General features: G+C 44.5%; 3 protein-coding genes, 2 long non-coding RNA genes and 1 pseudogene across 10 annotated transcripts; 1 reads left to right on the top strand and 5 right to left on the bottom strand.

Annotated features, from left to right (window-relative positions):
• Window positions 1-26,290: 26,290 nt before the first annotated feature.
• LOC125448547 (uncharacterized) lies at window positions 26,291-30,283 on the bottom strand. Of its 2 annotated transcripts, none has more exons than XR_007246727.2 (2): window positions 30,098-30,283; window positions 26,291-26,602 (listed from the first exon to the last, which is right to left on the bottom strand). It is a non-coding gene; the product is annotated as an uncharacterized LOC125448547 (long non-coding RNA). The 2 variants fall into 2 exon arrangements; XR_007246728.2 differs by having other exon boundaries at window positions 26,291-26,581.
• Window positions 30,284-54,997: 24,714 nt separating this feature from the next.
• Window positions 54,998-91,935, bottom strand: LOC125448580 (late histone H2B.L4-like). Of its 5 annotated transcripts, none has more exons than XR_007246736.1 (2): window positions 62,453-62,632; window positions 54,998-55,303 (listed from the first exon to the last, which is right to left on the bottom strand). XR_007246736.1 is itself a non-coding variant. In XM_059641308.1 (2 exons), the coding sequence occupies exon 1, from the start codon at window positions 91,904-91,906 to the stop codon at window positions 91,484-91,486; it is 423 nt and encodes a 140-aa protein (XP_059497291.1). In that variant the 5' UTR covers window positions 91,907-91,935; the 3' UTR covers window positions 54,998-55,303; window positions 90,927-91,483. The 5 variants fall into 5 exon arrangements, 4 of the variants coding, with proteins under 4 accessions (XP_059497291.1, XP_059497294.1, XP_059497293.1 ...); XM_059641308.1 differs by lacking the exon at window positions 62,453-62,632 and adding an exon at window positions 90,927-91,935; XM_059641311.1 differs by lacking the exons at window positions 54,998-55,303; window positions 62,453-62,632 and adding exons at window positions 72,657-72,675; window positions 90,927-91,935.
• Window positions 79,610-84,322, top strand: LOC125448498 (uncharacterized). The gene is made up of 3 exons (XR_007246718.1): window positions 79,610-79,687; window positions 80,797-80,926; window positions 84,250-84,322. It is a non-coding gene; the product is annotated as an uncharacterized LOC125448498 (long non-coding RNA).
• On the bottom strand, window positions 87,656-133,869 carry LOC132206719 (histone H2AX-like; annotated as a pseudogene).
• LOC132206667 (late histone H2B.L4-like) lies at window positions 107,884-110,029 on the bottom strand. The gene has a single exon (XM_059641262.1). The coding sequence runs from the start codon at window positions 109,964-109,966 to the stop codon at window positions 109,589-109,591; it is 378 nt and encodes a 125-aa protein (XP_059497245.1). The 5' UTR covers window positions 109,967-110,029; the 3' UTR covers window positions 107,884-109,588.
• A 2,311-nt stretch (window positions 133,870-136,180) lies between the features above and the next one.
• On the bottom strand, window positions 136,181-136,805 carry LOC132206693 (late histone H2B.L4-like). Its single transcript, XM_059641312.1, has one exon. The coding sequence runs from the start codon at window positions 136,739-136,741 to the stop codon at window positions 136,364-136,366; it is 378 nt and encodes a 125-aa protein (XP_059497295.1). The 5' UTR covers window positions 136,742-136,805; the 3' UTR covers window positions 136,181-136,363.
• Window positions 136,806-144,179: the final 7,374 nt, after the last annotated feature.

Raw genomic sequence — 144,179 nt, 5'->3', positions numbered from 1 at the left:
TTTGCTTGCCGGTGCCATTTTGCTTCCCTGAAACTTTATTTGGGACCACCCTACTCTCAACCTTTTCAATAGTCGAACTACTGAATTAGTTTAAACCCACCCGAACAGCCTTAGCAAATTTCCCCCCCAGGATATTGGTACCCCTCTGGTTCAGGTGAAGACCATCTTGCTTGTAGAGGTCCCACCTACCCCAGAAAGAGCCCCAATTATCCAAGAATCCAAAACCCTCCCTCCTGCACCATCCCTGTAGCCATGTGTTCAACTCCTCTCTCTCCCTATTCCTAGCCTCACTAGCACATGGCACGAGCAACAAACCAGAGACAACAACTCTGTTCGTCCTAGCTCGAAGCTTCCATCCTAGCTCCCTGAATTTCTGCCTTAAATCCCCATCTCGCTTCCTACCTATGTTGTTGGTGCCAATGTGGACCACAACTTGGGGTTGCTCTCCCTCCCCCGTAAGGATCCCAAAAACACGATCAGAGACATCGTGCACCCTGGCACCTGGGAGGCAACACACCAACCATGCGTCTCTCTCATCCCCACAGAACCTCCTATTTGTCTCCCTAACTATGGAGTCCCCAATGACTAATGCTCTGCTCCTCTTTCCCCTTCCCTTCTGAGCAGCAGGGACAGACTCTGTGCCAGAGACCCGTGCCTCACTGCTTTCCCTGGTAAGTCGTACCCCCCCCCCAACAGTATCCAAAACGGTATACTTATTGTTGAGGGGAATGGCCACAGGGGATCCCTGCCCTGCCTGCCGCTTCCCTTTCCATCCCCTGACTGTAACCCATCTGCCTTTTTTTTGTACATGAGTAGAGAGTACCTCCCTGTAACGCCTCTCAATAACCCCCTCTGCCTCCCGAATGATCCAAAGTTCATCCAGCTCCGGTTCCCGAACGCAGTTTCCGATGAGCTGGAGTTGGGTGCACTTCCAACACATGTAGTCAGCAGGGACACTAGTGGTCACCCTTACCTCCCACATTCTGCTGCAGGAACTTTCTACTGCCCTGACCTCCATTCCCATTATTCTATTTATTAATTAATTCCATTGGATGATATATTTCCCTCTTCCATTTTTTGCTGTTTGAACCACTTACACTCATCAAAGTAATCACAAAATCTTAAGGATAATTTCAATGTTATGTATTGTTCCAATACGATATAGTCCAGGGCAGCTGCTGCAGTGAAACACAACCATTTTCAACATCTGATCTTCATTCTGATTGGCCAGCTTCTAACCTTTGAGACGTAAAAATAAAACTACAGCTTCAGTTACACACAGGCATGCAGAGATAAACTTGTTTTGCAATGTTCATGCAATTTATTGTGACATAAAGATTCAAGTCTAGGTTTTCTACAATTTAACCTATTTGTTGTGAAAAGTAGCATTGATATCACTTACATTTGTCGGAATAACTACTGAAAGGGGATCAAATGTACATTGATAGGAGTATCTTTCAAAGGCCATTAATGGAAATGCAACATGGATAGGGAAATATGTGCTCTAATATTTTTCTTGCTGTTATCTCTCTATGAATAGGACACCTGTTCAGCAGTTCTTAATTTCACTGCAAAGTGAGGTATATTGTTCTGTTTTTCTTTAAGAGCTGGCAGAAGATGATGATTCAAAATCCAATCTTACCCTTTTATTTGCAATGTTATACTTAGGGTAGAAGGACTAATACAGCTTCTTTAACAACTTATCAGCTGTCCTGTTGTCACTCAACAAAACTTTAGATTTACTGACAGTAGAGCTACGCGACTCTGGACAAAGTCAGGATGCAATTATAGCCTTGACTCTGAAGTCCCCAGGCTCCTCCAGCATCAACCTTGGCTCTGAAGGCTCTGGGATCCTCTAGCATTACAAACAGTTGCCCAGCTATCTTCCAGCATAAGGTTGTCATCTCTCTGTCATACATCCCACAGCAGCACAATCATACGCGAATAAACAGTGAAACTTTCTCAGCAAGGTTTTGCATTTTATTCTGAAAAATACCTTCCATAACGGAGATAGTAGGAACTGCAAATGCTGGAGAATCTGAGATAACAAGGTGTAGAGCTGGATGAACACAGCAGGCCACTAGCATCAGAGGAGCAGGAAGGCTGACGTTTCGAGCCTAGATCCTTCTTCAGAAATTCCATCACAGTCACAACTTTTATATTTCAGATATTTGTGCTGTTGTTGGAACTGAATTCATGGTAAGTTTTATGTTGTTTTACTAAAGCAGAGCATTCAGATACTGACAGCAAGTTACAGAGAAGTGAGGGTGACTTCCCTTGACATGAAGGCTGCATTTGACTGGGTGTGATATCAAGGACCCTGAGCTGAACAGGAGTCAGTGAGAATCAAAGGGTGGGATGGGAAAGTCTGCTGGTTGGATACATGCCTGGCACATAGGCAAATGGTTATTGTTATCCGATATCCAGGACATCTCTGCAGGAGTTCCTCAGGGTAGTTTCCAATGGCCAGTCATCTTCAGCTCCTTCATCAATGACCTTCTCTCCACCATAAGATCAGAATTGCAGATATTCTTTGATGACTGCACAATATTCAGCACCATTCGTGACTCCTCAGATACTGAAGCAGTCATATCCAATTATGGGCTGAAAACTGACAAGTAACATTTGCACCAAACAAATATCAGATAATGACCATCTCCTTCAGGAGACAATCTAACCATTGGACCTTGATGTTCAATGATGATACCATGATCAACATCCTGCCTGGAAACTGAACTGAACGCACCATCTGAATACAATTGCTACATGAGCAGGTCAAATGCTCAGAGTAATGCTGCAAGCAATTCACCTGACTCTCCAAAGCCTGAACACAAGGCTAAGTGAGGAGCATTCCTGAGGAGCTATTCAAGGCCTTTGCTTCACATCATGCAGATATCTCATTTCAGACAGTGACCCTGCTTTCTTTTGAATTCCGTAACTGAACACCCCTCCACTATACCCTCAGGCAGGTCACTGCAAATGACAACAAGTTATTCTGTAGAAGGATCTAGGCCCAAAATGTCAACCTTCCTGCTCCTCTGATGCTGTATTCATTCAGCTGTACACCTTGTTATCTTAGATATTCTGTAAATAAGCTTTTCTTCCTGTCATCGTTGTGTTTTTTTTGTCATCTTCAAGCTTTGGTTATCTCTAGGTCCTTCAACCAATAGGAAGAGGTTTTCCAGAAAGAAACAAAATAGAGGTTATATATTTGCAATCAGTTGTAGGAAAAGCCCTGGTGATGTGCTCTGGTGCTTCAGTGGACAATATAGACTATGATCACAGTGTACCAGTGCTAACTTTCGCAAACTCTCTTTCAATTCTAGCAGATACCTTTATCCTAGACAACTTTGCCTATCATCAGACAACAAGGTGTAGAGCTGGATGAACACAGCAAGCCAAACAGCATCAGAGCAGCAGGAAAGCTGATGTTTCAGGTTAGGCCCTTCTTCAGAAATGACAGAGAGGAGGGGGATTATGAAATAAGTAAGGAGAAAGGGGCAGGTGGATGGAAGATGGATAAAGGAGAAGATAGGTGGAGATGAGACAGGCAGGTCAAGGATGCAAGGTTGAAGTCTGTAAAGTGGGGAGTGTAGGTGGGAAGTTAGGAAGGGAATATGTCAGGATAGGGAGGACAGACAGGTCAAGGAGGCAGGATGAAGCTAGTAGGGACGAGATGGAGGTGGGGCTTGAGGTGGGAGGAGTGGATCAGTGGGAGGACAGGTTAGGGAGGAGGGTACGAGCTGAGCTGGTTTTGGGATGCTGTCGGGGGAGGGGAGATTTTGAAGCTTGTGAAATCAACATTGATACCATTGGGCTGCAGGGTTCCCAAGCGAAATATGAGATGCTGTTCCTGCAACCTTTAGGTGGCATTGTTGTGGCACTGCAGGAGGCCCAGGATGGACATGTCATCCAAGTAGTAGGAGGGGGAGTTGAAACAGTTTGCAACTGGGACGTGCAGTTGTTTGGTGCGAACCAAGCGTAGGTATTCCACAAAGCGTTTCACTTCGTCTTCCCACTGTAGAGGAGGCAACAACAGGAACAACAGATACAGTATACCACATTAGCAGATGTGCAGGTGAACATCTGTTTGATATGGAAGGTCTTCTTAGGCCTGGGATAGGGGTGAGTGGGGAAGTGTAGGGTTAGGTGTGGTAGCAGAGAAAAGTGCAGGGAAAAGGGCTGGTGGGGAGTGTGGACCAGACAAGGGATTCATGGAGAGAGTGGTCCCTCCAGAAAGCAGATAAGGGTGAGGAGGGAAAAATGTCCTTGGTAGTGACTTCGGATTGCAGATGGCGGAAGTGTGGGAGGATGATGCGTTGGAATCCAGAGGTTGGTGGGGCGGTATGTGAGCCTATCATCATCTGTATATATCCGGAATATTGCATCAAACATTTAACGTGCAAATTGTAAATGATGAAAAGTCTTTGCTTTGGTGAGGGGTTTCACCTTAACAATTCACTGATCAGGGCCTGATTAATGGTTGTCCATGAAAGTTCCTGTTCAAAGAAGACCCATTTCTATTGAGGGAGCAAGTCAAGAGATTCAAAAATGCCACTGAAAGCAGTGACTAAAATGGTAATTGTCTGATTCTAGTGTGATATAAATGGTCTTTGCCACTCTTCAATACATTTAATGCCTATATCCAGCTGCAAGCAGTACCTGGCCAGCTACATTGTTTGAGAAACTGAACACCATCCAGATAGGCTGGGAACAAGCAGCCAAAGTGGAAATTGAACCTGGGGAGTGCCAGCTGATGAAGCAATAGGCCTCATTTTGACATGACTGCTGAGAAGAGGAGCACCATTTTGACTCCTAAATAAGAGGAAATCTGATTCCTCAGCAAATTTTTGCTACTTGCTACCAACATCTCACCGTATTTTGAGGAATTCATTTCCAGTCAGATGACCAAAATTCAGACGAGTTAGCATTGCATCTTGCAAAAAAACAACTGACCTGTGCTAGGAGGAGAACATCAGTCTTTTGGATGTAACATAAACTGGAGAGGTGCATTCAGGAAGGTGAGATGACCACTTCCCATGATCACTGTTTGTCCATTAATGGCAGTAGGTGAGGTGTACTTCCTCTTACTTCCCATTCTAGATATTTCCCAACTTTACCTTTGCAGGATGCTATTACATATCCCCAGAGAAGGTAAGAATTAAACCTGGGAGCCCTGGTTCAGTGGTAAAAATTCCAAGACATCACTATCTATTTGGGCACTTGGATAAACAAGAGTAGTGATTGTTAGCTAAAGTCAGATTGATGTACAGGATTTTTACAGAAATATACATTGTGGAGAATTTCTGGTTACAACTTCCTTAATGATATTTATTTCTCTAGTTGAGCCCTAGAGCTTCACAGCGCAGACGGAACACTGAATTAATATATCTATTTGAGAAACAGCGTACCTTTTAGTGAAACCATCAATTGCTGTAAAGAACAGGCACTGGAATTTCAACTGGAAAAGTATAGTGGCATGGATCGGTTCATTTGTTTCTCTGAGCGATGAATACAAATCTCATGCTCAGATCTTACTGCCAAATGGATCCACTCCTGCCAAAGTCAGTCAGGTTTTCAGACAGCAGGGAGTACACTGTCAAACTGGTCCCTGAAGTGGGAGGCCTAACAGCAGTGACCCTCATCCAGCATGTCCCCCAGTGCTCTGTGCATGTGGTTGTGCGCATTAAAGGGGGGCTGGGTTCATAATATTCAGGAATTGTCTACTCTGTGTACTCCCTAGTTGGCAGAGGCCACGCTTCACTCTTCCTCTGAGTTCCACACACCCAGAGTCGTGCACCTAGCACCGCTGCCGCACATGGAACCTGAACACCTAAACAGGTTTCTCTTCTTTTTTCCAATGTTTCCCACCAGGGTCTGTTTCCAAGGTGGTCAACTTCACATGGGATGTGCAAAAAGATCTCAGAGGGAGTAGAGAGTTTAACCTGGTCTTGGGATAAGTTGGGCATTGGTGTTTGGCTGGGGGAGATAGGGTGGAGGGCAAGGCCAGAGGGCTGATGGAAGATAGATGAGTCTTGGTGAATTAGTGGGGCAGGACATCAGTGGGTGTACCCGAAGTGGCTTCCTTAATTTTTCTGTCTTACAACGTGGGCCTGTGTTTTGTCCATCCTTAATTGCATCTCCAGCGTAAGGACCATTTATTGGGCAAGAGGTGACCTAGTGGTATCATTGCTAGGCTATCAAAGCAGAAACTTGGGTACTTCTCTCAGGGGGAGCTCAAATCAGTATGGTAGAACTTGAATTCAATAAGAATCTGGGACGAAGAGCCTAAATGTGATCCTGAAACCATTGTTGATGATCAGGTGTGAGGAACAAACTTTTGCTTCAGTGCTGTCCCACTGGGGAAGGAAATCTGTCACTTTTGCCTGGTCTGACCCACAAATAACTCCAGACCAGTGATTTGGTGATTCTTATCTGTCTTTTGAGTGGTTAGGTGTGGGCAATAAATACTAGCCAAGCCAGCAATGCCCACTTCTTGTGAATGGTTAGAAAAGACATGCAATTTATGGATAATCACATTACTGGAACTTGAAGAATGTAGGACAGCTGATCAAACTCCTGTCAAAGGAGGCTCGAAACTACATTTGAACAAGGAAAATAAGAGAGATGGAAATATTTAGTAACTTCCAGGCTTCATCCAATCATTTCACATTCCCCACTGTGTCCAGTAAACTTTCATTCCCCTTCCTCATCAGGACTCTATCTAACTCCAGCTTTGAAAATATTCCAAGTTTCTGTTTCCATCATCTTTCAAGAAGACAGACCAACAACCCTCCATGAGAAAAGTAAACTGATTTGCTCACGCCTGTTGCAAATGGGTAACTCCCCTTTCTAAATTGTGATGCCTAGCAACAGATCTTCTGAGAAAAGGGAATATATTTTCTACCTCAGTTGGAATTTTATGTACTTCCATCTAGTGGCGTTTATTGACCGAAAATGCAACAGATACACATCCAGACTCTTACAAAAGTTGGCTTTTCCAATTACTTGCAGTACCCTATAATAAGCTGCCTTTTTTTTAAATGAGAGACCAGCCTTTGTAGCTGGTGCATAACTTTCTGAAACTAATCATCATCTCCATGCGACTGAAGCCACTCATACCTTATTCTATTTTATAAGAAGGTCACTATTTTGTTAGAGACTGGCATAGTACTTGATTTCTGGGGAAGCAAAATCTTTTCTGCTGTTGGTGAGGAATAAAAATAAGATGGGTGATCCTTATAACATTTCAAAAAATCCATTACACGATGGCACCCCCATTTCACAAATTCACTTTTCCTAATCAGTCTTTGATGTGCAACTTTTCAAGTGCTTTCCAGTTATCTCTGGGAAACATCCTATCCATTTTATTAATCAACTTCTGCTAATCATCAAAACTTTCAATTAGATTAGTCAAATACCATTTGCACTTTACAAATCCTTTCTAGTTCCATTTGATTATTTTAAACTCTCCAAGTACCAGTTACTTTCTTTCCTCGATAATGGGTTCCAATATTTTTGTATTTAGACACATATTACTATAGTTTCTAAGACTTGGTTTGCTGCTTGAAATTTCTATTGATTCCTACCCACACATAAGCAAGACTGCAAAAAACAAGGTACTTTCTATTGCTATCTGAACCACCATTTCCGAGAGAATACTGTTGACTTACCAACCCTACACATGTTCAGACATACTAATATATCCTCCTCTTATGACTTTGATGTATACATTTTCCCCACTGTCTCCAGATGCACTGAGTCTGAAGAATTTGAGTAGGAAAATGAATGTGGCCCACAACTCAGGTTTCAGTGACCTAACAAGGTGAGAGAAAAGCAGAATTTCCAAAGTACTAAATGAGATTACATTTAATCCAGTGTGCTTGTGAGCACAAAGATAGGACAGTTAAGCGATTGATATGTGGACAGAAAGCTGGCACAGCAGAGAAGGCGATTAGATTTTTGTAGTTTTGGAATCTTCTCTGTAGCAGGAGAAAACTGTATAAGTTGGGCGGGTTTTGTCTTGGCAAGATCAAGACTCGCATCCTTTCAAGGAGATACACTAAGAAAGCTATACACTCTGTACAAAAGCCTGGTTCAGCCACATCTGGAGTATTGTGTCCAATTCTGATCACCTCATTATAGGAAAGATGTGGGAGCATTGGATAAGGTACAGAGGACATCTAGTAGGATGTTACCTGGAATGGAGGGAAGATCCTCTGAGGAAATGTTGAGACAGCTAGGCCTTTTCTCTTTAGAGCAACAAGAGATGAGAGGTAACAATGTGTGGAGCTGGATGTACACAGCAGGTGTTTCCCCAATGTAGAGGAAGCCACAATGGGTACAGCGGATGCAGCATACCACATTGGCGGATGTGTAGGTGAACATCTGCTTGATATGGAAAGTTATCTTGGGGCCTGGGATGGGAGTGAGGGAGGAGGTATGGGGGCAAGTGTAGCACTCCCTGCAGTTGCAGGGGAAAGTGCCGGGAGTGGTGGGGTTGGAGGGGGTGGTGGAGCGGACAAGGGAGTCATGGGGAGAGTGGTCTCTCCAGAAGGCAGACAAGGGTGGGGATGGAAAAATGTCTTTAGTGGTGGGGTTGGATTGTAGATGGCGGAAGTGTCGGAGGATGATGCGTTGTATCTGGAGGTTGGTGAGATGGTATGTGAGGACGAGGGGGATTCTCTTTTGGCGGTGATTGCGGGGACGGGGTGTGAGGATGAGTTGTGGGAAATGCGGGAGACATGGTCGAGAGTGTTCTCGATCACTGTGGGGGTGAAGTTGCAGTCCTTGAAGAACGAGGACATCTGAGATGTACGGGAGTAGAATGCCTCATCCTGGGAGCAGATGTGGCGGAGGTGAAGGAATTGGGAATAGGGGATGGAATTTATGCAGGAAGGTAGGTGGGAGGAGGTGTATTCCAGGTAGTTGTGGGAGTCGGTGGGCTTGAAATGGACATCGGTTTCTAGGTGGTTGCCTGAGATGGTGACAGAGAAGTCCAGGAAGGTGAGGGATGTATTGGAGATGGCCCAGGTGAACTTAAGGTTGGGGTGGAAGGTGTTGGTGAAGTGGATGAACTGTTCAAGTTGGGAGCACGAGGCAGCGCCGATACAGTCATCAATGTAACGGAGGAAGAGGTGGGGTTTAGGGCCAGTGTAGGTGCGGAAGAGGGACTGTTCCACATAACCTACAAAGAGGCAGGCATAGCTTGGGCCCATGTGGGTGCCCATGGCCATCCCCTTTGTCTGTAGGAAGTGGGAGGAATCGAAAGAGAAGGTGTTGAGGGTGAGGACAAGTTCGGCTAAGCAGATGAGGGTGTCAGTGGATGGGGACTGGTTGGGTCTGTGGGACAGGAAGAAGCGGAGGGCCTTTAGGCCATCTGCATGGGGAACGCAGGCGTATAGGGACTGGACGTCCATGGTGAAAGTGAGGCATTGGGGACCAGGGAATTGGAAGTTCTGGAGGAGGTGGAGGGTGTGGGTGGAGTCACAGACGTAGGTAGGGAGTTTCTGGACCACGGGGGAGAAAATAGAGTCCAGATAGGTGGAGATGAGTTCGCTGGGGAGACAATGCGTCAACCAGGGCAGGTGGGTTTGTGGAATTTGGGAAGGAGATAGAAGTGGGTGGTGCGTGTTTGGGGAACAATGAGGTTGGAGTCTGTGAGTGGGAGGTCACCTGAGATGATAAGGTTGTGAATGGTTTCGGAGATGATGGTTTGGTGCTTGGGGGTGGGGTCATGATCCAAGGGGTGGTAGGAGGAGGTGTTAGAAAGTGGGCTTCTGGCCTCAGCAATGTAAAGGTCAGTGCGCCGTACTGAAACTGCGCCTCCCTTGTCTGCGGGTTTGATGGTGAGGTTGGGATTGGAGCGGAGGGCTGCATGGATAAGAGATGACTTGATAGAGGTGTACAAAATGCTCAGAGGTATAGATAAAGTGGACAGTCAGAGACTTTTTCCCAGGGTAGACGTAGCTATTACAACGGGCATAGCTTTAAAGTGAACGGAGGTAGATATCGGGGAGACGTCAGAGATAGGTTCTTTACCCAGAGAGTGGTAGAGGCATGGAATGCATTGCCAGAGTGGACAGTGGAGTTGGACTCATTAGGGGCATTTAAGCAGCTGTTAGATAGGCATCTGGATGATAGTATAAGGTAGCGGTGGAGATTAGATAGACCTTAGGATTAGGATAAAAGTTCAGTACAACATCATGGGCCAAAGGGACAGAAGTGTGCTGTACTGTTCCATGTCCTATGTTCAAAAGAAAGCCAGTTATAAATGACTTGAAGAATAGTAAGTAAGTTTAGAAGAAAAATGACATAATGGCATGCACCAAATGGATTTAAAATGGACTTTAATGGGAAAGCAAAATACTGAATTTAAGACATTGAACACACATTGCATTCACAGAAAGGTTGATGGGTTGAATGCGAAAATTGTGGTAAATGGATATGATTCAATTAACAGTTCCTGAGCCTTCGGTACAGTGTGATGCTAGGATCTGGGAAATTGCCTGTCCATAGTCCCAACAGTTTACTCAAAACCTCGACTTTTCTGATTGTAATTTTCCTGAGAATTGCCTTCCTTCCATTTTCATATTTATAGAATTTTTTTTGCAGTGTTACCTATATGTTCAATAGTATTCAGATTTATCACGTTCTGACAGAATCGCAGAATAACCTTGAAGGATTGAGCAGCCTATCCCTGCTCTGAATTCATATGTTTGTTTCCATCTATGTTGCTGTATGTGCCAGTATAATCTGAATAGTTTAATGCATACTTTTGGCTCAAGTGTTAAGTTGTATCTAACTACCATGTTATAACCATGATTTAATGTGGATTGGCAGCCATTAATCTTCTGTATTGTAATAAAAGTTCACATGACCAATAGATTAGCCATTTGTAGAGCTAGATTAATGCTGAACTCTATGTATCCTTTAGAGTCATCAAGTCATAGAGTATTACAACATGAAAACAGGCCCTTCGGCCCAAACTAGTCCATGCTGACCGTGGTGCCCACTCAGTGAGTTCTAATTTCCGTATTTGATCCATAACCCTCTAAACTATTCTCATCTATGTACCTATCCAAACGTTTTTTAAATGTTACTATCTCTGGCACACTCTCTGGCAGCCCATTCCATATATGCACCACTCTCTGTGTAAAGAAGTTGCCCCTCCAGTTCTTAAATCTACCCCCTCTCACCTTAAATCTATGCCCTTTAGTTTTCACTTGCTTACTTATTATGTTATCTTGCAATTCTTTCAAATCCTTCATGTAAAACTCTAAATTTACAAAATGGAACTGACAACTGTCGCGATATTGAGTCTTTCATTTAATTTACTTCTAGATTGCTTGAATTCTATTGATTGCCATATTCTTTAGCTTATTCCTGAAAAAAGTCATACTAGACTCAAAATATTAACACTGTCCCTATGTAAACACACACTGCCATTTTCTCCAGCATTTTCTGTGTTTTATTCATTAAATTTGTTCTTAACATTGAATGATTAAGACATTTTGATATTTATGTTCAATGTGCATTGGAAGTTACTTTGAATGGCTCATTAATTCTCAAGAATACAAGGGAGAAAGCAAATATCATCACCATTACTAGAGCAGTCCAAATCAAATAACTAATGTCATTAAAGGCAGGTAAGTGCCCTGGTCCAGATAACTTGGATCCTAGGATCCTAAAAGAAGTAATTACAGAAATATTGGATGCATTGGTTATAATTTTCCCAAAAATTCCTTAGAATCTGAAGAAGCGTCAGACAATTGGAAAATTGTCAAAGTGACATCAAAAAGCAAGGAGGCGAAAAGCAGCAACCAATCAACCAAACATCTATTGTTGGACAAGTCTTGGAAGTTATTGTTATGGAAGAAATGGTAAAACATTCAGAAAACCATAATCTAATCAAGCAGAATCAGTATGGTTTCATGAAAAGGAAGTGATGTCTGACTAATTTATCTGATGTTTTTGAGGAAGTGTCAACCAGAGTGGATAGACCAGAACCGGTAAATGTGTTGTAAACGTTTAACAAGATACCTCACAAAAGGTTAAGTCATAAGATAAGTACCCACAGTGTTTGAGGTGGTATATTGGAATGGATAGTGAATTTTCTGTTCGGGAGGATTTAGTGAGTAGTGATAAGGAGATCTTTCTCAGGTTGGCGGCAGCTGACCACTAAGCTTCCACAGAGATCAGCGCTGCAACAACAACTGTTTACAATATATTATAACAAGTTGAAGGATGGAAGAGAATGTACTGTAGGCAAATTTGCAAGTGACATAAAAATAGGTGGAAGGTAGGTTGAGCGAGTGATACAGATAGTTTGCAGAGATATGGATGGTCAAGTAAATGGGTAATAATGTTGGCAAATGCAGTATAATGAGGAAAATGTGAAGTTGTTCAATTTGGAAGTGAAGAACAAAAGAACCATGTATTATTTAAATGGAGCAAAACTTCAGAAAGTTGAAACACATTCAGACTTATAGGCACTTACACATGAAGCACAGAAAGCAGGTAGTCAAAAGTATTGACGTGACATTGATCCTTAATTCAAGGGGCATGAAGTGTAAAAGTTACTGCAATTATACAAAGTGCTGGTGAGACCACATCTGGAGCATTGAGAGCAGTTTTGGTCCCCTTATTTAAGGAAAAAAAATTATTGCATTGGAGGCAGTTCTGAAGAGATTCACTAAGAATTGGAAGGATGGCCTTATGCTCAAAAGTTAAACAGTTTGGGACTCTACTCACTGGCGTTTTGAAGAATGAGAGGTTACTCCATTGAATCATATCAAATTCTTAAAGGACTTGACAGGGTAAGTGCTGAGAGGATGTTTCTACTTTTGGGAGAGTTTAGGGCCAAAGGACATAGTTTCAGAATTGAGGAGTGTGCCAATTTAGAATTGAGATGAGGAGGAATTTCGTCTCTCTGAAGGTTGTGAGTCTCTGCAACTCCTTGCCACAGAGAACGACCAGGCAAAACCCTTATGGATATTTAAGGCTGAGAAAGACAGATTCTTGATTAGTAGGGGAAATCAAGGATTCATAGAATCCCTATAGCATGGAAGGAGGCAATTTAGCTCTATGAGTCTGCATTGACCCTCAAAAGGACATCCCACCTAGACTCTGAACCCCACTGTATGCTATAACCCCACATCTACCCTACACATTCCTGAGCACTGCAAACAATTTTCAGTATGGCCAATCCAACTAACCTGGACATCTTTGGACTGTGGGAGGAAACCAGAGCACCTGGAGAAAACCCAAACTGACATGGGGAGAGCATGCAACTTCCACAATGACAGTTACCTGAGGCTAGAATTGAACCCAGGTCCCTGAAGCTGCAAGGCAACAGTGCTAATCACTGAGCTACTGTGCCAGCCTTAGACACAGTTACAGGGAATGGGAAAGAGTAGCAAAGTGAACTTGAAGAGTGTCGGGTCAGCCATGATCCTATTGAATGGTAGAGCAAGACAGAAGGGCCAAAATGTGTTCCTGTTCCTATTTCTTTTGGTATTATAACTCTATACAAGTAATCAAAGTACGAATTCTTCCTTTTGCAGGTTCGCTGGTGAAATCTATTATAAAATATCTGTTTCCCTGCACTACATGCAGTCCATTAACAATGCATGATTTAGCTTTGATTTCCTTTGTTTTTTTTCCATATTTAAAGGAAAGCCTGTAATTGTGGACAGAAGTTTGCACCACATCTCTGGGAGAGTCAAGGCTCCTTAGACAGTTGGGTTTTTTGCAGGAATTTCAGAAGTCCGGAGACAACATATTCCAAACTCTTACCCACTCTCAGTTAGAAGCAGATAGGGAGCAGATGCATCAAAACATCCCACCTTCAAGATCGTCTGCAGCCGTACCCCATCCCGAGAATTTTTCGGTGCGCCTGCACCAAACAGACTACAGTGGATCAAGACAGCAGCTCGCTAAAACCTTCTCAAGGTCAAATAGGAATGGGAAATAAATTCTGGCCAAAGCAAAAAAAGTTCACGCCACCCAAATAATTAATAATAGAACAATTAGAATGCTAATTACATCTAACAAGTCTCAATTAAATGTCTGGTTTTCCCAAGAACACAGAAGCTCTACCACGAGCTCACTGTTTCTTTTCTTATTTTTGTGGAACGTGGGCATCACAACAAAGGCCACTATTGCCGTGGCACTGTGTTGCTTTCTCAACCATTGCAGAAGGCATTTCAGAGTCAACCATGTTACTGTGGCTTTGGAGTCACATGCAGGACAGACTGTGAAGGACATATGAACCAGAGTATTTTTACAATTTACAATAGTTGTATGTTCACCATCACAGAAGCCGTATATATTCAAGATTAACTAACGAATTTAGTTGTCACCAAGTTCCACTTCATTAGCTGGCTGATAATTACAGGCCTAATGATATTAGGGTGGCATGGTGGCTCAGTGGTTAGCATTGCAGCCTCACAGTACCGGAGATCCGGGTTCAATTCCAGCCTCAGGCGGCAGTCTGTGTGAGTTTGCACATTCTCCCCATGTCTGCGTGGGTTTCCTACGGGTGCTCCGGTTTCCTCCCACAGTCCAAAGATGTGCAGATTAGGTGGATCGGCCATGCTAAATTGCCCGTAGTGTTCAGGGGAGTGTGGGTTATAGGGGAATTGGTCTGGGTGGGATGCTTCAAGGGGCAGTGTGGACTTGTTGGGCCAAACGGCCTGTTTCCACAATGTAGGTAATCTAACCTACTATGTTTCTTTCTTGCCAGCTTTGTAGGTAGATAATGCAACCATTAACACTAGATGATTCCTTCTCAGATCAAACAAAACCCCAGGGATAAGATAAACACCAAAGACATAGCTGGCATAAGGGTCGCTTCTCTTCTTTGTCTAAATTTTATCAGTGGGATTAGCGCATTGGTCCTTCAAAATGAAATCAGAAGGGTAAGTACATTGTTCAACTTATTTCCTTGAAGTTTACTACTATTCTTTGTGGCCAGGTGATTTTAAATAATGTTGCTCTGTACAAAGTTGATTCATAATATTTCTATGTCAACCAAACATAATTACAAAACATATTTACACAGACAATGTTGGTGTTTTATATTTTGCATTGATAAAAATCTTTCTCTGTGTTAGTTTCTCACTTTTGTTCAATGAAAAACTTGTTTTCTTTTTCTGAAGTAGAGGAGTGGTTTTAAACCTCCAATACTGAAACTTCAATGAAGAAAACCTCATAGAATCCACCAACTTAACTCTGCTCCTAAATAGCTTCAAATGTTGATTTTTTTGACAAGGTAGCAAAGCAAGTGATAGGTTAAAACTGTTAAAGTTATGTCTTTAAGTTCTGATAATTGTATTTGCTCATACCCTCATTACCTGAAGTACTTGATCTAAATCCCGAATATGAAAGGTGGCCAGCCAGTAATAAATTTGCTTTTAATACTTAAAAAAACAACTTCCATTATCAATAAAACATTAACAAGTAGAATTTCTGTTCCAGGCCATTATTATTACAACAGAATATTTTCGTGAAAAGCGTACAATTTTCTATTTTGCACAACATTTGTTTCGCAGGAAGTCTCCAACACAAGTGCCACATGTTCGCACAGTAGAAAGTGGAAGGTGAATCATTTCATCATTTCTATTTCTTTTCTCTGAAGAAACGTCCTGACCCGACACATCAACTTTCCTGTAATAAATGGGAACTGCAGATGCTTGAGAATCCAAGATAACAAAGTGTGGAGCTGGATGAACACAGCAGGCCAAGCAGCATCTCAGGAGCACAAAAGCTGACGTTTCGGGCCTAGACCCTTCATCAGAGGGTCCAGGCCTGAAATATCAGCTTTTGTGCTCCTGAGACGCTGCTTGGCCTGCTGTGCTCATCCAGCTCCACACTTTGACATCAACTTTCCTGCTCCTTTGATGCTGCCTGGCCTGCTGTGTTCCTCCAGCTCCATACTGTGTTGTCTCTGACTCCAGCATCAGCAGTTCTTAATATCTCTGAGTCACTTACGATTTGTTCTGTGTCTCATCTCAGTTCTGTTTTGCCGCATTATTTCCCTCAATAAAAACAATTATCTCTTTGTAAATTTTAACGGGGATTAAAAGTTCAAGACCAGTCAGTATTCAGTGAACTGAAGAGGAATGTAAATAAATTACAATTCATCTACCATGTGAAATAAAAACACCTGAAATATGGACAGATTAGTTTGTCATCAGGATTGGATATTATGTGGCAGTGCAATAGTCATGTGTGATGTTCAGTGCCTTCTTAAAATTTTGTGTCAAAATTATTGTTGAAGACTGGGCACTCGTAAACTTGAAGTCAAATGAAATTTATTGTCGTGCATTGAGCATTAGTGATCTTGACTGAGTTATCTAGATATTTGTTCTCTATGCTGACATACATCTACTGTGCTTGTAAGAAGGGGATGACTGATATACGACTAAGTGATATACTTACATGAAAGTGTGAATGGCCCAAGAAAAAAATCATAATTACTTTGAATTTCTTGCAGCTAAGCAGATTAATTTTTGGAGCTCTCTTCACTTTTTTGTTTTCTTGCGTACTCATTGTCACCTTACAGGGGCATTTTTGTGGTTTATTCAAGGGTTTTGGGTTGCACTGTCTGACCACCATTCACTGTCTATCCCTAACTACTCTCTTTAACCAATTGCAATCTATTTGGTGTGGATAAACCAACTGTTTATGGAGGAGTTCCAGGATTCTGTCCCAATGATAGTGACGGAGTGTAGATATAATTCCACCGCCAGGGTGGTGAGTGTTTTGGAATTGGCAGGTATTGGTATTCAGTTGTATCCTATGCCCATCTATTTGTAGATGATAGTGGCCATGGGATTGCAACCTGTTGCCCATAGAGCCATGGAAATTTTCTACATTGCATGGATGCTTGATACTGGAAGAAGTAAATGTTTGTAGATGTTCTGCCAAACAATCGGGCAGTTTTGTCTGGGATGGTGTAATTGTGTTGTTGGAACCACACTGATCCAGACACCTGGGGAGTAATGCTTCATAGTCCTGACTTGTGCCTTATAGATGGTGGACAAGCTTTGATGACTGACGAGGTGAGTTAATTACTGTAGGACTCCCATCCTCCTTCCTGTTCTTGAATTCCCATAGTGAAGGCAGTTTTTGATCAAAGCTAACGGCCAAGGGGACTGATCATCACTGATTCCTCAATGGTAATTGAAATTCAAGGGACAGTGAGGAGATACCTTTGATGGTGATGGTCATTACCAGGCATTTTGGTGAGATGTAACCTGCAAACTTTCAGCTTATCCTGGATATTATCCAGGTATTTTTGTACCTGGACTTGAGCTGCTTCAGTACCTGACATGTCACGAATGGTATTCCATTATGTTCAGTCATCCACGAACATGCCTGCTTGTCACGTCATGATGGAGGGAAAGGAACTGGTAAAGCAGCCGAATATTGGGACAATGCCGCAAGGAGCTCCTGTAGAAATGTCTTGGAACTGAGCTCCATCTCAAGAATATTTATCCCTATCACTATTGATGCTAGTTTTACTAGGATTCCTTGATCCCACATTTGGTGAGATGCAATTTCATATGAGAAATATATTGTTTCTATTTCAAAAATTCAATATGTTGTGCTATATATGTTCTTAGCATCATTACTGCATATGGCACTTGGAGCTGAAGGAATCATGGGATATGGGGGAAAGACAGGAACATCTGTGTAGCTGAATGATCAGACATGATCATAATGAATGATGAAGCATGCTTGAAGGGCCAAATGGCCTACTCTTGCTGCCATTTTCTATTTTTCTCTGTTTCCATTAGAATGTTTGATTGTGGGCACTACATCCATTGTTGACTCGCAAGAAATTGTTGGTTTGTGATTCACTGCAGCAAAAGGATAACTAAATCATGAAAATGTTACAAGTCACCTTTCATGTGTTGTTTTCAAATGCTATCGCTGACATTCACCAAGGTTCAGTAATTCTGAGACACTGTCTATCTGTTGTTGTCACCTAAACTCTGTGTGGCTCTTTGTAATCATTACTTCAATCTGCATCTTATTCATTTACATAAATACCACTGCTTTCTGTTCCTTTCTGAGATCAATGACCACACCCTTCCATCTTAATGCCTTTACTCATTTCTCCACCTTGCCCTCAAGCACGGCATTTGAATTCATTTTCTTAAATGCAGTCCTCATTCCATTCGGTCATTTTCCTGGAAATTTGTCTCCACATGAGCCACAAGGTCACTTTCAAACTGCCAATTGCTTTGTTTTGGATTTTGAGTAAGGAATGCAGATTTGTAGCTGTCAATGCTTTCAACCAATATGTCAGCTCCACGTAAAATGTTTCTGACCTCATTTCAAGTTTGGTTTCCCCTAACAAATTTTTTTTCATCAACAAGTCTAACATACATTTTTCTGCTCTCAGCTGATAGTTGTATCATTGCACAGATCATGGTGCTTCATTTAAGGCAATACACCCCTGTGCCACAGATGATCATTTCTCTGGGCTCATTTTAGAGATTATGAAAGGCTATGTTTGTGTTACTCTCCCATACAATCCATTTATCCTCCAGCATTACATTTAAATGCACTTTGTCACATGCTCACAGCAGTATTACTCCCACAATTATTTGCAAAGGTTATCCATTACTATTTTAATCACCCAGCATTTCTTTTCCAAACTTTCCTAAATGTGCACCATGTGAAAATCCAACCTTTCTTAAGATCTTCTTCCTTTGTCCACTGTCTTTGTATACTTCCACTCTTTTTATTTAATATCTAGAAGTGCTCTCACAACTGAATATTTTTTCACATCACCAAATCACCTACAGCTATTAACCACAAACAGTAAATCACCGGTGTTTTCCATTAGATTAAATTACATGCAAAACCCCTTAAGGCCAATACAGACCATCAAGTGAGAGGGATGGAGAAAGGGGGCTCAATCAAAATAGTATTGAAAAGGGTGATAAAGCACTCTTCCCCCATACCTTTGCTCTGAAATGTAATCCAGAAACAATATCATCTCCAACAATTCCATTCTTTAATAACACATAGAATTCCAGACCAAAGCAATAATCACCCATTTGTGGTTACTGCTATGACTTATCCCCATCGTGCCTGTTATCATACCATCCATTTACGTATTGATGTATTCATAATTTTTGCCATCTGGAAATATGAGTGGATCATGCAGACTGGATCCTCCACATCCCACACTGCATTGGCCTGGACGTATATTGTGATGTCTTCTTGGATATAAAGTAGAACAACTGACATTCCCTGCCAACAGAACTTTGGTACATTATCACATCGGTGTCGACTTGTTGGGCCAAAAGACCTTTTTCCAAACTGTAGGGATTCTATGATTCTATATGATTTTTGTACTCAACAGGAGAACTGATAGTACCTTCTTCAGCAGGAAAATGAATGAGTAATACACACTGGTCTTTTTAGTGATGCTTGTTTCTTAAAACTAATTTTCAAAATGAAATAGATGACTCCTTTGTCTAGATTCTACAGCAGTTTTGTTGTTTGTACATATGATTCATGGTTTTATATGCTTAATTTATTTATTCTCCTCTATTTGCTTAGTTTAGTTGTTATGAGAATTGCAACCATAGGCATCAAAAATACAAAATGAGATCAGAGATAATGGGAACTGCAGATGCTGGACAATCCAAGATAACAAAGTGTGAAGCTGGATGAACATAGCAGGCCAAGCAGCGTCTCAGGAGCACAAAAGCTTTTGTACTCCTGAGATGCTGCTTGGCCTGCTGTGTTCATCCAGCTTCACACTTTGTTATCAAAAATACAAAATGACTTTGTTTTGCAGGTTATGGCTGTAGTGAGTAAAAACTTTGCACATGCATGTTCAGAATAACGTAATTTTCCTGTATTAAGTCACTGATCTTCCAGGTGGCTCACTATTAGAATCCTCACATGAAGAAACAAATATAAATTAATAGAGATGTGAATATCCTGTTTTATATTTGCTATAAATAAGCTGTTATGCTTTGCTGAACAAAAATGTGCACAGGAGGATTAATGTGGACAAAACTATTAATAACAGCATCTTTAATATTAAAACAATGCATTTGTGCACTGTTTCTGAGTTATGGCAATATACAAGTCTGCCCCATGGGTTAACACTCCTGTTTGAAATCCTGTTCTAGGAGCTTCCACGCAGAAATCGAACTTGTCTCCATACTGCCGTACTGCAGAACTGATACACTGTTAAAGGCTCTGTACTGAGGGAGTGCCGCACTGCCAGATGGTCAGTTATGAGGGAGTGCCATATTGTCGGAGGGTCAGTGCTGAGGGAGTGCTGCACAACTGGGGGACCGCTGTGAGGGAGTGTCTCACTGCCTGATAGTCAGTGTTGAAGTGATATTGCACTGTCGGAGCGTCAGTGCTGAGGGAGTACCGCAGTTTTGGAGGCTTAGCACCGAGTTAGGACCACACTGTTGGAATGGCAGGACTAAGGGTGCACTGCACTATGTAAAGCTTACTTCGCTTGAAGAGTTGCTCAGGCAGAGCACTGTGCATCTCTCCCTGAGTCTGTATCGCTGTCTCCCCCCTTGTCCCTCTCTTTGTCTCTCACTCTCTGCCCCTCTCTGTTTCCATTCATTTGTTTTTCCCTTTCAGTAGGTGTCCCTCCAATACCACCACCTCTGACTCTCTCTCTCTCTCTCTCTCTCTCTCTGCTTCTTTCCCTCTCTCAGTGTGTCCAATTCTCTCTTTTTTTTGCATGTCTAATCTCACTGTCCTATCTCTGCCTCTCTCTTCAGTTTCCGTGAATCTGTGAAGAATACTTGCTGTTTTGGATTGGACTGGGGGAATCTGCTTTCTCTCAGTTGATGAGCAGGATTGTGTGCAATTTTATGCTGTACCATTCAGCAATTTAGGAAGATAACATGGCCTAGAGCTAGATGAACTCAGCAGGCCAAGCAGCATTAGAGTAACAGGAAGGCTGAAGTTTCGGGCCCAGACCCTTCTTCAGAAATGAGGGAGGGAAAAGGGGTTCTGAAATAAATAGGGAGACAGGGGGAGGTGGATAAAAGATGAATAGAGTAGAAGATAAGTGGAGGGGAGACAGACAGGACGAAGAGGTGGGGATGGAGCTGGTAAAGATGAGTGTAGGTGGGAGGATATGGAGGAGATAGGTCAGTCCAGGGAAGATGGACAGGTCAAGGGGGCAGGATGATGTTAGTAGGTAGGAGATGGGGGTGGGGCTCCAGGTGGGAGGAGGCGATAGTTGGGAGGAAGAACAGGTTAGGGAGGCTGAGCTGGTTTTGGGATGCGGTAGGGGGAAGGGAGATTTTGAAGCTTGTGAAGTCCACATTGATACCATTGGGCTGCAGGGTTCCAAAGCGGAATATGAGTTGTTGTTCCTGCAAACTTCAGGTGGCTTCGTTGTAGCACTGCAGGAGGCCCAGGATGAAATATCATCTGCAGAATGGGAGGGGGAGTTGAAAAGGTTCACGACTGGGGGGGTTTAGTGAGAACCGAGCGTAGGTGTTCTGCAAAGCAGTCGCCAAGCCTCCGCTTTGTTTCCCAGATGCAGAGGAGGCCACAATTGGAACAGCGGATGCAGTATAGCACATTAGCAGACGTTCAGGTGAGCATCTGTTTGATGTGGAAAGTCTTCTTGGGGCCTGGGATGGGGGTGAGGGAGGAGGTATGGAGGCAGGTGTAGCACTTCCTGCGGTTGCAGGGAAAAGTGCTGGGTGTGGTGAGGCTGGAGGGGAGTGTGGAGAGGACAATGGAGTCATGGAGAGAGTGGTCTCTCTGGAAAGCAGATAAGGGTGGGGAGGGAAAAGTGTATTTGGTGGTGGAGTCGGATTGCAGATGGTGGAAGTGTCGGAGGATGATGTGTTCAGATCCGAAGGTTGGTGGGGTGGTATGTGAGGACAAGGAGGATTCTGTTTTGTTTGTTATTGTGGTGAGGGGGTATGAGGGATAAGTTGCAGGAAATGTGGGAGACAATTTAAGGAGTTTGCACAAGCAGGAATGAGCAATTCTTGTGCAATGGATTTGTTTCCGATAGAATTTTCCAACAAAATCCTTGTTGAAACAGTTCAGGAGTGGATTGAGCGTTAAATGCCAAAACTTCTGATCAACATATTTTGACATGAAAATATTTAAGTCCAATGTATAGCTCAACGCACATATTCAGATACATACATATCAATCACATAGACTTTAAACACACATACAACCAGCAACTCAGACACACACAAACAGGCATACACACATAGTCACACACAGGAAGATGGCTTTCTGACAGTCTCAAGAGAGAGTAAGAGCTGAGTCTCTGCCTTAAATGTGCAGCACCAACCTGTCTTCTCACATTGCCAACAAAAGCTCTAAAGATCAGCAAAGTTATTTATTTCAAAACCACAAAAATTTTGGCTCAGTGTATAACTCCACCTATCAAACAATTGCTTTCATAGCAACATTGGGGTTGCTTTGCTTGTACATGTCTCTCAGCTGGGACCATACGGAAGAGTTGTTTATAAACCCACGCAGACAGAAGAAAATTAATCCAAGGCTTTAAATCTTTACGGTTAACAACCCCCCACAGAAGAGAACATTATACAGCATCATTTTCTCTATTTTTTATACAGAGCTCTAAGACAATTTTGTCTGCACAATGAGTTAAACATTTCAACTATAAACTCACATTGATAAGAAATAGCCTAGGCAAAACAAGTAAACTATCACATGGAGGAACAAAATGTTGAAGTTTTTCCTCTAATGGAACAAGGATCGATGGAAGACCACAACACCATGAGATGTAATAGCAGAAGTAAGCAATTCAGCCATCAGGCCTTCTCCACTATGTAATGAGATCATGGCTGATAGATCAATCCCAACCCTACTTTCCTGTCTTTTCCCCCATAACATGCTGCAACACTTGATGTTTTATTGCAATTTTCAGATCATTTATTGAGTTTGTTAAGAAGCAGCCATTTAGACATGGTACATTAATTAATTAGATAAAGAAAGTATGCAATGGTGACAACTGGGGATGACTAAAAGCCTGTCTTTAATGTTGGAAGATCACAAATCCAGTTCTCAAAGGATAATTGTGACCAATCATGTGGTCAGTGATTTGTAATAGTCACAACAAAATATCTTGGAGACTTTTCAATAAAGTAAGATCTTTGATTGCTTAATCACTAAGTTAAAAAAAACTGGCCCCTTGCTCCCAGTATCTGTCATGAATGCCTTTGTTGTTTGTTTATGTCAGACGACATTGCTATGGTCAATTGCTTCTGACTTTGATCCACATATTTGAAATTTGCTACCTTTGAGGAGTGTGCAATCGGTAACCTGGCAAAAACAAATCATAAAGAACAGAAAATACCAAACCAAATGTCCAGCGGAAGATCTAGGGAATGGATTTTCTCAGCCTTTTTCTTTTGACTCACAGAGCCAAATGGAATTCTACTGTAGAAGAAGAAGTGAAATTAAGATTCAGCTTCGGGATGTTCTGCAAGAAGAGGTTTATTTTGTTTGCATTCTTTGCAAATAACTGAGGATTTGTTTCCATAGAGATTTCACAATATTCTTTAGCTCTTCTCTGAATTTGTTCTGGGTTGCTACATAAGTACAAAGCATCATAAAACCCGTGTAGTTTTGTGACAACAACTTGAGGTTATCTTCTTTTTCAGTTGTGATATATTCAGTCTTTGTGAGGTCACCTCAGTAATAATTAGATGTGACAGTCTGGTGATGACCAAACTCTCAGAATGTGTCAACCAACTGGCAGCACTGTGGCTCAGTGGTTAACACTGCTCCCTCACAACACCAGGGACTCGGGTTTGTTTGCACCCTCAGGCGACCGGCTGTGTGGAATTTGCACATGTGTAGGTTCGGTGAATTGGCCATGCTAAATTGCCTGTAGTGTTCAGTGATGTGTAGATTGGGTTGCTTACTTGGGGTTGGGTCTGAGTGGGATGCTGTGAAGATTACTGTGGACTTGTTGGGCCAAATGGCCTTCTTCCACACTGTAGGGATTCTATGATATGATTATCTATGAAAGCAGAATAAAACTGGCTAACACAGAGAATAATAAAATAATGGATTTCCAACAGTTCTCCATCTCTGAACCGCAGTGAATCTTGTTTCTGTGACCCTGGATCCAAAGCGAGTTGTACTAAATTTCCACTAAAATTCCTGGAGAAGGGCCCAGACCCGAAACGTCAGCTTTCCTGCTCCTCTGATGCAGCTTGGCCTGCTGTGTTCATCCAGCTCCACACCTTGTTATCCCATAGTTGCATTTGCCTTCCTAACCACTGACTCAACCTGCAAGTTTACCTTGAGAGATTCCTGGATTAGAATTCCCAAGTTTCTTTGCACTTCAGATTTCTGAATTTTCTCCCCATTTAAAAATAGCCTATTCCTCTATTGTTTTTAGCTCGCACTTTCCCACATTATGCTCCATCTGCCACTTCTTTGCCCACTTGTGTAACCTGTCCAAATCCTTCTGCAGCCTCCTCACCTCCTCAATATTACCTGTCCCTCCATCTACCTTTGTATCATCTGCAAACGCCAGAATGCCCACAGTTCCTTTATCTAGGTCATTAATGTATAATGTGAAAGTAAACCTGACCCTTGCAGAACACCACTTGTCACCGGCTGCCATCCTGGGAAAGAATTTTTCATCCCCACTCTCTGCTTTCTGCCAGATAGGCATTCTTCTATCCATGCTAGCACCTTGCCTCTAACACCATGGGCCCTTATCTTACTCAGCATCCTCTTGTTCGGCACCTTGTCAAAGGCCTTCTTGAAGTCCAGCAAGATAACATCCATTGGCTCTCCTTGGTCTGCCCTGCTTGTTACTTCCTCAAAGAATTCTAACAGATGAAGCCCGATTAACGTTTCCCTGTTTTACCATGCATTTCCAAGTATTCAAAAATCTCAACCTTTGTGATGCACTCTAAAATCTTACCCATGACTGTGGTTAGGCTAATTAGCCTGTAATTTTCAGTCTTTTGTTTTACTCCTTTTTTAAATCGGGTAGTAATGTTGGCAATTTTCCAAACCTCTGAGACCCTTTCTGATTTGAGCAATTCCTAAAAGATCACCACTAACACCTCCACTATCTCTTCAACTATCTCCTTAAGAATTCTGGGTTTTAGCCTGGTGATTTACTCACCTTCAGGCCATTCAATTTTGCTCGCACCTTCTCTTTGGTGATGGCCACCATACTCAATTTCACCCCCTGACTCTCTTGAAGTTTTGGGATATTACTCATGTCTTCCACTGTGAAGACTGACGCAAAGTAATTATTCGGTTCCTCAGGCATTTCTTTGTTCATTTGCTTTTCTTCAAGCATTGGCATCTGGTCCAACTTCTCCTAATCATCTAGAAACAGGCTGCAGCGGTGTATATGTTAGGCAAAGGGAAGGCTTCCTTTTGGCCTCTCTCTCTGTTAAAATCCCTTTCAGGCAGTGCCCAGACAATACTATAGGTTAGAATTTCACTCAATTTACGCTCCAGAGGAGATCCACTGCACAGTGAGGGTTCTTCAGAGTGATCATGAATGCAGCTATAGAAATGTGGGGAAAATATTTTACAGAATAGTGGAGCAGGCTCAAAGGGCTGAATGGCCTCCCTGTGTTCTTTGTATGTGTGTTCAGCTCAAAATTCAATTGTAATGACTCTCAGCTGCATCAGGAAACTTCAAACCAATGGAATGGCAGAGGGTTCAAAGTGACCAGGACACTGTTGGAACTTTGCTGATAAATAACATCCAATGCCCACTAAAAGATGGGAAGTCAGATGAATGAAGGCTACAATTTACTTTTGAGAATGGATAGGAGGGATATGGAGAATTAATACTTACAAAAGATTGTTGACAGCTTGACAACATATAAATGGACAGTGACATTCCCTGTCTGTTTGACACATTATAATAATCCTTCAAAACATGGACTTATTTTTAGTCTGAACCTCTGCACAGTGCGTTAAAGTAGAGGTTTCAAGAGGCTGGAGGAGTAGGCCTTCACAATAGTACAGAGTTAACAACTGGATGAACAATTGACACAGCTTCCTCCTTTCTGGCTCCAAATTCTCAAACAAAATAGTCTTGGAAGAATTTATGTTTGCCACATCCATGTAACCTTGATTCACCTTAATTTCTTAAAATGTGGAGTAGCATTTTTCCGATTCCAACTTTCAGAGATGCCCAACAGTGACCTCCTCCTGTATTCCTTACATTTCACTGGTGCCCTCCTATCCTCATTCCCCAATCAAAATACTTGAAATCAGAGACATGAACCTTAAAGAGTGATAAAGCACAGATGGAAAGTTTATTTAATTTTTGTTTCTGAATACAGCCTTCATTCAGCGACGTAGAGTCAGTGCTTCGAAGCTAAAACATAAGACGTCACCTGCTTCTAGTGAGGGTCTTCAATCAGTGAGAAGGAAGAGTGTGAGCCAATGGGACCTCATCATTGGAATTCAGGTTTTGTGTCCAGTCTGCAGCATTCCAGCCCGTTGTGGCAGTGCAGTGGGAAAAACTCCTCTTGTGGATTGCAGGAGTACTTTCGACACACTGTTCCAGGCCAGTCACAGAGCTCTAAGAATTTTGAATTAGAATCTGAAAAATGCAGCAATTAAAGGAGGAAGAACAAGAAAACAGTGCCAAACTGATGAGGTCAGCAGCACTTCTGTTACTTACTCTGCATCACATTTTATCTTTCTGTTTCATAAAACTACAAACTACAGCTCAACCCAATAATTCTGCCCCACCAAACTTCAAAATGTGATATCCTTCTCAAAAGCACAATTAGAGTACATTTCTAACAACCCCAGGCAGGTCAGTTTGACACTGATGCTGTGTACACTTGGAATAACCAGGAGCAGAGTAACACAAATCCAACTGAAGAGTACGGAGCTGTTTAAGGAGAATCAGTGTGGATTTAAAATCAAACAAACACGTCTGTTTCTGATTAAGTAAAATCAAAGATTAATGAAGGTAAAGCCTATAACTTCAGAGTGGACTTTAGCACCAATCAACAATGTGTTTATCCAACTCAGAACTGGAACAATCTGGCACCAAGCTGTTGGTGGCTGATCTTTCAATTGTTTGAATTCAGTTACTCAGTGTTCTCATATTCCTGCCCCATTGTAGGCAACAAAATTACTATAACGTAATAACACGATTTGAAAAATGTCTTGACATCATTCCTTAAACAATGAATGCGAGAAAAAGCATAGCTGAGGCATTTTACAATTATGATGAACATGGATAGGATGGATAGGAAGCAGCTGTTCCTACTGCAGGTCAATAACAAGGGGGCGGGGGCATCGGTGAAAGTCAGGAGGTTTTTGGGTTTTAAGGAAATCTTTTTTTCACCCACATGGTGATGAGGTTAGAATGCAATGACACAGACAGTAAATGAAATCTGCCCACAGAGACCAGTATCCTGTCAAGAAGTCACCCTTTATTTACATGAGTCTGCCCAGTTTCCTCAGAGCCAACTCTCAGAACGAACTTTCAGGATGTCTGATACTCCTGCTTATATCTGTCAGCCAGGTCTCTCTGACTGGACCAGGTTAACAGCCCCAGTCAGGGAATTCAAATTCTGTGGATCCACCTGGCTAACCTTACTGCAATTGTTATAGTAACTAAAACTGGAATCCTTATAACCTTTAAAAGTACATGAATAGACACTTAAGTGCCCCAGCTTTCAAGGCTACAGGCCAAATGCCGGGAAGTGGGATTGGTGTAGATAGATCAGACCAGATTCAAAGGGCTGAAGGGTCTTTTCTGTGTTGTATAAATCTATGACCCTCTATGCATTGACTTTATGATTTTAAGGAATGTGCTACTTAAATGACAGACAACAGTGAAATAAATCATTGAAAATATTGAACAAAAGTACTTGCAGTTAAGTATAAACATGACAGATCCTACCAATCCATGGTTTACTAGCAAAAAAGATCGACTGATAGTTTGTATGAAGAATGGATTGCTAACTTTGAAAGAATATTAGCACATCCCAGAGTTGACACGGTTTGGAAATTTGAGAACTGTCTGAAGAGGGACTGGGTCAGTTATGACAATATTCACAAGAGTTTAGAGGAATGGGTGAGAGACTTCATTTAGCTGCGGGATGGTGGCTCAGTGGTTAGCACTGCAGCCTCACAGCGCCAGGGACCCGGGTTCGATTCCAGCCTCGGGCAACTGTCGGTGTGGAGTTTGCACATTCTCCCCGTGTCTGCATGGGTTTCCTCTGGGTGCTTCGGTTTCCTCCCACAGTCCAAAGATGTGCAGAGTAGGTGGATTGGCCATGCTAAATTGCCTGTAATGTTCAGGGTGTGTGGATTATAGGGGGATGGGTCTGGGTGGGATGCTCCAAAGGACAGTGTGGACTTGTTCGGCTGAAGGGCCTGTTTCCACACTGTAGGGAATCTAATCTAAACCTATAACATTCTAAGAGGGCCAGAGAGGGTAAATGCAGGAATATGTTCCCAATGACCAAGGGAGTTCAGAATCAAGGGTCAGAGTCTAACAATATGGGATGAGCCATTATTATGAGACTGAGACGAGGAGGAAATTTCTTCACCCAGAGTGTGGTGAGTCTATGTAATTTTCTGCCACAGAAAGCAGCTGAGTGCTAAACATTGATTTTTTTTTACAAAGGAGTTAGATATAGTTCACAGGGCTAAAGGGATCAAATATTTGAAAGCTGAAATAGAATACTGAGATGGATAATTCTAAAAGAATGGTTGAACACGCTTGTTTCTGTGTTCCTCTCCTGATTGGGATGGGGTAGGGCATGATTTGGCAGAGAAATGGACAGCCTGAGGGAAAATCTGATATTGGGAGAAATTTCCTCACAAAACATCATGTGAATTTTTGGAACTCTCTTTTCCAGAGCTTCAGGATACTCCAATGTCTAGTTTTAGTAAAATCGCTGTTGACCTGGACGTTCAGTCTTTCACTCCAAAGAGGCAACTTGTGGTAAGTTGAACCCAAGGGCGACCATAGAGTTGAGAAGGCAGGGCTTTCAGGGTGACCTCAGCTGGTGTGGGTAACTTACACCGTGCTATTGCACGACAAAAGAGCCATCCAGCTAACTGAGGATCACAGAAATGCTGCAGTGCAGATAGAGGCATTTTAGGCACATTGTGTCTGCACTGTTCCTCCAAAAAGCATTCATCCCAGACACTATCCATGTAACCTTGCATTTCTCATGGCTAACCCACCTAGCCTACACATCACACGGAGGAAGCCCATGCAGATACGGGGAGAATCTGCCAACTCCACACAAACAGTTGTCTGAGGGTGAGATCAGATCTGTGTCCCTGGCATTGTGAGGTGGCAGTGCTAACCACTGAGCCACCATGCCGTCAAGCTAAGCTTACTGACTCACAAATATTTAACACATTTCTCACTGAGATCAATAGGTTTCTTCATCAAAGTGTCAGGTTGGAGTGAATTCAGTGGCTGAGAAAACTCGACACAATACGTTATCTACATATGTTCATATTTCTTCTTTCCCATTCCCTGTTACAAGGTCATTTTCGGTAGTGCTCCCAAGAATCTATAAGACTACACATTGAGGCTGGGGGAAAGGGCCTCAACATGTCACATTCTTGTCCTTCCATGCATGGTAAATCGTCACCCTGTGTATCAGGTAGTATTAGTTGGAAAATTTGGATATTTTTCCATTTCACTGCCTGGGCTCCAATGTCAATTGCAAATTCTGCAAACCCACTTCATGCTCGGGCTGATGTCTATACCTTAAATGGCAGCTATTAATTTACGCTGCTGTGTCTGACTGGCTCAGTGAAACATAACATTTGCTAAAGAGGAGTCTAGTAGTGCCTCACCTGTTCCAGAGGTGTGATGTAACATCTTTGAGCAGAAAATCTACCAGTACTATGCCTACACACTCAGATAGTCACACATTAGACATGGCCTTTACAAGCAGAACTGTTTTACATTAATTGCCCAAATGTTTCTTACTGTCACAGTTAAGCAATCACAGGTATTCACTGTTACTGGAAACAAGTCATTTAATAAAACAATAAACCATTTCAGACACAGGCAACCAAGAGATTGAACACATTTTCAGGAGATTACCTGCCAAGTAAAGACTGGCCTCTTCTGTAGCGACAATAAAAGCCACAAAAAAAAGTAGCAGCGATTTCGCCATCATAGTGACTGCACTGACTGAAGTTCAGGCAGTTGGACAGACAAAAGACTGAGTACAGACTCAAAGAGTTTTCTACCTTTATAACTGTGCTTGATGGGCAGTGGCTGTGCTCTCTGGCAATAAACTACTGTGAGCTGATTCTCAGCTGAGTGACTGCAGATGGTTCAGTGCCTGGCCCAATCAACATTGTTTCAGTGTTGACATTGTGGGCTTGTGTGGTTTGGCTCGTCTCCAAATCTTCATACTTGAGTTCAGCCAGGAACATCAGCAGTCCATTTAATGCATGGCTGGAGGACATGATGTGATCTTGCAAAGATCTGGGTTAAAAATTAAAGATGTAAGTCTATTTTCCACCAAAGAAGTTATGAAATTTCAATTCAGTGGATTAAATTATTTTGAGAGTGATGAAGACCACATGATTAATGTTCCCTCAGAGAGCCGCAATAAGTTGAATGACAGCTACGTGCCCTTTGACTTGGGTTACAGGTACACATTTTATTGTATTTCTTGGACATGGACTTTACTGACCTGCCAGCATTTATTGCCTGTCCCTAGTTGCCCCTTCACTCCACATGCTGTAGGTTGACCCACAATGCACTTAGGTAGAGAATCCAGTATTTTGACTCAAGCAATACTGCAAGAATGGACATATACTTCCAACGGAGATATTTGTGGCACCTCCTTCCCCAGTGAGTTAGTGCATTGTCTACCACCATTCAGGACTGTGTGCCCCAATGCTGCAGAGATTACATCAAATCTTTGACTCCAGGATTGCTTCCATCCATCTATCTCTTGCTGTTTGTGCTGTTAGATTTACAAGTAGTCCTGTTTGGTAGCTTCATCAGGTTGTTCTATGTAGCGGAATACTGATTCAATGGCCAAGGGAGAACTGCACCAAATAGTCAGCAGGAGTTTTCTTGCCCATGTTTAACCTGAAGCCATGAGATTTCATGGAGTCTAGAGTCAATTCTGAGGACTCCCAAAAAAACCAAAAAAACCAAAAAACTGCGGATGCTGTAAATCAGGAACAAAAACAACGTTGTTGGAAAAGCTCAGCTGGTCTGGCAGCATCTGTGAAGGCAAAAACAGAGTTAACATTTCGGGTCTGGTGACCCTTCCACAGAACTGATGGTGGCTGGGAAAACATCAGTTTATATACAGTAAAAAGGGGAGGGGGATGGCGTAGGGAGTAAACGATAGGATAGAGCCCAAAGAGAGAGAAAGACAGTTGGGCAGACAAAGGAGTTGCTAACAACCAGGCTGGGAGGGTGAGTAGTTGTTAATGGAGACTGTTAGTGACTAACAACAGGAAGTGTACTGGCTGGCTATGTGGTAACAAGGCCTGGTGTGTGGGGTAGGGGGCCGGGATAAGGGAGAGTTTAGGCCGTAAAATTATTGAACTTAATATGGAGTCCGGAGGGCTGTAGGGTCCCCAGGGGAAATGAGGTGCTGTTCTTCCAGTTTGCGTTAGGTTTTGCTGAAATACTGCAGCAAGCCAGTGACGGGATGTTGACCAGGGAGCACGTTGAGGCATTGAAGTGGCAGACAACAGGTAGTTCAGGGTCTTTTTTGCGAGCAAAACATAGATGTTCTGCAAAGGGGTCGCCAAGTCTACACTTCGTTTCCCCAATGCAGAGGAGGACTCCCATGCCACTCCATCCTGACTGTATTCCTCTGTTCTGCCACCTCTGCTGGGTCTGTCATTCCAGCATGGGACATGTCCGGGAATGATGACGGTGGTGTTGGAACATTGTGAGGTGTGTGATTGTGTGAGTATGACTATCAGGCTGTTGTTTGACGCGTCTGTGAGACGGCTCTCCCAACCTTGGCACCAGCCCCAGGAGGGCTTTGCAGAGTCAACAGGGCTGCTTCTGCCAAGGTCAATACCAGGTTTGTCCATGTGGTTTCATTTTTTTGAGAGTCTTAGCAATTGATACAACTGAGTTCATTTAAGAATCAACCACATTGCCGTTAAGTCTGGAGTCAGATGTAAACCAGGTGGGGATGGTAGATTTCCTTAGTGAGCCAGATGAATTATTCCAACAATCAACAATGGTTTTGTGGTCATGAATAGATTCTTAATTCAATTGTTTATTAATGAATTCATTTTCCTCAATTGCAGTGGCAGGATTCGAACCTGGATCCCCTGAGCATTAATTGAGTTTCTGGATTAATCTATAAATTCTTCCAACTCCCTGAGTCTTCCAACTCTATAACTGTGATGGAAATAACCTCTGAGAGGAACTGTATACGTCTCTATCTCCGCAAACTCTTCTAGACCCTGTACTCCTACATGTCTCCATAACTTCCTCCAGCTCCTACACCTTGCTCCATCTCTGTAAACTCCTCCAACCCTGACATCCCTCCTATATCTGTAGCAGCCTCCAGTCCCCACATAACTCCCCATCTCTGTAACTTCCCCCAGCACCTACACACCTCCTTACCTCTGTAACCTCCTTATGCCCCTACACTCACCCGTCCCCCACAAACTATTAGAATCTCCTCCAGCACCTACACCTCTCCCTATCCATGGTGTGGAGGTGCCTGTGTTGGACTGGGTTTAATTAATTAATATGTGTATGTAAATCCTTGAATTTCTTTCATGTCACTGCCCTGAGAGAACTGAAAGTTTTATCAATGTAAAGATGAGGTGACATTTTAGGTCAGACAATGCATATTAGGTGTAAGGCCTTGTTTAGAATCTGTCTGTGACTTGGTTTGGAGTCAGATTGTTTTATTTCGAAAGTAGGAATTTGTAAAACACCACATGAACTACTGTTTATAAATTGTGTTATTTTTGAACAAAATAGAATTACCTGCAAATACAAATTGACTCCATAGATTCACGTGTGTGCACATATGCACACGAGAGAGAGTGAGTGTGTGTATGTATATGCATGCATGTGAGTACATGTGTGAGAGTGTATAGTGTGGAAGGGTCACCTATAGTGTGACATGAACCCAGATCCCGGTTGAGGCCATCCTGATGGGGACCAACCTTGGCCATCACCCTCTGCTCAGCGAATCCGTGTTATTGTGTATCCTGAAGCACACCTTGGAGGATGTTTACTTGAAGATGGGAGGCTGAATGTCCTTGGCTGCTGAAGTGTTCCCCCACTGAGAAGGAACATCCCAGTCTGGCAATTGTTGCACAGTGTCCATTCACTTGTAGTTGCAGCTTCTACATGGTTTCACCAATATACCATGCCTCAGGGCATCTTTTCCTACAGCGTACGAGATAGACAACATTGGCAGAGTCACATGTGTATTTGCCATGCATGTGATGGGTGGTGTTCACACATGCAATCAGTAACTCACCTCCCAGTGCTTTCTGAGGTTAGCAGTTTCAAAGATTAGCAGGAACAGAAGCTGCCAACTCTACCTAGTGTGGACCACATTTGACTCTAGACCCACACCAATGCAGTTGTTTCTGCACTACCTTCTGGCAATTAGGGATGGGTCATAAATGTTTGCCCGGCCAGTGACGCTCACATCTCGTGAATGAATAAAAAACGTCAGCACTCTTTCTCGCCCCAAATCATACCCTGATAGTTAATTTGTACTATGTAATTGAATACTCCCATTTTCCCACATTACAATCTGTTTTTTTTTGGTTATTTTCTTAACCTATCTCTCACCTGTTGCACCATCTTTGTGACCTCCCCACAATTTGTTGTCTCCATCTAAGTTTATAAAGAAAAGCTTTTTGTCGCAAAGTCCATTTAACCAGCTAATGACATTAATTATAAACTGATCCTTGTGGCAGACCACTTGTTACAGCTTCTCAATTTGATAATGGCCTTGTTAGCCAATCTTCATTCATAATGAAGTAAATAATTGAGATGTAATGGAATGCTGGCTTTTATATCTAGAGGACCTGAGACGATCTGAACCAGACAATCGGCCTAAGATTCATGATACCAAAGTGTGAAGCTGGATGAAGACAGCAGGCCAAGCAGCATCTCAGGAGCACAAAAGCTGACGTTTCAGGCCTAGACCCTTCATCAGAGAGGCCTAAGATTCATGATCATCATTAAAGTCTTAATACCAGATTATTATTGAATTCAAATTCCACCATCTGCTATGGCAAGATTTGAATCCAGGCCCCCAGAACATTACCTGAGTCGCTGGATTAAAAGTCAGACGATAATACACATCACACAAAGTGTGGGAGACGTTTGTAACTGTGTTCTTCAAATCATATTGGATGCTGGATGAGTTATTCTGAGAGAGAGAATTTCTGCTAATGAGAGAATACAGGCCAAAGGCTGGTCTATGGAGTTCAGCCACAGATCAGCCACAATCTCATTGTTGATGGAACAGATTCAAAGGGCAAAATGGCCTACTCCTGTTCCTCTGATATTCTAACCACTTTTAATTGGTGGTGTAGTGGACAGAAAGGGAGTGTCCCCTGGAACACAACAGGGCCTTGATCAGACAGGCCGATGGACCAACGAGCAGATGGAGTTTAAATTTGTTAAATGTGAGGTGCTGCATTTTGGAAAGACAAACCAGGGCAGGACTTACATACTTAATGGGGAGTGCTGCTGAACAAAGAGACCTTGGAGTGCAGGTTCATAGGTACTTGAAAGTGGAGTCACAAGTACACAAGATAGTGAAGAAGGTAATAAAATGTGAGGCTGGATGAACACAGCAGGCCAAGCAGCATCTCAGGAGCACAAAAGCTGACGTTTCGGGCCTAGACCCTTCATCAGAGAGGGGGATGGGGAGAGGGAACTGGATTAAATAGGGAGAGAGGGGGAGGTGGACCGAAGATGGAGAGTAAAGAAGATAGGTGGAGAGAGTGTAGGTGGGGAGGTAGGGAGGGGATAGGTCAGTCCAGGGAAGACAGACAGGTCAAGGAGGTGGGATGAGGTTAGTAGGTAGCTGGGGGTGCAGCTTGGGGTGGGAGGAAGGGATGGGTGAGAGGAAGAACCGGTTAGGGAGGCAGAGACAGGTTGGACTGGTTTTGGGATGCAGTGGGTGGGGGGGAAGAGCTGGGCTGGCTGTGTGGTGCAGTGGGGGGAGGGGACGAACTGGGCTGGTTAGGGTTAGGGTTAGGGTTAGGGTTAGGGCCAGCCCAGTTCGTCCCCTCCCCTCACTGCACCACACAACCAGCCCAGCTCTTCCCCCCCACCCACTGCATCCCAAAACCAGTCCAACCTGTCTCTGCCTCCCTAACCGGTTCTTCCTCTCACCCATCCCTTCCTCCCACCCCAAGCCGCACCCCCAGCTACCTACTAACCTCATCCCACCTCCTTGACCTGTCCGTCTTCCCTGGACTGACCTATCCCCTCCCTACCTCCCCACCTACACTCTCTCCACCTATCTTCTTTACTCTCCATCTTCGGTCCGCCTCCCCCTCTCTCCCTATTTATTCCAGTTCCCTCACCCCATCCCCCTCTCTGATGAAGGGTCTAGGCCCGAAACGTCAGCTTTTGTGCTCCTGAGATGCTGCTTGGCCTGCTGTGTTCATCCAGCCTCACATTTTATTATCTTGGAATTCTCCAGCATCTGCAGTTCCCATTATCTCTGATAGTGAAGAAGGTGTTTGGCACATTTGCCTTTATTTGTAAATGCATTGAGTGTAGGAGTTGTGAGGTCATGGTGCAACTGCCTTTTAAGCATTGTAAATGCGTCTGCATCCACCACTTTCTCTGGAAGATCATTCCACGCATGAACCGTTCTGTGTAAAAAAAAAGTTCCCCCTCATTTCCTTTTTAAATCTTCCTCCTCTCAGCTTAAAAATATGCCCTCTAGTCTTGATTCTACAGAAAAGACACCTGCCATTTACCTTATCTGTAACCCTCATAATTTTATAAACTCAACCTCCTACGCTCCAATGAAAAAGTCCCAGCCTATCCAGCCTCTCCTTGTAACTCAAACCTTCTGAACCCTCTCCAGCTTAATAATATCTTTCCTATAACTGGGCAACCAGAAGTGAAGGCAGTATTCAAGAAGAGGTCTCAACTATGTCCTGTATAATTTCAACATCATGTTCCACATCCCATTCTCAAAGGCCTGAACGATGAAGGCAAGCATGCTAAACATCTTTTTAACCACCCTACCTGTGTGATGCAAACTTCAAAGAAACATAGACCTGAACCCAGAGATAATGGGAACTGCAGATGCTGGAGAATCCAAGACAACAAAATGTGAAGCTGGATGAACACAGCAGGCCAAGCAGCATCTCAGGAGCACAAAAGCTGATGTTTCGGGCCTAGACCCTTCATCCATGAACACTTTGTTATCATGGACCCAGCCCCTCTGTCTCTCTATGACAACACTTCACAATGCCCTACTTTTAATTTAAGTTGTATTCTGTTTTACGAAATGCAGTATCTTGCGTTGATCCAAATTAAATTCAATTTTCAACTTTTCAGCCCATTGACTAAATTGGAAGTGAGAGCAAGTGTGTGTATGTGTGTGCGCGAGAGAGAGTGTGTGTATTTGCATGAGTGTGTGCGTAAATATGTGTGTGTGTGAGAGCGTATATGGTGTGGTGGGGTTACCTGTAGTGCGACACACACACACACACACACACACACACACACACACACACACACACAAAATCTCTCTCTCACACACATATGCCTGAGCACATATATACATGTGAATCTATTGGGTAAATTTGTATTTGCAGATGCATTCTATTCTGTTCAAAAAGCGCACAATTTGTACACAGTCAGCCATTGTGGCGTTTTATAAGTTCCTACTTTAGAAATAAAACCAGTCTGACTCTAAACCAAAACACAAATAGTTTCTAAACAAGGCCTCATACCTAACATGCATTGTCAGACCTAAAATGTCACCTCTTACTTACACTGATAAAACCCATATTTCTCTCAGGACAATGACTTCAAAGCAATTTGAGGATTTACATATACATATTAACCAATTAAAGCCTTCTAACTGATTAAAGATTAAAAGGATACAACATTTGGATGGACACTGGAAGGATTTAAAGCTGTGGACTGAGTTGGGTGATAGTGAGATTGGTGCAGATAGATTGAGGCAGATTTAATGGGGTGAAGGGGTCCTTCTGTAATATATGATCTACATATTAGATGTTGTATCCATAAACCTTTTGGCCTTCAATGAATTTCAAGATCTCCTCTTGTACAAACCAACAATGTTGGTGTGATACAGTGTGCAATACATAACCGACGTTCTGCCATTCTCACATTTTATTTCAGCATTTGAGGTTTAAAGAACAATAAATTCTCAACCACAAACAACTCACTTGCACCAACACTGCGGCCCTGGTGCATTTCACATCTCGTGTGTAAATCTTGGAATTTAATCACTCCATGGAGCAATTATCCAAATTTGAAATTGATTTCAGTTTCAGAATTTGCTTGTCTGAATCATTTGTGCAGTCCAAAATGAAAGGGAGTGAAACAAATTCAGCCAGCCTCTGCAACCGTGCGAAAGATTGCTCCAAAAGTGATAAATGACTGGAAGTGGGAGGTCTGGTGATCCAATGGAGAATGCGACTAATGTATTGGTTAATTTCACTTTCCATCACCATGCTCTCACTGACTTTAAGCCCCAATTTTATTCTCTGATAGCTGTCTCACATCAGATCAAAGTGGTTCCACCGGTCTATCTTGATTTTAAAAACAAATCTACTAATTTGTTGCATAGTTGAATTTTCCTCATCGCTGAATCAAGCATTATTGTGTACAAAAGCAGAGACCACCAAGAAATTACATTTACAATAACTCAGTGATAGCTTAAACCTTTCCCATTAGACACCACCCATGAATTTAACTTTCCATCACATAATAAATACTACGCCCATCATGTCTTCATTTTCTTTTTGATCTCAACAGATTTCAGAGGGTGGGTAAACTATGAAGGAAGGTGCACAGATGTGTGATTTGGATATGTTGAGTCTGTAGATAAAAGCATGACAGATTCAGATTAATGCATTTTGTTGTGAGGTTATCAACTTTGTGAGGAAAACCATGGCAAGAGATTGGGAAAACAGCATTGAGGACAGGAGTCCATGTGTCATGTTAAGGCCGTATAAGACATTGGTAAGGCTACTTTTGGAGTACTGCATACAGTTCTGGTCACCTGGCTATAACAATGATATTATTAAAGTGGAAAGGGTGCAAAGATTTACAACAATGTAACCAGAACTGGAAGGTTTGAGTTATAGACAGAGGCTGGATGGCCTGAGACTTTTGTTGACTGGAACATCAAAGGCTGAGAGGTGACCTCATAAAGATTTTACAAAATGTCCAGAGACATAGATAAGGTGAATTAGTCAATTTGCCCTTCTTGTTCCTGTGCAATATGCTCAACAGTCTGAAACAGTTTCTGCAACAGGCCCAAATGTCTGAACAGTCTCCTGCTATTCCTGTCAAACAGGCTGGAGTTGGCTAAATGGGACCTCCCCCTGTTCCTATGCATCAGTTTCAAGGAACTGAATGCTTCCTCCTCCGATTTGACTGCCAGTCAAAGGATGTGTTAAATTCCCGAGGAGTACTCCTCAAACTTAATTCTATCCTGCAATGTGAGCAGTTACAGGTTAAGAAGAGAGGAATTATTTATTCCTTCAGCTCTATTCCAGGGATCTGGGTGAAACTTTTAACCCACCAGGATCTCAGAATTCAACCTCGATTCTACAACATGCAGTTCCACGCATCGAGTTAGCTATTAGTGTGGAGTTGATTCTACTTTCAAAGTCTGTAAATACTAAACTTGTTTATTGGAGCTTTAGCTCATTTTCTAGTTGCTTTATTCATCAACAAAATGTTGAAAATCTCACATCTGCAATTAACATTTCATAGCAGGTTTCCAGTTTCCAGGTACATTGGAAATAATCATGCTAATGTCACAGTGTAATGATGTCCTCCTACCAGTAGTGACACCATATTGTTTATATTTCCCATCTCAGTCTCACACTGCAGCAAATCTCCCAGTTCTACAAACAGTCTTCTTTCTCTGCTTCCCTCTGTTACTGACATGATGCACATTTGAAACATAATGAATATAGGAGAGACGGGTGTGTCTGGTTAGCAGGTTCTTAGGTTTGTTTAGTACATCCTCATTAATTGTATGACCCTTTGATCTTTCACTTCTAAATTCTGTGTTCTGTGTGCTCCTTTCTCACTTCATCTGACAAGAGAGCAAAGGTCCAAATGCTTGTGTTTTCAAATAAGCCTGTTGGACTTTAACTTGGTATTGTGTGATTTCTGACCTTGTCCATCCTAGTCCAAAAGCAGTATCAGCAGTCAGATAACCTGATTTGTTCTTCCCCTTTGCGATGCTGGTTAAGTTTAATTATTTCCTGTGAGCCTGGAATCTGACTTTATAGCTAATTCAAAATCTCAAATGCCTCTCCCTCACTATCCTGTTTCTCCTGCTATTTTAATTTTTCAAATCTTTCTCTCACTGTCAAATTTAATCATCCTGCTGTCTCCATAGCCCAAATTAAATCTCAGGGTCATAGAGGGACATAACTCATGTGGGCCCTCATGGGGTGCAGCCTGCCAAACAGGCTTCAGGCCAAAGCTCCCCACTTTGGATGCTGTTCTTGTTCAAGGCTTTCCTGGCCACTACCATTTTGGATCTTCACATTGCAGCTTTCCCAACAAAAATTCCTTGGGATAAAAGAGAAAAGGTTACTTGAAAGGGGGAGTGAGAGCATTTTGGAGCAAAATGACATAGCATGAGCCCAGGCTTACCTGCACACCCACACCACCAATGTGCTTCATAACATCACAGCAACATCAAAATACAAACAAATCATATAATATAGTGATTAAACACACACACACACACACACACACACACACACACAGATATACCCTCTCTCTCTCACAACCAGACTGGGAGTGTTCACTCATTTGATAGAGAGAGAGTGAGAACAGAATTTGAGAATGAATCTGACTCAGACTTATCAGTGAGGGGTTTGCTGACTCCACTTCTGGAATCTCTGATGAATTGCAATGTCAGAAGAAGGGTTTCGATCTGAAACAACAGCATCTGCAGTTCCCATTATCTCTCTTGATCTGAAAAGTCAAGTTTCCTTCTCCTCTGATGGTGCCTGGCCTGCTGTGTTCCTCCAGCTCCACACTGTGTTATCTCTGACTTGAGCATCAGCAGTTCTTACTATTTCTGAATGTCTCTCAGTCTCCTCCCTGTGTTATTGACATGTAATTCCTGGACAGGAGCCTTGTTGGATTTCCCTGGCCATTGAGATGTTAATTCTAGGGCAGCAAAGTTTTACCATTGCTTGTTTTTAGAAATCTTTTTAAGCCTTATTAGTTACATCAGTGTTGTTGGAAATATTAAACATTGGTCCCACACTAGCATCTAAGATCCTGACTATAGACACCCCAGGACACAGAAATGGGGAAAGAATGGGGATATTTGCTGAGGATCTCTCAAGGCTTTCCTGTTGTCAGTGTGGATCCCAGAATAGAACTATCTCACTCTCCCTCTCTCTCTCTATTCTGTCCCTCCTTCTCCCAACTCTGCACTATGTGCAGCCATTTCCAGCTTGGCTTTCAAACTTTTATTTCCTTTCCCCTTCTTGAATGTATTTTTGTTTCAAAGGCTTGTTTTTGGACTCAGAAGATGAAGTCTTTCTGAACTTGGTGAAGATGGGACAGTTCTGAGGTGAGTATTTAAGTATTTTCATTTACAATAGTGTATATAGGCCTCATAACTGGCCTCTGTGGTGGGTTTTTTCAAGACTAGAGGATATACTTTTAAGCTGAGAGGAGAAAGGTTTAAAAAAGACATGAAGGCAAATTTCTTAAGCTGAGAGTGGTTCGTGTGTGCAATGAACTTCCAGAGAAAGTGGTGTATATGGGCACAGTTAAATTGTTTAAAAAACTTTTAGATAAGAAATGTTTGGAGGGATATGGGCCAAGTGCAGACTGGTGGATCCAGTTTAGTTTGAGATTATGGTCAGCATAGACTGGTTAGACTGAAGGGTCTGTTTTTGTGCTGTATGACTCTACGACTTAGTAGAGTTTGTGAATTTAAGACATTGATCACATGCCTGCCCCTCAAACACCTACATTTACTCCTCTCCCCACCCAACTCATCCCCCACAGAGGACTGAGGAGAACATGGGCCTTTTATATCGGGTATGTCAGCATAGATAGTCTGTGAGGTTCTGAGCTCAAGTATTGTAACTGAAATGTCTTTATTTGCATATGTGTGTGTTTGTGTGAGAGGGAGAGACAGAAAGAATCTGTGTAAGTGAGAGAGGATCTGTTTGTGTGTGTGTGTGTGTGTGTGTGTGTGTGTGTGTGTGTGTGTGTGAGTGTGTGTGTGGAAATTAACCTAATAGCAATTAGTTGAACTGTCTTTCGTATTTTTATATATATATATATATATATATATATATAATTAGGACAGTGGGAAATATTAGGAGAAGGCTGAATTTGATAAAAGAAAACACATGTTGTACAATGAATAATACAATGCACATGTAATACAATGAAAAGACTAAGAAGTCTGAGACAGATCTGAAGGAGCGTAGTAAACTTTAACAATGCAAATGAATAGGATGCATAGAAAGATCCCAATGACCATCATGGGAACTTGGGGTTGTCTGCAGGGATACCCATCATTGGTTGGGTGTCGCACAGTATTGGGTGTATAGATTGAGGGAGAAGGACAGCAGCTATGCTGTATTTTATTATTGTAGCAAAAAGTGTATAAAAATGCTGTATTTCTTTGTAAAAACGGAGTGTGTCATTGATCTTCTTTTCAATTCGGGGAAGGCCCTCTCCCTACATCAACTGGTTTCTGCTTGAATAAACATCTTCCACTTGCCTGAATCCTGCCTGCCTCCTGAGTATTTGTCCCTGGTTGGGAAGTGCTACAGACTGGTGCGGTGAACAGGCTATTCCGCCCGAAGCTGGCATATCTTAGGCCACGACTTGGGTGAGTGAGTTTATTTACCGCCCTTTCTCATTGGTGTGGCATTTGGTGGGGGCATTCTGTAAGCCAAAGCACAAAACGAACTTTTAAATTGGAACAAGTAGGAGAGGCCAGAATCACAGGCAGATCGGAAGGGGTGTTCCAGCACTTGATCGCACAAAATAATGTGATAACACGCAAAAATAAAAGGAGAGTGGTTACATATCCCGGCGCTAGCACGCTCAAAATAAAGAAGAGGGAAACACAAAGACCAGAAATTTCTGTAACAAGAGAAGTACGCGATACGAAAGAACAAGGGTCTGGCATATAAAACCGTAAAATAAAAGCAGCAGCCACAGTTGGGAGAAAGTCTGGAGAAATCCCAGGAAATGATTTTGGAAAAGTGGTCTGGGGTCTAGACCAGCCCATTTTGCCCCTGTGTTCAACAAAGTGCGCAGAAACATGCTGGAATAAGCTACATTGCTCATGAGTAAGAAAGAGAAAGAGGGAGGTGCCCCTCTGTGCTATTTCACTACACCTCCTCTCATCCATCTTCCTGCAAGAATGAGATTCCCTACTCCCAATTCCTCTGCCTCTGCCATGCCTGCTCCCAAGATGGGGTGTTCCACTCCCAAATATCCCAGTTGTCTTCAATTCATGAACCGCAATATCCCCGCCACAGTGGTCAAAAACGCCCTTGATGGCATCTCTTGCGTTTCCCACACTTCAGCCCTCACACACCGTCCACACAATAAAAACAAACAGAATTTCCCTTGTCCTCACCTACCACCCCATTAACCTTTGCATTCAAAACATCGTTTTCCGGCACTTCTCAAACCTGCAATCTGACCTCACCACCAAGGCTATATTTCCCTCCCCACCCTTATCTGCTTTCCAGAGGAACCGCGCTCTCCATAACTCCCTCGTCCACTCCACACTCTCCACTATCCCCACCACCCCCTGGCTCTTTTCCCTGCAACTGCAGGAGGTGCTACACCTGCTCCTACAGATCCCCCCTCACCTCCATCCCCAAGAAAATCTTCCACATTAAACAGATGCTCACCTGCACATCCGTTAATAGTCTATAGTATATAGTATAGCCTATAGTATATAGTCTATAGTATCTGCTGTCCCCATTGTGGCCTCCAATACATTGAGGGAACAAAGCAGAGGCTACGAGGCCGCTTTGTGGAGAACCTACGCTCGGTTCGCGACAAACGACAACGCCTCCCAGTCACGAACTACTTCAACTCCCCCTCCCACTCCTTGGACAACATGTCCATTTTGAGCCTCCTCCAGTGTCACAACAGTGTCAAAAACTGGGGGAACAGCACCTCATATTCCACCTTGGAGCCCTACAATCCAGTGATCTCAATGTGGACTTTACAAGCTTCAAAATCTCCCCACCCTAACCTCATCCCAAGGCCAGCACCCCCTTCTCGTCCCCGCCTCCTTGACCTGCCCATCTTCCCTCCCAGCTATCCCTCCCTCCTCACTGATCATCCCCCACTCTAACTCCCTACCTATACTCACCTTTACTGGCTTCATCCCCACCTCCTTGACTAGTCTGTCTTTTCTCCACTTATCAGCTCCACTATCCACCTTCTAACGCCGCACTCCTCCTCTCTATTTATTTTAGAGGCCCCTTCCCTTCTCCCATTTCTGAAGATGGGTCTCAACGCAAAATGTCAGCTTTCCTGCTCCTCTGATGCTGCCTGACCTTCTGTTTTCATCCAGGTCCACGTTGTGTTATCTTGTGGAGGTGATCACTCTTTGTGGTCTGGTTTGAATGCACCTTTGTTTGTTGGTAGTTAATTGTCACCCTGTGCAATTAGTGTGTGTGCTTTGTTCCCACGAGTTCAAGATCTGGGGATGCTTCGAATTTAGTTTGTATTTTGGGAATGTACTATGATTTAAAACTGTAGTGTCCCTGTGTAAGTATGGAACATATCTGGTTGATGTGATGTCTGTTTAAGAAACACTCAGCAGTTGTGCAAATCAGAAGTCTATAACGAAATGTTGATTTAAAAAGTTGGCTCGGTAAAGATTGGCAAAGATTTAGCTTTTAGAATCAACTCTGTATGTGCTTGGACTTGGGTAAATTTTAATTTCAGAAATTACCATGTTTGGAATTTCATTTCCTGGCCAGAAATGAACTTCCAAATATTGTTTTAACATGAGTGCATCTTTAACTCTGGATGATAAGATTTGTAAAGGTACTGTGATGTGAAAGTATGCAAAAAATAGGAAATTTGGAATCATGGGAATGAAATTCTCTTTGAACAAAATTCTGATGCTATGTTCTAAAATCTAAGAAACTGATAGACAAATTAGAAAAGGCAAACTTAAGAGAGGAGTTGGTTCAATATTTATTAACCCAGTCTACATGACAGGAGATAGATTAATACTTTCTTTAGAAATTTTAGATCCATGTATGATAACATTTTGCTGCTACTGGGTGAAGTAATCTGTGGACAGAGAGCTGGAGAATTTAAACCAAGTCACAAATTATGCAAGTCCTCAAAAAGCAAAAGTAACCAAGGTACTAATAAGAAACTAGCAGCAATTGTTACAGGGAAGACACATGGACAGGGAGCTGGTCTGAGACCACTGAAGGAGACAGTGTGTCTTGTGTGCAATGAGGATAGATATGTCACCAAATATTGTTGCACTAAGATCATTAAATATGGGAACTTTGGAAAAAAAGACTGCTGGCCCCCCCAGGGAAGGAGGGTACAGACAGGGACCAAGACAGGATCAGGGAAATCCCCAGCAGGTTGCCAGTGGCAAAGGAAAACTGCAATATTGCAGATGAAAGAAACGGGTTACTGTTAAAGGGGTAAGACAAATGTTAGGACTGTTTAACTGCTGCATTCGCTTTGTAGAAAATTACAGGGAACTAACAAAGACCTTACCAAAGTGGGCTGTGTGTGGCCATGTTAGTTCAGAAGATTAATTGGGAGTCTGAGCAGGAGATGGCCTTGCCAAGATCAGACACTGACCTCTGCACAACACTCCCGGATCTGAAAATGCCCTTTCACGTTTTTTGCAATAAGGGCAATGGCAGTCAATCTGCAGTAGTGTTACAGCGACACTGGGGCAAACTTCAGCCTGTGAGACACGACTCAGGAAAAATGGAACCAGTTATGATGGGACAGCACTTGTGTGTTTGATCCATCCAATGTGTCCATCTGGACACTAACAACATCCTCGCCCATGACACATCAAAAGATGGTGATATTACACTCTCCACATAGCATCGTCCAGCTACTGGAAAATGACAAACTGTGGGTTTACAGACAATCGTTGAGACAAATGGGAAACTGCACTGCTGCCAGAGGACAAGCACGTGGAAGTGATTAAAGATAACAGAGAGAACCCAGCTAGCTATGTGAATCAGGTAGGAGAGACTCATGATGGCATTCCGCTCATGGAACAGGGAGAAGAAAGATGTGGTTGAGTTAAGGAAGAGCCATTAGACGGGGTCGGATGTGAAATGCACTTTTGTAGATGGGAGCGGAAGTACTATGATGGTGAGGTCCAGACAGGGTGGACTGTGATTAATTTAAAAGGGGAGCTTTTAGCAGGAGAGAGGACAGAAGGATGTCACTCTGAACAAGTAACTGAACTAAAAGTACGTACTGCAGCTCTGAAGTTAGGGTGAGCACAAAGGTTTAACATCTACACACACAGTAGGTATGGATTCAGTCCAATTCATGACTGCTTGATAGCATGGACAAAGCAAAGTTATGTTAGTTCGAGTGGTAATGTAATCCAGCATGATAATCCAGTCAAGGACCTGGTGGGAGCAGCTATTGGACCAAAGGAGGGAGCAGTAATGACAGTAAACACACACACAAAGATTCAGACACCAGAACAGAGAGGGAATGATTCTGTCAACAGTGCAGTTGAAGCAATGATAAAACAGGAAGTGATAATGATAGTAGTTGCGAGAAAGTAAGAAGCCACAGGTGATGAATTGAACATCTTAACTTAAGCAGCAGCTAGTTCAGAGGAAAAAGTGGAATGGATTAAAGAGAGGGCAGCACTAGGAGTAGATGATATTTGTAGAAAGGAAGGTAAAGTGGTAGCTCCACTTTCTGCCAGCAGACCCTATGCAATGTTTACCATGGAGTAACACACATAGGGAGGGATAAAATTATACAGCTCATATCAAATTGCTGGTGGTGGAAAGGAAAGAGGAGAGACATAGCTAAATTTTGCCAGAGATACACTGCATGTGCACAGACAGAACCAGGGCAAGGAATTAAAATTAAAATAAGCCATCAGCCCCATCCACAGGGGCCATGGGAACCCATTCAAGTGGATTTTATAGGACTACTCCCACAAAGTCAGAATAAGAAATTTTATCTGGTTATGGTCGACCAGTTTACAAGATGGATAGAAGTTTTCCCTTCAAGGGACTGTCCTGCAACCTCGCAAACAAAAATATTGGCAGCTGAAGTAATACCTAGGTTGGGGGTGTGGGTAGGGAGGTGGGTTCCCCCTACAACTAAACTCAGACCAAGGAACTGAAGGAAGCGTGTAAGCTACTGGGAATAACACAAAGATATCACATCCTCGGAGCTCGGGATGGTAAAGAGGATGAATAGGACACTGAGAGTTGCTCTGACCAAGGCAAGGATGGGAGAAGGGGTGAAATGGACCCTACCAGCCATTCTGATGGACCAGAGGCAATGCCCTCTACACCCACTGTACTTACACCCTTTGAACTTATGCCAAGATGAGCAATGACACTCCCTCAGCACCTAATCAGGGAGGCAGCAGAACTGATTAACAGCAAAGGACGAGTCTGGAATGACATCAAGTTCCTCTGTAAGCATTGACACCTGCTTCATGGACAGGCACGAGACCAGCAGCTTGTCAAGGACTGGGTTCTGAGGGACAACCAGGACAGCCCCAGGGTTAAAGATCCTGGTAAAAATTATTCCAAACAAGGGGGCCTTTCCACCGCCCCTCCACCCCTCACCACCCACCGCACCCCCCCCCCAATGGAAAGACCTTATGAGGTAATATTAACACATAAAAGAAGCACACTTATTAATGAAAATGGAATTGCTAAATGGGGACATCCAACACAGCTAAGTGTATGTAGGAGTTAATAGTGTAACAGTCCAGCCTGTTAGTCTGCTACGCTCTCTCTCTCTCTCTTTCTGTCTGTCTCTATCTCTCTGCAGGTTTTAAAGGGCCCTCATCTGTGTACACCAACAAACAGCAGGTACAGTGTCCTCAACACCAGGACAGCAATGGAACAGATTAAGGTCACACGTAAATATACGGGAAGTGGTTTTGCACAGTGGAAGCTTTAATTAAGAGTTTTGCTGAAATTAATATGAGTATGAAAATGTTAACCCTCTGTGGGCTTCTGATCCCATCAGAGGCTGATAGGTCAGTAGAGAAGAGAGAATTGAATGTGAATGCCTTTTTAACCTATCTTACATATTTACAATAAAGCATAACTCGCCCAGTTACTGGGTCCATACACACATTTCCATACATTTGAATAGAGGGATACCCTGCAACTCAACTCCTTTAATGCCTCAGCACTAGCTGAATGGACATTCAGACAGAATAACTCAAAACAGGGAAGATAGAGATGGACACTCTACTAATGGTGGGAAATAATTAGTGAATACTGACCTAGATAGGCACAATGGGGAAGCGCAACCTGATCTGTCTGACAAGGTTTGAAAATAAGGAAAAAGCAGCACTCATGGGATTTAGTAACTGTACCCAGAGTAATAATGTCTCCACATATCCTCTCCCTGGACCCATCTGTGCGTTCTTCCAAACCCAGGAATTCCTAAACCCATCTTTCCTCACACTGAGTGGTCCTAACCTGCTGACCTTCAAGAACTGCATAAGTAATGGAACATTCTAACAACGCTGGAATATCGCCCAATTCACCCCATACAATGGCATCTACTTTGTATGTGGACACACAGCCTCTGCCTGGCTACCCCGAACCTGGACAGGGTCATGCTACTGGAGCTATGTGGCACTATTCATTGCTCACACATTGTCCCTCCAGAAGGAGATGCCAAAATGATACAAACATGTTATCTCAGGGACAGGTCGACATTTCACTATGTTCTTAGAACAAGTGGTCATTGACACATCATGAGCTCTGGGCAAGATAAATGCAGAAATGGTCACCATGCGAACCATGACATTGCCGTCAACATGACGTTCACCAAGAAAGGAGGAACATGCGCACTCATTGGAAAGGAGTGCTGTACGTACATCCCTGATAACTCAGAAGCAATTACTGATCTGGCTGACCATATCCTAAAAGAATTGAATGAACTCATCCACCTTCATCCCATGGAGCCAGGCAACAGGATGGATGGGATGTCCATTGTACAGGGAACAGTAATGTTTGTTGTAGCACTATTCCCGTGTTAAATTGTTTATTGTCTTGTAAAATGCATTACAACAATAATAGTGAAGAAGATGACTGCAGAAGAGCCATGGACCAAGGGAGTGGCTCTACTTTGCACCACTAAACCAACAGTCTATGACAAATAGAAATAACCAGCTCATTGAACAATGCAAATGATGCAATGTCACTGGGCGAAGACCACTCTTGGACTTTGATCTGGACTCTTGAACTTTAGATATTTGGACTCTGATTTGAACTAAGTGCAGTGAAAAGCTTTATTTATGAGCAGTACAGGAAGATCATAGTAAGCAAGGACGTACAGATCGTAGAGAGAAATAAAAAGCTTACACGGAGGCTTACAGGGTATATCGCAGAGGGCATGTGCTGGCAAGATCAGCATTATTTGAAGTTAGAGACGCCCATTTATCAGTTTAATGACAGCTGGGAAGAAGCTGCTCCTGAACCTGTGAGTGCATGTGTTCAAGCTTCTGTAACTTCTGCCTGATGGAAGAGGGTGGAGGAGAGCATTACTGCAGTGTAATAGATCTTTGATATTGGCCGCCTTTCTGCAGCAGCGAGCCATCTAACTGAAGTCCATGGATGGAATGTTGGCTTCTGTGATGATCTGGGCTGTGCAAACCACCCTCTATAGTTTCTTATGGTACTGGACATAGCACTTGCCATACCAGGCCGTTATACCCCTGGAGAGTATGCCATCAGTGGTGCAGCTGTAAAAGCTGGTGAGGGTCCTTCTGGCCCTGCCAAATTTCTTCAGCTGCCTGAGAAAGAAGAGGTATGGTTGTGCCTTCTTAGCCATTGCATCTACCTGTGAAGTCCAGGACTCATGTCCAGCAGACACCCCCAACCCCCACAAGTGTATTAGTCCCTTTCCAATTCAGGTACAATCCTTCCTTTTTATACAGGTCACTTCTACCCCACAAGAGATTCCAATGATCCAAAAATGTGAATACTTCTCCCTTTGCATCAGCTTCTCAACCATGCATTCATCTGCTCTATCCACCTATTCCTCCTCTCACCAGCTCATGGTGTATGGAATAATCCTCAGCATCTCGTCTTATGGCGTTGGAACCAATGTGAACAATGACCTCCTGCTGGTCTCTCTCCCCTTTGAGAATATTTTGCACCTTTTCTGAGATATCCTTAACTCTGGCACCAGGGAGGCAGCTCAGCGTTCTGATATCTCGTTGTTAGCCACAGAAGCTTCTGTCTGTGCCTCTGACGAGAGAGTACCCTATCACAATTGATAGCTTAGAAGCTAAAATAACGCTCATTGCAGTAAAGCCAGTCCCGGCACCAGAAACCTAGCTGTCAGTGCTACGTCCCCCTGAGAGTCCCTCATACCCCACACTTTCCAAAATGGCACACGTTTTTGAGACTGGAATAGCCACAGCAGACCCTGCACTATCTGCCTCCCTCTCCTACCTTTCCTGGAGGTAATCCATCTCCCTAACTGTGTCTTTGGTTTGTTTTTGTATGTGTGTGTGTGTCTGTGTGTGTGTGAGTATCTGTGTGTAGCTATCTCTAAGTGTCTTTGACTTTCTGTGAGTGCCGCATTGACAGGGATGAGGTGGGGACTGTAGCACAGACTCCAATAAAGGCAGCCCCCTCCCCTCAGCCAATTTCCCCACCATCCTCTGCATTGATGGTCAGCACCATCAGGAAGAAGCACTGAAGCTGACCACATGAAATCCTGGTGCCCTTGCCCCTCCCTGGACGCTGTTGATGATGGAGTATGTGGGATTGGGGTGTTCCAGTCTCTGGGAGACGGGGTTTGGATTATGGGATAGGGTGAGGTTGGATAAAGGGGCTGTGGAGGTCACAGATGAAATCTGCCCCCCCCAAGTAATAGTGGAAAATCCAGGAAGGAAACATCCCCCCCCCACCTGCAGCTGATTTCCATCTCCCACCCTCCCTCAGAACACACAGTGGTCAGTAAAAGTGACTGCCCTTTGGCAAGAGGATCTCAATCACTGGGTGATTGACTGACTGAGCAAGTGCGTGTCACTCCCCTCCCGGCCCAAAAGGACAGGCAGGGAAGGGGAAAACAAGAGTGATCACCTCCTCTATAATCCTCGCTCCCTCAGAGGCATCAGGGGCTCTGAGTTGTAAAAGGTATTCATGAAGATAATGTCTGTGTCTTCACTGGAAGACATTCCTAACAATGTTGTGTAATGAATCTGTTGTCCTAGACGGTGTGCTCAACTCTGGGCCTCCGTGCTTTCTACAATCTTTGGACAAATGCTCACAAAGACTGGGGCACAAAAATAAAAAAGGACATTGTTTCCTCAAGTTGAGTGTGGCCTAACCAAGTTTCATAGAGGCCAGAAGAGAGGACAGAGCTCCCAGTGTGACCCACCTCTGATATATAGGGAGCAGATGTGTTGATAACGAGAGTGACACAAAGTTATATAGTTGATGGCAATAAAACATTCCAAGGTGCTTCACCGGACCAAAGTACTGAGCATAGGTGTGGAGACATCTTGTTTTGAGTACAGGAGTTGGGCATGTCTTGTTTTGAGAATAGAACATCGAACAGGACAGCACAGTACAGGCCCTTCAGCCCACGATGTTGGGCCGACCTATTATTCAACTAATAATAATCTACCCTGCATATCCTACATTTTTCTATCCTCCATGTGCCTATCTAACAGTTGCTTAAAAGCTTCTAAAATAATTAACTCCTGCTGGCAGCGCATTCCATATGCCCACCACTCTCTAAAAAAAACCTACTTCTGATATTGCCCCATACCTTCCCCCATTCACCTTAAAATTATGCCCCCACGTAATAGTCATTTCCACCCTTGGAAAAAGTCTCTGACTATCCATTCTATCTATGCCTCTCATCATCTTGTACACCTCTATCAAGTCACCTCTCATCTTTCTTTGCTCCAATGAGAAAAGCCCTAGCTACCTCAACATTTCCTCATAAGACCTGGCCTCCAGTCCATGCAGTATCCTAGTAAATATCCTCTGCACAATCTCTAAAGCTTTCACATCTTTCCTATAATGAAGTGACCAGATTGCAATATTCCAAGTATGGTCTAACCAGAGTTTTATAGAGCTACAGCATGACCTCACAGCTCTTAACATCAGTTGCCCTGCCAATAAAAGCCAACACACCATACACCTTCTTTACAACCCTATCAACCTGAGTAGAAACACTGAAGTATCTATGGTTGTGGACCACAAGGTCCCTCTGTTCCTCCACACTGCTGAGAATCCTGCCATTAGCCCTGGATTCTGCATTCAAATTTGACCTTCCAAAATGAATCACTTCACATTTTTCTGGGTTGAATTCCATCTGCCACTTCTTTACCTAGCTCTGCATCCTGTCAATGCCCCTTTGCAACCTACATCAGCGCTCCACAATGTCCACAACTCCACCAACCTTCATGTCATCAGCAAACTCACTAACCCACCGTTCTACTTCCTCATGCAGGTCATTTATAAAGGTCACAATGAGCAGAGGCCCCGGAACAGATTGCTGCAGAATACCACTGGTCACCGAGCTCCAGGATGAAAACTTTCCACAATCACCATTTGTCTTCTCTTGGACAGCCAATAGTACAGGTGTTGGGGACACCTTGTTTTGAGTACGGGAGTCAGAACATCTGGCATTGAGTATAGGACTTGGGGCAAAAGTATTGAGTACGGGAGGCCGGATATCTAGTATGGTGTGTATGATTGGGACAGGTTATATTGAGAACAGGAGTTGGGGAATGTCTAGGATTGACTACAGGAGTTGAGGACATTTGGTATTGGTTGCTCTACTATGCAAAGTATATTAAACTAGTAAGGGTGCAAATAAGATTTGCCAGGATGTTACTTGGTCTTAGAGTTTCTTAGAATCCCTACAGTTTGGAACAGGCCCTTCAGCCCAACAAGTCCACTCCAGCCCTCAGAGCATCCCACCCAGACACAACCCCCTATAACTCACCTAACCTACACATCCCTCAATACTGTGGGCAATTTAACATGGCCAACCCAGGCAGACACGGGGAGAAGTGCAAACTCGACACAGACAGTCACCCGAAAGTGGAATTGAACCCGGGGTGCCTGGAGCTGTGAGGCAACAATGCTAACCACTGAACCACCATGCCACCTATGGCCTGGAAGGTTTGAGTTACAAGGAGACCCTAGTTAGACTGGGACATTTTTCCCTGGAGCGTAGGAGACTGAGGTCTCCTTATACAGGTCTATAAAATCATACATAAGTAGATAGTCAGCAGCTCCTCCCAGGGAAGGGGAGTCTAAAGGGCATAGGTTCAAGGTGAAAGGGGAGAATTACAAAAGGGTCCAGAGGTGCAATTTTTTTTTCACACAGAGGGTGGTAAGTGTCTGTAACAGGCTGCCAGAAGTAGTGATGGAAGGGAGTACACTTTCATCATTGAAAATAATTTGGATAAGTTGACGGATGGGATTGGTGTGGATGGAGATGGATAAAGTGCAAGCAAATGGGATTAGAATTGTGAAAACTGAGTGGAATGGGCAAGTTGGGCCAAAGGGCCTGTTTCCAAGCTGTAAACCTCTATCACTCTTACTAAGTTGATACTGTGTCACAAAAGTAGACATTATAGACAGGTGATCAACCAAGAAAGGTGTTATTATGGACACCAGTGAAGGAGGGGAATAGATGGTGAAGATGACTCAGTGAATATCACTGCTTAGTCCCCAAGCAGCTGCGGACAGGACAACTGATAGTGACTCGATTCCAATCTCAGAGCAGGTATGAATCTCAAACTGAGGTTTACAGAAATGGAGGAGAGAGGCCCTGGAGGGATTTGAAAAGATGGATTAGGAGTAGGAGAAATATTCAACCGGTCAGTTTAACTCCTTGGGGGATATGAAGTGAGGCTGTTAAGCAAACACATTAGAACTTCCAACACAGTGACTGATGACTTGTAAAAGGATCACATTTTAAGGATTACTGCATGTTGATTGTTGGGTCAGATTCAGGCTCATATTGAGCCTCAGTTTACATGAGTGTCACCACAGGATGCATTGGATAGTTTCTACCTCTTCCTCAGAAGGTCCCTGTAAATACAGAGGGATCTCCTCACATCCGAGTAAGTGTCTTGCACTCATCCCTTCTCGAGCAGCGATCGCCTGCATCAGCACCAGGATCCCAAGGAGAAAAGGCAGCCTCTTCTTCATTGTTTTTCCTTCTCCTCACAGACACAGTGATCTCCTGGAGCACAGGCGCTCATTATAAACACACACAGCACACGGTCATTCATCATTCCCCAGGCTCATTGAAATTGGCCCACACCTTAGAATGGTTAAAGGGACAGTCCAGTCACTAAGAGCAGCAGGAACTGGGAGTGTGAGACCAAGTGTGAAGTTCAAGTCTGTTCTTTAATAATCTCACGTTCGCACTTTAGGATTAGCCAGACCTCATACTGAAATGTGCTTTAATCAGAGAGAGGCAGGGTCACATGATATCTCATTGGTCCTACACCAGAGACCCTCACGAGATCATATCTTACCACCAACATCCTGATTTTTGAAAAATTCTTCATGGGGTGAGGGCATCAATGTCCAGGCAGCATTTATTGTCCATCGCTAATTGTCCAGAAGGCAGTCAAGAATCAACCACATTGCTGTGGTTCTGGGCATCACTTGTAGGCCAGACCAGCTAAGGATGGCAGTTTCCTTCCCTAAACGACATTAGTGAACCAGATGGGTTTTTCCTGACAATCAATAATGGATTCATGGTCATCATTGGATTCTTAATTCCAGATTTTATTGAATTCAAATTCCACCATCTGCCGCGGCGGAATTCAAACCCGGGACCCCAGGACACTATCTGGGTCTCTGGATTAATACTCCAGTGATAATACCACTAGCCATCGCCTCCCCATCAAGTCCATTGCTGTCTACTAGAGATTTCTCGTCCCACCAGTAGGAAAGGCCAACACAGTTGAGAAAGTAAAGATGAGAGGGATTGGAGAAAAGATGGGAATGAAATGGAGCAACAATGAATGAAGGACTTAATTTTCGGGAAAGTTTGTATTTGGGAGCACGGAGGGGGTAGTTTGTCCTAGCTGACCATGATCATGTTGTATTCTTTGATAATGTTCCTCACTGTCCCACTTTACCACCAGCTTTGGTGTCATCCGTAAACTTCCTAACCAAGGTTCCCATAATCTCATCTAGTTGTTTCTATAAATGACTATAACAGTGGACCCAGCACTGATCCTTGTGGCACACCACTGCTCATAGTTTTTCCAAATAATCTGCCCCTACATCCTTTAAAATAGACTCTTTACATTTTCACAATACCAGATTGAAACTAACATCCCTATCAGTGACCCATCCACCCCTTTATCAGCGAGGGCTGTAAAATTGGCTGTTTTCCCGAACCCTTGGGACTTTCCCTGAAATCTGAAGATCCCTTTTGATGAAACTTCTGCAGATTGTCCCTGCCCGGTAGCCTCAGCATCCCCTCCTGCACCCACTGAGCAAGGAAGATCCCATTTCATAGAAGCAAGATACAGAGACAGAACGGAGACAGAGGGCTGACATTTTTTATTGCAAGTGGGTTGGGGAGCATTAGGTAGAGATTGGAATTGGGGCATTGGGCTCTGGAAGAGAGAGAATTGCACATCTACTCCTCCTCGCCCTCCATCTCCCAATTACACCGAGTCAGTCCACATTTTCCCAGGTGGGATCCTGGTCAGGTCCTACTCGCTTCTCCATCAGGGATAACAGCAGTTGGAATTGTCATCACAAAACGCTATCTCTGTTTTATAGCTGGGGGCACAAGTTGTCATGCTGCATGTCCCGCCGACGTATTCACACTCCCAAGTGCTTGCCTCTGAAATTCAGAATCAGACAGAGTTACAAATGACACTGGGACTCGGCAGGGGTAAATGCAGGAAACAGGTCAGCGAAATTTCCCATTGTTTGAGAGAGGGAAAGTTGAGTCTAAATCTGGTGTGTTAAACTAAATCCAGGCAGGGTATGAATGAATCAAGCTAGCACGAGTGAGGCCATTCCTGGAGTATTGTCCATACCATTTTGATCTCCTTATCTGGGGAATGACATTCTGGCTATGGAGGGAATGCAGCAAAGGTTTCCCAGATTGATTCCTGGGAAGGCAGGTCTCACTCATGAAGAGAGACTGGAGCTGTTAGGACACCATTCATGTGAATTTAGAAGAATGAGGAGGGGGATCTCATGGAAACTCATAAAATTCTAACAGGGGAAACACAGGAAGGATGTTACTCATGACCCAGGAGTCCAGAACCATTGTCCAGAGTCTAAGGATAGTGGTTAAATTGTTTAGGACTGAGATAAGGAAAAATATCTTCCCTCAGAGAGTGGGGAGCCTATAGAATTCTCTGCCATAGAAAGCAATTGTGGGCAAAACACAGAATATTTTTGAGAATGAATTAAATATGGGGCTAAAGGAAGAGAGGTGGGAACAGGTGGCTGAGTTGGATGGTAAGCGATTATCAGATTGAATGGGAGAGCAGGATCAAGGGGCCAATTGGCCTATTCCGGATGTGATTGTCTCTGTTTCTGCAGGGCAGAGATATAGCAATGGACCAGCAGGAGTCTGCTGACCACCTCTCACTTAAACTCAGGAGCAGCAAGGCTTGGTAGGTCTTTGAAAATATTGAGTGACTCTAAACTCACCCTTTATCACCCGAGGTGTAGAGTTTAAGGCCAGTGGAGGGTAAGGCCAGAATGGTTTAAACCATCGGTTAGGTCGCACAGAGGATTATTGCATGCTGTCCCAGAACCCACATTATTCGGAGGAATGTGATAGCAGTGGCAGAGAGAGTGCAGAGGGAGAGTTTGGACAGATTGGGCTTACCTTTCTCAAAGCATTGGAAATTGAGACAGGCACACAATGGAGAGGTATAAGGCAGCACGGTGGCTCAGTGGTTAGCACTGCAGCCTCACAGCACCAGGGACCCGGGTTCGATTCCAGCCTGGGCGACTGTCTGTGCGGAGTTTGCACATTCTTCCCGTGTCTGTGTGGGTTCCCTCCGGGTACTCCGGTTTCCTCCCACAGTCCAAAGATGTGCAGGCTGGGTGGATTGGCCATACTATATTGCCCGTAGTGTTCAGGGGTGTGTGGGTGATAGGGGGGTGGGTGGGATGCTTCAGGGGCGGTGTGGATTTGTTGGGCCGAAGGGCCTGTTTCCACACTGTAGAGAATCTAATCTAATAAATATAAAATTGTGAGAGGCCTAAATAGAGCAGACAGAAATAAACCTTCCCTCCACCTCCCCAATGGATAGAACACTAACCAGGGGGCTGTAGATTTGAGGTGAGGGGCAGGAGGTTTAGATGGGAATGTGAGAAAAAATGTTCCTACCCAGAGTGTGGTGGCAAATCTGGAACTCGCTGCCTGTGAGGGTAGGAAAGACAGAGACCCTCATCACATTGAAGAAGGGTTTAGATACACATTTGCAATGTCATGGCTGTGAGCCAAGTGCTGGAAAGTGGGATTAGAGAATAGTGAGGTGGCTGATATTGACTGGTACAGACTTGATGGGCCGAATAACCTCTTTTTTGCTGTGGGTCTTTTTCTGACACACAACAAAACACACACTCACACACACATTCTCTCTCACACACACATTCTCTCTCACACACACATTCTCTCTCACAACCAAATTCTCTCACACACACATTCTCAGACTCAAAACACTCAAACACACTTATACTGTCTCATACATGCACTCGATTTCTCTCACTTAAACACTGACACAAACTCACTCACAGTCACAGACTCACTCTTTCACATTCTCAAACATATAAACACATGCTGTCTCTCTCTCTATCTCACACACACACACTCATTCACTCACATGGGCATGCACACGCACAGACACACACTGACATGCACAAAAAATGCAGACATATATGGACACACACAGAATCACATGCTACCATCCCAAAATATACACACACAGAAACATATACACACACAAACAGTGACACACACCCACTGACAAACATAAATATGATTTGGAGGTGCCGGTGTTAGACTGGGGTGGACAAGGTCAGAAATCATACAACACCAGGTTTATTTGAAAACACAAGCTTTCAGAGCCTTACTCCTCCTTTAGGTGTTAGTGAAAGAGGTATCAGACAGAATTAAAAAGTAAATATCGCAGGGTCCCACCACTAATGTGGGTGTATTACACAAACTTACGATGCTGTTAAATCTTTAATCAGCGAAAAGGTTTTAATTGATTAATATGCATATGTAAATTCCTTAATGCCTTCTAAATCACTGCACTGAGAGAACTAAAGGTTTTATCATGTGTAAAGAGGAGGTGTCATTTTGGGACAGACAATGCATGCTAGATGTGAGTCTTTGTTTAGAATCTGTGTTTTGGTTTGGCGTCAGACTGGTTTTATTTTGGAAGTAGGAATTTATAAAACGCCATATTGGTTGACTGTCTACAAACTGTGTACATTTTGAACAAAATAGAATGTATTTGCAAATATTCACCCCATAAATTCACACGTGTGTGTGTGTGTGTGTGTGTGTGTGTGTATGAGAAAGTGTGTGCATGTGCTTGCACACATGTTTGCACACGCGCAAGAGAGTGTGTGTGTGTGTGTGTGTGTGTGTGTGTGTGTGTGTGTGTGCTTGGAGACAGTGTGAGTGTGAGTGAGAGAGTGTAGAGTGTGGTGGGGCCACCTGTAGTGCAACAGGAACCCAATATCCCAGTTGAGGCTGTTCTCGTGGGGGCCAAACTTCATTCTGTGTTGTTGTGGATCCCAAAGTCCATCTTGGAGGATGTGTATCAGAAGATCAAGGCCAAATGTCTTTGACCGCTTAAGAGTTCCAGACTGGGAGGGAATATCCCTGTCTGGTGATTGTTGCGTAGTGTCCATTCATCTGTTGCTGTAGTGTCTGCATGGTTTTGCCAATATGCCATGCCTCAGGGCATTCATGCCTGTATGAGATAGATAACGTTGGCTGAGTGACATGAGTACCTGCTGTGAACGTGGTGGTGTTGCCAAGTGTGACGAATGTGTCCATGTGTCCATGTCGAAGATCTGACATGTCTTTCAGGGCTTACCATGACAGGGTTGGATAGTGTTTTGGTTCATGTAGTCCTGAAGGCTGGGTAGTTTGCTACGAACAATTGTCTGATTAAAGTTTGACAGTTGTTTCAAGGTGAGTAGTGGAGGCATTGTGAAGTCTTTGGCGAGGTGCTCATGGTCAGCAATAATGTGCTGAAGGCTACAAAAACATGGCATGGTTTCTCTGCTCCCAGGAAGTACTGCACAATGAAGGGTTTCCCTATCAGTCATATCCTGTATCTGTCTTCTGAGGAGGTCATTACAGTTTCTTGCTATGGCACATCCGAATCGATTATTGATGAGTTGAACATTGTATCTCGTTCTCATGAGGACGTCCTTCAACACCTTCAGGTGTTCATTGCATTCCTCTTCATCCAAACAGATTGGGTGTATTGATAGGGCTTGTCCGTAGGAAATGGCTGTTTTAATATGTTTAGGGTCAAAGCTAGAGAAGTGCAGCATCATAAGGTTATCCATATGCCTGCGGTAGAGTGAGGTATAGAGGTGTCTGTCCCTGATGAGGATGCATGTGTCCAAGAGTGAGGTTGATTGTAAAGAGTAGTCCATGGTAAGTCTCGTGGTTGGGTGGAACTTGTTGGTAATGCGATGTAGTTATGTCAGCCATTCCTCAGCATGAGTTCAAAGGAAGAAAATATCATTAATGACTCTGTCTCTGGTGTATAGCATTGGTTGGAGATTCTGTGCAGCAAAGAAGTCTTGTTCGAACCTGTGCATGAAAATGTTGGCATGTTGGGGAGCACATGTGTTTCCTCCTAGATGATCCGTGTGTCTGGATGAAGAAGTGGCTGCCGAAGGTGAAGATGCCATGGTCAAGAATGAAGCGGATGTGTTGTCAGATGGCATCTGGAAATTGGCTGTTGGTGTTATTGAGTACTGCGGCTATTGCAGCGATGCTGTCATCATGGGGGATGCTGTCGAAGAGTGCGAAAGCCTCCATTATGATGAGGAATTTTCTTGGTTTGATTGGTCTGTGGGTGCCAAGTTTCTGTAAGAAATCTGCAGTGTCGTGACAGAAGCTGGGATTCCCTGTATAATGTAGATGCCCTTGACATAGCCAGAGAGGTTCTCACACAGGGTCCCATTGCCTGATATGATGGGACGTTCTGATGTGTTGGCTTTGTTTTATTTTGAAAGTAGGAATTTATATGTGGGAATTGTGTGGAATGAGAGTTCTTATGGTACTCTGAAAACTGGATCAAAAGTCTTGGCCAGTCTGCACAGTTGCTGGGTGGGTCCTTTGGTCAGATCGGTAGGTAGTTGTCTGTATTGTTCCTGGCTGTTCAGCTGTTGGCACACTCCCCTGGCAGTCGCTTGTTCTGTTCTGTATGAAGTTGGCTCTTCCTTTGTCATCAAACCAGCAGAAAATGTTGTGATTGGTCTTGAGAACATGAATAACATTGTGTTGTGCCTGGGTGATGTTTTGTGCTACCTTGTCACATGGTGAATCTGGCATTCATGCTTTCTCTGATTGATTGAACATTCCCGTCAAGCCCTGGGCAATGGCCCTCTAGAGGGGTTCGATGTGAATCCTTCTTTTCCCGCTCCCCAGTAGATGTCTCTATGACTGATCCTTTCTGTCAGTTGTCTCAGTGGGCTAGCTGCTGACATCTTAGAAGAAATCCTGGAGTCTCATTCGTCTGATGAATTCCTCTGTTTCTTCCATGGGGCCGATGGCGTCCATGTTGGTGTTGGGGCAGAAATTGGGTCTTTGGCTGAGGATTTCGATCTCATCCGGTTGAAGGGTGTTAGCCCACTGGATGACCTCTGCTGCTGTACTTTTCTAACTTCCACTCTAAACAGATTAAAACAGCCCTACAGAAACTCTTCGGATAAGGAGGAATGAGACAGACACCTGAGGGTGTTGAAGGACATCCCCATAGGAACAGGATACAATGCTCAACTCATTGATCACCAGTTCTGATATGCCAGAGTGAAAAACTGTAATGGCCATCTCAAAAGACAGACATGGGATACATCCAATAGGGTATCCTCCGTTGTCCAGTACTTTCGGGGAGTGGAGAAACTGCACTATGTTCTTTGCAGTCTTCAGCACATTGTTGATGACAATGAGCACTTCGCCAAGATCTTCCCCACGCCCCCACTTCTCACCTTCAAACAAGGACCAAATCTTAAGTAGACCATTGATCGCAGCAAACTACCCAGCCTTCCAGATAATGTCAACCACACTATCGAACCCTGTCATGGTAAACTCTGCAAGACATGTCAGATCTTTGACATGGGCAATACTATCACACGTGGGAACACCACCCACCACATACACGGCAGGTGCTCATGTGACTTGGCCAACATTGACTATCCATTACACTGTAGGTAAGGATACCCTGAAGCATGGTATTTCTGGAGAGATTATGCAGTCACTATGACAATGGATGGATATTACGCAACAATTGCCACACAGGGATGTTCGCTCCCAGTGGGGGAAAAGCATTTTAGTGGTCAAGGACATTCAGCCTTTGATTTTCAGGTAAATGTCCTCCAAAGTGGACATCAATATACACAACAATGCAGAGTCACTGAGCAGGGGCTGATAGCCAAGATCAGTACCCATGAGGACAGCTTCAACAGGATCTTGGGTTTGTGTCACACTACAGGTGATCCACCACACTGTACACTCACACACACGCATATACATACCCACAAATCCTCTCTCATACACACACTGTCTCTCAAACACATGCATACTCTCTCTCTCTTTCTTCACCCCTCTCACACACCATGCATGCTCCACACACATGCAAATACACTCACAGACATGTGAATCTGTTGGATGAATTTGTATTTGCAGATACAGTCGATTTTGTTCAAAAAGCACAATTTATTGACAGTCAGACAATGTTGCATTTTGTAAATTTCTATTTTATAAACAAAAATCCATCTGACTCCAAACCAAAAACACAAAATAATTCTAAGCAAGGCCTCACATGCATTTTGTGACTTTTGATATCTTACTTTTCAATTCTTTGGCTGAGACTACTTCTTCTTCAGGTGTTAGTGAGAGAGGCAAAGTTCTCAAAGCTTGTGTTTTCAAATAAACCTGTTGAACTATAACCTGGTGTTATGTCATTTCTAACATTTATACACACAGATAAGATCAACAATTGCAGAAACTAGTGCAGACAGGCAGAAGTGCTTAAAGGCACTCAAAACTGGCAGTAATGATGGAGAACAAGCAATACCAACCCACTCCCTGTAAAATTACTCCACACACACACACACACACACAGACACAAACTCACACACATACCCGCACCTACTCAACCATACGCATGGACACACATATATGCATGGATATGCATATGTACAGTGACATGTACAGGGACACACACACACACACACACACTGTCAACAGTGATCGGAAGCTGGAACTGTCCAAACTGGCCCCTCCCTGACCGTGGGGAAGCAGAGTTATGGTAATATCACTGGGTTTATAATCCACAGACACCACTCCTTACCCACTCTCGCCCCTATGGGAGGTGGGTCTGAATCCCACCCCATGGGACTCAGAGTGAAAAATGAACTCTGTAAAAAACTTTTACTGAGGGGATTAGAGGTGAATTTAAACACAACTGCCACCGATTGTGAGTCAAATATTCGCTCGTGGGGTGAGGGGGGAAACGGAAACGGAAACCTTGAATCACTTCCCCGTGACACCAGACCCTCTCAGTGACTCAGAACTGACCCTCTGAGGCAACTGGGGATGGGACAATCGAGACCTGGAGCCGACCAGCTAGTAGGGTGGGGAGGGGGGGAAGGTTCTGGGTACATCTTGCCCTCCCTTTCCCCAGAAAAAGGTGGCAAGCCAGTTTTAATATTGTGGGAGGAAGAGGGATAATAAATACAGGATAACCTCGGAACCGTGACTACTCACCCACAGTTTGGGGGACAGCGAGGAACATGAGCAGGAGAGCAAGAGACAGGAATGCCAACTTCATCTTTGTCTCGAGATTTCAGAACAGGAGGCTTGGGGGAGGGGGCACGGAGACTGGGTGGGAATGTCAGGGAGGGTAGGGGCGGGACATCTGTTCCCCTGGGCTGATACTTTGGAATGTAAAGCCTGTCCAATCTTGTGTGTGTATCTCTCTCACTCACACACACACACACGAATTTCGAGAAATGCATTTGGCCAGCATTTATCCCCCAGTGTGATTAAAAAATGATTAAGGGCAGGCTTATCCGGCACTTTGATCCAGCGTCTGAGCTAAGAATCTTTATCACTGGAAGATCTTGAGATTGTTAGCAGAATTTGGAAGATCATCAGTGGAGCTAAGCTGCTATTGGTGGATATTTATGCTGGCTTCGGCCTAGTGCCAATTTAGTGACCAGCCAACCAGAGCTATGGCACAATACAGGCAGAGCGATAGTGAAGAAAGTGGGGGAGGAATCGCCAGTCAATCGGACCTTTCTCGTGAAGAGAGACCTCCTGCAGCAGATATGTTCTGCGGGAGGATTTCACCACCAGAGGGTACTTTGACCTAACCATTTGGAGAGTGAAACAATGCAAGCATCTCCTGAAGGTATTTGAGGAGGAAAGAGGTAAGAGTTGCTCTCTGTCCTGGCTATGGCCCCATTGTTCATTGTCCCTGCACAGAGGAGCCAAGTTGTTACATTCCAGACAGCCATACCCCATGTACTGGCAGATGTCCTGATGTTCCTGGGAAGATACGTACAGTTAGAAGAAGGCAACACCAATGTAGTGGACCCCCTCAGAATATAGACCAGCAGGTGGCAGGTCAAGGTGACCCTGGAGGTGGGTGTCAGAGAGCGCATCCTCCACCAGCATCCAGCTTTGCGATCTGAGGGAAGCTGAGGTTACCTGATGTAGACGGGGCAGTTGAGAGTGTGCCGAACCTGTGAACTGCAAACAGGAAAGGCCACCCGACTAAGGACTGCAAGGAGTCCCAGAGCTGCAAACTGCGTGGGGAAACAGGCGACCTGTACGAGGCGTCCCTAAGAAAAGCAGGATGTGTGTTGGGGGTGCACATACACTCAGATAGCAAGAAGTGGCAATGCCAGTCCCAAAGGACAGGAAAGAAAAGTCCAGCAAGAAAACTGTAAAAAGGGGCACCTAGAAGGAAGGGACAGGCCAGAGAGGAGGAAAAGCTAGACAGCACAGAGGCACAGCAACCAACCAAACCTCCAGCTGAACAGCCAGAGTCAGTGGAGGAGCAGGAGATGAGGGAGTGGACACCGGTGAGAAACAACTGGAAAAGGAAAACACCACAGGGCCACAGCAAAATGGAAAGAGGCAGCTGCACAATGGACACACCAGACGCTTCTCTGATGATGATATGCAGAGGGATGGCCACCAACAGAAAAACAGGCACAGCACCATGGGAGAGAAGGAGGGGGGCACTGCCCAACCCAGAAACGCTGGACTTTCCGAGCCCAACCTCACAACCTTTGGGAATCAGGGGGTGTCCACTGCACCACAGCTCTGGGCAGCTGGGAGCAGCAACACTCCGAATCAGGAGTAGAGCATGACAGCCCCTCTGTCAAACTCAGAACCCAATCCCTCCCCACCCCCCACCCCGGTTTTGTTCTCACCTCCATATCACTTGAGCAGGACAAACCCCACCCCACCAAAGGGTTGGCTAGGACAGACAACTCAGTGCTGAGTATATCCACCAGCTCAGCCACACCGCAGAGATGCAGGGAGCCACCCAGTGATGAGACTGTGTGTGAACAGACATTGCGTCCTCAGATAATTCTATAAAATCTCGTAATCAGTGTTCAAATTGCCGAGCGTGGCATTAAATCTACCGTGCGATGTGCTTTCCATTGGCTTAGCAGGTCAATGTCAAAACAGAGCTCCTGTTTCTGCAAGAGTGTGAGATACTGCAGATCAGGACTACAGAGCATATGCACATGGGCCTTCGGTTTTGGTCAGGGAAAATGATAGCCATTCCTGCAGCCTGCATATTCTGCTGTGAGGAGGCAGTTTCACCACCTCCAAAAGAGGTGGGTGGGCAGGCATGTCCTTGTAGCAGACATTACGTGCAGAAACTTTCCCCAAGGCTAATTAATGTGTGTTCCCCAGTGATGAGGAGTGAGCGGCTGGCCATTCTACAGCTGCCACCCCTGCGGGCAACATCCAGGCTGGAGACTTCAACTGATCATTGGTGCAGATGGGAAATCCGGAGAAGCTGACTACAAACCGGTCACCACATTCCTGATGGAAACAATTGAAGTCACTAAGCTGCACGACGTCTCAGCACCCCTTCAGCATAGACACACCTGGTCACAGTCAGACAGGTAGATTTCCTTCAAGGGTAGATTTCCTGCTCATTCTCAGTCAAATCCAGCTGGCATTCTTCTTTGACTACTGCCTCCCGCTGGCCGACTGTCGCCAACTGGACGAACAGCTGGCTGGCAAGGGAACATGGAAGCTGAATGGGAAACATTTGACCCCAGAAAACAATGAGGAGCTCAAAAGGGATAACACAGATTGGAGAACCATGAAGCCCCACTTTGAGTCTCGCTGTGGCTCATGGTAAACAGTCAAGGGAACATCAATAGGTTTTTCATCCTTAAAGGAATTCCGAATGTGCGTGTGCGAGAGAGAAAGAGAGAGAGATGGAGAAAACTATCCAAACTCCAAAAAAGCCATTCAGAACCCACTCCTGCTGCAGATGATGGTGGGGGGGTGAGGGTGGGGGTGGGGGTGTGTGCATCCAAGATAACCTTCCGGTTCAGGGTCCGCACCGTGTAGCCAGGTGAGACATGCTTGCATTCCTTCTTCCAGAAGGTTCATAGGGACAGCTCTGTGCTCAGCAGCCTGAAGGAAGAAGATGGCTCAGTAACATCATTTCAGTCTGACATCCTGAGGGTCAGTAAATCATGTTACACCAGACTGTACAACATAAAGCCCACAGACAGTGCAGGCTCCCAGTTGTTCCTGTCCTCTATCACGGAGTTCTTAGTCGACAGCACACTAGAGAGGCTGGACCAGCTGTTCTCCCTGGATGAGCTGACCAAGGAGCTCGACTCCTTAGAAAAGAATAAAACTCCTGGAAGTGGCGGCTTAACAGCCGAGTTGTAATCAGCTCAGTGGGATTTGACTGGTTGGGACCTGCTGAAGCTGTACGACAGTACGTTTCTGACAGGTGCCATGTATGAATCCACACGGAAAGGTATCATCACCCTCATCTACAAACCAAAGGGAGAGGGAGAAAATTAGAATTTGGCAGCCAATATCATTGCTGAATGCAGACTAAAAAATTCTGTGCAAGGGTCAGGTCTGCTCTGAGATCAGTGATCCACCCTGGCCAAACCTGTGCTGTACTAGGCAGGATGATCTTTGAGCATCCCGTGCTCCTCAGGGATACAGTCACCTATGTTCAGCACAGAGGTGTGGATGCCTGCATCATTAGCCTTTGGAGAAAGGCCTTTGACAGGACATTGCACACATACAAGTGGAATGTGCTGTCCAAAATGGGCTTTGGGGAGGCAGTCTGCAATTGGATTCTCACATCGTGGTTAGCACAGTCTCAATTAATGGGTGAGAATCAGAAAGGCTCCCGATCAGATCTGGAGTCAGGTAGGGCAGCCCACTCTCTCCTGCCTTGTTTGTGTGATGTATTGAACCCTTTGCTGAGGCCATCAGGAAGTATGTGAGCCTGAGAGGGGTGACTATTCCAGGCAGTGGAGGCCTGCGGAACAAAGCCTCTCTGTACATAAATGGCATCACTGTTTTCTGCTCTGATCCACTGGTCGTGCACAGACTCATGAGCATCTGCGACCGGATTGGACTTGGGGGTCAAGGTAAAACAAGGCAAGAACATGTTCTTTTGGAAATGGGCCAATCGACCTTTTATCGCCTTCACTGCAAGGACAGATTCCCTGATGGTGCTGGGAATATGGTTCAGAGGGGTCGTGGCATGCTCAAAATCTTAGGAGCAGCACATCGCCAAAGTAAAGCAGAAGTAAAGCAGTCTTTTGGAAATGCCACTCCCTTTCTGTCAGGTGTGAGGCACTCTCTCTGTTGGTGTATCACACAGGTCTGGCCCGTTCCCCGAAACTCCACTGTTTCAGTCACCTGATCCATCTACTTCCTCAGGAAGCCTAAGATAGACCAGCTCTGCAGGGACTCCATGTACAAAACTCCTGATAAAGGTGGGATGAGGGCGAGAACGTACCCACCATTCCCCTCATCTTGACGGCTACCTTTGTGTGCAGCTGCATAAGCTGTGCATAGGCCCTCAGTACGGAAACACAAAGTGTCACTACACACTGAGGTTCTACCTGTTGCTGGTGTTGCAGAGGATGGGACTGGCCTAACTGCCGCAGAATGCTCCAAGTATTTGGACTGTTCTGTATCACCTCAGCAGCAAATCAGAGGGTGGCTGAGAGTTATCACAGCAGCATTCTGGAAGACATTGCCACAGTCATCATGACTATACTGCAGGTCAGTCAAAACCTGGTGATCAAGTTACGGCTAAATGTGTAACACTGCATTAGTATTTCTCACTGATTTGCCTCCCCTGACAAAAAAAATAATAATGGGGTGGGGGGGGTGGTTAAAATTGTATCAGTGCTAATGGGAACTGCAGATGCTGGAGAATCCAAGATAACAAAGTGTGGAGCTGGATGAACACAGCAGGCCAAGCCGCATCACAGGATCACAAAAAACTGACGTTTCAGGCCTAGACCCTTCATCAGATGATCGAATAATAATGGGGTGGGGGGGTGTTTCTGTGAGCAAGGTGTACAAGGGAGCAGCCATTAAGAGAGTAGGCCAGTGATAGATTGGTAATACTAAGGCCTTTGCTCAAGTGGTATTGGTGTGAGGAGACTGAGGACAAGTACAGATAAGGGTTCTTAAGCTCTACTTTCATTCTGTCTCAACTGAAGGCAGTTAGGGCAGTAGTATGCTCCTCTTGCAGGATGTGGGAGATAAAGAAGATTTCCAGTTTCCATGGTGGCTACACCTGCAAGAAGTGCACCTGGCTATACCTCCTGACAGACTGCATTAGGTTAAGGGAGCTGGAACTGGATGCACTCAAGATCATCCAGGATGCAAAGAACCTCATTGATAACAGCAATAGTGAAATGGTCAGTCCTAAAGTGTAGGCTGCAGGGAGCTGGGTGATCACCAGAAGAGATAAGGGGGGAAGGCAGATTGTGCGTGGTTCTCCTGTGGCCATTTCCCTCAATAACAGATAGACTGCTTTGGATGCTGTTAGGGGCTAGCAGCAGTCAGGTCAGTGGCACTATGACCGACTCTGAGGCTCAGAGGGAAAGGGTGAAGTTAGACAGATCTATAATGATAGGAGACTTATTTGTGAGGGTGACAGGCTGATTTGTGAGGCTGCAGAAGAGACACCAGGATGTTGTGGTGTCTCCTGGGTGCCAGGGTCAAGTATTTCTCTGAGCAGTTGCAGAACATTCTGAAGGGGGAGGGTGAAGAGTAGAGGTCATTGTGCACATCAGTACAAATGACACAGGTTGACAAAGGGATGGGGTCCTCTGAAATGAGTATAGGGAGTTCAGTAAGAAGTTAAAAAGCAGGACTTCAGGGGTAGTGATCTCCAGATTACTCCCAGTGGCACCTGCCAGTGAGGATAGAAATAGAAAGGTAAGCCAGATGAATGCATGGCTGAGGAGCTGGTGTAGGGAGCAGGATTTTCAGATCTTGGATCATTGGAATCTGTTTTGAGGTAGAAGTGACCTGTACAAGAGGGAAGATTGCACTTGAACAGGAGGGGGTCCAATATTCTCAAGGGGAGATTTGCTAGTGTTACCTGGGAGGGTTTTCACCCAGTCATTGGGAAGAGACTCTGAATAAGAGAAGGGCCATTGAGAATTCAGGGGAAAATACATTAGCCATTGTGACCAAGTTCACTATTCAGGATAGATAGGGCCAAAGTAAAGGGAGGGGAAAAGACTTCTGGTTTAAAGTGCATTTATTTCAACTCACAAAGCCTGACTGAAAGGCGGACGAGCTCAGAGGATGGATTGTCATTGGGGACTGGGATATTCTAGCCATAACAGAAACATGGGTGAGACATGGGTGAGAAACCGGGCAGGACTACAGGTCAATGTTCTAGGATACAGAAGCTACAGATATGACAGAAGTACAAGTAAACAAGGAGGGGAATTGTCCTTTTGTTTTCAAAAGGGAGGATGTAACAACAGTCCTTAGATAGGATATTCTTAAGGGATCATCAAATGAGGCCACATGGTTAGAACCTCTGAAAGAAGAACAGAATAGTCGCTCTGTTGAGACTATATGTAGACCTCCAAATAGCCAGTGGGTACTGGAGGAGCAGATGTATGGAGAGTTTGCAGATACCTGAAGGAATACCAGAATTGTGTCAGTTGGAGATTTTAATTTCCGCCATATTGACAGGGCCATGCAGAGTGTAAAAGAGTAGAATTTGTCAAATGTGTCCAGGTAGTTTTCAAAATCAGTATGTATAGGGCCCTACTTGAGAGGCAGCAAGACTGGACCTTCTCTTAGGAAATGAGGTCAGGCAAGTGACTGAAGTGTCAGTCGGACAACACTTTGGGTCCAGTGACCATAACTCTCTTAGTTTTAACATAGTTAATGGAAAAAGATAGGGTTGGTCCATCGGTTAAGGTGCTAAACTGGAGTAGGGCCAATATTGGGACCATTAAGCAGCATCACCATTAGTGGATGCTGATTGGGTGAGTCTGTTTGAAGGAAAAGGAACGTCTGACATGGGAGGCTTTTAAAACTGCGATATCAAAAGTCCAGGGACAGTATATCCCTGTTAGGGTGAAGGGAAAAGCTGGCAGTCTTAGGGATCATGGCTGATGAGCGATATTGAGGATCTGGTGAGGAAAAAGAAGAAGGCACATATTAGGTTAAAACTGACAGGCTCAAGTGAATCCCTAGATGACTATAAAAAGTGTTGGTGCACATTCCAAATGCAGACAAGGTTAAAGGTAATCCCAAGAGGTCTTGAGTATTTGTTATATTAACAGTAAAAGCTTGACTAGGGAGAATAAGTTCCCTTAAAGATCAGCATGGCTATCTGTGTGTGGAGTCATAGGAGCTGGGGGTGATTTTTACTGAGGAGAGAACTATGGGTGGTACAGAAATAATGGAAACCAATGGGGATGTTTTGGACTGCATACACATTACCAGAGAGGAGGCGTCTGCAGCCTTAAAGCACATTGACGTCGATCAATCCCTTGGGTCTGATCAAGTCCATCCTAGAACACTGTGGGAGGCGAGGGAAGAAATTGCAGAGGCCATTGTAGAGAAGTTCCAGAAGAGTGGAAGTTGGCTAATGTTGTTTCATTAGAAAGGTAGCAAAGGCAATCCAGAGAGCTACAGGCCAGTGAGCCTGATATCAGTGGTAGGCAAGCTATTGGAGAGGATACTGAGGGACAGGATCAATCAACATTTGGATAGTCAAGGTCTGATAAAGTCAGAATGGATTTGTGTGCAGGAAGTCATGTCTGACAAATCTTTTAAACTTTTGGAAGAGGTAACCAAGAGGATAGATGAGGGTAGGGCAGTGGATGTTGTCTGCATGGACTTCAGTAACGCCTTCAGTAACAACAGGCAAATCATGAAGGTTAGGTCACATACGATCTAGGGAGAGCGAGCTAACTGGATTCAAAAATGGCTCAACGGTAGGAAGCAAAGGGTAATGGTTGAAGGTTGTTTCTTGGACTGGAGGCTTATGACTAGTAGAGTGCCACAGGTGTTGGTGCTGGGACCATTATTATTTGTTATTTACATAAATGACCTGATTGTGAATGTACAAGGCATGATTAGTAAGTTTGTGGATGATGCAAAATTAAAAGGTATCATTGAGAGTGAAGAAGTTTATCAAAAATTACAGATGTATATTGATCAGGTGAGGAAGTGCATAGAGGACGGGCGAATGCAATTCAATACAGATAAGAGTGAGGTGTTGCATTTTGAAAAATTAAATCAAGGTAGGACTTATATAGTAAATGGTAAGGTGCTGAGGAGTTTTGTGGAACCGAGGAACCTAGGAGTACAAGTACATAGTTCGTTGAAAGCAGCATCACATGTGGACAGACTGGTGAAAAAGGCATTTAGCATTCTGGCCTTCAGCGGTCGAGGCATGGAGTGTAGGAGTTGGGATGTTATGTTACAGTTGGTGTATAAGTCATTGGTGAGGCTGCTGAAGTATTGTGTACAGTTTTAGTCACCCTGTTACAGGAAAGACATAATTAAACTGGAAGATTTACGAGGATCAGAGATAATAGGAACTGCAGATGCTGGAGAATCCGAGACAACAAAGTGTGGAGCTGGATGAACACTGCAGGCCAAGCAGCATCTTAGGATCACAAAAGCTGATGTTTTGGGCCAAGACCCTTCATCAGATGTTGCCATGACTAGAAGAACTGAGTTAAAGGGAGAGGTTGACCAGGATAGGACTTTATTCCTTGGAACATAGGAGAATGAGGGGTGACCATATTGAGGTGTATAAAATCAAGATGGACATAGATAGGATGAATGCATATTTTGTTCTTCCCAGGGGTGGGGAATTGAAAACGAGAGGGTGTAGGTTTCAGGTGAGAGGGGAAAGATTTAAGAATGACCTAAGGGGCAACTTCCTGATGCAGAGAGTCGTGCATATATGAAATGGGCTGCCAGAGAAAGTGGTTGAGACAGGTACAATAGCAACATTTAAAAATTATTTGGATAAGTACATGGCTGTGAAGGGTTTAGAGGGATCAGGACCAAATGTAGGCAATTGGTACTAGCTGAGTGGGCACCAGTCAGTATGGACCAGTTTGGGCCAAAGGACCTGTTTTCATGCTGTGACTCTATGACCCATCATTCATTGGTAAATTTGCAAACAAAATACTTTTGACTACAAGTCCACCAGGAAGTGGTCAGTGCATGGAATCCTCAAGACCCTGAGGGAAAATGAGAGGGTGAATCCTGTGCGTGGTTTCCTGAGCAGACTGTCAATGTCATTTCGCAGAATGCCTCATCACCAGAACTTTTCAACAAGCACCAAGATATCACTTGGCTGGTGGTGCAAAGGGCACTACCAGTGAGATCCTGTACATATGCCCAGTCAGCCTGTGCCACTGCATGCTACCATTGAAGTGGCTGTGGGGTTGTTGAGGCTATAACACATCTTCTGGTATGTGCCTTTCTAAATGAAATCTGGAAGGAGGTGAAGTGGTTTGTGTCAAGGTTTGTCCTGAGCAGTTCTGTGATGCGGTAGTCTGTGTTATACAGTCTGTTCCCTGGGATGCATACTGAGACAAACATCAATGACACCTGGAGGATTATCAGCTCGGTGAAAGATGCTCTTTGGTGTGCTCAGAACTTATCTTCCAGAACATGGACTTAAGCCAACTGAGTGCTGCAGACTGGCACATTCCAAGGTCCAGGACTATGAGCTATAAAGACTGGGGCAGCTGCTGCCAAGTCACAGTGGGGAAAGACCACTGTCTGAGGTCTTCCTGCTCAAGGTAAATGGGGTCCATTCAGTTATCGGACCCTCTTAGTGTGTCAAATACATACAAATATTAGTATTGTACGGGTAAGAGAAGTCTTTGTTTTTTTTTGGATAAAGTTAAAGTCCAACGTTTTGTTTATTAACTTGATATGCAACTGTACAGAACCAAACTGATTTTGTGAAAAAGTATATATACAAAGATTGTTTTTATGAACAAAGTGTGTTTTCAAAATTTTTAAAAAATGTAAGGAAGTGGTCCGAGTTCCTGAACAGAAGCAGAGAATGCATCTCTCCTGATCTCGTTTACTGTCCCCATGGTGATTGATTTCAAAACCAGGTCAGAAGTCATACAACACCAGGTTATAGTTCAACAGAGTCATAGAGTCCTACAGCATGGAAATAGGCCGTTTGGCCCAAACTGGTTTGTGCCGACCATCCATACTAATCACATTTTTCTGCACTTGGCCCATACCCTTCTATACCTTTCCTATCCATGTATTTGTCCAAATGTGTTTTAAATGTTGTTAATGTACCCGCCTCAACCACTTCTGCTGTCAGCTCATTCCATATGCGTACCACCCTCTGTGTAAGAACAAAGTCCCTCAAGTTCCCATGTATTCTTTTCCCTCTTACCTTAAACTGATGCCGTCTAGTCCTTGATTCCCTCGTCCTGGGGGGGAAAAAAACAGTGCATTCACCCTACCTGTGCCTCTCATTATCTTATACACTTCCACAACAACCCCCCCCCTCAGCCTTGTACGCTCGAAAGAGTAAAGTCCAAGCTTGTCCAATCTCTCCCTATAACTCAGTCCCTTGAGTCCTTGCAACAGGTTTATTTGAAACCCCAAGCTTTGGAACACTGCTCCTTCGTCAGATGGAGTGATGAGAAGAACACAGGCACATAACTAATAAGCGGAGAGTTCTAAAGATCTTACGAAGGGAGTGAGTGGAGTGTTGACAGGTTGATTAATAAGTCTCTGCAGGTGATCAAAAATGTCAGACAGTGTGAGCAAAGTATCAACAGGTGAATAGCAAGTGAAGGGAAAACTTATAATCTGATTAATTGAGGCAGAGAGATAATTATTTAAAAAATTAAAAATAAGGTGGTGCTGGAAACAAACCAAATGGCTGTCCATCTTCACCATGGCTGTCCACTCCCTATATACTTGCATTCCTCACGCAGATGGCCTAAAGGCCCTCTGCTTCTTCCTTCCCCACAAACCCGACCAGTTCCCCCTCCAATGACACCCTTGTCCGCTTAGCTGAACTCCTCTCCACCCTTAAGAGCTTCTCTTTCAATTCCTCCCACTTCCTACAGACAAAAGGGGTGGCCATGGGTACCCATATGTGCCCAAGCTTCTTTGTAGGATATGCAGAACATTCCCTCTTCTGAAGCCACACTGGCCCTATCTCCCACCTCTTCCTCCTTTATAGTGATGACTGTATCGGCACCGCCTCATGCTCCCACGAGGAGCTCAAACAGTTCATTAACTTCACGAACACCTTCCACCCCAACCCTAAGTCCACCTGGACCATCTCTGATACCTCTCTCTCCTTCCTGGACCTCTCTGTTTCCATCTCTGGCTACCACTTCGAAACTGATATCCATTTCAAGCCTACCGACTCTCACAGCTGCCTAGAATACACCTCTTTTCACCCACCTTCCTGCAAAAATGCCATTCTCTATTTCCAATTCTTTCGCCTTCACTGCATCTGCTCCCAAGATGAGGCATTCCGCTTCCGGACATCTAAGATGTCCTTGTTTTTCTAGGACCGCAACTTCCCCTCCAAGTGGTCAAAAATGCCTTCGACTGCATCTCTCGCGTTTATCACAATTCATCCCTCACACCCCCTTCCCGCAATAACAACCAAAACAGTATCCCCCTCATTCTCATGCACCACCCCACCAACCTCCGGATCCAACGCATCATGCTCCACCACTTCTGCCACCTGAAAACTGACCCCACTACCAAGGACATTTTTCCTTCTCCATCTTTATCTGCCTTCCAGAGGGATCACTCGCTCTGTTACTCTCTTGGTATACTGTATCCGCAGTTCCCGTTGTGGCCTCCTCTACATCAGGAAAACCAAGTGGAGATTTGGAGGCCGCTTTGTGGAACACCTACACTCAGTTCGCAACAAACGACTGCAACTCCCAATTACAAAACCACTTTAACTCCCCCTCCCACTCCTTGGACAACATGTCCATTCTGGGCCTCCTTCAGTGCCACAATGATGCCACCCAAAGGTTGCCGGACAGCACCGCATATTTCGCTTGGGAATCGTGCAGCCCAATGGTATTAATGTGGACTTCACAAGCATCAAAGTCTCCCCACCCCGACCGCATCCCAAAACCAGCCCAGCTCATCCCCGCCTCCCTAACCTGTTTGTCCTTTCTCCCACCTACCCACTCTACTCCACCTCAACCCCCACCCTACTTACCTAGCAGCTTCATCCCCACCTCCTTGACCTGTCTGTCTTCCCTTGACTGTCAAACCCCGCCCTAACTCCCCCACCTCATTCTTTCCCCTTGACCTGTCCGTCCTCCCTGGACTGACCTATCTCCTCCCTAACTCCCCACCTACACTCACCTTTACTGTCTCCATCCCTGCCTCCTTGACCTGTCTGTGTCCTCTCCACCTATGTACTCCTTTATCCATCTACCATCCACCTCACCCTCTCTCTATTTATTTCAGAATCACCTTCCCCTCCCCAATTTCTAAAGAAGAGCCCAGACCCAAAACTTCAGCTCTCCTGCTCCTTTAATGCTGCTTGGCCTGCTGTGTTCATCAGGATCTACTCCTTGTTATCTCAAATGGCTGGAATAGCATGATAACTATCAGAGTCACACGCTGAGGGTCGAACCAAAGCAACAAATAATACAACATTGTACAAACTAATTAAGGTAGAGAGATCATAACAAGTCATCAGTGGACAGAGGACCATGAGCAGGCAGATGAGATTAATTTGGAATGGCATCATGGTCAACACAGTCATGGTGGGCCAAAGGGCCTGTTTCTGTGCTGTACTATTCTATGTCAAAACAGGACACTAAGAAAAATTTTACACATATATAACAGTATGGTGGGGTCACTTGTAGCACAACATGAATCCAAGATCACAGTTGAGGCTACCTACATGGGTACGGAACTTGGCTATCAGTTTCTGCTCAGTGATTCTGCATTGTTGTGTATCCTGAAGGCTGCCTTGGAGGATTCTTACCCAAAGATCAGTGATGAATGTCCTTGACTGCTGAAGTTTTCCCTGACTGGGCGGGAACATTCCTGTCCAGCGATTGTTACATTCCTCCTTTGCCATAGTGTCTCGGTTGTCTTGCTTTTATACCGTGCCTTGGGGCACCCTTTGCCTGCAGTATATGAGGTAGACAACATTGGCCAAGTCACATGAATATCTGAGATCATAAGGTAGAGAGCTTTTCTGAAGAAGGGTCCAGACCCAAAACGTCAGCTTTCCTGGTCCTCTGAAGCTGCTTGGCTTGCTGTGTTCATCCAGTTCTACACCTTGTTATCTCAGATTCTCCAGCATCAGCAATTTCTTCTATCACTGAATCACATGCGTATCTGTTGTGTATATGGTAGGTGGTACTCCCAAGTGCAATGGTGGTGTGCTGTTATGGTTGATGTTGTCCTGAAGGTAAGGTAATTTGCTGAGAATGATGGTCCGTTTAAGGCTGGCGGTTGTTTGATGGTGAGAAGTGAAGGAGTAGCAATGATCTTGGTGAGGTGCTCATTGGCATTGATGACATGTGGAAGGTTGCAAAGAACATGACGTAGTTTCTCTGCTCCGGGGAAGTAGTGAACAACAAGGGGTACTCTATCGGTTGTGTGCTGTGTTTGTCTTCTGATGAGGTCATTGCGGTTTTTCACTGTGACATGTTGGAACTGAAACAGAAGAGGCGGCTCAGGCTGGTACATTTAAAACATTTAGAAGGCATCTGGATGTGTACACCAATTGCAAGGGTTTAAAGTGATTTGCACCAAAAGCTGGCAAATGGGACTAAATCAGTTTCGGATGTCTGGTCAGCATGAACAATTTGGACCGAAGGGTCTCCTTCTGTGCTATGTAACTCTATGAGTCTATGATCTGACTGGAATTGACCAGAGAAAGCCTGACACCTATAACAGCCACCGTGTCTACACCCATATTCCCTACTCTGCCTTCAAATCCCCACCGCTCCATAGATTTTCTGCCCCATCACTCACCTTGAGGAAACTCGGAATGGAATGCTTTGTACAGAATACAAAATCCTTAACTATTTTAAACATTTAGGTTGTGTGTACAATTTATACATCTGTTGACTTTATGGTAAGCAAAGAAAGTGAGTTGATTAACCGCTTATTCAGTGGGATTAACTGCCATTAAATTGTCATAAAAGAACTGGGGACTCAATAGCGACCATGTGATTTTCCACATATCCCCCATCATGCAGTCCTCCAGGGGCATCAATCAATCCCCAACACATCGATCACACAGTCTTCCAAGGGATGGATCAATCCCCATCACATTGATTGCCCATTCCTCCAGGGAGATGGGATCAATCTTCCTTTAAATTGATGAGGAGATGCAAAAATGGAGAAAGTCAGTGATGGATAGAAGGAGATGAACTGTTTTTTTAAGGAATTGTTGTGATGCTGGGGTTCTTTGTACAGTTTTATTGTACAATAAAGTGACATGTTCATATTCTGGGCCTGATACCTGAACTTTTAAGAATTTGTCAGAGACGAGTTGTTGACAGAATCCAACAGGAAAATATCTTCCTTCCTCTCTCCCTCTCTCCATCCCTTCCTTCTGTATTTATTTCTGTTAGAAAATTCTGCCATCTTACTGAGGTGTGACTTGAACATCTCAGAATGTTTTTCTGATTTTTTAGTTTAATAGCAGTCTAATTATAATAATCTAATAATTAATAACTAACGGAAGGGGGTTAAGGAGATCTTGGTTATTTGTTAGTATAATAGTTACTAATGGCTGGGGATTTTAACTTCGCAAACATAGTCTGGGACTGCCATAGTGTTAAGGAGTAAGATAAAGAGAAATTTGTGAAGTGTGCACAAGAAAATGTTCTTATTCAGCCTGTGGATGGACTTACTGGAGAAGGATCAGAAGTAGATTCACTCTTGGGAAATAAGGCAGGGCAAGTGACTGAGGTGTCAGTTGGGAAGCCCTTTGGGGTAAGTGATCATAATTCTATTTGTTTTAAAATAGTGATGAGAAAGGAGAGACCTGAGCTAAAAGTTGAAGATCCAAATTGGATGAAGGCCATTTTTTTCAGTATAGAACTTCCAAAAGTTGATTTTGGTGGTGGTGGTGGGGTTTGGGGGGTGGGGGAGGTGGAGATGTTTGAAGGTAGAGGGGAAGCAGGAAAGTTGGAGCCCTTCAAAAATAAGCTGACAAAAGTCCAGAGACAGTATGTTCCTGTTAGAGTGAATGCAAGGCTGGTAGGTGGAGGGAATGCTGGAAGGCTGGAGAAATTCAGGATCTGGTCAAGAAAAAGAAGGAAGCATATGTCAGGTAGAAGTAACAGGATTCGAGTGAATCCCTAGAAGAGTATAAGGTCACACATACAAACATAGGGAGACGATGGCCTTGTGGTATTATCACCGGAATGTTAATCCAGAGACCCAGATAATGTCGAGGAGACTGGGGTTCAAATCCCACCATGACAGATGTTGGAATCTGAATTCAATAAATATCTGGATTAAGAATCGAATGATGACTGTGAATTCATTGTCGATTGTGAGGAAACACCCATCTGGTTCACTAATGTCCTTTTGGGAAGGAAACTGCCATCCTTACCTGGTCTGGCCTACATGTGACTCCAGACTCACAGGCAACATGGTTGATTCTTAACTGTCCTCTGGGTAAGTAGGGATGGGCAATAAATGCTGTTGAACCCGCAACACTCATAACCAGTCAATGAATAAAGAATCACAAATATACTTGGTCTGTCTCTCACTACCACCCAATACACCAGCACACATTTTTCTCTCTTCCCCCCTCAGCCGCACACACACTCTCTCTCCTCACACACAGTCACTTTCTCTCTCACACCTCCCTTGGTCTCTCACTCTCTGTCTGCATACAATCTTTCTCTCCACTTCACAGGTATACACTCTCCCCCTCTCTCGCTGGCCCCTACTCCCACAAACATGTTTTCTCTCTCCCCCTTCTCAGGCACACACTCTCTCCCCCTTTACAAACACACTCTCTCTCTCTTTCACTCTCTCTTTCCCCTCCACACACATACACACACACTCTCCCCCTCACATATTCTCACTCTCTCACGCCTCCCTCACTCAATCTCTTTCCCTCAATATATGTACAATGTATCTCTCCCTGTCACACACAAACACTTTCTCCCCTCTCTCTTATGCAAATACTCATTGTCTCAGTAACCTCCAATCACTTTCTCAAGCACACAAACACACACTCTCTCCTTCCCCCCTCACACACTCTCACTACCCCTCTCACATATACCCTCCCTCTCCACCTCTCTCTCATACGCTCACACTCACTCTCTCTCACTCCTCTCTCTCACAGACATGCACCCTCTCTCTGCCCTCCAACACACTCTCTCTCTGCCCTCTGTCTCACTCACTCACACTCTCTCTCTCACACACACACACACACACACACACACACACACACACACACACACACACACAGTCACACTCACTGCACCCCTCACTCACACACACTCTCCCACATACACATATTTGTTAATGACGTTCTTGGTGAAGAACCAGGCCTCTGGACATTCCCGTGCTTGTTTCTGTCTGGTCTGTCCTAGGATCCTGGTTTTTCCCCAGTCAAACTGGAGGGTCTCCATATCCATATGAATGGAGATGAGTGAGCATTGGTCATGTCTTTTTCCTGACCCTCTGACAGTGTGACACTCCCTGAACACTGATACTCCAACAATACGGCTCTCCCTCAGCACTGACCCACCAAATCTATGTTTCCATTGCACTGGTGCAGCATTCCCCTAGTTTACACCAGGGCTCCTTAGACAGCATGTGGAATGACAACAACGGTAAATACATGGGAACACCATTCCCTGCCTGCTCCCCTCTGAAGCTACTCAGGGAAGTGGCAGTAAAGTGGATCTGAGGAATGTGTGATCAGCCGTGTCTTTTTGAATGGCTGTGACAAATGGCCTCATCCTGTTCCTATTTCTTATGGACACAGAGTCACTTACCACATTTACTTGGTGGTATTTTGCCATTCGTTCAGTGTCACTGTCAAAATCCTGGGGCTCCCGCTGTAACAGCATTCTGGGTTTACCTACAGCACATGGACAGCATCTCCACCAGGGCATTTAGGGACAAGCAGTGGTGTCTGTAAGCTGTGGATAAATATTAAAATAGCCTTTGTAGATTGTCATCCTGGATCATGGCATTCAAGTTTCTGGCCTTGGGACCAGGGTAGATAATACATGTGAACAGCTGCCGAACTCCGAGTTCAATTCACATAGGTCAACAGTTTGGTTATATTGCAAGCTGTTATAGAATTTATCACAGACTTCCTACTTCCTCATTTTGACTCGGTGTGTCAGCTCTTTCTAATTAAAAACACAGTGGAACAGCAGAGGAAAATTACATTCAGCCCAAGCAGAGCATCTCGGCACTTACTCCCCAGGTGAAGTGTCAGGCAGGTCCTGGGTAAGAAACATAATGTTTGGAATTTGCTTCTATGACCAACATTGACCTTTGTTGGTATTGTCAATTTTTAAAGGTATCATTTCATTGGAAGCAGATCAAAGCCGATTGACTAGGAGGATCCCAGCTTGGAGGGATTGTCTTATGATTAAAGACAAAACAGTTTGGGCATCTATTCCGTGGAGTTTAGAAGAATTAGAGGCGATCTGATTTCACCATATAGGATTCTTAAGGGGCCTGACAGGGTAAATCTGAGTGGATGTTTCACATCATGTGAGAGTTTGTGACCAGAGGGTCCCCGTTATCAGAATAATGGGACACAAATTTAAACTCAGATAAGGAAGAATTTCTTCTCTCAGAGGGTTGTGAGTCTTTGGAACTCCTGCCACAGACAGCTGTGGGGACAATGTACATCAAAGGATGGAATAGATTCTTGATCCATCAGGGAATCAAGGGTTACGGACAAAACACAGGAAAGTGGAAACGGGAATTGTTGGATTAGCCATGATCCAATTGAATGATGGAGTAGGGTCAAGAGGGAAAATAGCCTTCTTCTGTTCCTATTTCTTTTCTTAATTTTGAAAACAGATTCCAATGATTGATGCCTTCAAAACATTTCTACTTCCAAGTAAAATCTGGGCATACAGCTCAAGTCTGTGAGTTCTGATTTCTTGAGAGCTGTCAGATGAAATCTGAGTTTCAGTAACTCCTTTCTCTTTTAGAGCTTGTGAGGGAGAAGCTGTTCAAATATTTGGAGTGGATAATGATCAGGAAATCTTGCTTCCTGCTGTTATTTCTTCAAGTTAACATCACCATCAGCTCAGACAGATTTGCAGTTAATTGTTTTGTAAAAGATCATTGTTATTGAGCTCAGAGTGGGAAACAATTCAGCAGTGAGCCAGTGTACAAATTCATACCAAGTCCAGGTCACCCATTACCACATGTGCTCACTGATATACACCATCTCCCGGTCTGACAACAACATTGGGGGAGCAAAGAGATCTCAGTGGGTTCAAGGATTGGTGAAGGTTACAGAGATAGGGAGTGGGGGAGTGGAGGGTTCAGAAAACGATGCAGAGAATCATCAAACTGAGATGTTGACGCTAATGTAGGTCGGTGAGTGTGGGATGACAGGGACATTTAAGAAGCATGGATAAAAACTGGAGGATGAAGTGGATCTCGAAAATAAGACTCAGACAGCACTGGCCTGAATGTCCCACAGCAGCATCTAAGATCGACAAGGTAAGATTAATCATGTTTCCCTCTCATCTGCTGCACAATATAAACTTAATCGATGCTGAGAATATTGCAGCTTCACAGGAGATCAATTAGTCACTGCCTGAGATGGAGGTGGAATCGGATTGAAGAGCAAGTTTGAAAAACGGGCATTAGCGGAATATTAAAACTGGGAACATTTTCAGTGTTGTGGGGTAAAGAGGGGATCATGGGGACTAACTTGAGGGATCTTCCAAAGAGCTGACCCAGGCCTCATTGGATGAAACAGTCTCTATTAGTGCTGCATAATTCTGAAATCAAGTGATTTAAGTTCCTTCACAGCAACGGATCAGTTTCCTGCTGAACATGTAATTATTCCAGATGGACAGGAAAGAATTAGCTTCTGATTTCAGACTTCTGTGTTGAACCAAGTTTCATGTGAACCACAAAAACTGTGGGACCGTCAATTTAAAGCTGTGTCGACATGGGCTCAGGCTAGAGGAATTTTGCTGGCGTGTTTTCTGGTGTCTGCTGGAGTAGGGTCAGTGTTGAGCCTGCAGACAGTGCTACATTGGAATCAACAATACAGCAATTTGAGGCTTGGAACAGATACAACCTCCAAAGAGATCTCATAGATACTGATGATTTAAAGGGACACTTAGTCAGTGAGGACCAAAAGAAATCCCTCAGACAAAGGTGATCCAAAGGGATCTGTTAAACAATAATAATGCAAAAGGAGCCCCCAGATAATGAGAATTCAAACAGATTCCTTAGACAATGAAGATCCAAATACACCCCTCAGACAATGAAGACCCAGAGAGATCCTTTCGACAAAGAGGATCCAAGGAGATTGTTCAGACAATGATGATCTAAAATGATTCTTCAGACAATGAAGATCCAAAGTGATTCCCAACTTCCAATATTACCTAATTGAAGGCAATGACTTCCAAGGGGGCCTCTGTAGATTAATTATATCACAGAGTGAGAGATAGAGAGAGAGAGAGAGAGAGAGAAAGGGAGAAAAAGAGAGTGAGTGTGAAATAGCTTAGGGCAGAGTGGCTTGGAGGGCACAACAAGTGGAGAGAGCGGTTAATAAAACATTCAGTGTTCTTGGATTTACTCACAGGGGAATGGAGTACCAGAGCAAAGAGGGTGATGTCGAACTTGTATAAAGCCCTTTTTAGACCTCAGTTGGAGTCTTGTGTGCAGCTGTAAATGTCACGTCACAGGAAAGGTGTGAATATATTGGAGACGGTGCAGAAGTGGTTTACAAGAATGGTCCCTGGAATGAGAAATTTCAGTTCTGGATCTAAAGTAGGTAAAGAAGGCAAATAGTATGTTGTCCTTTTGCGATAGATTTCGAGTTTAGGAGCAGGGATGTGTTGTTGCAGTTATACAGGGCCTTGGTGAGTTGACACGTAGAATATTGAGTGCAGTTTTTGATTCTTTTTCTGACAAAGGAGGTCTTGTTCTCGAGGCAGTGCAGCGAAGGTTTATCACGCTGATTCTAGGTTGGCAGGATTGACGTAGGGCAAGGTTGAGATTATTTTTGCTAGAGTTCAGATGAATGAGCAGGGATCTCATACAGGCTTATAAAATTCTAACAGGACTGGACAGGCTAAATGCAGGGAGGATGTTCCTGATGATCGGTGTGTCCAAAACCAGGGGTCACAGTATGAGGATTCAGGAGAGACGATTTAAAATGGAGATGAAGAGACAATTCTTCAGCCTAAGCGTGGTGAGCCTGTGGAATTCATTACCAAAGGAACTAATTGATGCCAAAATATTGAATGTATTCAAGAGACGACTAGATATAGCACTTTGAATGAAAGCATTAAAGTTATGGGGAGAAAGCAGTATTAGGCTATTGAGTTGGTCAATCAGCCATGATTGTAAATAATGGCAGAGCAAGCTTAAAGAGCCGAATGGCCTCCTCCTGCTCCCATCTTCTCTGTTTTTACGTTAACTATAGACCAGTGGGCCTGGCATCAGTGAAAGGCAAGTTGTTGGAGGGGATTCTGAGGAACAGGATTTATGTGTAAAGGGAAAGGCAAGAACTGATAAGGAATAGTCAACATGGCCTTGTGTGTGAGAAATCATATATCACTAACTTTACTGAAGTTTTTCGAAGAAGTGATGAAGAGGACTGAAGAAGGCAGAGCCATGGACATTATCTGTATGGACCTCAACAAGGTCCCACCTTGTAGACTGGTTAGCAAGTTAGATCACACTGAATGCAGGGAGAATTAGCCGTTTGGATTAAAAAACAAAAGTGGCTGGAATATTGCAGACAGAGGGTGGTGGTGGAGGGATATTTTACCCTGTTAAGGGCAGTGTGTCAGAAGTCTGTACTCTGCTGCTGTCGTTGGAAATTGGAGGCTGCAGTAGCAACACATTATTGCAACAGAGAGCAAGTAGAGCCTAGAGCCCCTGGTGCTACAGCCTGCCTGGAAGTGTTCAAACCTGGGATTCTCTGTTGCTGCTGTTACGTTTGGAAGCCTGGTGGCCTGCATTTCTCCTCCTTGAGTTGAAGACTGTTGTAATAACACGTGCTGTGCCAGGGAGAATCTGCTGAGGATTGAGGCCTGGGTGCTGCTCCTGTTGCTCTGAGAAACATGGTGGCCTGCACTTTTATTCAGCCAGTGCCTGGGACGCTCATTTCTGGAGTCTGGACTACAGCTTCAGTCAGGGGATTCAGGCCTGGACACTAATTGCTTGGGGCCTGAACACTTACAGTGAGAGACTATATTTTGGGCCAGGAATTGTTCAAAGCCTGGGCCTATTCTTTATTATTACTCTGTGATTCTTGCCTACTTGACACCATTCATTCCAAACTTGAGTGACTGTCTAAGTGGAGTTTGCACATTCTCCCCGTGTCTGCGTAGGTTTCTTCCTACAGTCCAAAGATGTGCAGTTTTGGTGGATTGGACATGCTAAATTGCCCGTAGTGTTCAGGGCACTGTAGATTCTGTGGGTTATAGAGGGGTGGGTCTGGGTGGGATGCTCTGATGTTTGGTGTGGGCTGGTCAGGCCAAAGGGCCTGTTACCACACTGTAGGGATTCTATTTTATTTTATTCTATTCTACGACTGTTGCCTCTGGGAATTGACAAATTACTATTTTGAATATGTGGGTTGGGTGACAGGTTGGGACGTGGCTGCCTGAGGCGACTAGACTGGCAGGTGAGGCCTAATGGGACACTCCCAGTTTCCTTTATCGGCTATGTGTGTGAGGGGGAGGCATTGGTCCTGGTTTGCGTGGGTGGCGGGAAGGAGAGAGACGATGGTATTTGCACGGCGTGGTTGTTCATATGTGGGTCAGTTACATTCTCTGCATTGCCCCCACCTCCAGCTTCTGGACGCCTGTCTGTCATTGGCTCTGCACCACGGACCCGAGGACGTGCTGCAATGCAATCCAAGCCGACTCTGGGATATCCTTCCGGTGCCATTTTCCAAGGCAATGAAGGCATTATTTGTGCTGGTTCGTGCCTTCATCTGCTGCCTGTAAGTACCTTGGTGTGCTGCCTTGCCCACCAGGGGTGGAGATTGCCAGTGGAGGGCCCTCTATGAAGGAATCTTTCCTCTTACACTGGGGATCTGGGGTAGATAGTGCTGCGTGCAATGGTGCTGTCCAACCGGCAACTGGGCAAGTTCACTGGCTGCCAGGCAAAGTGCATGTTCGGAGATAATGGGAACTGCAGATGCTGGAGAATCCAAGATAACAAAGTGTGGGGCTGGATGAACACAGCAGGCCAAGCAGCATCTCAGGAGCACGAAAGCAGATGTTTCGGGCCTAGACCCTTCATCAGAGAGGGGGATGGGGAGAGGGTTTTAAAATAAATAGGGAGAGAGGGGGAGGCAGACCGAAGATGGATAGAGGAGAAGATAGGTGGAGAGGAGAGTATAGGTCAGGAGTTGGGGAGGGGATAGATCAGTCCGGATGGAGGGATTGGTCAAGGAGGCCGGATGAGGTTGGTAGGTGGGGAATGGTGGTGTGGCTTGAGGTGGGAGGAGCGGATAGGTGAGAGGAAGAACAGGTTAAGGAGGCGGGAACGAGCTGGGCTGGTTTGGTGATGCAGTGGGGGGAGGGAACGAGCTGGGCTGGTTTTGGGATGCAGTGGGGGAAGGGGAGATTTTGCAGCTTGTGAAGTCCACACTGATACCATTGGGCTGCAGGGTTCCCAAGCGGAATATGAGTTGCTGTTCCTGCAACCTTCGGGTGGCATCATTGTGGCACTGCAGGAGGCCCAGGATGGACATGTCGTCTAAAGAATGGGAGGGGGAGTTAAAATGGTTCGTGACTGGGAGGTGCAGTCGTTTATTGCGAACCGAGCGGAGGTATTCTGCAAACCAATCCCCAAGCCTCCGCTTGGTTTCCCCAATGAGAGAAAGCCACACCGGGTACAGTGGATACAGTATACCACATTGGCAGATGTGCAGGTGAACATCTGCTTAATATGGAAAATCATCTTGAGGCCTGGGATGGGGGTGAGGGAGGAGGTGTGGGGGCAAGTGTAGCACTTCCTGCAGTTGCAGGGGAAGGTGCTGGGTGTTGTGGGATTGGAGGGGAGTGTGGAGTGGACAAGGGAGTCACTCTGGAAGGCAGACAAGGGTGGGGATGGAAAAATATCTCAGGTATGGGGTCGCATTGTAGATGGCGGAAGTGTCGAAGGATGATGCGTTGTATCCGGAGGTTGTTGGGGTGGTGTGTGAGGACGAGGGCGATTATTGCGGGCTCGGGATGTGTTGTTCTGGCCTGGAGAGGGTCTTCCACCTGTACGTCGAGTGTGTTCGTCTACAGCCCCCTTTTAGATTTTCGAACGGGCTGTTGTCAAAGATTTGGTTGTAATTCAGCCCCACAGTTCTGATGTAAAGACACCCGATGCGGTGTAGGGTGGGCGAGACTATGAGCTTTGTTGTGGCTTTGTTCCTAGGCCTGACCAAGTTGGCCATTTCCAGGTTCAAGCAGGGGATCGTCAGACCTTTCTTTCTACCCACCTACCTGCCCTTCTTTCATGGTTCCGTTCGTCCCTGGAGAGGGAGCACGCGGTGCTCATTGGTCCGCTCGAAGCCTTTCGAGACCACTGTGCGCCACGGGCCTGGATAATGATATCGCGCGTTGGCTCATTGTTTCTTTCGAGTCAGTTTAGATTTTGCCTTTTGGGTTTGCTTTTCTGTTCGGTTTGGTGCCCCGGGAAGAAGGTTGTCTTATTTTCTCCCTTTGTTCCAGTTTTTTGGTCCCGTTGGAAGAGCAAAGGGGGCTTTTATTTAATCCCCAAACTGTCGCTGTCCCAGATGTACTTGGTGATGATCGGTGTGAGGGGAATTTTATCTTTAGTTCAAATGAGCAATGGAACTATTTCTGGATTTGAAACCCTTGCTGTCCCTATCCAAGGGTGTTTGGGGACGGAGCAGAGAGGATTTGCTTATTACTCTTTTGTTTATTTATTTGTTTTGTCTTTGATTTTTACTTGTTTGTTTTTTGTTTTGGTCCGTTGTGGTCTCTGCCGAAAAAAGGCTGGTGGGAACAAAGTCGAGAGGAGCATTTTGAGACAACAAGGTGCAGAGCTGAATGAACACAGCAGGCAAAGCGCCCTCAGAAGAGCAGGAAGGCTGACGTTTCGGGCCGAGACCCTTCTGCAGAAAATGGTTCAGAAGAAGGGTCTCGGCCTGAAACGTCAACCTTCCTGCTCCTCTGATGCTGCTTGGCCTGCTGCGTTCATCCAGCTCTGAACCTTGTTATCTCAGATTCTCGAGCATCTGCAGTTCCTGCTACGTCCGATAGAGGCTAATTTTTTTTGTTTTTCCCCAGAGGATTAGCACCTATACCTTTGTACAACAAAGTCAAGGCAGCTTTATTTTCTGTTTGGAAACAGCAGAGTGGGCTTTGCTCTGTGTTTCACTCAGTGCTGTCCCTGTCCCAGTCGCAGGCGTGTCTGATGAGGTTCTCACCTTGTTCTGTTAAAACGCGGGTCAAAGGGAGTGTTGTTGAACAAAGAGTCCTTGGGGTACAGGTTCAAATTTCCTTGATAGTGGTGTCACAGGTAAGTAGGGGAGCGAAGAAGGCGTTAGGTTTACCTTCCTTTTTTGGTCAATGCATTGACGACAGAAGCTGGAATGTCACGTTGCAGCTGTACAGGACATTGATTAGATCTCTTTTGGAATACTGCATTCAATTCGTTTCTCCCTGCTTCAGGAAAGATGTTGTTGAATGTGAAAACATCCAGAAAAGATTTACAAGGATGTCGGGTTGGAGGGTTTAAGTTACAGGGAGAAGCTGAATACGTTGTGGCCATTTTCCCTGGAGCATCGGAGGCTGAGAGGTGAACTATAACAAGTTTATAAAATCATGACCAGCATGGAGAGGATGAAGCCAAGGCCTCTTCTCCGCCGCGCCCCTCACCCCACCAAGTCCCGGACAGGGGAGTCCAAAACCAGATTGCACGGATTTAAAGGGAGGGACGATAGATTTAAATAATACCTAAGGGACAACATTTTAACGTAGAAGGTTATGGAATGAACTGCTGGAGGAACTGATGGAAGCTGGTTGCAGCTGCAGCATTTCAAAAAAGGCATCTGGATGGGTAAGTGAATAGACGGCGTGTAGAGGAATATGGGCCAAATTGAACGAGATTAATTTAGGAGATCTGGTCTATGACTCTCAATCAACCCGACAGCAGTGAGGGCCTAGTTCCTCTCTCAGATGTGAGTAGCTCTTAAAAGAGCCTTTGGGTTGTCAGGTTCAAGAATGGGACTCGTCACTTTTTAGGGGTGCTCCCAGCGACGGTTTTTTTGGGCAGTAGTACAGCCTGGATATTAGGCAGCACCCCTCCCTGAGCGATGGTCACCACTCCCAGCAGCTTGCTGACCTCCTCGTCGTTACGCACGGCCAGCTGGAGGTGCCTGGGGATGATGCGGGTCTTCTTGTTGTCCCGGGCCGCCTTGCCGGCCAGCTCGAGGATTTCAGCCGTCAGGTACTCGAGCACCGCAGCCAGATAGACCGGCGCTCCGGCCCACCGGGAACAGCAGGCCAGCCCGGGACGGCCGAGACTTAGGCGTGGAGCGAGCTTTCGTGCTCTTTCCTCTTCCACTCATATCCACAATCTCACCAACACTTTCACAGAGAATACTGCAATCCGCCCACATTCCGTCCTCTCTCCCTTCGGGAGGATTGGTTGCGTGCTCTGTGCTGATTGGGCACATTGTTCAATATCTCCTCATGTTGTTTCATTTCCCAATCAGATTTCTGCTACATTCCGCAATCCGGAGAGGGCACGGGGAGGAAGTAGAACGTAGAACGTAGAACATTACAGCACAGTACAGGCCCTTCGGCCCTCGATGTTGTGCTGACTTGTCATACCAATCTCAAGCCCATCTATCCTACACTATTCCATGTACGTCCATATGCTTGTCCAATGATGACTTAAATGTACTTAAAGTTGGCGAATCTACTACCATTGCAGGCAAAGTGTTCCATTCCCTTACTACTCTCTGAGTAAAGAAACTACCTCTGTCATCTGTCCTATATCTTTCACCCCTCAATTTAAAGCTATGCCCCCTCCTGCTTGCCATCACCATCCTAGGAAAAAGGCAGTCCCTATCCACCCTATCTAACCCTCTGATTATTTTATATGTTTCAATTAAGTCACCTCTCAACCTTCTTCGAACAAAAACAGTCTCAAGTCCCTCAGCCTTTCCTCGTAAGACCTTCCCTCCATACCAGGCAACATCCTAATAAATCTCCTCTTCACCCTTTCCAAAGCTTCCACATCCTTTTTATAATGCGGTGACCAGAACTGTACACAATACTCCAAGTGCAGCCACACCAGAGTTTTGTACAGCTGCAGCATAACCTCTTGGTTCCGGAACTCAATCCCTCTATTAATAAAAGCTAAAACACTGTATGCCTTCTTAACAGCCCTGTCAACCTGGGTGGCAACTTTCAAGGAATGGGAGTAAGTCATTCAAAGTACTATGTACAATTCTAGTCTCCAGAATACAAGTAGGGTAGCATAGTGTTTTCAGTTTTTTTTGATATAAATACCCAGATCTGTGATTACAGAAATCAAGTCCAGAAAGAGTTGCGAAGCAAACACTGGTATGCAGGCCTGCATAATCTCTCCAAAGCCAAGTATTCCAGCAATTAAGAGCCATAAACTCGATTTCTTATCCCATTAAAAGCTCTGCATGTCTTTTTTCCTAAAGTCATTTGACTTTCTGAAATGAGCTGGTGGATCAGAGCATACAATGCCATTCTTTGTAACATGTACCACTACGTGAAGTTGGAAAATAACGGCGCGAAATCATCAACCGCTTTCTTTCCAACTTGAAAAGCCCGCCCAGATGTACAATCAGAGGAGGTTTTACAAAGTAGAATGCATCAATAGTTATGAGTTTGTTTATTTTTCGATTACAATTGTATACTTTCTCTGCCTCATTCTGTCCTCGAATTAAATGTCTATTCCTGATCTTGAATGACGGTTTCTGAACCTTCAGAAGCAGGGAAAAACTAAATGTCAAAAACTGCACTCTACACCTGATCATTCAATTTCACATTTCAAAGGCACACCGATATGAAACATCACATAACTTTCTTTGGGATGAGCGCATTCACCGCATTTTGACACTATTGCGAAGTAGATCTCCGTTATTGCACTGAATTAGATATTAGAAAATGCTGAATAAAAACCGAAAGAACTGCGGATGCTGTAAATCAGGAACAAAAACAAAGTTGCTGGAAAAGCTCAGGAGGTCTAGCCGCATATGTGAAGCAGAAAACAGAGTTAACGTTTCGGGGCCAGTAACCCACACCCTAACCCGAACACTTCTGTACTAAACCTCACCCTGGCCTGTAACCATAACACGAGACTTGACAGTAAACCTCGACCCAACCGTCAATGTAGTCCGAAACATAGCCCAAACACTAACCCGAAAACTAGGCCTAAACATAGCCTGAACCCAACCCTAGCCCTATTCCGAAATTTTGCCTGAACTGTATTCCTAGCCCTATCCTGAATCCTAGCCATAACCCGAACATTGTCCCTCGCCCTGGCTCTTATCTTAGCCCTAACGCTAGCCATTGCACTCACCCTAACTGTAATCCCAGTCCTAATACTAACCGTAACCCCCTGTTTAATCCAAAGGCTCACACTATTGCACTAAATCATGCCCTCGCTTTACTTCTTCTCCTAACCATAGTCCGAGCAGGAACACTAACACGAACTGTAGACCCAGGTCTAGCCCAAACCATAATGCTACCCCTGGACCGAACCCAATCCAACCTTAACCATAACCCCAATCTTTGCTCTAAACCTAAACCAATCCTAAACCCGAACCATAACCCTAACTCGAGCGCTAACCCTCGGTCGAACCGGAACCAACGCCCTAACCCTAAACCTAGCCCTGAACATAACCCTGACCTTAACAGTGACACAAGCCTTAAATCTTGCCCCAACCTCGTTGCTTCACTCACCAACCTGAAAATTACGGCGCCAAAATGATCTCCCGCTTTCTGTCTAATTTGAAAAGCCCGCCAATATGTACAAAACATTTTAGAAAGCGGAATGCATCAACACTTTTTACGAGGTAATTTACTTTTAGTTTACAAACGTATACTTAACACTTTTTAAAGAAATATCTCATTCCTTTTTTCCCTTCAATCTGTCCATTTCCGATCTTTAATGCGTTTTCTTAACCGTGAGGACAGTCGGAAACGAAAACCGAGCGTCAAAAGCTGCACCCTGCGCATATTCATTTTCTTTCCTATTTCAAGAGCGCCCCGACATATTGATACAACATCACACAATGTTCTTACGGGTGAGCGCATTAATGTTGCAAACATTATTTTAAAGTGGCCCTTCCTTACTGCACTGGATCTGAATAACTCCACACCAGTCAGGCAGCTGTTCTGCTTTCTATCTCGGTTCGTTTTGAAAGTCTGTCACCAATAACAGAAAGGCTCATTTACAGTAATCTGTAAAATCTTACAAAATCCCGGTGGACAGTTGGAAATAAAACAAAATTGCTCACCGCGCGCTAATTCTTCCTACCGGGGGGTAATCAAGTTTGGGCACACTCTTATTTCTGTTTGACAGAAGGTGATACCTTGGGTTCATGCGGCATCGGAGTCGAGTAAAGAGTGATTTGAACAATGTAACTGAGAAATGACTCGGAAGTTGAGGAATGATCTTATTGGTGTTTACAAAATCATGAGGGGGCAAAGATAAGGTGAATGGCAAATGCGTTTTCCTTCGGAGGGGGATTTCAAGACGGGGGATATATTTTTAAATTTAAAGAATTAAGATTTTTTTAAAGAAAAGACTGTAATGACTCATATGCAGTCTATTATCAGGCAAAATAGGCTGTATTGGAAATCAACCGAGAATAAAGCACACAGAATCTCCTTGACCACTCTAATTTACAGATCATTTTATAAAAGGCAAACATTGAACTGAAATTTAAAATTTCTCCGCACCAACTGCAAAGAAAAGTTCATCAGTATTAAAAACATCCAGGTTCAGCTGTTTAAGGGAATTTGTGGGTGGCTCTTAAAAGAGCCTTTGGGTTTTTCAGTGCCAAGTGGCGTTTCACTTGGAGCTGGTGTACTTGGTCACCGCCTTCGTGCCCTCCGACACGGCGTGCTTGGCCAGCTCCCCGGGCAGCAGCAGGCGTACGGAAGTCTGGATCTCCCGGGAGCTCATGGTGCTGCGCTTGTTGTAACGGGTCAAGCGGGAAGCCTCCCCCGCGATACGCTCGAAAATATCCTTGACGAACGAGTTCATGATACTCATGGCCTTGGAGGAGATCCCGGTGTCGGGGTGAACCTGCTTCAACACTTTGTAGATGTAGATGGAGTAACTTTCTTTCCTGGACTTTCGCCTCTTCTTGCTGCCTTTCGCTGGCGCCCTCTTCACCGCTTTCTTAGCGCCCTTCTTAGCAACTGGCCCTTTCTTTTCTTCAACCATGGTGACAGAATCAGGGAGAGCGGGCCCGGAGCTGGCTTTTTGCATACTGTTGGCGTCAGCAATGCAAATGAAGGATGGGGAAAGCCTCGTTCCTCATTGGTTACTTTATACGCTGTCAAAACCCTCATGCTAAATCTCTCTGTGATTGGGTAGTGTGGGTCTAAAAGTGAATCTGTCAGGAACTGCATCTAAATGTTGTGTGGAACTTGATTTTATTCCTGTCCATCTGACTGAGGGAGATTTGATACGTGTCTGCGACACTGAAAGAGACTGTGCTATAGGCTCTGTACCTTTTGCTCTGTTATAATAATGTGAAAGTCTGTGTTTCCAGCTGCACGTCATGATACTCTACACCGACTGCAATTAACACAGAATTATCGCTTTCTGATCAATCCACACAATTAAATACGGATGAGATTTTTCGGGGGATTTTCTCTGAAATTTATTTCTGACCAGTCACTTGTACTCTCTCTGCACTGACGATTGTTATTTCAGAACTATTTTGCCTGTAAGAATGTTGATTGTAACAATATGTTCTATTCTGTTCACAAGCATCTCTTGTGTCTAAGAGAGTTATTTTGGTTTTTCGCAGCCTGTGATTTCTGGATGAGTGTCAACTAAATTGTATTGGTCAGAGTTTCAAGTTTATTGAGGGTCAGTTTGCCCAATCCATCCCACTCACTTCTATGTGAAAATCGGAGTGAAATTATCAACCTGAACCTGTCAGATGCTACTTTTTGAATGTGAAATATTGATCGTATGTTTGTACCTGTTAAGTTATGCTGCACGAATGTGTGGTTGCAGTTATCAATAGTCCCTGTTGTCCCAGCTCCTTGTACGTGAATGTCGTCATCGTACTGTATCTGTTCCTTTCTACAACGTCATTTTGAGTGTTGTTATCAATCTAAACCCGCCAACTTCTGCTAAGTGAAGAAATGAAGGTTATTACTGACTCCTACCTGTTGGTTTCTGCTATGGGATATCAGTTTAGTTATTAAATTTTTGCCTGGCAGTTTCTGATGTGGAAATATGGGAGGAGTGTGAAAATCAGTTTGCTCTTAAGGTTTTCTGCTATCCGAGGGCAGTTATCCATCTGTGCCTGTCAGTTTCTCCAACTGAATGTACGAGGGCACATGCCAAGTTATGCCTCCAGGTTTCTGCTATGTCAACGTTTCAATTTATTTATCAATTTATAACCATCTGTTCAAGCGTGGTGAATGCGAGACTGTCATTTTATTCTGTCAAAGTGGAAGTGTTATCAATCTGTTTATGACAGTTTCTGCTTTGTGAACATAGGAGTGTAGTTATCAATGTTCCTTTGACAATTTTGTGCATGTGTATGCATTTACGATCTCTGCCTGTCATTTTCAGTGCTGTGCATCTGAGAGGGCAATCATCAATTTGTACCCATCAGTTTCTTATTTGTGAACACGTTAATGTATTTATCATTCTGTACTTGTCGGTATCTGCTATTTCAAATTGAGATTTTAGTTACTGATCTGTCCATGTCAGTCACTGTTTTGTGAATATACAAATGTATTCTTTCACCTATATCTGTCAGATTATGCTTAGTGAATATCTTGGCATACTTCATTCTTTCTTTTGAAAAACGTGAGTGCAGTTATCATTTTGACTCTGTCATGCAAGAGTGATGCAAAAATAAATCTGTCCCTGTCAGGATTTTTTAAATGAGTCTGAGAGTCCAGTTATTAATTTGTACATGTCAGTATTTGTCTTTGAATGTGTAAATGCATTTACAATGGGTATACATGAATTTTTACTGTATGGATGTGTGCACAAGTATCATTCTCACAGAACATAGAACAGTACGGCACAGTACAGGTACTTCGGCCCTCGATGTTGTACCGACCTGTCATACCAATCTGAAGCCCATCTAAACTACACTCTTCCATGGACATCCATATGCTTCTCCAATGACAACGTAAATGTACTTGAAGTTTCTGAAACTACTACCGTTGCAGGCAAAGCGTTCCATTCGCTCACTACTCGCTGAGGAAAGAAACTACCTCTCAAATCTGTCCTATATCTTCCACACCTCAATTTAAAGCTATGCCACCTTGTGCTCACTATCACCATCCCAGGAAAAAGGCTCTCCCTGTCCACCCTAACTAACCCTCTGATTATCTTATGTCAAAATTAAGTCACCTCTCAACCTTCTTCTCTCTGACAAAAACAGCCTCAAGTTCCTCAGCGTATCCTCATAAGGCCTTCCCACCGTACCAGGCAACATCCGAGTAAATCTCCTCTGCACCCTGTCCAAAGCTTCCACATCCTTCTTATAATGCGGTGACGAGAACTGTACGCAATATTGCAAGTGCAGCCACACCAGAGTTTTGTACAGCTGCAGCAGAACCTCATGGTTCTGGAACTCAATCCCTCTATTAATAAAAGCTAAAACACTGTATGCCTTCCTAACAACCCTGTCAACCTGGGTGGCAACTTTCAAGGATCTGTGTACATGTGCACTGAGATCTCTCTGCTCATCTACACTACCAAGAATCTTACCATTAGCCCAGTACTTTGCATTCCAGTTACTCCTACCAAAATGCACACCTCACACTAGTCTGCATTAAACTCCATTTGCCACCTCTCAGTCCAGCTCTGCAGCTTATCTATGTCTCTCTGTAACCTACAAAATCCTTCGTCACTACCCACAACTCCACCGACCTTAGTGTTGTCTGCAAATTTACTAACCCATCCTTCTACACCCTCATCCAGTTTGTTTATAAAAATGACAAACAGCAGTGGACCCAACACCGACCCTTGTGGTAAACCACTAGTAACTGCACTGCAGGATGAACATTTCCCATCAACCACCACCCTCTGTCTTCTTTCAACAAGCCAATTTCTGATCCAAACTGCTATATCTCCCACAATCCCATTCCTCCGCATTTTCTACAATAGCCTACTGTGGGGAACCTTATCGAACGCCTTGCTGAAATCCATATACACCACATCAACCGGTTTACTCTCATCTACCTGTTTGGTCACCTTCTCAAAGAGCTCAGCAAGGTTTCTGAGGCACGACCTACCCTTCATAAAACCGTGCTGACTATCCCTAATCAAATTATTCTTTTCTAGATGATTATAACTCATCTCTTATAACTGTTTCCAACACTTTACCAACAACTGAAGTACGGCTCACTGGTCTATAATTACCAGGGTTGTCTCGATTCCCCTTCTTGAACAGGGGAACCACATTTGCCATCCTCCAGTCTTCTGGCATTATTCCTGCAGACAATGACAAGTTAAAGATCAATGCCAAAGGCTCGGCAATCTCCTCCCTGGCTTCCAAGAGGATCCTAAGATAAATCCCATCCAGCCCAGGGGACTTCTCGATTTTCACACTCTGTAGGATTTCTAATACCTCTTCCTTGTGAAACTGAATCCCACCTAGTCTAGTAGCCTATATCCCAGTATTCACCTCGACAACATTGTCGTTTTCTAGAGTGAATACTGTCAAGAAATATTCATTTACTGCTTCCCCTATCTCATCTGACTCCACACACAACTTACCACTACTATGCTTGATTGGCCCTAATCTTACTCTCATCATTCTTTTATTCCTTAAATACCTATAGAAAGCCTTAGGGTCTGCACTGATCCTATCCACCAACAACGTCTCATGTCTCCTCCTGGTTCTTCCGAGCTCTCTCTTTCGGTCTTTCCTGGCTACCTTGTAACCCTCAAGCGCCCTAACTGAGCCTTCACATCTCATCCTAACAGAAGCCTTTCTCTTCCTCTTGACCAGAGATTTCACTTCCTTCGTAAACCACGGCTCCTGCGCTCTACTGCTTCCTCCCTGTCTGACAGGTACATACTTATCTAGGACACACAGGAGCTTTTCCTTCAATTAGCTCCACATTTCTAATGTGCCCATCCCCTGCAGTTTCCTTACCCATCCTATGCTCCCTAAATCTTGCCTAATCTCATCGTAATTGCCTTTCTCAAGCCTTATAACTCTTGCCTAGTGGTATACACCTATCCCTTTCCATCACGAAAGTAAACATAACAGAATTGTGATCGCTATCACCAAAGTGCTCACCTACTTCCAAATCTAACACCTGGCTGGGCTCATTACCCAGTACCAAATTAATGTGGCTTCGCCCCTTGTTGGTCTGTCTACATACTGTGTCAGGAAGCCCTCCTGCACACACTGGACAAAAACAGACCCATCTATAGTACTCGAACTATAGTGGTCCCATCAATATTTGAAAGTTGAAGTCCCCCATGACAACTACCCTGTCTCTCTCACTCCTATCGAGAATCATCTTTGCTGTCCTTTCCTCAACATATCTGGAACTATTTGGAGGCCTATAAAAAACTCCCAACAGAGTGACCTCTCCTTTCCGTTTTCTGAACTCAGCCCATGCTACCTCAGTTGACGAGTCCCCAAACATCCTTTCTGCAACTGTAATACTGTCCTTCACCAACAATGCCACACCTCCCCCTCTTTTAGCCATCTTCTCTGTTCTTACTGAAACATCTTAATCCCGGAACCTGCAACAACCATTCCTGTCCCTGCTCTATCCATGTCTCCGAAATGGCCACATCATCAAAGTCCCAGGTACCAACACATGCTGCAAGTTCCCCCACCTTATTCCGGATGCTCCTGGCATTGAAGTAGACGCACTTCAAACCAATTTCTTGCTCGCTGGTGCCATCTTACATCCCTGAAACTTTATTTTGGACCTCCCTACTCTCAACCTTTTCGATACTCGAACTACAATTTTGGTTCCCATCCCCCTGCTGAGTTAGTTTAAACCCACCCGAATAGACTCAGCAAACTTCCCCCCCAGAATATCGGTACCCCTTTGGGTCAGGTGAAGACCATCCTGCTTGTAGAGGTCCCACCTACCCCAGAAAGAGCCCCAATTATCCAAGAATCCAAAACCCTCCCCCCTGCACCCTGTAGCCACGTGTTCAACTCCTCTCTCTCCCTATTCCTCGCCTCACCAGCATGTGGCACGGGCAACAAACCAGAAACAACTCTGTTTGTCCTAGCTCGAAGCTTCCATCCTAGCTCCCTGCATTTCCGCCTTAAACCCCCATCTCTCTTCCGACCTATGTCGTTGGTGCCTATCTGGACTACGACTTGGGGCTGCTCCCCCTCCCCCTTAAGGATCCCAAAAACACGATCAGAGACATCATACACCCTGGCACCTGGGAGGCAACACACCAACCGTGAGTCTCTCTCATCCCCACAGAACCTCCTATCTGTCCCCCTAACTCTGGAGTCCCCAGTGACTACTGCTCTGCTCCTCTTCCCCCGTCCTTTCTGTGCCAAAGACCTGTGCCCCATTGCTTTCCCCTGGTAAGTCACCCACCCCGCCAGCCAACAGTATCCAAAATGGTATACTTATGGTTGAGGGGAATGGCCACAGGGGATCCCTGCACTGCCTGCCAGTTCCCTTTCCATCCCCTGACTGTAACCCATCTGCCTTTTTTTTGTACATGAGTAGAGACTACCTCCCTGTAACGCCTCTCAATAACCCCCTCTGTCTCCCGAATGATCCAAAGTTCATCCAGCTCCGGTTCCCTAACGCAGTTTCCGATGAGCTGGAGTTGGGTGCACTTCCAACACATGTAGTCAGCAGGGACACTAGTGGTCACCCTTACCTCCCACATTCTGCTGCAGGAACTTTCTACTGCCCTGACCTCCATTCCCATTATTCTAAATTCCCAAAGAGACTGTTGAAAAACAAAGAATAGAAAATAAACTAGTTACCTTACCAATCTGGTGCACAGAACCTTTTTTTTGGTGAGAGGAGGAGGATGGGTGGGAGACACTACCCGAGTACTGTTTCGGGTAACGCAACCACAAAAATATTACCTCGCTAACTCAGCAGAACCGTGTCCGCTCCTGCTCAGCGTATGCTCCGCCTATTCGCGAGGTAAGTTTTTCAAACAGTGACTCACCTTCCCGGCAGCTACCTGGTCGACGCTCCCGCTCCTCCTGCTGCTGAAACAAAAATGGAGGGCCGCATGGAAGGCTCATGAATATGTGACTGTAGTTATCAATCTGTAACCAGTTTGTGTGGTGTGAAACCTGCAGTGTTATTACTGACCTGTTCTTGTCAGTTCCTGCTTGGCAAATGTGTGTAAATAGTTCTCAGCCTGTACCTGCCAGTTTCTGGTCTGGGAGTATTAGTATGCAGGTACAAACCTATTTCTGTCAGTTTCTGCTATGCTCATATTTAAGTTTAATCATCAATCTGTACCAGTCAGGTTCTACTCTGTTCATATGCGTGTTTAGTTATCCATCTACGTCTGTTAGGTTCTGCTTGTTGAATCGAGTACAGTTATAAAGCTGCACCTATCTGTTTCTGATGTATGAATATGGGATAACGTTTTAACCACCCCCTGTAAGTTATTGCTAAATGAACCTGTGCCTGTCATTGTCAACATACACCTGTGAGATCCTGTTCTGTGCATTATTTATCAAACTGTTCTTATCCATTTATGCCACATGAATATGTGAGTTCAGTAATCATTCTGTTCCTGTGAGTTTCAGCTCTGTGGATGTAAGAGGACGGTTTATTCAACCGCCCCTGACAGAGACTGGAATACAGATTTGTGCCTGGAGTTATCAATGTGTACCTGTTAATTTCTGCATTTTGAATATACAGGTCAGATTCTACCTGTCAGTTTCTGCTAAGTCACGCTGTCAGGGTGGTCATTGGTCAGTACCTATCCAATTCTGTCATGTGAACATGAGTTTTGTCAGTGTGTCCCTGTTAGTTACTGCAATGCAAATGTGTGACTGTATTTGCCAAGCTGTACTTCTCAGTTTTTGCTTTGATACATACATTCGCATATTCACAATCTATGCGTATCCATTTCTGATATGTTTCTTATCCTGTCACTAACGGATACTGGAATGCAAATATGTACCTGTATTTATAGACCTGTGCCTATTCTATTCTGCAATGTGAATGTATGGGTACAGTTATCAATTTCTACCTGTTAATTTCTGCAACGTGACTATGTGAGTGTTGTTATTGGTCTGTATGTAGCCAGTTTTGTCAATGTGAACGTGAATGCTGACATCAGTGTGTCCCTGTCAGTTACTGTAATGCAAATTTGTGACTGCATCTGCTAAGCTGGACTTCTCCGTTTTTGCTATGTGAAAATGAGATTGCAGATATCAATCTACACCTATCGGTTTATGAAGTGGCCTCGAGTTCAGTTATCGATCCATACATTTCAGTTTCAGCTTGGTTAAGGTGTAAGGCCAGTTATCAGAATGTACATGTCAGATTTGCTCTGTGCATGTGTGCCTGGAATTGTCCGGTCTCGGCCAGTAAGTTTCTGCACTGTGTATCTGCCAGTGTTCTTATTTATTTGTAGCTGTCAATTTCTTATTTGTGAACATGTTAATGCATTTATTACATACCTGTCAGTTTTTGCTATGTGAATATGTCCTTGGAGTTATCAACCTGCATCTGTCAGCTTCAGCTGAGAGAATGAGTGTTGCTGTCAGTCTCTACATGTTGGTTTCAGCTTGGTGACTACGTTTGAGACTTATCCATCTATTCTTGACAGTTTCTGATGAGACTGTGAGAATATAATTCTCAATCTGTCCATGTCTGTCTCTGCAATGTGAATGTGTGAGTGTGTATACTCATCTGTCCCTATCAGTTTCAACTGAGTGTATCTGAGGGTCTAGTTATTAATCTGCACCTGTCAATCTCTGGTTTTTGAATGTGTGAAGGCTTTTATCAATCTGCACCTATCAGATTTTGCTGTACGAATGTGTGTGATTATGAACATCTCTGCGTCAGTTTCTGCAAAGTGACTGCGTGTCTAGATTTCAATCTGTATCTGTCAGTTTTTGGTGTATGAATATGACTGAAATTATCACTTCCTACCTTCAGTTTCTGCTTTGTTACTGTGTGAACATACTTCTTAATCTACGTAGGTCTGTTTCTGTCAGGCCAACGGAAGTGTTGTCATCAATATGTCCCTGTCTGTTATGGCAAAGCAAGTTTGTGACTTGTTATCAATCTGCAAATATGAACGTACAAGTATCAATCTTTGCCTGTCAGTTTCAACTTGGTGAATGAGAGAGCGCAGTTATCTATCTACCTATCTGCCCCGTCACCTTCCGCTTTATGTACACATTAATTCAGTCCAAGATCTATGTTTGATGGCGTCAGCTTTGTGAATATGTGAAGTTAATTATGAGTCTGTTCCTGTCAGAGATGTGCAAAAACTGAAGCGTAGTTACCTATCCGTTTGTCTTTTTCTGCTGTGATTATAAATCTACGAAAAGATCAGTAAGTTGACTGATACAACGTGAAGGTGACCAAACCAGGTTATAGTCCAACAGGTTCATTTGAAAACACAAGGTTTTGCAGCACAGTCCCGTCATCAGGTGAAGTGAGAAAGAAGCACACCGAACACGGAATTTAGAAGTAAATAAATTAAAGGGTCGCACAACTGAGAAGGATGCGTCAAACAAACCTAAGATAGAGTTAAATCTTTAATCAGTTAAATATTTTAATTGATTAATATGCAGATGAAAATCCTCAAATTGCATTGATGTCACTGCCCTGTGAAAACCAAATGTTTCAACAGTGTAATGAAGAGGTGACATTTTACGACAGGTAATGCATGCTATGTGTGAGAGCTTGTTTCAAATCTGTTTTGCAATTGGGTTTTGAGTCAGACTAGTATTATTTCTAAAGCATTAATTTATGAAACTCGATTGACTGACTGTCTATAAATAGTGTGCTTTTAGAATAAAAAAATAGAATGTACCTGCAAATACAAATTCACTCCACTGATTTATATGTGCATGTCACTGACATAAACTGTGAGTGAGCATGTGAAAGACAGCAAAAGAGAGCAAGTGTACAATGCAGTGGGGTCACCTATAGTGCGACATGAACTCAAGATCCTAGTTGAAGCCATCCTCATGGGTATGGAACTTGGTTCTCAGCCTCTGCTCCGCAACTCTATGCTGTCGTGTATCCTGAAATCTGCCTCAAAGTACGTTTACCCAAAGGTCCAAATTCGACACCTCCAAAGGGGCCAAAGCATTGGGCTTGACAGGTTTGCTCAATTCATCAGCGAATGCATGAACGCCAGATTCATCAACCAAACTCACAAGTTAGTGCAAAATGTCACCCAAGCACAATGCATTAACATCCACATTCTCAAGTCCAACAAGAAAATTGCTGCTTTGATGACAATGTCAGAGGCATCGTCATACATATTGCATCATCAATTGACTACTGCAAGAAAGTGTTCCAACACCTGAACAACCAGCAACACGACAGACCTACCAATCCAAGCAAGGAACACACCTGCCAACTGAACAGACTGGTCAAGAGCTTTGATCCAATTCTTCAGAGTACCATACGCACTCTCATTCCACAAACTTCCTGATTGGGGGCCTTCTCCTGCCTTTGAAAGATGTACAAAGCCAACACATCAGAACGTCCCATCCTATCAGGCAATGGGACCCTGTGTGAGAACCTCTCTGGCTATGTCAAGGGCATCTTGAAACTCATCATACAGGGAATCCCCAGCTTCTGTCACGACACGGCAGATTTCTTACAGAAACTTGGCACCCACAGACCAACCAAACCAGGAAAATTCTTTGTCACAGTGGAGGTTTTGGCTCACTGCAACAGCAACCGCCATGATGACAGCATCACAGCATCAGTCACAGTATTCAATACCACCAGCAGCTGATTTCCAGACGCCATCCGACAACTCATCCACTTCATCCTTGACCGTAACACTTTCACCTTTGACAGCCAGTTTTCCAACCAAACACATGCATCAGCCATAGGGGCCAGATGTGCTCCCCAACATGCCAACATTTTCATGCAGAGGTTCGAACAAGGCTTCTTTGTTGCACAGAACGTCCATCCAAAGTTCTCCACCAGATACATTGATGATATTTTCTTCCTTTGGACGTAGTCTGAGGAATCACTGAAGCAACTACGGAGTGATATCAACAAGTTCCATCCCACCAAGAGACTTACCATTGACTACTCTTTACAATCAATCTCACTCTTGGACACAGACATCTCCATCAGACACAGATACCTAAATACTTCACTCTAACACAGGCCTACAGATAACCTCATGATGCGGGATACGACCGATAGGGTACCCTTCATCGTCCAGTACTTGTTGAGAGTGGAGAAACTGCGCCATGTTCTTCATAGCCTTAACACATTACTCATGACCATGAGGCCCTCACTAAGATCTTCCTGACACCTCCAGTACCTGCCTTCAAACAACCGCAAAACCTTAAACAGAACATTGCTCACAGCAAACTACCTAGCCTTCAGGACTACATGAACCACAACACTATACAACCCTGTCATGGTAAGCCGTGAAAGGCACGTCAGATCTACAACATAGGCACTACCATCCTATGTGGGAGCACCACCCACCATGTTCACAGCAGATACTCATGTGAATTAGACAACCATGTCAATCGCTTACACCTGTGTAGGGAGGCAATGGGTTCGTTGTATTATCGCTGGACTGTTAATCCATTCTTGCCCTGAGCTCTCCTTGTCTGATGACTGTTTTGTTTTATATAATTCTATACCAACTGAGTGAGAACCAGAGCTGAGCACCAATTGCACAGCTGCATGAATAGGACAATTCGAAGCAAGTAGACTGCTTACACAGTTCATTATCCAGTCCCATTCCACTAACTAGTAAAGAGACGAACAACTGACACTTCTTCAAATGTTTTACTCCAGACTATTAATCTAATGCCTCCAACGCATGTCCTTTACAGGATTCTGAAATAAATTGGGAGGGAGGGGGAGGCGGATCAAAGATGGATAGAAGAGAAGATAGATGGAGAGGAGAGTATGGTTGGGGAGGCAGGGAGGGGATAGGTCAGTCCGGGGAGGACAGCCAGGTCAAGAGGGCGGGATGAGGTTAGGAGGAAGGAAAAGGAGGTACGGCTTGTGGTGGGAGGAGGGGATAGGTGAGAGGAAGAACAGGTTAGGCAGGTGGGGACGAGCTGGGCTGGCTTTGGGATGCAGTGGGGGGGAGGGGAGATTTTGAAGCCGGTGAAATCGACATTGATACCATTGGGCTGCGGGGTTCACAAGCAGAATATGAGTTGCTGTTCTTGCAAACTATGGCATCATTAGCATCATGATGGCACTGCAGGAGGCCCAGGAAGAACATATCGTCTGAGGAATGGGAGGGGGGAGTTGAAATGCTTCGCGACTGGGAGGTGCAATTGTTTACTGTGAACCGAGCGGAGGTATTCTGCAAAGCGGTCCCCAAGCCTCCGCTTGGTTTCCTCAATGGAGAGGCAGCCACACTGTATACAGCGTCCCCCTTTTCTGAAGAAGGGTCCAGGCCCAAGACATCAGCTTTTGTGCTCCGAAGATGCTGCTTGGCCTGCTGCGTTCATCCAGCTCCACACTTTGTTATCTTGGATTCTCCAGCATCTGCAGTTCCCGTTATCTCTCTCTTTTACAGGATCGTCACGTTTCCCAGTTCTTGCCTACCTGAATTGTAATTACCCTTCCCCCTAAAGTTAAACTTTACTCTGCCGCATATACCTATCCTTATCCATGACTATCGTGAAAGAAACAGAGTTATGATCGCTAAAAAATTGTTTCGTTTTACTCGAAACTATTAATTTAATGCCTCCAATGCATGTCCGTTACAGGATTGTCACGGTTCACCATTCACTACACAATGCCAACAAACAGGTTGAACAGAAACTGCACAGTGAATTTTCTTCCGTCTCCGGAGGATTGAAAACCACAGCAGCCGCTTCCCGCGGTATATCCCTGAGCAGCCCACACACAGCCCGAGAAAGGCCTCACTCTTACCCAACCGCAGGCCGCTTACTTCCAGCTCCCGGATCAGCTCCTGCTCCGCTCGGCCTCTTACAAACAGGCCCCGGTTCTCCCCGAACGGAACCCCGGTCAGTGACCCAGGTTCACATCTCGATGGGCTGCTGGGAGGAGCCTGCTGGTCTTCTCGCTTCCCTGGGCACTGCTCCCTCCATTGCGGTCTCACTGATCAAATGCTCCTCCGTGGCAGCGCCGGCGCGAAGTATATTACGCATGCGCTCCTCTCGATCGGTCATATAGCTGCTGGGGGAGGGGCGGCGTAAAGCGACGTACCCCTGAGGTTTCCCCGGAAACAAATATCAATTGTTCATTTTCCCAATTCCCTTTTCACCAAGTTTGAGCAATGGAACTGGGGCCGTGGTGGAAAGTGCAGAGAAAGTTTCAAACAGGGACATTACCCCTTTATGAAGCTCCAATGGAGATCATTCCCGGCTCACGGTAGTAACTCCCTCCCTCGGCCTCTGCAGAATCTGATGAGGAATCGGAAACGCTGACGGCCATTCGGCCCTTCAATAGAGCTTCCCCGATTCAAAACACAATGGCCGATCGAATTGATCCATTAAATATGTCATTTCATCCTCCCGACACTCATCCTGTGTATATTAACTCCTTGTTTAAAGTAACATCAGAGAGTTGGAGTAAATGGGAGATTATTACAGAGACAGAATGTAGCCAATGGAGGGAGGCGTGTTGCGCAGTGGTAGTGACTCGAACTCTGTCGAGAGAGTGGATGCTTGTGGATGTGTTGCAATTTGCCCTGAATGTGGCGACCGTTATTGGAGCTGCACTCATCCAGGTCAGTCGGATAAAACATCACGCCCCTGGCTTGGGCCTTGTCAGTGAAGGACGGACTACGGGCTGTCAAGAGGAGAATTCATCGCTGCTTCTGTTTTCAAATAAAACTGTTGGACTGTAACATGATGTCGTCACCTTAACATTATGTCAGTCAACTTACTGATCTGTACCTGTCAATTTCTGTCATGCGAATGTGTGAGTCGTCATCAATTTATCTCCTCTCAGTGACTGCAAAGTGAGTGTGTGACTGTATATATCAACTTCTCATGAATATAAGAGTGTGGGTACCAATCTATGTCTTTCACTTACTTTTATGCCCATCTGTAAGGTGAATTATCAATCCCTACCTATCAGTTCATGTTTGGTGAATGGTGAGTATGGTTATCAACATGCCCCTTTCAGCTTCTGCTATGTGTCGGTAGGAGTTGAATTACTGATCACCACCACAGTAGCATCAGCAGTGACAGCAGGTAGGTGTCTGTGTGTGTGTGAGAGAGAGAGAGAAAGAGAGAGAGAGGGAGAGAGAGCCGAGTACTCCAGTTGTGTTCTCCGATCTCTGTTAAAAATTCAATGCGTGCAGAAGATGATAAATTCACTGTTATCTCCTCTCTGCTGCTTGTCTCCCTTGGCGTTACCATGGCGACAACGATGGGCAGGGCAGGGAAGGAGCGGGCGGAAAACAATTGTCTCTAAATTATTAACCGCTTTCTTTCTCAATTGAAAAGCGCGCCAGAATGGAGGAGGAATTTTTCCAGAGAAGAATGCATGGGTACTTAACAGTTGATTTGGTTTTAGATTACAAAAAAATGTCTAAGAATCTCTCCCCTCCCTCATTCCCTACCCTTCGGAGATTGGTTTAGACTCGATGGGCCGAATGCCCTCTTTCCTGCTGGGCCGGACGTTCCTCCTGGTAACCGTATTAATGGGACACCATCTTCAGACAATATTGCTCTCCTTTCTGGCAAATTTGCTCCACATTAACTATTCTACCTAGGTTCTGGCTTTATCTCAGTTCTGTTTGAACCGACAGCGGAAAGGCTCGCTTGCAGCATTCTGCAACCGAACAGAACCTGAGCGGATATTTGGAAATTGACAAGTCAGGAGATACACAATATCCTTGCTTGTGGGACTCAAAAGACAGGGACACTACTTTAGTTTTCCAGGGGTGTAAGTCAGAGTTCATCGGCCACCGGGGCCATTCGCTCCCGAAGTGATCGAGTGTTGAAGAGTAACACGAACACATAGCAGTCGCTGAAGATGACCTCAGTGGCGTTTCATATGTTTCCTCTCTGCGGGCTGGGCAAAGAGGCTGCACATGAACACACCCGCCAATAAAGCGCAGGCGGTCAGCACCCACTCATAATGATGAACTGAGGGTCGGAGTATTTGTTGCACTGTGTCATTTCAGCTCTTCCCAATGTGATTAAAGGAAATGTGAAACTGGCTGTGACCGAGTTTCACAGGGGCGGACAATTACCAAGTCCCGGGTTCTTCACACTGAGAGGGAGAAAAAAATCTTTTCGACAGAAATGTTCATCATCTCCTAATGTTGCTTCATTTCCCAGTCAGATATCTGCTACATTCCCTAATCCGGAGAGGGCACGGGGAGGAAGTTGGAAAATAACGGCGCGAAATCATCAACCGCTTTCTCTATAATTTAAAAAGCCCGCCATTGCACATACATTATGCACAAAAAAGAGGACGTTTAGAAGAAGAATTCACCAATACTTACGAGTTAATTTACTTTTCGATTACAAATGTACATTTCACACAATCTCTTTTTACTTCCTTCCCTCATCTAATTGAATGTGTCCATTCCTGATCTTGAAGGACGATTTCAGAACTTTCAGAACAAGCAGGGGAAAGCGCCAAATACCGCACTATGCATCTAATCGTTCAAGTTCACATTTCAAAAACTCCCCGATATGAAACATTACACAACTTTCTTTGGAATGAGCGCGATGACAGCGAACACCGCCTTTTGACATTATTTTGAAGTCGCCCTCTCTTCTTGCACTAAATTAGACATTAGCAAATTCTTCACTTTTGTTAAATAAAAATCGAAAGATCTGCGGGTCCTGGAAATCAGAAGCTGAAACTGTAACTGCTGTAAAAGCTCAGCGGGCCTGGCATTAACTGGAGAGTGATTAGAGTTAACGTTTCGGGCCCAGTGACACTTCCTCACAATTAACGCTCACCCTCTTGCTCGCAGTAGCACCGTCCCTTCCTTAAACACAAACCCCCAGAATCACAACACTGACCCGAATGCTAACACTAACCCTAGCCCTAATCATAAACCTTAATGCAAAACCTGTTCCTAGGTATAACCCTAGCCCCAGCACGAACTCTAACCTCAACCCTAAACTTAACACTGAACTTTATCCTGTTCCTTGTCCTAACCATATCCTTCGCTCTCACTGTGGCCCTGTCCACAATGATAACCTCAGCCCTAAACCAGTCCCCAACTCTAACCGAGGCCTTAGCTCTAGGCCTCGTCATAACCCTAACCGTATCTCCCATTCGAGCACTAAACCTAACCAAACGTGCACCTAACCTTTACCTTCAGCCTTGCCCGAGACTTAACCTTAAACCAAAACCTGTCCACTAACTCTAGCAGAACGCCGAACCATGACCTGAAACAGAACCCGAACCCTAATCCTAAAGCTAAAATCAGACCTAACTCTCGCATGAACCTAACCCTAGCTCTAACCATAAATTTCACCTGTACCCTAATCGTAACATAAATCCTCGCCATGACCCAAAGCCTAACACTAACACTAACTCTATCCCCGGTTCTAATCCAGGCGCTAATCCTAGACATTGCACTAACCCCAACTGTAACCCAACTGTTGTTTGTCATTTTTATAAATGACCTGGACGAGGGCGTAGAAGGATGGGTTAGTAAATTTGCAGACGACACTCAGGGCGGTGGAGTTGTGGATTGTGACGAAGGATGCTGTAGGTTGCAGAGAGACATAGATAAGCTGCAGAGCTGGGCTGAGAGGTGGCAAATGGAATTTAATGCGGACAGGTGTGAGCTGATGCACTTTGGTAGGGTTAACCAGAAGGCAAAGTACAGGGCTAATGGCAAGATTCTTAGAAGTGTAGATGAGCAGAGAGATCTCGGTGTCCATGTACACAGATCCTTGAAAGTTGCCACCCAGGTTGACAGGGCTGTTAAGAAGGCATACAGTGTTTTAGCTTTTATGAATAGACGGATCGAGTTCCAGAACCAAGATGTTATGCTGCAGCTGTACAAAACTCTGGTGCGGCCGCACTTGGAGTATTGTGTACAGTTCTGGTCACCGCATTATAAGAAGGATGTGGAAGCTTTGGAAAGGGTGCAGAGGAGATTTAATAGGATGTTGCCTGATATGGAGGGAAGGTCTTATGAGGAAAGGCTGAGGGACTTGAGGCTGTTTTCATTCGAGAGAAGAAGGTTGAGAGGTGGATTAATTGAGACATATAAAATAATCAGAGGGTTAGATAGGGCGGATAGGGAGAGCCTTTTTCCTGGGATGGTGACGGCGAGCACGAGGGGGCATAGATTTAAATTGAGGGGCGAAAGATATAGGACAGATGTCAGAGGTAGTTTCTTTACTCAGAGAGTAGTAAGGGAATGGAACGCTTTGCCTGCAACGGTAGTAGATTCGCCAACTTTAGGTACATTTAAGTCGTCATTGGATAAGCATATGGGCGTACATGAAATAGTGTAGGTTAGATAGGCTTGAGATCGGTATGACAGGTTGGCACAACATCGAAGGCCGAAGGGCCTGTACTGTGCTGTAATGTTCTGTGTTCTATTTTCTATGCTTATCTCACCACTGCATTGAATCTCGCTCTGGCCCTAATCTTAAACTAATCCGTAGCCCGGACCATAACCCTCCTTATTGCGCTAACCGTCGTTTGAACCGTAATCTTAGCCCCAACCGTAAACCTAAATCTAAACCTCAACCTAGCCCTGAGCATAACCCTAACCTTAACCGTGACAGAAGCATTAAACCATGCCCTAACCCTCACCTCATTGCTTCATTCGCTAATCCGCAAAATGATCAACTGCTTTCTGCCAAATTTGAAAAGCCCGCCAATATGTACAAAAAAGGAAGAAGTTTTACAAAGTGGAAGGCATAAGTATTTTTAACGAGGTAATTTACTTTTAGGTTACGAATGGATATTCCACACAATTTTTAAAATCTCATTCCCTCGTCTACTTCACTCGGCCCATTTCCGATCCTGAATGGGATTTTTTTTAACTGTAAAAAAAGGCGGAAACGTAAAAAAAAGCGCCACAAACAGCCCTCTGTACATATTCATTTTTTTCGCATTTCAAGAGCACCCCGACATAGTGATAAAACATCTCAACGTTCATCCGGGTGAGCGTATTAATGCTTTAAACAATATTTTAAAGCGGCCCTTTCTTTTTATAGCAGACCTGAATAATTCCGCGCTTGCACACCAGTCCGACAACTGTTCAGGTTTTATCTCGGTTAATTTTTACAGTCTCTCACCAACAACAGGAAGGCTCATTTACAATATTCTGCAAAATAGAAGCTGTAGAGGAATTGGGAAATTCCTCACGGCGCGCGAACTCTTTCAACCGGGGGGAATCAAATGTGGGCACAGGTTTATTTTGTTTGACAGGGGGGCTCATATCTCAGCGGTATCCAGTAAAGGGTGATTTGAACAATGTCACTGAGAAATGACTCGGAAGTCGAAGAGTGATTTTATAGAGGTTTATAAAATCATGAGGGGGATAGGTAAGGTGAGCGGCAGGTGTCTTTTCCATGGGACGGGCACTTGAAGACAGGGACACATTCTAAAAGGTGAGACGAGATGATATTTCTTTCGAAAATAAAAGTAGATGGGCAATTTTCACTCAATAAAGCACACATTAATTTACAGCTCATTTAAAAAAAAAGACAGTCGCAGAATGGAAGTTAAATATTTCCCTGTACCAACCGCGAAGCAAATTAGAGACACGATGGTTCAGCTGTTTAAGGGAATTTGTGGGTGGCTCTTAAAAGAGCCTTTGGGTTTTTCAGTGCCAAGTGGCGTTTCACTTGGAGCTGGTGTACTTGGTCACCGCCTTTGTGCCCTCCGACACGGCGTGCTTGGCCAGCTCCCCGGGCAGCAGCAGGCGTACGGAAGTCTGGATCTCCCGGGAGCTCATGGTGCTGCGCTTGTTGTAACGGGTCAAGCGGGAAGCCTCCCCTGCGATACGCTCGAAAATATCCTTGACGAACGAGTTCATGATACTCATGGCCTTGGAGGAGATCCCGGTGTCGGGGTGAACCTGCTTCAACACTTTGTAGATGTAGATGGAGTAACTTTCTTTCCTGGACTTTCGCCTCTTCTTGCTGCCTTTCGCTGGCGCCCTCTTCACCGCTTTCTTAGCGCCCTTCTTAGCAACTGGCCCTTTCTTTTCTTCAACCATGGTGACAGAATCAGGGAGAGCGGGCCCGGAGCTGGCTTTTTGCAGACTGTTGGCGTCAGCAATGCAAATGAAGGATGGGGAAAGCCTCGTTCCTCATTGGTTACTTTATACGCTGTCAAAACCCTCATGCTAAATCTCTCTGTGATTGGGTAGTGTGGGTCGAAAAGTGAATCTGTCAGGAACTGCATCTAAATGTTGTGTGGAACTTGATTTTATTCCTGTCAATCCGACTGAGAGAGAATTGTTTTGTGCTTGTGACACTGAAAGTTACTGCGCTATTGGCTCTGTGCCTTTTGTTCTTTGCTATAATGATGTGGGAGTCTGTGTTTCCAGCCGCACATGTCAGTTTCAGACCCTCTGTATGGACTGGATTTAACACAGTTTCATGACTTTCTGATAAATCCACATAATTTAATGCGGGCGAGTCTATGTTGGCGGATTTTTTCTGAACTTTATTTACTCACAAGGCAGTTGTATTCACACTGACCTGGCGATTGTTATTTCAGGATTAATTTCAACAGAGTACTTTTGCGATGTCAAATTATGACAATGTGTTTCATTTGCAAACTCTTATGTGCAAGTCTGTTCTTCTTTGCTTTATAGTTGTCTGTGAACTGTGTTGTTCAGAGTTTCAAGTTTATTGAGGGCTAGTTTGTCCTGTTTCCAGGAGTGTAATTATCAATCTGTATCTAATTCCGCATTGTGAATGTGAGAGTGCATTTCTCAATCTCGACCTGACAGTTTCTGTTGCGTGACTATGACTGTCGTTATCGATATGTAACTACCGGCTTTTGCTATGTGAAAAAGTGAAGCTCACCACTGACCTGTTCCTATCAGTTTCTGCCATGTAAACGAGAGTTTAGTTGACAGTCCATAACTGACAGTCTTTAATATTCAAATATACGAGAGAAACTACCATCTATGCCTCTCATTTTCTGCCTTGTGAATGAATGGGTGCGGGAATCAATGTATGTCTCTCAGTTTCTGTTATGTCAATATGTGAGTTTAATTATCCATCTCTACCTGTCAATTTCTACTTAGTTAATGTGTGTGTATTTACGAGGCTGTACCTGTCAGGTTTTGCTCTACGAAAATGCGTCGTTTTCAAGCCGGACCTTTCCATTTGTGCTATGTGAAACCGGGAGTTTTATTGTTAACCTGTTCTTGTCATTTTCTGCTGTGTGAATATGAAAGTGTAGTCATCAATTTGTAATTGTCAGTTTCTGCTATGTGAGTGTATGATGCAGTTTTTAATCTCTGCCCATCAGTTTCGAGTTTGTGAGTATGTGAATGCAGTTATCAATCTATATCTGTCAGATATTGTTGTTTGAATGTCTACGTAATTATCATTCTCTCCCTGTCCTTTTCAGCTATATGCATGTGTAAGTGAAGTTATCCATCTGTGCTTGTTAGTTTCTGCACTGTCAACGAGAGTAGATATCGATCTGCATCTATACGATTTTGCCCTCCGAATATGTACTGTTATCAATCTGTTCTTATCAGTTTCTGCTCTGTGAATATGTGAATGTGCTTACTATTCTGTACGTGTCAATTTTAGAATGATGAACATGTGAGAATAGTTACCAATCTGTAACTGTTAGTTTCCGCTTTGTGAGTGCGTAAGTGAAGTTATCAATCTGTATCTTTCATTTTATGCGATATGAAAGTTCGTGTCCAGTTAGCAATCTCTTCCTGTTACTTTCTGCTATGTTAATGTGTGAATATATTTATGAATCTGTCCTTATCAGTTTCTGTTTTGTAAATCTGAGAATGTTGTTGTTAATCTGTTCCTGTCAGTTTCTGGTTTGAGAATATCTGAATGTATTTATCAATATGTCAGTTTTAGCTGTGTGAATATCAGTGTAGTTATCATTCTCTCCCTGTCCGTTTCTTATATGTGAACATATGAGTGTAGTTATCGATCTATGCCTGTCAATTTCTGCTGTATGGATATGAGAAATTTGTTATCAATCTTCCTCTGGCCATGACTGCCATGTGAATATGAACGTATTTACCAATCTGTCCATGTCAGTTTCTACTCTTTGTATCTCAGAGTGAAGCTATTAATATGTAACCGTCAACTTCTGCTATGAGAATGTGCGAGTGTAGTTATCAGACTGTCTCTGTTCGTCCCTTCTGTGAGAATGTCTGAGTTCAGTTACTAATTTGTTCCTGGCTTTTTCTGATATGTCAACATTTGAGTGCAGTTATCAACTTGTTCTTGATAGATACCTACACTCACACATTCACATATAAATAACTATCTATCCCAGTCAGTACTTACTGTGTGAATACATGACTGCAGTTATCAAACTGATATGTAATATATATATTTCCTACAGCCATGATCCAAATAAATGTTGTGTTGATGATTCAGAATGGCTCTCAGATGAAAACAGTCCCCCTCCCACCATCACTTCTCCCACCGTATATGTAAGTGTCAACTCATAACTCACAAAATACCAAGAGATTAAGACCCAGTCTCTCAACACCCTAATAACTACTATCACAAAATGAATTACACAGACATGAAAACTATGGCTGGCTGGCAGAGAATTAAGAGATAACAAGGTGCAGACTTCGATAAACACAGCATTGTAAATGTGTGTTGTGAGTGTGGTTGTTGATCTGTCTCTTTTAGTTTCTGTAATGTGAACCTGAGTACTATGATCATTCTGCCTCTGTTAATTATTACAATGTAAATATTTGAGCGTACCTACCAACTTGCACCTGTCAGTTTCTGCCATATGAATGTCAATGCAGGTATCAATCTACGCCTGTTACTTTCTGCTATATCAATACGTGAGTTTAGTCAGCAATTCAGAACTGTCAGTTCTCTCATGTGAACATGTGACTACCATCATCAACCTTTCCCTGACAGTTACTGCAATGTGAATGTGACTCTAGCTATTAACCTGTACATGTCAGTTTCCGCTATGTTAATGTGTTAACATGGTTATCCATCTAGGCCTCTGTTTTCGCAAATGAATTTGTGAAATTAGTTATCAATCTGTACCTGTCAGTTACTGTAATGTGAAGGTCTGGCTGTAATTATATTCCTGCACCTGTCACTTTTTGCAATGTGAATCTATGCGGGCAGGTATCAATCTGTGTCTGTCACTTTCTGTCCTGTCAATATGTGAGTGTAGTTATCAAACTGTACCCGTCTGTTTATGTTATATGGATCTGGAAGTGTTATTATCATTTTGTTCCTGTCAGTTTCTGCTTTGTGCATATCTGTGTGTAGTTATCAATCTATGTCTGTCACTGTTTGCTGTGCGAATGTGTGAGTGTTAGTTTCTGTAATTTGAATGCTTGAGTGGTATCATCAATCTGTCACTGTCAGTTTCTATTCCATCAATATGTGAGTACAGTTGTTAGATGTTAGATGCCCTACAGCGTGGAAACAGGCCCTTCGGCCCAACAAGTCCACACCGCCCTTTGAAGCATCCCATCCAGGCCCATGCCCCCATAACCCTGAACACTACGGGCAATTTAGCATGTCCAATCCACCTAGCCTGCACATCTTTGGACTGTGGGAGGAAACCGGAGCACCCGGAGGAAACCCACGCAGACACGGGGAGAATGTGCAAACTCCACACAGACAGTCGCCTGAGGTGGGAATCGAACCCGGGTCCTTGGCGCTGTGAGGCTGCAGTGCTAACCACTGAGCCACCGTGCCGCCCCAAGTTATCAAACGTTATACAATTTGTACAACTTTATACAAAATTTATACAATTTGAAACTGCAAATGTTATTCCCAATCTATTCTATCAGTATCTGCTCTGCAGATCTATACCTTTCAATTCTTTTGCTACCTGAATGGGAGTTTCATCAACAATATCTTTATAGCTGTTTCTGCCACGTGAATATGTGAGTGTAGGTATTAACCTGTACTTGAGATAACAAGGTGTAGAGCTGGATGAACACAGCAGGCCAAGCAGCATCAGAGGAGCAGGAAGGCTGACGTTTCAGGCCTCGACACTTCTTCAGAAATGTCAGCTTTCCTGGTCCTCTGATGCTGCTTGGCCTGTTGTGTTCATCCAAGTCTACTCCTTGTTATCTCTTAATTCTCTGCCAGCCAGTCATATTTTTCATATCTGTGTAATTCATTCTGTGATATTAGTTATTAGGGTGTTGAGAGACTGGGTCTTAATCTCTTCTGTATTTTGTGAGTTATGAGTTGACATTTACATCTGCAGTGGGAGAGGTGATGGTAGGAGGGGACTGCTTTCATCTGAGAACCATTCTGAATCATCAATGCAACTTCTTATTTGGATCATGACTGTAGGAAATATATATGTTACTTATACCAGATGTTAGTATTGCCTGACAGTGTGGGACATTTTCTTTTTTAGGGTTCTGTGGTTTCATTCTGTCCTTGGACGTTGCTGATGCTCATTTGTGAACATTTCTGTTTCTCTCAGTCCATTTCTACGTGATAGTTTTATGCAGCTCTATGTAACAGAAGAATTTCCGTTTTCACCAGAATCAGAATCACAGAATTGGTACAGCATAAAAGGTCATTCGGCCCATTATATCTGCACTGTGACATTTTATTCTGCATCTGTTCTGCAGACCAGATTCTAGTAATTGTTGGGAATAAGAACTTCATCCATTGACTGTCACTGTCTGGAAATAAATGCTAATTTGACATTTTTCTGCACTCATCCGTCTGTGCATAACTTTAGGGAGGTAGCAAAAACTGAAGATGCTGGAGTCAGAGACAAATCAATATGGAGCTGGAGGAACACAGCAGATCAGAGAGTATCAGAGGAGCATGAAAGCTGATGTTTCAGGTCAGTTTCAGAAATGGGAGGGGCAGGGAGATGTGAAATAAATAGCGAGAGGAGGGGTGGGGCTGGGGAATGGTACTTGGGGGTGGTGATAGGTGGATGCGGGCAGGGAGTGGTGTGGTTTAGTCAGTGGAATGGGCATGGCAGATAGGTGGAAGAGAAGATGAACAGGCTGTGTCAGGTCAAGAAGGTGGGAGGGAGGATATGTCGAGCTGGGGAAAGGTAGGTGGGGATGCTGATAGTCTGATGGAGGTAGGGGTACTGGGGTTTGGTCAGTGGGAAGGGTTGGGCAGATAGGTGGGGAATAAGATGGACAGGTTGTGTAAGGTTAAGGAGGGATGAATGAGAAGGGTTTGGACATGGGATGAGGCCAGGGGTGGGGAGATTTTAAAACTGGTGAATTCTATGTTCAGCCCATAGGGCTGTAGGCTCCTGAGGTGGATTATGAGGTGTTGCTGTTCCAGTTTGCATGTCTCATCATTCTGGCACTGGAGGAGGCCCAGGATGGACATGTCGTCAATGGAGTGGGAGGGGTGTTAAAATGGTTAGTGACCAGAAGATGTTGTCGATTAGAATTATACAGTGCAGATGCTGCACAAAACAGTCCCAAGTCTGTGCTTGGTCTCAACCAATGTAGTGGAGGCCACATCAGAAGCAACTGATACAATAGACCAGGTTGGAGGACGTTCAGGTGAACATTTGTCAGATATGAAAAGTTTGCTATAGTCTCATTTGTTATGTATGCCAGAGTTTCAGGTGGAATAAATAGATCTCATTCTCCTTCTGTGTTCAGTTGTGATTTTGTGTTTGAGTGGAGCAGAAACTTGTAAATATTTACTGACCCCTTGAGAATGAATGAACAAATGAGAAAGTATACGAGAGGAAGAGGCCCTTCAGCCCTCCAAGCTTGTGCTGACCATTATGACCTAATTAATCTAAAAACAAAACTGCCATTTTTGAAAATTATATCCCTCTATTCCCCCCAATTCATGTCTGCATCTGGGTTTTTCTCAAATGTCTTCAATGTGCCCGCTTCCACCACCTCTACTGGCAGTGCATTTACAGGCTGCTAACACTCCCTGCATGAAAAACGTCCCTTGCACATCTCCCTTGAACGTCGCCCCTCTCACCTTGAACCTGTGCCCCTTTGTAATTGAAACTTCAACACTGGGAAAAATAGCTTCTGACTATCCACTCTTTCCATTGCTCTCATAATTTTGTCGACCTCTATCAGGTCTTTTCTCAGCCACGTCTTTCCAGTAAAAGATATGCTCGTCCTTTTAACCTTTCCTCTCAGCCAATGGTCTGGAGACCAGACAACATCCTGTTGAGCATTCTCTGTGCTCTCTCCAAAGCTTCCACATCCTTCTGATAGTGTGATTGCCAAAAACTGCTCACAATACTCAAAATGTGGCCTAACAAGGGTTTTACATTGTAGCAACATGGTTTGCCAAATCTTGTACTCCACATCATGGGCAATGAAGGCAAGTATACCATGTAATCATAGGATCCCTACAGTGTGAAAACAGACTATTCGGCCCAACAATTCTACACTGTCCCTCCAAACAGCATCCCACCCAGACCCATTCCCCTAATTTCCCATTTGTAACCCACCTAACCTCAACATCCCTAGGCAATATAGCTTGGTCAATCCACCTACCCAGTACATCTCTGGACTGGGAGGAAACCAGAGCACCCGGAGGAAACCCAGATGCAGATACGGGGAGAATGTGCAAACTCTATATAGACAGTTACCCAACGGTGGAACCGAACCGAGGACCCTGGTACTGTGAGGCAGCAGTGCTAACCACTGAGCCACCATGCCTCCCTAACCATATGCCTTCTGAATTATCTTGACTACCTCGGTGACCACTTTTAGGGAAATGAAGACCTGCATGCCCAGATCTGTCTGAACATTACTGTTCCTCAGGGTTCTGCCATTTATAATATAATTCACTTCTAAACTTGATCCTCCAAAATGCATCACCTCGCATTTTTCTGGATTAAACTCCATCTGCCATTTCTGTGCCCAATTTGCCAATCTAACTATATCCTCTTGTATACTTTCACAATCGTTGGCACTATCACCAATCCGCCAATCTTCATGTCACCAGCAAACTTGCTTGCCAGACCACCCGTATTTTCCTCCAGATCATTTATATATACTTCAAACAACAAAGAAGCTAAGACTGACGCCTGTGGAACACTACTAGTTACTCGTCTCCATTCTGAAAAAAACTCATTCCACCAGTACGCTCTATCTTCTGTGACCAAGCACTTCCATTGGCCAGGCCATCCCAAATTCCTTGTGAATTTAGTTTTTGAACCAACCTGCCATGCAGGACCTTATCAAATGCTTTGCTAAATTCAATATAAACTATATCCACAGCCCTTTCCCCATCAATTATCCTCATTACCTCTTCAAAAAATTAAATCAGGTTGACCTTCCTGGGACAAAACTATGCTGCCTCTCACTAACTAGTTCATTTTCCTCCAAATGCACATATATATTGTGCCTCAGTATCTTCTTTAAGAGCTTCTCCACCACAAATGTCAAGCTCGCCAGCCTATAGTTTTCTGGATTATCCTTACATCCTTTCTTAAATAAGGGAACAACATTTGCGAAACTCCAGTCCTCCGGAATTACACCTGTGGTCAATGAGGAAAAGAAGACATCTGCCAATTCCCAAACTATTTCCTCCCCTTCCCTCTGAGTAACATGGTTTAGATCCCATCTTACCCTGGGGACTTGTCTGTCATGACGTCACTTAGGATTCCCAAAACTTCATTTTTCAATATGTTGATATTCTCTAGAGTATTCACCCACTCATCCCTGATCTGCACATTAGTCACGTCATTCTTTTTGGTGTGAAAACCTGTACAAAGTGATCATTTAGCATGTCCTCCACTTCCTGCGGCTCAACTTAGAACTTCCCTTCTTTGTCCTTGAGTCAGCCTACTCTTTTCCTGGTTCCCTCTTTCTCCCAATATATGCATAAAAAGTCTTGGGATTCTCCTTGACCCTGTTTGCTAAAGATACTTTATGACCCCTTTTTTGTCTTCCTAACTGCATATTTAATTTCCTTCCTATTTCTTTTGTATTCATCCATGGCTTTGTCAGTTTGTAGATGCCTAGACTTGTCGTACACCTCACTTATTTTGTCTAACATTTCAATTTCCCTTGTCATCCATGGTTCCTGAATCCTGCTATTCTTATCATTTAGTTTTGCAGGGAAATACATGTCTTGCAGTTTAGTCAATTGGTCTTGAAAAGCCTCCTATCTACGTGCCAGAGATAGATTTGCCCTCAAATCACAGCTTCCAATCCGCATTCTCCTCTTCGTGTCTGACTTGGATGTAGTTGGCTCTTGACCAATTAAGCACCCTCGCCCGAGGGCTACTAGTGTCCTCTTCCATGACTCCTCTAAATCTTATGGAGTTATGGTCATTTAGGCCTAAATGGTCACCTACTGAAATATGAATCACCGGTCCTGGCTCATTCCCTGGTACCAAGTCTAAAATGGCTTCCTCTCCAGTTGAATTGTCAACATACCACTTCAAAAAGCCCTCCTGGACACAACTAACAAATTGTTCTCCATCCAGGCTCCTGGCTCTGATAGATTCCCATCAATAAGAGGAAATTTGAAGTCACCCATCACAGCTACCCTGGATATATTGCACGTATTGTTACTTCTCAATTTCCAAAACACCACACGAGTTCTGTCCGGTTGCAGAATGCTATATGTGAGGCTTTCCGTTGCCGGTTTCAAGCTTTCAAACTGAACTGAAATAAAACAGAATCAGAGTGGAATAGTTAATGCGGTGTAAATTTGGAAGAAAGGAGAGCGACTTAAAAATATTGTCTGGTGACTGTTTCCCCATGTCAGCGGGAAGAAAATTTATGGAATCTGTGCACAGCAGAAAGAGAGCATTTTGACCATTTGGTCTGAACCGACCCTCCGAATAGGATCGCCCGAAATGGACGATGGAATGAGGGGTTGTGTGAACTATACTTTAGTAATCTAAAACCAAATCAACTACTTAGTACCAACACATACTTCTTTGTAAAACTTCGTCCTCCTTTCCACATAGTGGCAGGCTTTTCGAATTAGGAAGGAAGCGGTAAATAATTTAGCGACATTTTTTTTCCGCCGCGACCCTCTTCTAATCAGTGAATACCGATAGCTACAGCTGGGGTAACGCCGAGAGACAATGAACAGAGAGGAATTTTACAGTGAATTTATAATCTTCTGCACGCATTGAGATTTTGAACAGTAATCCAGAACGTAACCGAAGTGAGGTTGTCGATAACAAAGTGTTAGAAACCCCACACCGCCCGCTTCTATCTCCTTCCCAAAATCCACAAACCTGCCTGCCCTGGTTGACCCTTTGTCTCCACCTGCTCCTGCCCCACTGAACTCATCTCCAGCTATCTGGACTCCATTTTCTACCCCTTTGTCCAGGAACTCCCTACCTACATCGGTGACACCACCCACGCCCTCCAACTCCTCCAGAACTTCCAATTCCCTGGGCCCCAACCCCTCATTTTTACGATGGAAGTCCAGTCCCGATACACCTGCATTCCCCATACAGATGCTTCTTACTGACCGGGAGGCCTGACCAGTCCCCCTCCACTGGCACCCTATCCGCCTAGCCAAACTCGTCCTCACCATCAATAACCTCTTCAGATTCCTCCCAATTCCTACAAAAATGCCATCCCGTATTCCCAATTCCTTCGCGACTGCCACATCTGCTCCCAGGATGAGGCATTCCACTCCTGTACATCTCAGATGTCCTTTTCAAGGACCGCTACATCCCCACCCCCCGCACAGTGGTCGAGAACGCCCTTGACCATGTCTCCCACATTTCCCGCAACCTCATCCCTCACACCCCATCCCCGCAATCATAACCAAAAGAGAATCCCCCGCATCCTCACGTATCATCTCACCAACCTCCGGTTCCAACATATCAACCTCCGACACTTCCGCCATTTGCAATCTGACCAAAGACACTTTTCTACCGCCCCCCCCCCCCCACCCACCCTTGTCTGCTTTGCAAAGGGACCACTCTCTCAGAGACTCTCTTGTCAGCTCCAAACTCCCCTCCAACCCCAACACACCCAACACTTTCCCCTGCAATGGCAGGAAGTGTTACACCTGCCCCCACACCTCCTACCTCACCCCCCATCCTAGGCCACAAGAGGGCTTTCCACGTCGAGCAGATGTTCACCTGCACATCTGCCAGTATGGCATACTACATCCGCTGTACCCATTGTGGCCTCCTCTACATCGGGGAAACCAAGCGGAGGCTTGGCGGCCGCTTTGCAGAACACCTACACTCAGTCCGTAATAAACAACTGCACCTCCCAATCGTGAACCATTTCATCTCCCCCTCCCATTCCTTAGTCCATCCTGAGTCTCCTGCTGTGCCACAACGATATCTGCCGAAGGTTGCAGGAACTGCAACTCATATTCCACTTGGGAACCCTGCAACCCAATGGTATCAATGTGGATTTCACAAGCTTCAAAATCTCCCCTTCCCCCACTGCATCCCAAAACCAGCCCACCTCGTCCCTGCCTCCCTAACCTGTTCTTCCTCTCACCTATCCCCACCTCCCACCTCACGCCGCACCACCACTTCCTTCCTCATACCTCATTCTTTCCCCTTGACCTGTCCGTCCTCCCTGGACTGACCTATCTCCTCCCTAACTCCCCACCTACACTCACCTTTACTGTCTCCATCCCTGCCTCCTTGACCTGTCTGTGTCCTCTCCACCTATGTACTCCTTTATCCATCTACCATCCACCTCACCCTCTCTCTATTTATTTCAGAATCACCTTCCCCTCCCCAATTTCTAAAGAAGAGCCCAGACCCAAAACTTCAGCTCTCCTGCTCCTTTAATGCTGCTTGGCCTGCTGTGTTCATCAGGATCTACTCCTTGTTATCTCAAATGGCTGGAATAGCATGATAACTATCAGAGTCACACGCTGAGGGTCGAACCAAAGCAACAAATAATACAACATTGTACAAACTAATTAAGGTAGAGAGATCATAACAAGTCATCAGTGGACAGAGGACCATGAGCAGGCAGATGAGATTAATTTGGAATGGCATCATGGTCAACACAGTCATGGTGGGCCAAAGGGCCTGTTTCTGTGCTGTACTATTCTATGTCAAAACAGGACACTAAGAAAAATTTTACACATATATAACAGTATGGTGGGGTCACTTGTAGCACAACATGAATCCAAGATCACAGTTGAGGCTACCTACATGGGTACGGAACTTGGCTATCAGTTTCTGCTCAGTGATTCTGCATTGTTGTGTATCCTGAAGGCTGCCTTGGAGGATGCTTACCCAAAGATCAGTGATGAATGTCCTTGACTGCTGAAGTTTTCCCTGACTGGGCGGGAACATTCCTGTCCAGCGATTGTTACATTCATCCTTTGCCATAGTGTCTCGGTTGTCTTGCTTTTATACCATGCCTTGGGGCACCCTTTGCCTGCAGTATATGAGGTAGACAACATTGGCCAAGTCACATGAATATCTGAGATCATAAGGTAGAGAGCTTTTCTGAAGAAGGGTCCAGACCCAAAACGTCAGCTTTCCTGGTCCTCTGAAGCTGCTTGGCTTGCTGTGTTCATCCAGTTCTACACCTTGTTATCTCAGATTCTCCAGCATCAGCAATTTCTTCTATCACTGAATCACATGCGTATCTGTTGTGTATATGGTAGGTGGTACTCCCAAGTGCAATGGTGGTGTGCTGTTATGGTTGATGTTGTCCTGAAGGTAAGGTAATTTGCTGAGAATGATGGTCCGTTTAAGGCTGGCGGTTGTTTGATGGTGAGAAGTGAAGGAGTAGCAATGATCTTGGTGAGGTGCTCATTGGCATTGATGACATGTGGAAGGTTGCAAAGAACATGACGTAGTTTCTCTGCTCCGGGGAAGTAGTGAACAACAAGGGGTACTCTATCGGTTGTGTGCTGTGTTTGTCTTCTGATGAGGTCATTGCGGTTTTTCACTGTGACATGTTGGAACTGAAACAGAAGAGGCGGCTCAGGCTGGTACATTTAAAACATTTAGAAGGCATCTGGATGTGTACACCAATTGCAAGGGTTTAAAGTGATTTGCACCAAAAGCTGGCAAATGGGACTAAATCAGTTTCAGATGTCTGGTCAGCATGGACAATTTGGACCGAAGGGTCTCCTTCTGTGCTATGTAACTCTATGAGTCTATGATCTGACTGGAATTGACCAGAGAAAGCCTGACGCCTATAACAACCACCGTGTCTACACCCATATTCCCTACTCTGCCTTCAAATCCCCACCGCTCCATAGATTTTCTGCCCCATCACTCACCTTGAGGAAACTCGGAATGGAATGCTTTGTACAGAATACAAAATCCTTAACTATTTTAAACATTTAGGTTGTGTGTACAATTTATACATCTGTTGACTTTATGGTAAACAAAGAAAGTGAGTTGATTAACCGCTTATTCAGTGGGATTAACTGCCATTAAATTGTCATAAAAGAACTGGGGACTCAATAGCGACCATGTGATTTTCCACATATCCCCCATCATGCAGTCCTCCAGGGGCATCAATCAATCCCCAACACATCGATCACACAGTCTTCCAAGGGATGGATCAATCCCCATCACATTGATTGCCCATTCCTCCAGGGAGATGGGATCAATCTTCCTTTAAATTGATGAGGAGATGCAAAAATGGAGAAAGTCAGTGATGGATAGAAGGAGATGAACTGTTTTTTTAAGGAATTGTTGTGATGCTGGGGTTCTTTGTACAGTTTTATTGTACAATAAAGTGACATGTTCATATTCTGGGCCTGATACCTGAACTTTTAAGAATTTGTCAGAGACGAGTTGTTGACAGAATCCAACAGGAAAATATCTTCCTTCCTCTCTCCCTCTCTCCATCCCTTCCTTCTGTATTTATTTCTGTTAGAAAATTCTGCCATCTTACTGAGGTGTGACTTGAACATCTCAGAATGTTTTTCTGATTTTTTAGTTTAATAGCAGTCTAATTATAATAATCTAATAATTAATAACTAACGGAAGGGGGTTAAGGAGATCTTGGTTATTTGTTAGTATAATAGTTACTAATGGCTGGGGATTTTAACTTCGCAAACATAGTCTGGGACTGCCATAGTGTTAAGGAGTAAGATAAAGAGAAATTTGTGAAGTGTGCACAAGAAAATGTTCTTATTCAGCCTGTGGATGGACTTACTGGAGAAGGATCAGAAGTAGATTCACTCTTGGGAAATAAGGCAGGGCAAGTGACTGAGGTGTCAGTTGGGAAGCCCTTTGGGGTAAGTGATCATAATTCTATTTGTTTTAAAATAGTGATGAGAAAGGAGAGACCTGAGCTAAAAGTTGAAGATCCAAATTGGATGAAGGCCATTTTTTTCAGTATAGAACTTCCAAAAGTTGATTTTGGTGGTGGTGGTGGGGTTTGGGGGGTGGGGGAGGTGGAGATGTTTGAAGGTAGAGGGGAAGCAGGAAAGTTGGAGCCCTTCAAAAATAAGCTGACAAAAGTCCAGAGACAGTATGTTCCTGTTAGAGTGAATGCAAGGCTGGTAGGTGGAGGGAATGCTGGAAGGCTGGAGAAATTCAGGATCTGGTCAAGAAAAAGAAGGAAGCATATGTCAGGTAGAAGTAACAGGATTCGAGTGAATCCCTAGAAGAGTATAAGGTCACACATACAAACATAGGGAGACGATGGCCTTGTGGTATTATCACCGGAATGTTAATCCAGAGACCCAGATAATGTCGAGGAGACTGGGGTTCAAATCCCACCATGACAGATGTTGGAATCTGAATTCAATAAATATCTGGATTAAGAATCGAATGATGACTGTGAATTCATTGTCGATTGTGAGGAAACACCCATCTGGTTCACTAATGTCCTTTTGGGAAGGAAACTGCCATCCTTACCTGGTCTGGCCTACATGTGACTCCAGACTCACAGGCAACATGGTTGATTCTTAACTGTCCTCTGGGTAAGTAGGGATGGGCAATAAATGCTGTTGAACCCGCAACACTCATAACCAGTCAATGAATAAAGAATCACAAATATACTTGGTCTGTCTCTCACTACCACCCAATACACCAGCACACATTTTTCTCTCTTCCCCCCTCAGCCGCACACACACTCTCTCTCCTCACACACAGTCACTTTCTCTCTCACACCTCCCTTGGTCTCTCACTCTCTGTCTGCATACAATCTTTCTCTCCACTTCACAGGTATACACTCTCCACCTCTCTCACTGGCCCCTACTCCCACAAACATGTTTTCTCTCTCCCCCTTCTCAGGCACACACTCTCTCCCCCTTTACAAACACACTCTCTCTCTCTTTCACTCTCTCTTTCCCCTCCACACACATACACACACACACTCTCTCCCCCTCACATATTCTCACTCTCTCACGCCTCCCTCACTCAATCTCTTTCCCTCAATATATGTACAATGTATCTCTCCCTGTCACACACAAACACTTTCTCCCCTCTCTCTTATGCAAATACTCATTGTCTCAGTAACCTCCAATCACTTTCTCAAGCACACAAACACACACTCTCTCCTTCCCCCCTCACACACTCTCACTACCCCTCTCACATATACCCTCCCTCTCCACCTCTCTCTCATACGCTCGCACTCACTCTCTCTCACTCCTCTCTCTCACAGACATGCACCCTCTCTCTGCCCTCCAACACACTCTCACTCTGCCCTCTCTCTCACTCACTCACACTCTCTCTCTCACACTCTCTCACACACACACACACACACAGTCACACTCACCGCACCCCTCACTCACACACACTCTCCCACATACACATATTTGTTAATGACGTTCTTGGTGAAGAACCAGGCCTCTGGACATTCCTGTGCTTGTTTCTGTTTGGTCTGTCCTAGGATCCTGGTGTTTCCCCAGTCAAACTAGAGGTTCTACTTATCCATATGAATGGAGATGAGTGAGCATTGGTCATGTCTTTTTCCTGACCCTCTGACAGTGTGACACTCCCTGAACACTGATACTCCAACAATACGGCTCTCCCTCAGCACTGACCCACCAAATCTATGTTTCCATTGCACTGGTGCAGCATTCCCCTAGTTTACACCAGGGCTCCTTAGACAGCATGTGGAATGACAACAACGGTAAATACATGGGAACACCATTCCCTGCCTGCTCCCCTCTGAAGCTACTCAGGGAAGTGGCAGTAAAGTGGATCTGAGGAATGTGTGATCAGCCGTGTCTTTTTGAATGGCTGTGACAAATGGCCTCATCCTGTTCCTATTTCTTATGGACACAGAGTCACTTACCACATTTACTTGGTGGTATTTTGCCATTCGTTCAGTGTCACTGTCAAAATCCTGGGGCTCCCGCTGTAACAGCATTCTGGGTTTACCTACAGCACATGGACAGCATCTCCACCAGGGCATTTAGGGACAAGCAGTGGTGTCTGTAAGCTGTGGATAAATATTAAAATAGCCTTTGTAGATTGTCATCCTGGATCATGGCATTCAAGTTTCTGGCCTTGGGACCAGGGTAGATAATACATGTGAACAGCTGCCGAACTCCGAGTTCAATTCACATAGGTCAACAGTTTGGTTATATTGCAAGCTGTTATAGAATTTATCACAGACTTCCTACTTCCTCATTTTGACTCGGTGTGTCAGCTCTTTCTAATTAAAAACACAGTGGAACAGCAGAGGAAAATTACATTCAGCCCAAGCAGAGCATCTCGGCACTTACTCCCCAGGTGAAGTGTCAGGCAGGTCCTGGGTAAGAAACATAATGTTTGGAATTTGCTTCTATGACCAACATTGACCTTTGTTGGTATTGTCAATTTTTAAAGGTATCATTTCATTGGAAGCAGATCAAAGCCGATTGACTAGGAGGATCCCAGCTTGGAGGGATTGTCTTATGATTAAAGACAAAACAGTTTGGGCATCTATTCCGTGGAGTTTAGAAGAATTAGAGGCGATCTGATTTCACCATATAGGATTCTTAAGGGGCCTGACAGGGTAAATCTGAGTGGATGTTTCACATCATGTGAGAGTTTGTGACCAGAGGGTCCCCGTTATCAGAATAATGGGACACAAATTTAAACTCAGATAAGGAAGAATTTCTTCTCTCAGAGGGTTGTGAGTCTTTGGAACTCCTGCCACAGACAACTGTGGGGACAATGTACATCAAAGGATGGAATAGATTCTTGATCCGTCAGGGAATCAAGGGTTACGGACAAAACACAGGAAAGTGGAAACGGGAATTGTTGGATTAGCCATGATCCAATTGAATGATGGAGTAGGGTCAAGAGGGAAAATAGCCTTCTTCAGTTCCTATTTCTTTTCTTAATTTTGAAAACAGATTCCAATGATTGATGCCTTCAAAACATTTCTACTTCCAAGTAAAATCTGGGCATACAGCTCAAATCTGTGAGTTCTGATTTCTTGAGAGCTGTCAGATGAAATCTGAGTTTCAGTAACTCCTTTCTCTTTTAGACCTTGTGAGGGAGAAGCTGTTCAAATATTTGGAGTGGACAATGATCAGGAAATCTTGCTTCCTGCTGTTATTTCTTCAAGTTAACATCACCATCAGCTCAGACAGATTTGCAGTTAATTGTTTTGTAAAAGATCATTGTTATTGAGCTCAGAGTGGGAAACAATTCAGCAGTGAGCCAGTGTACAAATTCATACCAAGTCCAGGTCACCCATTACCACATGTGCTCACTGATATACACCGTCTCCCGGTCTGACAACAACATTGGGGGAGCAAAGAGATCTCAGTGGGTTCAAGGATTGGTGAAGGTTACAGAGATAGGGAGTGGGGGAGTGGAGGGTTCAGAAAACGACGCAGAGAATCATCAAACTGAGATGTTGACGCTAATGTAGGTCGGTGAGTGTGGGATGACAGGGACATTTAAGAAGCATGGATAAAAACTGGAGGATGAAGTGGATCTCGAAAATAAGACTCAGACAGCACTGGCCTGAATGTCCCACAGCAGCATCTAAGATCGACAAGGTAAGATTAATCATGTTTCCCTCTCATCTGCTGCACAATATAAACTTAATCGATGCTGAGAATATTGCAGCTTCACAGGAGATCAATTAGTCACTGCCTGAGATGGAGGTGGAATCGGATTGAAGAGCAAGTTTGAAAAACAGGCATTAGCGGAATATTAAAACTGGGAACATTTTCAGTGTTGTGGGGTAAAGAGGGGATCATGGGGACTAACTTGAGGGATCTTCCAAAGAGCTGACCCAGGCCTCATTGGATGAAACAGTCTCTATTAGTGCTGCATAATTCTGAAATCAAGTGATTTAAGTTCCTTCACAGCAACGGATCAGTTTCCTGCTGAACATGTAATTATTCCAGATGGACAGGAAAGAATTAGCTTCTGATTTCAGACTTCTGTGTTGAACCAAGTTTCATGTGAACCACAAAAACTGTGGGACCGTCAATTTAAAGCTGTGGCGACATGGGCTCAGGCTAGAGGAATTTTGCTGGCGTGTTTTCTGGTGTCTGCTGGAGTAGGGTCAGTGTTGAGCCTGCAGACAGTGCTACATTGGAATCAACAATACAGCAATTTGAGGCTTGGAACAGATACAACCTCCAAAGAGATCTCATAGATACTGATGATTTAAAGGGACACTTAGTCAGTGAGGACCAAAAGAAATCCCTCAGACAAAGGTGATCCAAAGGGATCTGTTAAACAATAATAATGCAAAAGGAGCCCCCAGATAATGAGAATTCAAACAGATTCCTTAGACAATGAAGATCCAAATACACCCCTCAGACAATGAAGACCCAGAGAGATCCTTTCGACAAAGAGGATCCAAGGAGATTGTTCAGACAATGATGATCTAAAATGATTCTTCAGACAATGAAGATCCAAAGTGATTCCCAACTTCCAATATTACCTAATTGAAGGCAATGACTTCCAAGGGGGCCTCTGTAGATTAATTATATCACAGAGTGAGAGATAGAGAGAGAGAGAGAGAGAGAGAGAAAGGGAGAAAAAGAGAGTGAGTGTGAAATAGCTTAGGGCAGAGTGGCTTGGAGGGCACAACAAGTGGAGAGAGCGGTTAATAAAACATTCAGTGTTCTTGGATTTACTCACAGGGGAATGGAGTACCAGAGCAAAGAGGGTGATGTCGAACTTGTATAAAGCCCTTTTTAGACCTCAGTTGGAGTCTTGTGTGCAGCTGTAAATGTCACGTCACAGGAAAGGTGTGAATATATTGGAGACGGTGCAGAATTGGTTTACAAGAATGGTCCCTGGAATGAGAAATTTCAGTTCTGGATCTAAAGTAGGTAAAGAAGGCAAATAGTATGTTGTCCTTTTGCGATAGATTTCGAGTTTAGGAGCAGGGATGTGTTGTTGCAGTTATACAGGGCCTTGGTGAGTTGACACGTAGAATATTGAGTGCAGTTTTTGATTCTTTTTCTGACAAAGGAGGTCTTGTTCTCGAGGCAGTGCAGCGAAGGTTTATCACGCTGATTCTAGGTTGGCAGGATTGACGTAGGGCAAGGTTGAGATTATTTTTGCTAGAGTTCAGATGAATGAGCAGGGATCTCATACAGGCTTATAAAATTCTAACAGGACTGGACAGGCTAAATGCAGGGAGGATGTTCCTGATGATCGGTGTGTCCAAAACCAGGGGTCACAGTATGAGGATTCAGGAGAGACGATTTAAAATGGAGATGAAGAGACAATTCTTCAGCCTAAGCGTGGTGAGCCTGTGGAATTCATTACCAAAGGAACTAATTGATGCCAAAATATTGAATGTATTCAAGAGACGACTAGATATAGCACTTTGAATGAAAGCATTAAAGTTATGGGGAGAAAGCAGTATTAGGCTATTGAGTTGGTCAATCAGCCATGATTGTCAATAATGGCAGAGCAAGCTTAAAGAGCCGAATGGCCTCCTCCTGCTCCCATCTTCTCTGTTTTTACGTTAACTATAGACCAGTGGGCCTGGCATCAGTGAAAGGCAAGTTGTTGGAGGGGATTCTGAGGAACAGGATTTATGTGTAAAGGGAAAGGCAAGAACTGATAAGGAATAGTCAACATGGCCTTGTGTGTGAGAAATCATATATCACTAACTTTACTGGAGTTTTTCGAAGAAGTGATGAAGAGGACTGAAGAAGGCAGAGCCATGGACATTATCTGTATGGACCTCAACAAGGTCCCACCTTGTAGACTGGTTAGCAAGTTAGATCACACTGAATGCAGGGAGAATTAGCCGTTTGGATTAAAAAACAAAAGTGGCTGGAATATTGCAGACAGAGGGTGGTGGTGGAGGGATATTTTACCCTGTTAAGGGCAGTGTGTCAGAAGTCTGTACTCTGCTGCTGTCGTTGGAAATTGGAGGCTGCAGTAGCAACACATTATTGCAACAGAGAGCAAGTAGAGCCTAGAGCCCCTGGTGCTACAGCCTGCCTGGAAGTGTTCAAACCTGGGATTCTCTGTTGCTGCTGTTACGTTTGGAAGCCTGGTGGCCTGCATTTCTCCTCCTTGAGTTGAAGACTGTTGTAATAACACGTGCTGTGCCAGGGAGAATCTGCTGAGGATTGAGGCCTGGGTGCTGCTCCTGTTGCTCTGAGAAACATGGTGGCCTGCACTTTTATTCAGCCAGTGCCTGGGACGCTCATTTCTGGAGTCTGGACTACAGCTTCAGTCAGGGGATTCAGGCCTGGACACTAATTGCTTGGGGCCTGAACACTTACAGTGAGAGACTATATTTTGGGCCAGGAATTGTTCAAAGCCTGGGCCTATTCTTTATTATTACTCTGTGATTCTTGCCTACTTGACACCATTCATTCCAAACTTGAGTGACTGTCTAAGTGGAGTTTGCACATTCTCCCCGTGTCTGCGTAGGTTTCTTCCTACAGTCCAAAGATGTGCAGTTTTGGTGGATTGGACATGCTAAATTGCCCGTAGTGTTCAGGGCACTGTAGATTCTGTGGGTTATAGAGGGGTGGGTCTGGGTGGGATGCTCTGATGTTTGGTGTGGGCTGGTCAGGCCAAAGGGCCTGTTACCACACTGTAGGGATTCTATTTTATTTTATTCTATTCTACGACTGTTGCCTCTGGGAATTGACAAATTACTATTTTGGATATGTGGGTTGGGTGACAGGTTGGGACGTGGCTGCCTGAGGCGACTAGACTGGCAGGTGAGGCCTAATGGGACACTCCCAGTTTCCTTTATCGGCTATGTGTGTGAGGGGGAGGCATTGGTCCTGGTTTGCGTGGGTGGCGGGAAGGAGAGAGACGATGGTATTTGCACGGCGTGGTTGTTCATATGTGGGTCAGTTACATTCTCTGCATTGCCCCCACCTCCAGCTTCTGGACGCCTGTCTGTCATTGGCTCTGCACCACGGACCCGAGGACGTGCTGCAATGCAATCCAAGCCGACTCTGGGATATCCTTCCGGTGCCATTTTCCAAGGCAATGAAGGCATTATTTGTGCTGGTTCGTGCCTTCATCTGCTGCCTGTAAGTACCTTGGTGTGCTGCCTTGCCCACCAGGGGTGGAGATTGCCAGTGGAGGGCCCTCTATGAAGGAATCTTTCCTCTTACACTGGGGATCTGGGGTAGATAGTGCTGCGTGCAATGGTGCTGTCCAACCGGCAACTGGGCAAGTTCACTGGCTGCCAGGCAAAGTGCATGTTCGGAGATAATGGGAACTGCAGATGCTGGAGAATCCAAGATAACAAAGTGTGGGGCTGGATGAACACAGCAGGCCAAGCAGCATCTCAGGAGCACGAAAGCAGATGTTTTGGGCCTAGACCCTTCATCAGAGAGGGGGATGGGGAGAGGGTTTTAAAATAAATAGGGAGAGAGGGGGAGGCAGACCGAAGATGGATAGAGGAGAAGATAGGTGGAGAGGAGAGTATAGGTCAGGAGTTGGGGAGGGGATAGATCAGTCCGGAGAGGAGGGATTGGTCAAGGAGGCCGGATGAGGTTGGTAGGTGAGGAATGGTGGTGTGGCTTGAGGTGGGAGGAGCGGATAGGTGAGAGGAAGAACAGGTTAAGGAGGCGGGAACGAGCTGGGCTGGTTTGGTGATGCAGTGGGGGGAGGGAACGAGCTGGGCTGGTTTTGGGATGCAGTGGGGGAAGGGGAGATTTTGCAGCTTGTGAAGTCCACACTGATACCATTGGGCTGCAGGGTTCCCAAGCGGAATATGAGTTGCTGTTCCTGCAACCTTCGGGTGGCATCATTGTGGCACTGCAGGAGGCCCAGGATGGACATGTCGTCTAAAGAATGGGAGGGGGAGTTAAAATGGTTCGTGACTGGGAGGTGCAGTCGTTTATTGCGAACCGAGCGGAGGTGTTCTGCAAACCAATCCCCAAGCCTCCGCTTGGTTTCCCCAATGAGAGAAAGCCACACCGGGTACAGTGGATACAGTATACCACATTGGCAGATGTGCAGGTGAACATCTGCTTAATATGGAAAATCATCTTGAGGCCTGGGATGGGGGTGAGGGAGGAGGTGTCGGGGCAATTGTAGCACTTCCTGCAGTTGCAGGGGAAGGTGCTGGGTGTGGTGGGATTGGAGGGGAGTGTGGAGTGGACAAGGGAGTCACTCCGGAAGGCAGACAAGGGTGGTGATGGAAAAATATCTCAGGTATGGGGTCGCATTGTAGATGGCGGAAGTGTCGAAGGATGATGCGTTGTATCCGGAGGTTGTTGGGGTGGTGTGTGAGGACGAGGGCGATTATTGCGGGCTCGGGATGTGTTGTTCTGGCCTGGAGAGGGTCTTCCACCTGCACGTCGAGTGTGTTCGTCTACAGCCCCCTTTTAGATTTTCGAACGGGCTGTTGTCAAAGATTTGGTTGTAATTCAGCCCCACAGTTCTGATGTACAGACACCCGATGCGGTGTAGGGTGGGCGAGACTATGAGCTTTGTTGTGGCTTTGTTCCTAGGCCTGACCAAGTTGGCCATTTCCAGGTTCAAGCAGGGGATCGTCAGACCTTTCTTTCTACCCACCTACCTGCCCCTCTTTCATGGTTCCGTTCGTCCCTGGAGAGGGAGCACGCGGTGCTCATTGGTCCGCTCGAAGCCTTTCGAGACCACTGTGCGCCACGGGCCTGGATAATGATATCGCGCGTTGGCTCATTGTTTCTTTCGAGTCAGTTTAGATTTTGCCTTTTGGGTTTGCTTTTCTGTTCGGTTTGGTGCCCCGGGAAGAAGGCTGTCTTATTTTCTCCCTTTGTTCCAGTTTTTTGGTCCCGTTGGAAGAGCAAAGGGGGCTTTTATTTAATCCCCAAACTGTCGCTGTCCCAGATGTACTTGGTGATGATCGGTGTGAGGGGAATTTTATCTTTAGTTCAAATGAGCAATGGAACTATTTCTGGATTTGAAACCCTTGCTGTCCCTATCCAAGGGTGTTTGGGGACGGAGCAGAGGGGATTTGCTTATTACTCTTTTGTTTATTTATTTGTTTTGTCTTTGATTTTTACTTGTTTGTTTTTTGTTTTGGTCCGTTGTGGTCTCTGCCGAAAAAAGGCTGGTGGGAACAAAGTCCAGAGAAGCATTTTGAGATAACAAGGTGCAGAGCTGAATGAACACAGCAGGCAAAGCGCCATCAGAAGAGCAGGAAGGCTGACGTTTCGGGCCGAGACCCTTCTGCAGAAAATGGTTCAGAAGAAGGGTCTCGGCCTGAAACGTCAACCTTCCTGCTCCTCTGATGCTGCTTGGCCTGCTGCGTTCATCCAGCTCTGTACCTTGTTATCTCAGATTCTCGAGCATCTGCAGTTCCTGCTACGTCCGATAGAGGCTAATTTTTTTTGTTTTTCCCCAGAGTATCAGCACCTATACCTTTGTACAACAAAGTCAAGGCAGCTTTATTTTCTGTTTGGAAACAGCAGAGTGGGCTTTGCTCTGTGTTTCACTCAGTGCTGCCCCTGTCCCAGTCGCAGGCGAGTCTGATGAGGTTCGCACCTTGTTCTGTTAAAACACGGGTCCAAGGGAGTGTTGTTGAACAAAGAGTCCTTGGGGTACAGGTTCAAATTTCCTTGATAGTGGTGTCAGAGGTAAGTAGGGGATCGAAGAAGGCGTGAGGTTTACCTTCCTTTTTTGGTCAATGCATTGACGACAGAAGCTGGAATGTCACGTTGCAGCTGTACAGGACATTGATTAGATCACTTTTGGAATACTGCATTCAATTCGTTTCTCCCTGCTTCAGGAAAGATGTTGTTGAATGTGAAAACATCCAGAAAAGATTTACAAGGATGTCGGGTTGGAGGGTTTAAGTTACAGGGAGAAGCTGAATACGTTGTGGCCATTTTCCCTGGAGCGTCGGAGGCTGAGAGGTGAACTATAACAAGTTTCTAAAATCATGACCAGCATGGAGAGGATGAAGCCAAGGCCTCTTCTCCGCCGCGCCCCTCACCCCACCAAGTCCCGGACAGGGGAGTCCAAAACCAGATTGCACGGATTTAAAGGGAGGGACGATAGATTTAAATAATACCTAAGGGACAACATTTTAACGTAGAAGGTTATGGAATGAACTGCTGGAGGAACTGATGGAAGCTGGTTGCAGCTGCAGCATTTCAAAAAAGGCATCTGGATGGGTAAGTGAATAGACGGCGTGTAGAGGAATATGGGCCAAATTGGACGAGATTAATTTAGGAGATCTGGTCTATGACACTAAATCAACCCGACAGAAGTGAGGGCCTAGTTCCTCTCTCAGATGTGAGTGGCTCTTAAAAGAGCCTTTGGGTTGTCAGGTTCAAGAATGGGACTCGTCACTTTTTAGGGGTGCTCCCAGCGACTGTTTTTTTGGGCAGTAGTACAGCCTGGATATTAGGCAGCACCCCGCCCTGAGCGATGGTCACCACTCCCAGCAGCTTGCTGACCTCCTCGTCGTTACGCACGGCCAGCTGGAGGTGCCTGGGGATGATGCGGGTCTTCTTGTTGTCCCGGGCCGCCTGACCGGCCAGCTCGAGGATTTCAGCCGTCAGGTACTCGAGCACCGCAGCCAGATAGACCGGCGCTCCGGCCCACCGGGAACAGCAGGCCAGCCTGGGACGGCCGAGACTTAGGCGTGGAGCGAGCTTTCGTGCTCTTTCCTCTTCCACTCATATCCACAATCTCACCAACACTTTCACAGAAAATACTGCAATCCGCTCACATTCCGTCCTCTCTCCCTTCGGGAGGATTGGTTGCGTGCTCTGTGCTGATTGGGCACATTGTTCAATATCTCCTCATGTTGTTTCATTTCCCAATCAGATTTCTGCTACATTCCGCCATCCGGAGAGGGCACGGGGAGAAAGTTGGAAAATAACGGCGCGAAATCATCAACCGCTTTCTTTCCAACTTGAAAAGCCCGCCCAGATGTACAATCAGAGGAGGTTTTACAAAGTAGAATGCATCAATAGTTATGAGTTTGTTTATTTTTCGATTACAAATGTATACTTTCTCTGCCTCATTCTGTCCTCGAATTAAATGTCTATTCCTGATCTTGAATGACGGTTTCTGAACCTTCAGAAGCAGGGAAAAACTAAATGTCAAAAACTGCACTCTACACCTGATCATTCAATTTCACATTTCAAAGGCACACCGATATGAAACATCACATAACTTTCTTTGGGATGAGCGCATTCACCGCATTTTGACACTATTGCGAAGTAGATCTCCGTTATTGCACTGAATTAGATATTAGAAAATGCTGAATAAAAACCGAAAGAACTGCGGATGCTGTAAATCAGGAACAAAAACAAAGTTGCTGGAAAAGCTCAGGAAGTCTAGCCGCATATGTGAAGCAGAAAACAGAGTTAACGTTTCGGGGCCAGTAACCCACACCCTAACCCGAACACTTCTGTACTAAACCTCACCCTGGCCTGTAACCATAACACGAGACTTGACAGTAAACCTAGACCCAACCGTCAATGTAGTCCGAAACATAGCCCAAACACTAACCCGAAAACTAGGCCTAAACATCGCCTGAACCCAACCCTAGCCCTATTCCGAAATTTTGCCTGAACTGTATTCCTAGCCCTATCCTGAATCCTAGCCGTAACCCGAACATTGTCCCTCGCCCTGGCTCTTATCTTAGCCCTAACGCTAGCCATTGCACTCACCCTAACTGTAATCCCAGTCCTAATACTAACCGTAACCCCCTGTTTAATCCAAAGGCTCACACTATTGCACTAAATCATGCCCTCGCTTTACTTCTTCTCCTAACCATAGTCCGAGCAGGAACACTAACACGAACTGTAGACCCAGGTCTAGCCCAAACCATAATGCTACCCCTGGACCGAACCCAATCCAACCTTAACCATAACCCCAATCTTTGCTCTAAACCTAAACCAATCCTAAACCCGAACCATAACCCTAACTCGAGCGCTAACCCTCGGTCGAACCGGAACCAACGCCCTAACCCTAAACCTAGCCCTGAACATAACCCTGACCTTAACAGTGACACAAGCCTTAAATCTTGCCCCAACCTTGTTGCTTCACTCACCAACCTGAAAATTACGGCGCCAAAATGATCTCCCGCTTTCTGTCTAATTTGAAAAGCCCGCCAATATGTACAAACATTTTAGAAAGCGGAATGCATCAACACTTTTTACGAGGTAATTTACTTTTAGTTTACAAACGTATACTTAACACTTTTTAAAGAAATATCTCATTCCTTTTTTCCCTTCAATCTGTCCATTTCCGATCTTTAATGCGTTTTCTTAACCGTGAGGACAGTCGGAAACGAAAACCGAGCGTCAAAAGCTGCACCCTGCGCATATTCATTTTCTTTCCTATTTCAAGAGCGCCCCGACATATTGATACAACATCACACAATGTTCTTACGGGTGAGCGCATTAATGTTGCAAACATTATTTTAAAGTGGCCCTTCCTTACTGCACTGGATCTGAATAATTCCACACCAGTCAGACAGCTGTTCTGCTTTCTATCTCGGTTCGTTTTGAAAGTCTGTCACCAATAACAGAAAGGCTCATTTACAGTAATCTGCAAAATCTTACAAAATCCGAGTGGACAGTTGGAAATAAAACAAAATTGCTCACCGCGCGCTAATTCTTCCTACCGGGGGGTAATCAAGTTTGGGCACACTCTTATTTCTGTTTGACAGAAGGTGATACCTTGGGTTCATGCGGCATCGGGGTCGAGTAAAGAGTGAATTGAACAATGTAACTGAGAAATGACTCGGAAGTTGAGGAATGATCTTATTGGTGTTTACAAAATCATGAGGGGGCAAAGATAAGGTGAATGGCAAATGCGTTTTCCTTAGGAGGGGGATTTCAAGACGGGGGATAGATTTTTAAATTTAAAGAATTAACATTTTTTTAAAGAAAAGACTGTAATGACTCATATGCAGTCTATTATCAGGGAAAATAGGCTGTATTGGAAATCAACCGAGAATAAAGCACACAGAATCTCCTTGACCACTCTAATTTACAGATCATTTTAGAAAAGGCAAACATTGAACTGAAATTTAAAATTTCTCCGCACCAACTGCAAAGAAAAGTTCATCAGTATTAAAAACATCCAGGTTCAGCTGTTTAAGGGAATTTGTGGGTGGCTCTTAAAAGAGCCTTTGGGTTTTTCAGTGCCAAGTGGCGTTTCACTTGGAGCTGGTGTACTTGGTCACCGCCTTCGTGCCCTCCGACACGGCGTGCTTGGCCAGCTCCCCGGGCAGCAGCAGGCGTACGGAAGTCTGGATCTCCCGGGAGCTCATGGTGCTGCGCTTGTTGTAACGGGTCAAGCGGGAAGCCTCCCCTGCGATACGCTCGAAAATATCCTTGACGAACGAGTTCATGATACTCATGGCCTTGGAGGAGATCCCGGTGTCGGGGTGAACCTGCTTCAACACTTTGTAGATGTAGATGGAGTAACTTTCTTTCCTGGACTTTCGCCTCTTCTTGCTGCCTTTCGCTGGCGCCCTCTTCACCGCTTTCTTAGCGCCCTTCTTAGCAACTGGCCCTTTCTTTTCTTCAACCATGGTGACAGAATCAGGGAGAGCGGGCCCGGAGCTGGCTTTTTGCAGACTGTTGGCGTCAGCAATGCAAATGAAGGATGGGGAAAGCCTCGTTCCTCATTGGTTACTTTATACGCTGTCAAAACCCTCATGCTAAATCTCTCTGTGATTGGGTAGTGTGGGTCTAAAAGTGAATCTGTCAGGAACTGCATCTAAATGTTGTGTGGAACTTGATTTTATTCCTGTCCATCTGACTGAGGGAGATTTGATACGTGTCTGCGACACTGAAAGAGACTGTGCGAGAGGCTCTGTACCTTTTGCTCTGTTATAATAATGTGAAAGTCTGTGTTTCCAGCTGCACGTCATGATACTCTGCACCGACTGCAATTAACACAGAATTATCGCTTTCTGATCAATCCACACAATTAAATACGGATGAGATTTTTCGGGGGATTTTCTCTGAAATTTATTTCTGACCAGTCACTTGTACTCTCTCTGCACTGACGATTGTTATTTCAGAACTATTTTGCCTGTAAGAACGTTGATTGTAACAATATGTTCTATTCTGTTCACAAGCATCTCTTGTGTCTAAGAGAGTTATTTTGGTTTTTCGCAGCCTGTGATTTCTGGATGAGTGTCAACTAAATTGTATTGGTCAGAGTTTCAAGTTTATTGAGGGTCAGTTTGCCCAATCCATCCCACTCACTTCTATGTGAAAATCGGAGTGAAATGATCAACCTGAACCTGTCAGATGCTACTTTTTGAATGTGAAATATTGATCGTATGTTTGTACCTGTTAGGTTATGCTGCACGAATATGTGGTTGCAGTTATCAATAGTCCCTGTTGTCCCAGCTCCTTGTACGTGAATGTCGTCATCGTACTGTATCTGTTCCTGTCTACAACGTCATTTTGTGTTGTTATCAATCGAAACCCGCCAACTTCTGCTAAGTGAAGAAATGAAGGTTATTACTGACTCCTACCTGTTGGTTTCTGCTATGGGATATCAGTTTAGTTATTAAATTTTTGCCTGGCAGTTTCTGATGTGGAAATATGGGAGGAGTGTGAAAATCAGTTTGCTCTTAAGGTTTTCTGCTATCCGAGGGCAGTTATCCATCTGTGCCTGTCAGTTTCTCCAGCTGAATGTACGAGGGCACATGCCAAGTTATGCCTCCAGGTTTCTGCTATGTCAACGTTTCAATTTATTTATCAATTTATAACCATCTGTTCGAGCGTGGTGAATGCGAGACTGTCATTTTATTCTGTCAAAGTGGAAGTGTTATCAATCTGTTTATGACAGTTTCTGCTTTGTGAACATAGGAGTGTAGTTATCAATGTTCCTTTGACAATTTTGTGCATGTGTATGCATTTACGATCTCTGCCTGTCATTGTCAGTGCTGTGCATCTGAGAGGGCAATCATCAATCTGTACCCATCAGTTTCTTATTTGTGAACACGTTAATGTATTTATCATTCTGTACTTGTCGGTATCTGCTATTTCAAATTGAGATTTTAGTTACTGATCTGTCCATGTCAGTCACTGTTTTGTGAATATACAAATGTATTCTTTTACCTATATCTGTCAGATTATGCTTAGTGAATATCTTGGCATACTTCATTCTTTCTTTTGAAAAACGTGAGTGCAGTTATCATTTTGACTCTGTCATGCAAGAGTGATGCAAAAATAAATCTGTCCCTGTCAGGATTTTTTAAATGAGTCTGAGAGTCCAGTTATTAATTTGTACATGTCAGTATTAGTCTTTGAATGTGTAAATGCATTTACAATGGGTATACATGAATTTTTACTGTATGGATGTGTGCACAAGTATCATTCTCACAGAACATAGAACAGTACGGCACAGTACAGGTACTTCGGCCCTCGATGTTGTGCCGACCTGTCATACCAATCTGAAGCCCATCTAAACTACACTCTTCCATGGACATCCATATGCTTCTCCAATGACAACGTAAATGTACTTGAAGTTTCTGAAACTACTACCGTTGCAGGCAAAGTGTTCCGTTCGCTCACTACTCGCTGAGTTAAGAAACTACCTCTGAAATCTGTCCTATATCTTCCACACCTCAATTTAAAGCTATGCCACCTTGTGCTCACTATCACCATCCCAGGAAAAAGGCTCTCCCTGTCCACCCTAACTAACCCTCTGATTATCTTATGTCAAAATTAAGTCACCTCTCAACCTTCTTCTCTCTAACAAAAACAGCCTCAAGTTCCTCAGCGTATCCTCATAAGGCCTTCCCACCGTACCAGGCAACATCCGAGTAAATCTCCTCTGCACCCTGTCCAAAGCTTCCACATCCTTCTTATGATGCGGTGACCAGAACTGTACGCAATATTGCAAGTGCGGCCACACCAGAGTTTTGTACAGCTGCAGCAGAACCTCATGGTTCTGGAACTCAATCCCTCTATTAATAAAAGCTAAAACACTGTATGCCTTCCTAACAACCCTGTCAACCTGGGTGGCAACTTTCAAGGATCTGTGCACATGTGCACTGAGATCTCTCTGCTCATCTACACTACCAAGAATCTTACCATTAGCCCAGTACTTTGCATTCCAGTTACTCCTACCAAAATGCACACCTCACACTAGTCTGCATTAAACTCCATTTGCCACCTCTCAGTCCAGCTCTGCAGCTTATCTATGTCTCTCTGTAACCTACAACATCCTTCGTCACTACCCACAACTCCACCGACCTTAGTGTTGTCTGCAAATTTACTAACCCATCCTTCTACACCCTCATCCAGTTTGTTTATAAAAATGACAAACAGCAGTGGACCCAACACCGACCCTTGTGGTAAACCACTAGTAACTGCACTGCAGGATGAACATTTCCCATCAACCACCACCCTCTGTCTTCTTTCAGCAAGCCAATTTCTGATCCAAACTGCTATATCTCCCACAATCCCATTCCTCCGCATTTTCTACAATAGCCTACTGTGGGGAAACTTATCGAACGCCTTGCTGAAATCCATATACACCACATCAACCGGTTTACTCTCATCTACCTGTTTGGTCACCTTCTCAAAGAGCTCAGCAAGGTTTCTGAGGCACGACCTACCCTTCACAAAACCGTGCTGACTATCCCTAATCAAATTATTCTTTTCTAGATGATTATAACTCCTCTCTTATAACTGTTTCCAACACTTTACCAACAACTGAAGTACGGCTCACTGGTCTACAATTACCAGGGCTGTCTCTATTCCCCTTCTTGAACAGGGGAACCACATTTGCCATCCTCCAGTCTTCTGGCATTATTCCTGCAGACAATGACAAGTTAAAGATCAATGCCAAAGGCTCGGCAATCTCCTCCCTGGCTTCCAAGAGGATCCTAAGATAAATCCCATCCAGCCCAGGGGACTTCTCGATTTTCACACTCTGTAGGATTTCTAATACCTCTTCCTTGTGAAACTGAATCCCACCTAGTCTAGTAGCCTATATCCCAGTATTCACCTCGACAACATTGTCGTTTTCTAGAGTGAATACTGTCAAGAAATATTCATTTACTGCTTCCCCTATCTCATCTGACTCCACACACAACTTACCACTACTATGCTTGATTGGCCCTAATCTTACTCTCATCATTCTTTTATTCCTTAAATACCTATAGAAAGCCTTAGGGTCTGCACTGATCCTATCCACCAACAACGTCTCATGTCTCCTCCTGGTTCTTCCGAGCTCTCTCTTTCGGTCTTTCCTGGCTACCTTGTAACCCTCAAGCGCCCTAACTGAGCCTTCACATCTCATCCTAACAGAAGCCTTTCTCTTCCTCTTGACCAGAGATTTCACTTCCTTCGTAAACCACGGCTCCTGCGCTCTCCTGCTTCCTCCCTGTCTGACAGGTACATACTTATCTAGGACACACAGGAGCTTTTCCTTCAATTAGCTCCACATTTCTAATGTGCCCATCCCCTGCAGTTTCCTTACCCATCCTATGCTCCCTAAATCTTGCCTAATCTCATCGTAATTGCCTTTCTCAAGCCTTATAACTCTTGCCTAGTGGTATACACCTATCCCTTTCCATCACGAAAGTAAACATAACAGAATTGTGATCGCTATCACCAAAGTGCTCACCTACTTCCAAATCTAACACCTGGCTGGGCTCATTACCCAGTACCAAATTAATGTGGCTTCGCCCCTTGTTGGTCTGTCTACATACTGTGTCAGGAAGCCCTCCTGCACACACTGGACAAAAACAGACCCATCCATAGTACTCGAACTATAGTGGTCCCATCAATATTTGAAAGTTGAAGTCCCCCATGACAACTACCCTGTCTCTCTCACTCCTATCGAGAATCATCTTTGCTGTCCTTTCCTCAACATATCTGGAACTATTCGGAGGCCTATAAAAAACTCCCAACAGAGTGACCTCTCCTTTCCGTTTTCTGAACTCAGCCCATGCTTCCTCAGTTGACGAGTGCCCAAACATCCTTTCTGCAACTGTAATACTGTCCTTCACCAACAATGCCACACCTCCCCCTCTTTTAGCCATCTTCTCTGTTCTTACTGAAACATCTTAATCCCGGAACCTGCAACAACCATTCCTGTCCCTGCTCTATCCATGTCTCCGAAATGGCCACATCATCAAAGTCCCAGGTACCAACACATGCTGCAAGTTCCCCCACCTTATTCCGGATGCTCCTGGCATTGAAATAGACGCACTTCAAACCAATTTCTTGCTCGCTGGTGCCATGTTACATCCCTGAAACTTTATTTTGGACCTCCCTACTCTCAACCTTTTCGATACTCGAACTACAATTTTGGTTCCCATCCCCCTGCTGAGTTAGTTTCAACCCACCCGAATAGCCTTAGCAAACTTCCCCCCCAGAATATCGGTACCCCTCTGGGTCAGGTGAAGACCATCCTGCTTGTAGAGGTCCCACCTACCCCAGAAAGAGCCCCAATTATCCAAGAATCCAAAACCCTCCCCAATGCACCCTGTAGCCACGTGTTCAACTCCTCTCTCTCCCTATTCCTCGCCTCACCAGCATGTGGCACGGGCAACAAACCAGAAACAACAACTCTGTTCATCCCAGCTCGAAGCTTCCATTCTAGCTCCCTGCATTTCCGCCTTAAACCCCCATCTCTCTTCCGACCTATGTCGTTGGTGCCTATCTGGACTACGACTTGGGGCTGCTCCCCCTCCCCCTTAAGGATCCCAAAAACACGATCAGAGACATCCCGCACCCTGGCACCAGGGAGGCAACACACCAACCGTGAGCTCTCTCGTCCCCACAGAACCTCCTATCTGTCCCCCTAACTCTGGAGTCCCCAGTGACTACTGCTCTGCTCCTCTTCCCCCGTCCTTTCTGTGCCAGAGACCTGTGCCCCATTGCTTTCCTCTGGTAAGTCACCCACCCCGCCAGCCAACAGTATCCAAAACGGTATACTTATGATTGAGGGGAATGGCCACAGGGGATCCCTGCACTGCCTGCCAGTTCCCTTTCCATCCCCTGACTGTAACCCATCTGCCTTTTTTTTGTACATGAGTAGAGACTACCTCCCTGTAACGCCTCTCAATAACCCCCTCTGCCTCCCGAATGATCCAAAGTTCATCCAGCTCCGGTTCCCTAACGCAGTTTCCGATGAGCTGGAGTTGGGTGCACTTCCAACACATGTAGTCAGCAGGGACACTAGTGGTCACCCTTACTTCCCACATTCTGCTGCAGGAACTTTCTACTCCCCCGACTTCCATTCCCATTATTCTAAATTCCCAAAGAGACTGTTGAAAAACAAAGAATAGAAAATAAACTAGTTACCTTACCAATCTGGTGCACAGAACCTTTTTTTTGGTGAGAGGAGGAGGATGGGTGGGAGACACTACCCGAGTACTGTTTCGGGTAACGCAACCACAAAAATATTACCTCGCTAACTCAGCAGAACCGTGTCCGCTCCTGCTCAGCGTATGCTCCGCCTATTCGCGAGGTAAGTTTTTCAAACAGTGACTCACCTTCCCGGCAGCTACCTGGTCGACGCTCCCGCTCCTCCTGCTGCTGAAACAAAAATGGAGGGCCGCATGGAAGGCTCATGAATATGCGACTGTAGTTATCAATCTGTAACCAGTTTGTGTGGTGTGAAACCTGCAGTGTTATTACTGACCTGTTCTTGTCAGTTCCTGCTTGGCAAATGTGTGTAAATAGTTCTCAGCCTGTATCTGCCAGTTTCTGGTCTGGGAGTATTAGTATGCAGGTACAAACCTATTTCTGTCAGTTTCTGCTATGCTCATATTTAAGTTTAATCATCAATCTGTACCAGTCAGGTTCTACTCTGTTCATATGCGTGTTTAGTTATCCATCTACGTCTGTTAGGTTCTGCTTGTTGAATCGAGTACAGTTATAAAGCTGCACCTATCTGTTTCTGATGTATGAATATGGGATAACGTTTTAACCACCCCCTGTAAGTTATTGCTAAATGAACCTGTGCCTGTCATTATCAATATACAGCTGTGAGATCCTGTTCTGTGCATTATTTATCAAACTGTTCTTATCCATTTATGCCACATGAATATGTGAGTTCAGTAATCATTCTGTTCCTGTGAGTTTCAGCTCTGTGGATGTAAGAGGACTGTTTATTCAACTGCCCCTGACAGAGACTGGAATACAGATTTGTGCCTGGAGTTATCAATGTGTACCTGTTAATTTCTGCATTTTGAATATACAGGTCAGATTCTACCTGTCAGTTTCTGCTAAGTCATGCTGTCAGAGTGGTCATTGGTCAGTACCTATCCAATACTGTCATGTGAACATGAGTTTTGTCAGTGTGTCCCTGTTAGTTACTGCAATGCAAATGTGTGACTGCATTTGCCAAGCTGTACTTCTCAGTATTTGCTTTGATACATACATTCGCATATTCACAATCTATGCGTATCCGTTTCTGATATGTTTCTTATCCTGTCACTAACGGATACTGGAATGCAAATATGTACCTGTATTTATAGACCTGTGCCTGTTCTATTCTGCAATGTAAATGTATGGGTACAGTTATCAATTTCTACCTGTTAATTTCTGCAACGTGACTATGTGAGTGTTGTTATTGGTCTGTATGTAGCCAGTTTTGTCAATGTGAACGTGAATGCTGTCATCAGTGTGTCCCTGTCAGTTACTGTATTGCAAATTTGTGACTGCATCTGCTAAGCTGGACTTCTCCGTTTTTGCTATGTGAAAATGAGATTGCAGATATCAATCTACACCTATCAATTTATGAAGTGGCCTCGAGTTCAGTTATCGATCCGTACATTTCAGTTTCAGCTTGGTTCATGTGTGAGGCCAGTTATCAGAATGTACATGTCAGATTTGCTCCGTGCATGTGTGCCTGGAATTGTCCGGTCTCGGCCTGTAAGTTTCTGCACTGTGTATCTGCCAGTGTTCTTACTTATTTGTAGCAAACAAACCTAAGATAGAGTGAAATCTTTAATCAGTTAAATATTTTAATTGATTAATATGCAGATG

The sequence above is a fragment of the Stegostoma tigrinum genome, chromosome 41, assembly GCF_030684315.1.
Source record: "Stegostoma tigrinum isolate sSteTig4 chromosome 41, sSteTig4.hap1, whole genome shotgun sequence".
Taxonomy (NCBI): Eukaryota; Metazoa; Chordata; class Chondrichthyes; order Orectolobiformes; family Stegostomatidae; genus Stegostoma; species Stegostoma tigrinum.
The sequence above is the reverse complement of the archived record's forward strand: the minus strand, read 5'-3'. Positions and strand labels throughout refer to the sequence as shown.

Coding starts and splice junctions, on each gene's coding strand:
- LOC125448580 (XM_059641308.1), bottom strand. CDS start 91,906: ATGCAAAAAGCCAGCTCCGGGCCCGCTCTCCCTGATTCTGTCACCATG.
- LOC132206667 (XM_059641262.1), bottom strand. CDS start 109,966: ATGGTTGAAGAAAAGAAAGGGCCAGTTGCTAAGAAGGGCGCTAAGAAA.
- LOC132206693 (XM_059641312.1), bottom strand. CDS start 136,741: ATGGTTGAAGAAAAGAAAGGGCCAGTTGCTAAGAAGGGCGCTAAGAAA.